Here is a 144,179-nt window from a genome sequence, read left to right as displayed (position 1 = left end):
GCTGTACTGGGGCTGTTATAAATGGTCCGTTATAAATGGTCCGCTCCACTCAGGGACCAAGTATCCTATCAATCTAACACTTTAGAGTATCATCAGTACTTCAGACCTTGGTATGCTCTGCAGCTCAAAAGAATGGATTGTCTTTTCCACGAGCTAAATCATAATAATGCCTCTTGTTTTTTATTAGCTCGCCGCAAGTTAATTACTATTCTGAACATGTAATCTGCTGCTTTGTCATATTATTTCTCATCGCAGTAAAGCCATTGTTGAGAAACCCGTGTTATTTTACACTATTGCTATGCATTGCTTATTAATTCATTTATCATGTGTGATTTCTGTGCAACTGTTTAGGAGCTAAACAGTTGCATTTACCGCTGTATCTGTTTACTGTTGGATCTCCTTTTGAAATGCAAATCATGGCATGCACAAAAGATTTAGAAAACAATGTGTATAGCTTTCCTTCTAGTGTCCTCTTCTGAAATGTGTGTAGTGTGTATCCTCATCGTAAACATAGCATTGTGAAGGCGCCGTCATCCTTTGTAATTCCAGGCTGTTTCTCCTGCTATCTATAAGAGTATCTCATGACTATTTCCCCAGCATTTTTCTGACCACTACCTCAAAAAACAGCATTTGCATCAGTATTGCCTGTATGAATAATGAATAAATGTATTTCAGTGGTACAGTAAACCCATGCCAAAGTATGTGTGTAGTTGTATCAAATGGGCCCACTGTCCAAAGCAGAGTTCCCGTTAGAATATTTTTTTGCCGGTCAACATGTCCGTTAAAGTTGAAATCTTCCGGACAAAATTAGATAAGTGCCGGTTAAAGGTCTTCTTTGTTATTTATTGAGCTTTAAAACAAATTGATATGATTCGACATTAAACAAACTAATTATAGTAGATTAACTACATTATTCAAAAGTGTACAGTAATTTACAAAAACGCGGGAATAATAAACGGAGCGCTCTCTCCTTCTCCTGACAGCCCGTCAGTATCATGCAGCTCGCGGATCCAGTAATGAGTGACCCGACAGTAAAACTAAACATATCTATAACTAGTTTAGGTAGTTTGAGAGGTAATTAAAATAGCTACGTGTGATTTTCTAACCTGAAGTGTGTTTTGCTCTGCTCGCCGCTGCAGGGGATCATGCAGAGCTGCGTGTCGACTCGTCAGCAGCAGCCGATCTCTCTCTCCTGTCAGATTAGACTTTACTCGCATTTATGTCCATATCGATCAGATCTAGCTAGTTCTAGCTAATGATATGACTACCTGCTTGTTAAAAGACACCTAAACAATAAGCGTCGCTATGCAACCGGATGAGGCCACAAAGTATAGCGCAGCATTATGCATTTGTTTACATGCCCACCGGAACCCCGAGGCATTACCAACAGATCAACGCACAATCAACCCATACAGGACATCTCTTTCTCCACATTAAGTGTTAGACATTAGAATTGACAATTTTTGTCTGTCACATACTCTTTTGTCTGTCACATACTATTCTTGTCTGTCACATAAGTGGCGCAACTGATGCGGTATTGCGCTAAGGGAAAATTATTTTGACCGGACATTTTGACCGGAGAGATTTAGATTTGCCGGACTTCAGCATATTTTACCGGTCATTGTCCGGTAATTACCGGCTAACGGGAACTCTGGTCCAAAGTGAAGGATCCTTGCATATATCTATGATATTATTGAGACTTTTGATCTATCGGCTAAGATTTGAGCTGGTATCTCTTTGTACAATGACACTTGAGATCCTATTCATCTTCTCTGCCAGACGCTTCTGATGCCTTTTCCAGTATTATAAAGGCTGTCCTCCAAATGTTAATCAGAAGAGGTTTTGATCAATTGTGGGAGAAATGTAATAAAACATGTATAAATGTGGTATGGGACTCCTTACATTGGCTGCTGCACCTTGTATCTCCCTGCAGATTGATTTCTGTGCTGTGCAGCAGCAGAGTCAACTAAATATGTAATAGGCTCGCTATCTGTAAAGCTCTGGAAATTACAGATGGTTTTTTAATGAACTGGTTGGAATTCGATATATCACTTGAACATGTGCACATGTGTGGGAGGAAGAAATGGATGTAGAAGGCAATCCTGTTGGTCAAGGAAAAAAGTTGCTTTATCTCACCATCAGTCTTAAATGAGATCATCCTGTACACTGTATAATGTCTACTCCTACGAAGGCATTTTATGCAAAAGAAAAAAGTACTTCACATCTATTTTATCAAGCATTACCGTAGAAGGTGAAATCAATGTGATTGTGCATGTATGCAGAGATACAAAGATAAGAGAAATACTGGAGTTGTGCATATGCTTTATATGGTAATTGTCTAAAAAACAACTAAAGAAACAAACCATTTAAACCCACTATATTCATGGTTTTAACATATTTTAGCCATATCTCTAGTCCTGAGGCAAAACGCACTCCTGAAAATGTCAGCGAGACATCTCTCAGGACTGGTAGCAACAGTGACTGCATACACTGTGCGCTGAACACCAGCATCACATAGTGTGATGATTCAAAATTGAAATAAACCTCTCAGGAAAAAAATAGGATTCAACATTACATTTCCATTTGACTTGTTAGTGCTCCAGTTTTGTCTATGTTGTGTGGCAGATTAGAGATTTTGGTTTTAAACATTGATAACTTGTCTGTGATTAAAATTGTAAGAGATTGTTTTGCTTTAACACAGCTATATGTAGAGCTGCAGTACTGTAGCTGAATGGATGGCAGCATTAGGAATGTTGAAAGCAAGTCTATGTTAAGCAATGGCTTCAAACAAGCAACACTATGCCAGGAAAGAAGATAAATGCCTCTGCATCATGTAATGTACGTTTCACTCAGTGCAGAACACGAACAAAATATCCCTGCTTTAAGTAACTCTAGGCCTGATTGATGATTCCAACAGCGTCATGCCAGTAGGAGCTCTAGCTCCCAAAAGATGAAGTTATTTCTTTGTAACAAATATGACCATCTGTGGACTGAACTCCTTCACTGCCAAAGGTCTGATAGAAAACACAATTATCAAAGCCAGACAAAGGCGTTTCTGAATCTCTCCTCTAGACCTCTACACTCAAGTGCTTTCCCTTGTTGCTGAATAGAGATGCTTTTGATCTCAAACTTGAGGCCGCTGTGTTCTCAGATGACAATGAATATTACATGGAAAAAGCCTTGAGATGCAATTCGGGTTCCTGTCCTCTACAAATGATGTAGCGTTTGTCAACAGAGGCAGGACTGAGAAAAAGAAAAGATCTCTCCACAGACTTTCACAGGATTAGTACTGCAAATGGTTTAACTACCCTTTGTGACAGCTGCGGTCACCTAATTGAAATCTGTAATTCATCATTCATTCTTGTTTACCACCAGCACAACAGGTGACAGGCTGATGAGACGTCTCCAAAGAATTTAATGATGAATGAAACCTACTGCTATCAGCGTGTGTCGCGGACAGGTTGTCTGTGTATTTGGTTTCATCAAAGATAAAATGCTAGTTTCAGGCCAAATGCAATTTTTAGAACCTGGTAACCACCTTATCATTCCCTTTCCACACAGCGCTCTATTATCTCCAATAATGCTAAAGAAAAGGCTACGGAGGAAGAAATAACCATTATGAAACCCAATTACACGTTGCTCAGGGGTCTGAACACCCATGATGTGCATTACATCGGGCCAAATGTGAGTGGTTGCTCATACATATTGCACTGGAGAGAGATTATGTCAATTCATTTCCAGCAGACATCTTTTCGCAGTTAGTGTAACACTCAAAGATTTATGCACCTGGATTTCAGCCAAATCCAACTCCTCCCAAAGAAAAATAATTTAAAAGATGATTTCATTGTCGTGCTGTAGTTTAGGATCCAAGTTTAAGCAGTGGTGGAGAAACCATTGCGGATTATTTTCTCAGTAAAAGTAATAAAAACCACACTGAAAATACTCAACAAGTACAAACTTAACTAAAACATGTAGCTAAATCGGTACGAAAAATTAACAATACAAATTATTCAAAAGAAGAGCCGTAAATACTCCTCTTTGTAAATCTTAAAACCTGAATTATTTATATGAAATAGTTTCCCCCTCATGTTCTGTCTGTCAATCTGTAACTGCTTCATCACTAGTGGCCTCGGCTAATGGACTACATTTGAACATGACCTTTAGGCTATGTCTGGTACAATATATGTAATGTGCATTGTCCTTAAATCAATAATAATAATTGTAATTAATTTAAATGATAGGATCTACTTATGCTTCCAGCTGCACCTGTACATTCCCATAGGTTGTGTATGCAACTACAGTTACCACATAGTTATAACAGTAACATTTACAGTATTTATAAAAGCATAAAGTAGCATGACATTAAATATTCATATGAATGTATTTGGTTGAATTCAAGCACTAAATTAGGCAAGTACTGTAGCTGGTTAGTTTGTTGCCTAGCTGCCAGCTGTTGATTGGTTGCTAGGTTACTGTTCCAAACTGCTCAATAAGGTGGAGTGACAACATATTGACGTACTTACATGGCCGTGACAGATGAGCCCATTGTGCCGCACTCAGTCTGTTAAGGTGTGATGACAGTCAGAGCCACTTGTAAAGAATGTATTTAACTCTGGATTTCCACCTTAAGTCCAAAAGTCATTAATCAACATCCTCCCGTTTATTTTTCTGTAAAGCTATGAAGACACCGTTCCAGCATCTTGAAAGCATCTGCAGATGCGGTGGCACCTGGTTACTTTCATCAGCTCTTCATTAGTTATGCCTTAATCACAGATCATAGGAGCTGATGCACCTGGGAGTGAAATGGTCTTAATATGGTTGCTGGCAGAGATGAGCTCTCCAGCTGTTTGCTGCCCTCCAAAGCTGTCAGCACTCATTTGAGCCAATTGCCCTGTGGAACTCAATAATCAAACCTGTAATAACCTCACACCATCTCCAATGCACCAGCATGCACGGCCAGCCGCTCCATTTCTCTCTCTGTTACCTTCTCTTCCTTTGGCCCAGGGTTGTGCAGGGCTGTGTGCAAATAGCAAATTACTTTCTGACTATTTTTCTGTGCTTCAGAATATGCCCACCTGAAATAACATTTTTAAAGGGAGCTCAAAAGGCTTTGCTCTGTAGTAAAGTGTGGCTTTCCCTTAGACCCGACTAAGGGATTTAATGTTTTTTTCATTGTTTTCTATATCTTGAGTTTTTGTTTTTGTCACAGGTCAAAAGTTACCCTTTCGATAGCTCGCTTTGGTGGACAATAAATACATTATTTTGCATAGAAAGTAAGTTGGAGCTTCAAGACTGGGATTATTTACAGCAGCAGCGAGAGATGGGAACTCTTTTATATGCTGATTTGCATGCCTTTACGGAAAATACGCTTTGTAAATCATGCATTAAAAACATTTGATTATCTTCCGAATGGTTTTCTAGTAAAAAAAAGTCCCCATCAGCTTCAAAACAGATGCTATAACGTGTGTTTCTTCAAGCATTAAATTTGACTGGTTCCACTGTCAGTGAAGTGAGTTATAAAAAAAGATAGGTTTGTTACTAACAAAGCATTTTCCTGTGCCTGGATGAGAATGAAAGTGTATGAAATGTCACTGTGTAGAAGTTAAATGTCATCTAGGGAGTGTTTTGGAAAAGTGTTTAATGACATGCAACATAAGGAAATGTCCCTTTTGAAGATGCCACATGTCATCAGATTTAAAGGATACTGTCGTCAACATAGCTGACCTTTATTGCATCTCACTGCAGCTGCATTAAAGTGACAGTGGCATTCCCTTAGATGTTTATTACCGTATACTTTCCCCCCTTGATGACTGCACAACATAATGCAGGCTGCTTGCTTTCAGCGAACCACATTCTTCTTTGTCACAAGACTTAATAACTCGGGGGGCCTTGTAACATTGTAAATGAAAAGAGGTTAAAGCTTGAACTTTTCTGGACAGCCTCCCTTTTCTACTTTGCCTAACAAGGTAGGTATTGCATTCCACTTGGGAGCTTTCACATGCGTTTTAGTCTCCACGGTGTGATGAGGTGCCAAAGCTACCAGGGGAAGGCAACTCTGTTTGGAGTCTGTCAGTGTGCTAAGGATCAAAGCCATTTGCAAAGAGCACACGCACATCAAACACTGCCATGCAACGTGTTACCTAGCAACCCCAGACCAGGTGTTGCAGAGAGTCGGAAATATTAAAGCCCACATTCTTCCTGTTTTCTGCAAATACAATTTTAAAGGAAATCGATAACGCCGTGAATCTGAACTGCATGCGGGAGCAGTGGATGAGCTTCTTCTTTTTTTGTTGCTTTTTTTCTGCACTACGGCAGACAACAAGAGCGCAAAGAAGATAAGAGTGTAATATCAGAAACCTGAGGCGGCAGGAAAGAAAATATGAAGGAGTGATGCATATCCTCTGATGGATCACACTAATAATGCCCATATCCTGTCCATATAAGGGAAAAGCAAACTGAAGAGAGCACCAAAACAAACGTGACGCGCGCTCACACCACGCCAAAGAGAGGAGTGTGAGATGCGGCGCTAGAAAGGCCCAATTCCACTGAGTGGCCATGTCAGAATGGAGTTAGGCAATTATGTGTGATGCAGCAGAGTACTGAAAGGGAGCCACGCTTTGAGCACTAAGGTGAGGCCGCTGCGCCGCACTCAGCCCTTTATCATGATTAGAACACAGCTGTCATATTAGTAGGGAATTATGCGGTGCTACAGTCCTACAGTTTAACAATGCTGAGGCCTGCTGTTACCGGCAACAACTGCAACAAACAGCGAGCAGTGTGTGAGGTCAAACCCCCTCCAGTGTTGTTGTTTGAAAGGCCCCCCTGCCGTTGAGATGCAGGTGAAGCTGTGACTCGCTAACTGTACGGAGGCTCAGTCACTGGTACATTTTTATATATAAAGCCATGTTAGGGAAACTTCCATCCTACATCTGCTCCCTGATCTCACGGCGAATTGTAAGTGGCTACTGCCTGAGATCGCATGCTGTGGTTTTATTAAATGTGCCAACTGCTAGGACTGTCTTAGGGAAAATAGCATTTAGATGCGCAGCTCCACTGTCCTGGAATAGTCTGCAATTGAAATGGAAACTGAGCAATCTGGTGCCACTAAATGTTTTTAAAGCTCGGTTGGATGCTACTCAATCGGAAGCTGTTGGTACCTGTTCATGTGGATAGTATGTAAATTGTAATCCCTGTAATGCTACTGTATGATGTCCTTTTGTTGTTCTGTTTATGTTTTTAATGTTTCATGTGGAACCTACTTGAGCAGGTCTCCCTTGAAAAAGAGATCAATGATCTCAATGGGATACAACCTGGATAAATAAAGGTGTGAAATGAAATGAAATGACTCAGAACCGTTAATAACAACCCAGTCCTCTTTTTCGCGCTCCCTGTCACTGCGAGGCAGGTTAGCTTTATTTACCTTTAAATGGTGATGGTCATTGCGGGACGCTAATGCGAAAAGCATCAGGAACAATATGTGTGAGCAGCCCCCTCAGGAACACTTGAGAGAGCGCGGAGAGTGATGTGGCAGCCGCCGCCGTCCCAGCCTGTCTGTCTTAGCCAGCAGAAACAGGTGTAAGCTGTGAAAGTGCTTGATGAATGTTCTCTTTAGTGCCGGTGACTGACTGCCCTTATTCAAACAGTAGACAGCTCCTCTGGCTAAGTACTCTGGGAGCAGATACTGTACATGGCTCACGCAGGCATGTAGTGCACCCAGGCAGACACACACACAGATACAGGAACACGTGTGCAGAGTTAGACAAAAGAGGACATATTTAGCATGTTTCACATGTATCACACAATACCCATTTTGCTTCACTTTGATAAGAGCATGCGCTCCGGGAACGTGACCACTGATTGATTTGGTTTGTTGATGATAAGAGACATGAGCTCCCCACCTGTAGCCTCCCCCGGGGTGGTGTGTGTGGGCGTGTGTGTGTGTGTATGAGATGCATCCATTCTGATAATGATTACACTGCTAGGATGAATAGGCTGCGAGAGGATACAGCCTCACACATGACAACTTAATCAAGCCGCACAAGGACAAAAATAGGATTAAAGAGAGAGAGAGAAGAGATGTCGCTCTTTTCATGATCTATGAATAGAGTCTGAAACAAAAGGACAGCAGGGGATGGAAGGGCTGCGTGATGGAGACAGTCTGTTCCCCTCTGGGCTGAAGGGATGACTGACAGGAGCGCAGGGTCGCAATCTGACTTCCCCTTTCCACAAAGGATATAAAGAGACACTTTTAAAACAAGAAGAGCTCGCCATCCAAACATAGCCCCCATCTCAACCAGTGTGACGACGAGATGCATGAAAGTTACAAATGCACAGGCAAACACATCTGCAAACTCTCAGAGCAGTGCATCCCTTATTACTTTTTGGATTATTACTTTTTTCTTTTCTTAGCCAGCCACTAACACTTGCACTTTTTTTTCTGTTTTCTTTTGATCTTTCTTTTATGCTACATGCAATTATATCAAGTGTGAAAGCAGAAAGGACTCACAGAGAAGTTTCCACTTGAACTGTACCCACAAGCTGCCAACCTGTACATGCATTGATGTAATGATAAACCATGAAGTGAATGGGAGATGATGAGGGCTTCTTAAAAGTGGTCATTTGCGTGGGAAGCTGCACGTCTGAGGGCCTCTTGTAACCTTTGAGTTGACACCCTGCAACGTGTCCCCAAGAAACCAATTACTCCTGTCTGATGCTTTTTCCGCGGCTCGATATGCCAACTTGCATCCATGCGTGGTCCAGAACAGTAGTTATTCTCTCTCAAGCTACTATTTATTTTTGTTTTGTTCTTTAATCTTAAATCTCATACATAACAATTGCTATCGAATAAGACATCCTTCAAGCACAATTTAATGTATGCCAATAATAGGCAATTAGAAATGAGAGATTGAGAATGTTTTTAAAGAGCAGTAATGTGAATGTAATGTGAATGTGTGTTGGGGTCAGTGGAGCAGCTAACAAACAGTTACATGGTGACATAAACTGGTTCACTTGGTCCTGCAGGACGTGCACCGTGCACCGCAGTCAGGAGACTATACCTGCATTATCATCCTGTATACAGATAATACATTATGCATTCTCACACTGCGCCCCGTGTTGTATAATGCACTGCCACATTCCGTCTCCATACAGAGAAATAGACTTGGTCATGTAGGTTGGAATGGAAAATACAATGATAGTAGTATTATTCTACAACAGATAAAGAATTGCAAATCACAAAAAAGTACAGTCCACACACACACACACATAAAAGCTTCTTGTGGGCTGCAGTATGAATCCCTTGGAGAGAAAGAGTCTTCTTGTTCTGCCTTGATGCAACTGAGCTTTTCACTGGGGAAAAACGACGTCTTTTTAGCTTTGGTTGATACAAATTTCACGATTTGAAATCAGATGGCAGCGTGACAGGACAGTGTCAGTGCGTATTTAGATGATTATGAAACCTAGTGTCTGTATAACTTCAATATTTGCACTAATTAAATGACTTGAAAGGATTACATGTATTAAAAACAGTGGATATTTCCTTGCCTGAAATAGGGGTGGAATGAAATCCCTAATTACAGTATATATAATGTCCATATGTATACATCCTGTGATTTATTACACATTGTAGAAAGCCTATTGAGAAAGTGTACTTCATCACATTGATGCAAAACTCATATAAAAATGGAATGTTGCCATAAAGCAGCATGCAACATTGCCCACTACGGCCTAATAGAGTATACCCAGAGATAATAAAGGGATAGGCCCCACAGTAAAAACTGAATGCTACAAATCTTTGATGATAGATAGGATTTCATAATCATGAAATACTCAAAGTACTTCAATTACTCACAAAAAATAGATTGTGGTGAGTTTCAAATGTGGGGTTGTTAATATTCCCCCATGAGTGACTTCAAAAGGTTGTCTATCTTGCTAATGTAAAGAGCAACATACAGTAGAGCTTAGAAAACAAACAGGAGTATTCATGTGAGAAAGGACAGAATAACATATATATATATATTAGAATCAACATATGTTTCATTCAGGGGGACCTTTTGAGTTATGATTACATTTGTTTTGTTATGTTAATCAAATAATGATGTGTCTTTTCTGTGATGCAATACAAACATATTCATAATAGATGTTTCAGTGCAGCTTCTAAGTATTTCAGCATATGTTGATAAATATCCTAATTATTTTGGACTAGATAATCGTGACCATTTTCCATATGGTCCCACCCTACTGCAGATATACTGTCATATCACCTAACCCTAGCCTGAGATATAATATGGAATAATTCAGTCACATACATTAATGCAGTATGCATGAATATATTCGTATTATATTAATGTGATTCAACGTGTTGAACCCTATCATGTCTCATTCATTCGGTCTCTGCCATACTTCCCTTCTCTGAAGCATTCTTCAGAGATCTTCACCTGAAGTACAACATTATGGAAATCACCTGCTTCTTATTCAAATACCTACGTCTTATTTTCCCTGAAGGTCACTGAGTGATATGAAATCACTTGAGTCAACTGTATGCTTCATGTATTCATTTGTAATACAACATAGTACCATGTCATCTTTTTCATGGAGTATTCTCAGTCATGTGTATCTTTTGTACACCAAAGGGCGTCGAGAGATATCAGTATTGACCACGATATTTAAGAAAATATTGATATCATTTGAATAATTCACATTATAATAACATGTAAATATTCCAACAGCCCTTAAATCATTCCATAATGTATTTATATGTTTACACTATTTCAGAGCAGTGATTGCAGACTCTCCCTCTACATTTTATTATGAGTGAAATTCATTTGCAGAAAAACTTAAAGAAACATTTACAAATAACATTTCTATATGAATTATTTTGCCAACAATAATCCAGCCTGGAAATCTGATATTGTGACAGCTCTACTAACAAATATGTTTTATATATATATTTAAGTGTTTTTTTTCTTAAAATACTTTCTGTGTCACTTTAGCGCAGAGTAACTAGTGCTACAACCCTACACAAACATCTCTGTCTGGGGCAGACGCATGCTTGATCAAACTGTTATCGCTCCCAAGTGGTGTCCTGCTCTAATCGAACACACTCAGCCTTCTGCCCACTTTGTCACTGAGGAGATGGGTGACGTAGAGATGTGATGGTTTGCCCTTTAAAGGAGAAATATGACTGTTTATTGCAAACAGTTGAAATGATACGACATGATTGGTTCATTCCCTTACGACTCTTTTGTCATGCACAGCCACATACACTGTACTATTATACAATGTGGTTGAAGAACTACATCAAAGAATACATCCGAGGATAAATAAATATAGCTGGTTTAAAGGATGGGGATTGCAGAAGCTTATATTGATAGAATTAGCAGTTTGTAGCATGTAGTTAATCCTACTCGTGATTAATAAAGTACATGAAACACTAAAAACCCCAACTGATTGTGTAATTATTCATTGAAGGAAATGTAGTGAGCAATTTATTTAGCTTTTTGTTGCATGAAGATGGCTCAGCGGTTTGTGCTGTCGCCTCACAGCGAGACCCCGACCCGCCCAGCTGGAGCCCCTCTCTTTGGGGTTTTCATGTTCTCTTTATTTCTGCGTGGGTGTTCTCCTGTGGCGGCTTTTTCCTCTCCCAGGTCTTGTGAATTGGAGACTCTTAATTTCCCGTGGTGGGTGTGAACCTGCGTGTGAATGTGTTTTGTCTCTATGTGTTAGTCTGTGATAGACCGGTGACCTGTGCCGAGTCACCGACACCTACGTGTACGGCTGCAGCTGCCAGGCACTCTGAGAGGATAAGTGTTTATACGAGATGGATTGATGGATGTAACGTGTCAATGTGCATTGATTTGATTCTTATTAATGAGAGGCTTGAGATGTAGGCGCTTAAGGGTCACATCACTCAAAGTTGTCAAGTCAAAGCCTTGTGTCATTTGTGAGAGAAAGTGATTACTTTGGCATTTCAAGTAGAGAATGAAAGTCTGAACTTATTCCTAAGTGTCTTACTTCAAATCATACTTAAATGATCAGGTGAATCATGATCCATTGTGAATCTGAGACACACAAAATGTGGTGTATAACGAATGTTCCCCCTTACCAGCTCTAAAAAGATCAGTTTTTAATTCTGATTTGTTAGACCTAGAGAGTTGAGCAAATAATGTTTCCTTCCAATTCTTATTGATTTCCTTTTAGGATTGTTTATATTGTGTAATCCAAAGGCTCTACCATATAGTCAAACAGAGTTATTGACTTGGTGTAACCCTCGGACTGTATACAAAGTACAACATTAAAACCCATACGTTAAAAAGAAGTTATAATAATTAGCTGTAAGTACTTAGTTAATTAAGCAGCCCTTTAGTTTTATGATTTTAATTATGTTGAGCATTTTCTATATGTTTGAAATGTACCATAAGTGAGTAATTACAGTAATCAATGAAGGGCAGACAAAAAGTATAGTGCTCTCTTTAGATATAGATAGGCAGTAGTTTATTTATTTACCATCCACTTTGGTAGAGTGTAATATTTCTCTGCTTATTATAATTTCCTTAAGCCTTCAGGGTAAAACATAATTTCCTTTTGGTTGGGTTTTTTATTATTCCAAACATATTAGTTTCAGTATAATTTGGATGAGATGTTATTTAGGCAGATGATCAATCACAAAACGCAGCCTTGATTCTAAAATAACATAAAGAAATGTAGCTGGAATGAATGAGATGTATTGTGTAATTATAATTTACTCCCAAAACTACTGGCAAAGGGTTCCAAGATTTTGATTGAGCTGTTGTTTGAATGCAGAAATCTGGCTCATTTGAATCGGAGCCGTATGCGACCACAGTGCGGTCGGTCGGTTTCCTGTGGCTACTTGGTTTGGAATGGTAGTGCAATCTTTTTGGATGGCGGTTAATTGTGTATCGGTCTTAATTGCAAATAGATGAGTGCTTAGTTAGGACACACATGTGCTCTCCCACCAAGAAAGCTCCGCTTCCTGCCACTCAGGCTTCACCAAGGGAAAATAAACCAAATGGCCACTTGTGACCATGTAGCAGCATCATACAATGTCAACAATCACGGCTACTTTATGCAAAACGTGGGTAAACAACAGACTGAGGGACACGAATTGGCTCGACACCAGCTGTCTAATTAGCTTTGTGCTGCTCTTGAAAAGCAAACAAACAAGGAAAGCGGGGACGGTCTGAAAGCCGGCCAGCCATCGGTTCTAAGTGTTCTGTTTCCCCCCCAAAATCTGACGGGGCGCTCCGAGTCTGCTAGCACAGAGAAAGAGGGAGGGTCCAAATAAGACACACAGATTAGATCATACGTTAAGTCCCCACAAGGCCTTCGCTCGGTTATTTTGGAGGCACTGTAAAGACTCACAAGAGGCTCGGGCAGAATTTACATTTTAATGAAGCCGTAGCTGATTGCTATTACGTGGAGTTCCTCACAAATGCCTAGTGTAAGCTGCACACAAGAAAGCGTATATATTTATATATATATATAAACACACATACAACAAAATATAGCCGGCTGCATATGTGTCCACATTGGCCACACTCACTTACCACACTCCTGCTGAGAGGTTGTTACAGAAACAAATTGTCCTGTAAACATGAGAGAGAGCAGAGAGCTGCATTACACAGAGAAAGAACCCCATTCTCTCCCAGCACAATGTGGCTGCCGAATAACATTTGCGACAATTTTCCCTGCTTTAGACAATGTTCAAAACACAGGCTTTTGAGAAGACGTGAGGAAGAGGGAATGGGGTCGTCTTCTTTTTGTTGAAACATCATCACAGTGACAGGCACAGCGAGGGGGAGCGCTGCGACAAGTGGTACTGACGAATTCTGCTCAGCGAAAGACGGCATGTATCATGTCAGAATCGTCAGGACTCGTCACTTCACTGTCATTTAGCACCAGCCGGTGTGGGAGTGAAGAGAAATCCACGCTCCTGCATGCGTTGTTATCGGGCAGTCGGAGGCGTGAGTGATGGTTAGTCACGTACAGTGGTGGTGGCTGCTATTCACACGTCATCACGACATAAACTCCGTCGCTAATGACATTTTCGGTGAGTGACATCAAACCCACTACAAAGGTTCACTTTATATAACAAAATAGATCAGTCCCTCCCTTGTAAATGGCATGGGGCTCCTAGCACATCTTATCTGCGGCGCCCCTCTTATCACTCAGCCCTAGTGGAAACTATTGCCAGGTAGCAGGTTGTCACATGACACACAGTGCTGTGACAAGCCAGTGAAGTTTGCCACGCCACTGGCAGCTTCCATATGATCATATTTAACACAACAGTCCTGCAGGGGCTCAGATAGCCCCGAGGGGAAATATGAACCCAGTGGTGATTTATATCTGCCTTATTAAAGAGCTGACCTTGGCCATGGGGAAAACTGGATTAGTCAGATTTGTTAACAGGGACGGGGTGCCGTTGAAATTAAGAGCTTCTTCCTTTTCATTCTCTCCAACCTTGGCCCTGTCTTGCCTTTACTAGCATCTACTAGCATCTACTGTTCATTGTCCTGGTAAACAAAAGGAAAGGCTGATGCAACAGTCTGTGGCTCTCCCTGGCACAGCACTAACACAGCAGACACTGACTCGGCACTCGCTGTGGGGTAACACTGCTTGAGCAAACAACACACTGCTATGCTACCTCGGTGTAGAAAAAGCATGATGAAAGGGACCTGCAGTCCATTGAAGGGATGAGACAATTCTGCAAACTCCTTTTCTTCAGATAGAAACACACAAGCATGGTATTTTTGACTTTTGGAAGGCTGGTGCAAGAGGGATGGGAACATAATTAAACTAAAATAATCTCTTTCATCTGAGCTATTTGTGACACAAAGCCTTTATAGAAATAACCTTAATACCTGGGTTTGTTTAAAATCCATTTTGAACACTTGTAGAATGAGAGGTTATACTCTGAGAAGAAGGAGGCCAGTTATCGAATTAATGAGTGGAAGGTATTTACATTGCTGAATTGTCCGGGGGGACATTGAATTGACCTTACATTATAAGACCCCCTCTCCCACATGGAGCATTAATGCTCCTTTTCTTTCAGCGTCTTCCTCTCCTCCCCTTCTCCCCTTCTCATTTTCTCCTGTCCTCTCTTCACGGCTCGCTCCTTCTCCCTTACCGTCAGACGTTATCTCAAAGACCAGATCACCATGGCAACAATTAGTCACATCGTCATCGCCCACACTTGTATTTGATGGCTGTTTTTATTTTGGAGGCTTTGCCGATGCACCCGTACCTCACTGGCTGATCGCCAAGTAACCTGTTCCGTGATGAAGGAACAATGTTGCCATCTGTTGGAGCCGGGTGTTTGCACACAGAGACTGACGTTGAAAAACATCCAGCCTTTCTGCGATGACTCATGACAATCACATGCCAAATTAAGACCCTGCGGCTCATTCGTATTTAAGTTTGAAACACATTGAAGACACAGGAGTTCCAATTTGAAAAGGTTAAAACACAGCATTTCCTTCCTTTGTAGATAAAAACAGAGAAAAATGCTTTCTTGTTGTTGTTCCGGATATGAATTGCAGTCAAACACTCACTATGGGGTAAAGTACAAGCCTTTGTCAGGTCAAAGTAGAGTATGGGTAGCTTTATGGCAGCTTGGTTTTTGAAACATGGGAATATTTGGGCTTGCGACCAGGATTTGCATTTGTTCATTAGCCATATTGTATACCTTTAAAAGGGAAAGAGTCGTCTCTTGCAGTGGGGAACCAGCTAATGTGAGAGATAATATATTGGCTGAGACTTTGGCTGACTGTTACCCTTGAAATCTTGGATCTGTTTCTGCTCTCTGGAGGAGCTAATTACGTTTTTTTTCCTTCTAAGTCTTACCGTTAAGTGATGTAATACCTCATAGTCACAAATAATTTTCCATGTGGGACAGATCATTGCACTTATTATTTATTCTGCTCGCTCAAATCCATGCCAGGAAAACGATGTTAAAATGTTTACCTACATTATCAGTGAGTGCTAAGAAAGATATCCCTCAGAGGCCGAAGCACAGGAACAAGCCCGTGGGTTCAGAGTGAGATTATTCATTATTGGAGGTAAATGCTCGGGGCATCTCTGCACCACAGGTGGGCAACACTTCTAAGACGAAAGCCCAAGGCTGCAAACGAGTTATTATTCTGAAGGGCTATTTAGAGAGACATTTAATTCAATATCTCTAGTCTCAGATGAACAATACAGCTTGTCCTGTAAAGATAAATGAGTGACCAGACACTGACTGTGTTTGCTTTCAGGTTTCCACCAAGGAAAGACAGCCGCTTTCCAGATCTTGGACCGTAAAGCTCCGCTCGGGCTTGCCAGACTCTGGGAAATAAGAGACAATTGGCTTGCAGATGCTCAATAGTCTTCTGGAAATTGAGGGAGTACCGTCTTCATCAGCTCTGCAGCAGAGGAGAAGCTGCAGTGAATTGTAAGCCCTTTCATGTATAAACTCGATGTTTTCAGAGTTAGAAATGTGTTTCTAACGTTAGTAAAGTTTATATTTGAACAGAATATGGTAAGATATATGGAAAATACATATATGTTCAATATATAACAATTCAATTAGTTGCTCTATCTCTCAGTTTATCAAATTCTTAGCTGCTCATCCTAGTTTTAATTCTGCAACAGCCCTTTTAAAATAAAGAAAAAGGTGGTAGAATCTTTTCCATTTCATTGACTGTCAAGTGCACTGCATTTTTAAAGTTTCCTCACCAAAGTGATGCTATATTTGGCTGCATATTGTAACCGGGAGCTAAATGATCCCCCGCCCCAAAACCCCCGGCTTAAAACTCTGACTGAAATATATTGTATTTTATGCTCTGCAAATTAATGCAAGCACCTCATTTCCTTTCATTATTTATTCATTGCGAGCCAATGTTTTGTTCTGTATCCATGCGGAGGCTTTTCCCCTTCAGAGGAGAAAGATACAGTAACTCAGGTAACACGTCCTCATGTTTGCACACCATATACCCTCCCTGCAAATACCACATTGAAAACATTATCTTGACACAAAGTGATAAAAATAGTTTCTGACTTGTTTTTCAATTATTGAGTTTCCGTGTTGTGCAAAAGCCTATCCCTTTTTCCAGGCAGATTTGCATATGGAGTTTTGTGGAGATTATGAAAACAAAAATGCTTTGACTATTGATCCTTTGCCAGTCATTGTTATTCAGGCATCAGGCTTCAAATATCCTGAATATCAGTGCAACATTATACAACTTTGATCTGATTTAGGACTCCATAGGTTACAAACATTCATTTATTGTGCCGGTTTTTCACTAAGTACTGAACTGTTGTGATCTTTAGGAACAAGTCTTCCAGAAATCTGCAGAAGATAATGTGTGTGAGCTCATAATGAGCTCTGGGTTGAATTTGCATTCTTTAGAGAGGTTGCTTTCGCCAATTATCTACAGTATCTCATCGCACCAGTCACCAGACCTTACACAACCCCATTTAATGAAGCTGCACCCACATCTGAACATAGACAGGCCGCACTCATTGTTAAAGCCTTTCCCGAACCTTTAAATGTCTGTTGTACTAGACGTCCTCAGGACTGCATTGATCCTCCTGGGTACATTAACCTATCAATGCAGCAGGCACTGTGCATTATGATTAAGCACATGGAAAACACCCACGTTCCTCACTCAGAGGTCAGAGAGAGGCAGCTACAGTAAACCACAAGGCACAGCATGGAGTGGAGTCCTGCCATTAATATAGATGAGATGGAGTTCAGGCTATGCCATATCTATCATGGAGCAAAGATACTCTGATTAAGTGTGTGCAGCATCATGGGGGCTATTAAGCCTATGGCACATTTGGACTACAGAAGGAGGGTCCGAGGTATTGATAGGGACACATGGTTATATAAGAGAGGCGTGGGGGACACAGAAATGGCCAGCCATTGAGGAGCGCTGTAATTAAAGTGCACGGGGCTGGTGGCGCTGGCGGGCTCCTTGCCACGTTTCCCATTGACTTTCAATTGGACGAGGAAGGTCACCATCAAGGTGTTTAGAGCAATCTCCACAAATTGTTGGACTGAGGCTTGATAATCTCCGAGGCTTTAATGGATCTCAGATCTGTTTACCAAGTGAGTGCACCTTACAAAGTCATTTGGCAATTGTTTTACCCTCTAACACAATAATAGAACTGGAATTGGCTTTTTGATCAATGACATCAGTGGTTAAGTTGATATATTCAATAAGCACGACAACCTTGAGCCTCATAGAATTACTGTGTGTGTTTATGTGTGTGTCTACAAATTACAAAGAGAGGCGTGTGTGTGTACTGTACTGTGCAAACTGTACAGAGGCATTGTTACTTTTGTTCAGGAGCCATTTGTTTTAATTTTCGCTTCAATATCTCGTTAAATTGTTTCTTTTTCAGTGGTTTGACCTATGGAATATCTGTGAGTGAACAGCTGTTTACAGAAAGTGCATAATGGGATAATGTGCATGTCTGTTCAATGCTGTATATTTATCCCCAACTCCCCAGGCAGCTGATTATCGCATGGGAAGTAACTATGATTAAAAAACTAAACTGCTGAATGTACAGTTTGAAATAGTGGGATATGGAGAGTGCTCGGTGCTGTCTTGTCATGTGTAAGAATTATTGAATTTGCACCGAGGCTGGGCAAAGGAAGCAGAGAGTGAGTTTGTGGAGAAAAGGGACTGTGATCTGAGGGCTGTAATGTTTCCTCTGGTCTACTCTCAGGCATTAATGGTTGAATGGATAGGATTGGACATGCCTGAAGACTCAACCAGCCTCTAGATTTGCTCCTAGCAACATCTCAACAGCCTGCATCTGAAGCTCAAATAGGCATTGTGGTCACTGCCCTCCCAATCATTCAAACAGCTCCCAAGTGTAAAAACCCTTCTCTCATTTGTAGCTCATTTATCAGATGGTTATGTGGTCTGTTTATAGGGAGACAAAGCAACACACACACACAGAGAGAGAGAGAGAGAGAGAGAGATGGATAGAGATGACTACCACACAACCAGCCTTGAATTATTTCACTTCGACAGCAACAACTCTTACTGGGAAAATGAGACACTAATATACACATTATTTGCGGAGCCAATAGTTAATAGTTACAGATGGTTATTGCCTATCAGATTGCAGTCTCTTAGGCGGACACAACGAGAGGAGAATGGAGATGGAGCGAGATGGCCTCATAAGTCTTCAACAAGAACTACTTGTGACTTGTAACGCCGCATTGCAGCTCAGATGCAGTTGTGAAATATCCACCCTTTGGAGCCATTTAAGACAGGATTCTTCTTTTTTATGCCATTTCTTTGTCATCTTAATTTCACTGCAGCAATATCCATAATTCACAGAGATTTTGCCGGCCTGCTTGTCTCTCCCATGTGAAAAAGTGAAGAGATGGATTCCCCCTAAGTTTCATGAAAAAAGTGCCAGACTCTCAGGCGAACAATGAGAACACTATTACAAGACTTGGCACAGAAAAGCCTCAAAGGCCTTGGCACAAAAGCCTGTACAAATTGAGGAGATAGAAGTGCAAACTCATTAGCTTACCAGGTTTCCAATCACAGCATTTTTTATGCTGGATGTCTGTCTGCTTAGCTCTCATCTGATGAGAGCCATTTTCCAAGACTTCAAAGGATACTGTGCTGCCTTAGAACTCGGGCTGATGTTTCCGGCGCTGAGATATTTTGTCAGAACATATATGCCCTGATATGTTTCATCTAAGAAACTCTGCTGTTCCCCAAAACATTGTATTTCATGACATTCAGCTCCCATTTTGGGAACACACAGAAAATGCTTCATTGTTATTTATCACCATTTGGTTGTTTTGTGGCTGCTATTTCTACAGTGTGTCAAACTTCCCTCACCACACTTTCTTCAAGCACTTTTGAGAGTGTGAGGCTATCTGTGCCTATCCGATATAGAGCTAAAAGACAGCCAAGATATTTCCCAGATGACATGCAGCACAGCACAGAAACAATACTTGACTTGTGTTTCAGGACAGGCAATTGGAAACTCGGATGAATCAGCTCTCCAACATGCACTTACTGCGTGGCAACATTTGCCAAGGCCAGATCTGAAATAGCAGCTTTGTAACAGGTATAGAGAGTGCTTTATAGTTGACATGAAAATACCTATGATATCACTCCATGACACAAAAATCACAAATGCTTCTGTTAAATATTCTTTTTGGGATGCAAATGAAGCCCTTGCAAGCCTTTTGACATATCACACGTAAGCACGTTTGATCTCTGCTCGTCGTTTGCTCTCTGTTCACCCAGCTGGATGTCTTTGCTCCTGCCGTATCAAGTGTTTAATCTGCAGTTTGAATATTATGATTGCACTCAATCTTGGATTCATTTACGTAAGTGACTGGATTCAAAACTGCAGCCATACGCACATACATTCATTGCACCCGGGCTATCAATGTGCTCCACTTTTAATCGTCCCCCTGGGTACACCATATGGGAGATGTTGAAAGATATACTGCTGTCATTCGGGATTCTGTCCTTTTTTTTCTTTTTCCAAATGTGCTGCCTTGCACAATGATGGTGTAGGTAAGATATTACCCTATTATCCCATTAAGGTTCGTACCTCGGAATATGCAGCGTTCATTTTCAGACAGCTCGTCTCCTGCACCATTTTCCTCCTGTTCTGAGGGATGCTCCTCCGCGAGGCTGCACTACCATCTGCTGGGGAGTCTTCTCGCTATCTCCATAACAGAGATTGATTTCACTCTCCGTCTCTGATGACATTGTACGACTGCTGTGTTTGAATTACCGGCAGTCTGATAAAAGAATATGAATGAATCAAATCTTCCTGGACTTCAAATTATTGTAATTCATTCCCAAAAAGCATTGAAATGCTGTAGCTGTTACAAAAGCCTCATTGATATGGCTTCAAATGGACAATGACCTGTGACAGCTCCCATTTATGATTAGGCTGGCAGCGAACTAGAGGAGAGTGCTTGACTCTGTGCACAGCCAATAGCCACAGCTGTTTGACTCCTCTAAAAGACAGCACAGCCCATTATGTAATGCAATTATGCATCAACATTAATAGCAGGCAATTGTGCAGGCAACCAGCCAGCTGGGATGGGTTTATATAACTGCCAAACATTGACAACTAAAAGACAAATAGGCAACCTTTTCCTGTAAGGAGCAAATTCGCAGACAATCACACGCACACACTTGCAGGCACACAGAAGCCATAAGTTAGCCTTCTGTTCAGGCGCTCAGCCTTCAGACAGTTTAACAAATTGCCATGACACAATTGTAATATTGCTTCCAGTATGTCACATTGTTAATCTGTATAGCTTGGCTTACATTCAGGTGCTGTATATCGAGTTCAACCGCTGGTGAGAGTGCTCTCACACAGATTCATTGAATTAAGCCTGCATGCATAAAGAAGATGGAGAATAGCTGGGAGCACTTTGTATGTACAATTAGCATAATGCCTTTAATTTTAGTACATCCGTTATTATACCCAAAGGATAGTTCGATCAGCAGACTATAGACATGCCCACAGTGTGGGTAATGTATACAGTGGATAAAGGAACCTTTAAACAAATATGTTAACAAGTGTTACATAAATTAACCCACATTATGAGAAGCGTGGGTGTATTCTTAAGAGATATGGAGAGGTCACAGCGACATGTCTTATGACAAATAGAGACACGTGTCATCAACAGATAGAGCACACATCCTCTGTCTCTGTTAACACCCGCAGAAGGGTATATATATATATATATATATATATATATATATAGATCTGCTTCTTCAGCAGCAGCATCTTGTTTGTGTGACGAGAGTTTCTCTTGAGCCATTTTGGATGCAGATGCTAAACTTGCCGGTCGCACACAGTCTGCTCAAGGTGACAGCAGCCTCCTTTTAAGTCGAATAGCAGCTACACTCAACCTCCAGACGAGTGTCATATACAAGTAAACATTTCTTCCGGTGCAAACGCGAGTATGCATTAAAGTGAATGGATTCCTGTATGTCCTAGGTTGAAATGTACCCTGGTTAGTGCTGTGAATAGTAATCACACTGCTGGAGAAGACCAGCAGTCTCTGCTGCCACCTACAGGTGCTCAGAGGCTGCTTTACTTTGCTGCTGCTTTATTCATCATTCTTTAAAACGTCAAGAATGTTTTCTACTCAGAGAGCTGCAGAAAGCACTCCCCCTCCTTTTTGTGTTTACAGTTTATGGCAGACTAAAGAATATTAATGCATTCTGATACGGTAAATGTACCCAATCACTCATGATTGCTTTCAACGAGGGAGTAAAAGTTAGATTTGAAGTCCCTCACCGGCTGGGTTTTATTTTCACTGGGCTCCTGGAGGCAGATGCAGTGTGTATGCACACGCCACGGGGGAATGACTTGCAATCTAAACAGCTGTAAATTTCAGCTGTAGCGCGGCCTGACCTATGTCAAGATTTTATAACTCAGATTGATTGGAATTATATAATGCTTGCTGTGACTGACTGAGTCCACTCAATGGATCTGTAAAAGGAAAAGCGTCGTGCAGGAGGTCGTGTCGTAAAGACGCCATGATAGATAAAGGCGGGTGCACTGGGGGCTGAAAGGACCGCTGCCGACTGAGAAATCTGTCTGTGCCAGCGGTTTTGGAACTGCACACAGAGAACACTGTATTTCACTATTTATTTCCCAGAATATAACGCTTGGTGAATCACCTTTTATTTTTGGCCTGCTGCTGGGACTGGAGCTGGCTCTACAGTCTGCCTCAGACCTGCCCTCATTCACTCTTTAACACCAATCTGTGCAAACACAATCTTCTGCTGTGGACCACTGAGCATAACTCCTGCATTAAATTGGGAGTTAAGAAGCAGGTATTATTTTCATGATTTGGATTTCAGATGTGCTAAAGCTTGTGACAAGTTGTTTTCTCTAAAGTGTTCTCAGTCTGCGAGTTAATGTAGTGAAGGGAAAAGGTATTTGTTAAATGGAGTGGAAAACCAAGTCTTCAGAGGCTTGACTCTGGACTCCTATGTAGCAAACAGCAGGTCCTCTAATGCACACAAGTTAGACCTGCTGAGAGGAGTCTGTACAAAAGTGTTGTTCATTAAACCGCTGTTAATTTGAAGGAATGTATCACCGAGGGAAGCCAATCAGGAACAGGTCGAACTGTGATGTGTTTTACTGGAATTAGACGGAGTCCCATAAATCTGAGCTTTTTTTTTAAAGCGGCATAAATGGTTACCATTAAAACCAACATGAGGTGTAATTGCTTATGATTATGTCTTGTAAACAGTATCTTTAAAAGGTCTTAAAATCTTTTTGTTCTTAAGGTCCTCTAAGGTGTCTAAACAATTCTGACTGCACAGCTTTTTCTATCGGTCAACGTGTGTCAGTCTCAGGTGTCATTGAAAAGCAATTCAAGCCATTTCAAAACTCTGGCATAACTCAGTGATTCATCTACAAGATCTGAACCGATTACAAGTTCAGAAATGGTTATGATAGTGATAACTGAGTAGGAGTTATTTTCTCAATCTCTCTATGAGAAGCTTAAGTTATGCATGGTGCAGAGGATTTTGCATGGTGCCATCCCTCAGTACCTGAACAAATAATTGAATACCACTGTGGGCTTTACACAGCCACTCCACTAGGGGCAGATCCTCTGAGTGTGTACCTCCAGGTTTAAGAGTTCCCGGGGGAAGGAAACCGTTGTGTACATGGCAGTGAATCTGTGAAATAGATGACACATCTTAAAAATCATAAGCAGCTTGGGAGGTTTCAAACTGGCTCAGAGGATCAACATAAAATGTATTTATTGTATTTGTATGATACTTTATTAATGTATGGTAAATACAGTGCTTTACTTGAATAGTGATGGTATTGGAGTGTATTTTATTGTTTTGGATAAAGTTGTGTTCTGTGTCGTTCTTCCCATGTCAATTTACACTTGGCTTGAAAATGACAAACGTCTCCAAGTATCTCAGTTCAATGATTAAAAAAAATCTGTTGAGCTAAAATAATTATGAAATGTAATGAATGATTGGTTTTGTAAATAATGTATTATTGAATTAAATCACAAGTGTGTTACTCGGTACTGATAGAAGAGCATCTGTTAGCTTATTTAGCAAACTTTACATGGCAGACCTTTCATTTGACTAACACCTTTCATTTGACTAACACTAACACTGTCTATTATTCCCAGCATGCATTAACACTCAGCAGTTCTGCCTTACATCTGGTTCAAAGTAAGTCACAGGTTGGAGACTTATTGTGTGTTATATTTCACTTTGCTGAGTCATGGGTCTTAGATCTTAGTGTTCATTTGAATACTTACTGACAAAGTCTTTATTCAACAGGACCGCTGTAGTTGAATATATCTCACCGATACTGAATGTGGCTGTTTGTGTCAGAGCAAATATCTTCTGACGGGGGTGTGTGACATGATTAAATCAACCTGAAAATAATTATTTATTATTTTATTATTGTCCTAAATATTGTTATTGGAAACCAATCTGACAAGTTAGTCTGACATAGCAGCTGTTGGCTGAAGCAAATACCTGTTATGAGTCATTTCTAAAGTGTGGGAGCGTGTTTTTAATAACTGACTGACAAGCATTGTTAAAAAGGAGCATGCACAACTCAATGGGGCTGATTTGAAACCCTCTCTACTTCTTAATAGCTGTGTCACTAGATTTGGCAACTTCTCAGACTCCTTTGAGACTTGAAGGAAAAAGACTGGCAACAGATTCCAGACGCTGTTTGGTTTTACTCTAAATACTACTCGCTGTGGCTGAGGCTCAGCTGAGTCCTGTGATTGTGAATGAGCAACACACAGAGTATTGAACCGTTTCTTTATTAGCTGAAATCATATTTAGGGTTGTTCTTTTACAGTATGAATGTACTTAACCATCCTTAGATTAGTTTGTATTTATTGTCCAACTGGGGGATTTTTGACATACAAATAACAATACATCCATAAAAGGGAAAAAAAAGTGTTTTAGTTTGATTCGATTGCATAAAGTGTTATGGTCCCAAGTGTGAGCAGAAAGTGCATCTATGTGCCAGGTTACCTCAACAATGTTGACTGTAGATTGAATTTCATCAAGTATGGGGAAATTAAGAATCTTAATTGAAAAGTAATAACAATTCTGTTATGTGTTATGTAAGGGGCATTAATTACATATTTGATTCATTGCCATGCATATTGTCCCACTCTGAGCTTTAACAATGTGTTAGCCTATCTTGACAAAAAAAAACAAGTGTTACTAAGTAAATGGTGACCTATTATTTTGGGTGTTTTCAAAATAATTGTTATTCCTTTTGAATAGCTTAGGTCTAAGCATGGGAACTGAATTGATATAGCTACTTTCATTGTTGTTGTTCTAATGAATTGGATGCATTTGGCAATGCTGCTTTTAATATTTTCATACATAGTGCTAAGATGGATGTAGTAGATGTTTATTAGCAACCAATTCATAAAATAAATGGTGTCTGTGTTATCATTAGACCATAAGTAGATCTCCTTAATAGCTCTTCCATTTAATAGTAAAGCCATTATAGTGAAGGATGCAATAAATGCAAAATGAAACATGGTGTTACCACAAAAGACCAGCAGAGGGCAGATGTGGCTTACAAGTACCAACAGTCAGTGAGGACAGCAAGACTGATGCTGAATGAATTCCTCTCAGAGAAAGTCTGCTTTAAAAGACAATTTAGGTTAATTGAATGTAAGGTTCTCCTGCGGTGTGTGGGTTGAAGACTTTAGTAACCCCTGACATCTTGCACCCAGTCCTGCAGGACTGTATGATGCTGGCTGGCAAATCTCAAAGCATTCTCTTGCACTATTGTATCTGTTTTATTTGTTGTATGTGCTATGTTCATGTTGCACTGTTGCATGAGCCTGTGACTTAACTTTTTCATTGCCATATCTACACTGTAGCTAATGTGCACACGACAATAAAGCCTGGTAAACTTGAATCTTTGAGAAGTTCAGCACCGTGGACAGAGACACAGCTCTATTCAGGACCATGGACAACACCTGGCTGGGACTCAATGGAGGATGAATATTTGTACTTACTGTTAAAATCTGGAATAAGATGGATCTGTGATAGATCATTAATCACACTGAAATGTAATTGGTGGGAGGATGAAAAATGAGGTAAGGATTATTGTATACTCTAGGTCTAGTCTATGTTACCCTAAAAGCCATCGGAAACAAATCCTAAAAGTGTGTTTCCTCCCCTTTAAACGATGGTAGGTGAATGTTAGTTGTGGCTGGTACAGCACAGATGCACCCCCTTTTTTATTCATAAAAGTAAAACCGTATGTTGGTGTTTCCCATCTTGCAAGACATGATGGCACATACTGTAATGGCACAAATCTATGCCGACCCAAAGGTACAACCTGCCTACTCATGCTTTCAGAAACCAGATGAGACAGGACAATTTCAGGAGAGGTAGTTAGCTGGGATTTCCTCAAACTGGGAGGGGGGGTTGTGGGGAGAAAAAAAGATTTCGCAGTCACTCGCCCACTTTAACGAGGATTGCGTCACTGCATGTACGTCAGACACGGGTGAAAAGGGAGGGGGTGGTCCACCGAGGCCGTAAATCAGCTCGGGGGGACGTGCACTCTCTAGCGACACCATCATTACCACAATTTAGTGTTTTTGATTCTTCTCTTGTTCTACTTTGGCCCGGTAGAGCATCGTGCCGTGATGGAATGTTCGATATTTTTCTAATGATACGATCTGAGCTCATCCTCTGCTCTGATTGGCTGATGGACGTTCGCTGCAGTCCATAATAAATACACCATAAACTCACGACGAGCTCGTGACCACATAGCTTGAATTTCAATTAAATATGCCAAGCAGCTATTACCACGTGACTTATTAAGGACTAATATACGGCGTTCAAAATAAACGGACATTACACAATCCCTGTGGTAGGCTATTGTTGAATTGTTTAAGGTTCACAAATAATTATATCGACTGACTTTCTACATGTTTTGCTTTTCGAAGCTTTAATTAACCTCCTTGGTTGGTCAACAAAATCGATATCCAGCTGCAGCAGCACCGTGATGCCGAATCAATATACCCCTATCTCTTACACAAAATGGTATCACCCTCAGATCACACTCCTGCTTTACGCATGTCAGTTTTGGCACACTGCACAGGAGTGGGGTTTTAAACGTATTCCACCTCATGGCAGTCTTTGGTCTACTTTATAAATAATCTTTGACTCATTGGGGCAGTTAGAAAATAAAATGCAATGAATTACTTGAAATTAAACCTTTACTGTACGAGTGATTACATTGTTCTAATGAAAGGCAATAAACAGTGAAATAAATAAATAATAAATAGTGAAACAAGGGGTGGCAGTAGCAAACCAAAATCCAATGCTTTGCTACAATCCAAAATGGAGTCCACGAGTGAAGTAGGTCAGGTAGTCGAAATTAAAAGTTTGTTCTAAAATGATGGTGTATTAAATATATAAAATTAGGAGATAAGAATTTCATCTGGAGTCCATATTATTGAACTCAGTGCCATTTATAGATGGTCAATTCATTATAATATTCCTATAGCCATATAATACATTATCATTTTACAACTATATTATATAATATGTCGTTGCAAGATATAACTGCTGCAATAGAAAAAGGGACAGAGGTGGTGTGGCTTTGCTAAGGTCATTTTTTGCTGGGCCAGACATGGGTGATCAATATAGTGGAGGGAACCAGTGAAGGTGGAGATGGGAGGGGCTGTGAGAGGAGAGAGAGGGGGGGGGGGGGGGGGGGGGGGGGGGGAGGGGAGTGTGATATTCTCCACCGTCCTGAGAAGGGGCCGTCCCTGTTGTAGAAGATCAGCGCGAGGAAGGCCCACAGTGATCATCTGAGTATCTCCCATTTAGACGACAGCGCGACTGAATATTAAGAGGACAAGTCGACGGCTATTTGTAAATAGGTAAGGAATCATTTTTTTCATTCATACATTTATTTGTGTCTCTTTTTTTAAACATATAGAGGTCACCACTATTTGAGGAGTATGCATGTGAGCGTCGTCATTTGAAGGCACAGGTTTGCAACTGGCTTGAAACAACTTTAAAAGCTCAGCACCTTAAGTCATTTTTGAATAAATGATCATACTTTGCGTTTATGATTATTGTCAAATCGTGTCTGGAAGGTAATGCAATGACAAAGAAATGCATCCAGGCACGGTTGTAAACGCGAGAAATGGTCGACATCGGGATATTAAATGAATGTGACAATTAAAGGATTGACCTGCTGCAGCCAGCATGGGACTGTGGCAGCATCGGTGTGTAATGCAAGAATATAATTGGAGCTGTTAGACTGCAGCCTCGTCTGTTTTATTTAAATGTTTCCCCTGCGTGCATCGGACCAGCTCAGATTACATCCACACAATTCTAGGTTAAAACCGTGATGCGCGTACATGTGATAGTGTGGATCGTGCCTCCCTTCCCCCAGCATCGGTGTGTAGCTTGTGAAATAATGCCACCTTCTATATGATGTACAGTCCTTCAAAGGGCCTGCTCTTCTTCCTAGGCGCAGCCCAGCCTCCTCTCTCAGAGTAGCATTACACCCGTGCAATAATTAATGAGCGCCTCCACAATTAACCATTTCATTCAAATCTATTTTGTTTCCTTTGAATATTTCATGCTTTGACGGGGATGTGAAAAGAGGGGTTGAATGCATGAGTCAACAGGGGTTTTACTATGAAGGCTGCACTGCAGTTGCCAGGCTCCACCAGAGGAGGCGCTGCTGCTTTCTTTAATATAACGTACAGTATAGTATAGTAGCCTGACATACATAGACGTTTGTAGAAATAGCTAGACATAATGAAGGTGGTATATATATAAGCTATTAAAGGCCACACGTGCTCAAAAATAAAGTGAAATCACATGTGTACACAGCAGTGGTAGTGACTGACATCAGGTATCTCTTCACAGTTATCGGTCAAGATGGATGTGTTTATGAAGGGTTTGTCTAAAGCGAAGGAGGGGATGGCTGTGGCCGCAGAGAAGACCAAGGAAGGAGTTGCGGTTGCAGCTGAAAAGACTAAAGAAGGAGTCATGTTTGTAGGTAAGACGATCACAAATCTTTCAGGAGGTTATTTAAGATGCAGAGCATTCACAGACACATAGTTAATCAGAATCTGGTCTAGTGCCAGGTTTTCATGTACAAGGAATTAGCTTTGGTGTACTGCTGTACAAATTAAAATAAAAGCAAATATAAATATAAGAAAAAATAAATAAAACATGAACACTGTATCTGAATTAGTACAGACGCATTAGTTTGTGCGACTGCTAATAGTTTTCCTATATGCATGAGCAGCAAAAATCAGCAGAGAATATTTTAGAGTTTAACTCATGCATCATTTCTCAATGTCCTGAAACAAATAGTTACATTATACATATCACTTTTACTGACACAATCAATAGCAGGCATCTGTTTCCCTTAAGCTAATGCTTAGTTTACATTCTTTATTAATCATCACAATACTTAGATGACATTATTACACCTTCTTATTTTCCTTTTTATATCTACAGTTGTATTATTAGACTCAGTGTGTGCTATACGTTTAAATGATGTGTTACATTGTACAGCTTGATAAGTACAACTCGATACACATCTTTAAATTCACATTAGTTTATTATAGCAGCTATCCTTAAATAAATAAAAATCAGCCTTCATGCAGTTTGTAATTTATAAGCAATTTCCCTTTTCACTATCTCCATTAGTAGTTCTGAAAAAGGATGCCCTCTTTTATAAGGAGTGGTTCTGACGTGTATGATGCGATACCAGGCTCTGAATATCCTCGTGCCCTCTCGGCTGACTTGACTGTTCCCATCTCTTCCCGGAGATTGGAGCCTGGGTGGGGGTGGGGCTGCAGGAGGGGGTGAGCAGCTCTGCCCACATGCCGGTGCATTGAATGGCAGCAGATTGTAAAACAGACCCAGCCAGTGGTCACCTCCCGGAGATAAACAGACCAAAGGCTTCTGCTTTTGCTTTAACAAGATATCTGTAATGGACACCATCCCAGATATCTTCGCACACAAGTGTCTCTCTTGTATGGATTTAAAAAAAACAAATACTCAAAATATTCTATTGTTATATAGGGCTGCACCTATTGATTTTAATAGATTCTATTGATCAATCAGCCATGTTTTTTCTCCATTTATCATCTTGTCCATAAAATGTGCAAATATAGTAAAATTGTTCAACACGATGTCTTGAATGTCCAATTGTGTCAGTTCAAAAGAAAAACTGTAAAATGCATGAAACTTTAATGAAACATTGAGTTGGTCACTATTTGGACGGATCACTTTTTGGTCTCTAAAACACATGGGACATAGAGGTGGGAAGAAAGATTTGCAAGCAGCTGGGTGGAGGTTTAATACAAAACGACAGAAACAGTGCTTAAATCTTTTTGATCTCCCTGTGGTCAAAATGAAATGTTGGGAAATGCTGGCTTACACAGTCAACATATTCCAGCTCTACGCTTCACTTGTAAAAGCTATGAATAATTTAAATATCAGTGTTGCAAGGTTATTCTTTAACCATGTTATTAACCAACATTGTAATGTCACACTAAGTAAGTAACTACAGATAAGCTCATTGAATTCATATTTTGAACAAAATTCAAATGAAATATAATTTAGAGAACCTTAGAGGGATTCATTTAAGTCTTATGTTCTTGATTATGTGATAAATCTTTTGGTTCGTAAAATGTCAGGAAATAGTGAAAATGGTCATCCCAATTTCCTAAAAGTTCGTGGTCATGTCTTCAGTTTTGTCCAACCAAATTCTAAACCTAAAGACTGTTCACAGTTTCACAGATAAAGAAAACGTCATCATGTATCAGCTGCCTGGGACTACATCATGTTTTGGCATGTTGGTACATGTGTCATGTACCATATAACCATATAATAATCACTTGTTTAATAATATGTATTTAACATATAGCTGTTTTCCTACACTGACAAACCCCATGTCATTTGTGATACAAAATGTATTCCGTATTGTCCAGCTCTGTTGGGGGAGGGAAAGTGACTCAGAGCATCCTGGAGCCTGCCAGCCATTACAGATATTTATTTATTTGTCAGTTTTTCAGCTTGTGTCAGGGGGCCAAATCTCCAGTGACCCCCCCTGCTGGTAGCTCTGCAGCCACCAGCTCGTAACATTGATTGGCTGGCAGTGTGTTTTGGGTGTATATAGAGGGACGTTGGGTATTCCAGGACGGGTTGTCAGATGTGTCTGCATTTAGATGAAATCCAATTACCCTACATATTTAGCACTGTGTCCCTGTCACTCATCACCAGAATCAAATCTTGGTGATCTGCAGTCGAAACACGTGCAGGCTCACTTTGGTGTCTCATCATTTAGCCTGTGGTACACAGAAAGGGAAAGGTGCATCTTTGAGCCTCTGCGTGCTGCTCCGAGAGCATGGCGGTGCCCTAGAAAGCTGCCTATGATTTGCTTGAAGGCCCCTCTTGGAGGAGGGGTAGGAGTGATCTGATAGGCCTGTGGCCCACCTTTTGACAGCTGCTGCAGCCCGCCCACCCAGCTGAGCTGAGCAGCCGCCTGAGCGAGGCATGGAGAGGCGGAAATGAGAAAACCCTGCTTGTCATTTGATGTCACAACTGACAGCCTCTTTCTACGCTCTAATGACAGTCTCAGTGTATGACACACCCAAGAACAAGACTCAGCCTGCTATTTTCTAATCACACATGACCTACATACTACACACTACACTATTTCCATTTTAACTTCAGAACCTAATCACGTTGCAACTCATTTACTTACAAATAATCATTATATTGTGTATTTTATGTTTATTGAAGGAAGCTGTAACAGTCAGCATGGTCATGGTCATTTATGTCTAAAGGAGAATACGCTTCAAAATAGTCCTTTGTAATTATAAATCCTTCTTAATTCTTACCTACGGCTATAATCCATTATCTGTTACCAGAGCAGATGCTTAAATGGATTTACATCTTAGGTGTATGTTTTGCTTTGAGACTCGCCTTTTGTAGTTATGGCTCTGTACTTCATCATCCTTTGGTCTGTCGTTGGTTGGCTTTTAAAGACCCTCAGGGAGCAATAAGGCATGTGACTGCTGCACAGTGGAGAGGACGTCAAGGCTGGAGTGGGCAGAGCCAGTGGGATCACAGTAGATTGCACACATGTCTTGACAGCGTTCAGTGTAGATGGATGAGATATGCACCAGTTCAGAGAATCGATCAGTGGTTTTGGTTTCAGCCGGCCACAAAGTGTAATAACTCTTCAGAATAAAAGTACCAGGAAAGAACTGCAGCCATGATTGTTCTCTATTGCCTCCGGAGCTGTGACAAACTGTGAATAAAACACTAAATTGATATTGCATCACTTTGTATGAGAACTGATTTGTCCAGACGTCACATTGGATGTACATATATATTGGCAGATTCATTAATAATCCAAATAATCTTTAGCTGCTTCTATTTCTGTAGCATCAGTGTGTTGTGAATCGTTTTGTCAGGTAGATGATACTCAAACCATCAAGGTGGTACAAATTAAAGTTGGTCATATCCCTACTGTACATATCTACACACACAAAAGAAAACAAATCTCGAATATTTTTTCAATGTAAAAGAAATTCTAACATTCTCCTTGTTTTCATTCATTCAGGGAGCAAGGCCAAAGACAGCGTGGGCTCAGGTGAGTGTTCCCTCCGTTAGTAAAACCTTAACATCATCAATGTAGCAGGAATGCTTTCATTACAGTGACCACACTCACTGCTAACTGGCTAAAGGCTCATTCATTATGGTGATGTTTGTGTACTCATATGTGAGTGGTCATTATGTACAATAATCAATTGAGAAACAAAAGAGGGCAGACGAAATGTGCAGCCTTTTAATCAGCCTGCTGAATCTGTTGAGATAATGCTTTGTGTGTGTGTTAGTGTGTGTGTACTTGATGTTTGTGTGTCTCTGCCTGCAGTGGCTGAGAAGACCACTGGAGCCGTCGGGAACATGGTCGCTGCCACCGGCCTGGGGAGGAAGGACGAGTTCCCTGCTGACCTGAATGTATGTACGCCATTACAGCCCCATCGGCTCCCTGCTAGCACACATCAGGAAGTGTGACACACTGTTCTAGTTGCTTCAGCCAAATGACTGTGTGCACCTGCACACCTTAAGGAAATCAGTCGGCCCTTTTCTTTCTCATTACATAGAAGTGATTGATAACCGCAATCCATATTTAATAACATTATATACCATGCAATTTTGGACAGTATAGCGTTTTTTTAATGTCATTTGTGGAATGTGTACAACCAGAGCTGCAGACACATACCATGTTTACTCTCAATTAATGTTTAAATGTTTAAAACTGTAAAAAGGCACATTTCTATTTAATCTTTTCAGAGCGAAAACTGTCCAAATTGCTGGTTTTTTCCACAGTCCAAAAACATAGATATGAGATAAGATGACATGAAACACAGAAAAATCCTTACATTTAAGAAGATGAATGAACCAGTGAATGTTCCAGAATTCTTTGTGATACATCTCTCTCAGTGCTATCTAGTCATTCAGCCATTATTTTAGTTTTGATTTCATTGTTTCATTAATAATTTGAATATTTCCGACTTTCTTGGAGGGTAGGATTGGCTAATGCTACACAATAAGGTTTTACTCTCCAATTAAAGGTGGTATTATCGCTGCAAATATACTTAATACACCTGCAAAATGCTTTGAAAGACACTCTTGCAAATATCTCTTTATAAAGGATTTTCCAGCAATATAATATTTAACTTCAAGAACATTTTGAAATTCACAAGACACAAAGAAACAAGCATAAGAGTTGAAAATCGAGGCAGCATATCCTGACTACAAACTGCCTGTGCATGGTAACAATGCAGCAGCTTGCTTTTAATCTCTAATCAGGATATTTCTCTTTGTGCACACGTGCCTGAGAATCAGCTAGAGAAAATAATAAATAAAACCTCCGTTGCAGATCCTAGCATCACTAACAGTTGGCAACTGTTGTGTTCATTCTGGACATGGCTGTGTTTGTAGCGGAGCCAGATTTAGACAGCAGGGATAAACACGGCCTGATTAATATGCGTGTCACTTCAATACAGAGATACTGGCCTGTTTTATTCCTCTGCTGTCAGCACTGACTTTGCTGAACTTTCATTTTCCCACCAGAGAAAATATGATCATGTTTTTCTGCAAGTAAACTGCTGATTGACAGCTTGTATACAGTTCAAATAGAAACACATGCCACTGTGTAAAGGCTTTCTTTTATTGTAGGAAGCTTGAGCGATCCTGAGGATGTATTGCTTTTCCACACAACAATTCATCTCTGAGCTGCCTTCAGTCTTTAACATAGCCTATAGGCTTACTGCCTGGTTTATGTTCAGGTACTTTAAATGACCCTGAACCATCTCTCAGTGGGACTATCATCTTTCTACAACACACAGCTGCTTCTCCATTATTCCAACCTGCCCCCCCCCCCCCCCCCCCCCGCAGACCTCTGCTAATGTCACCGCTCTCTGTCTCCTCTCAGATCAGGTTATACACACTTTGATCCGAGGAGAGAGGTGGAACAGATTTGACTTTCCACAAACGTAGAACATTTAAAAATATCTACATATAGCTCAGCCTGGAGATTGGAGTGATAGACACTTCACTCATAGTTTTTTGCTTTTTTACCCGGTCGTGCGCTGTCAGCATGTTGACATTTTGCTTTGGCTATCAGACTGTCAGGGAAATATTGAGGTCCTCTAGCTGTCCAAAGCCTTCATCCCTCAGAGTTGGACCCTCTCCACTGACTCACTAATCTAGTCAATCTGACAGCCTGCTCAAATATGCTTCTCGGAGGCACGACATGAGTGACAAACCACTCATTTCAACACGTAGATTGTTCAACTTTTGAACTGAATCACTCCATGTGCAGTTACGTTGCGTTTTGTTCAGTTCTAACTTGTGTTGGGCTGTTCATTCGCTCTGTATGACTGTATCTTTCAGATGTATTTTAAGAAGAAGATTGCCAGTATGCTGCACATTGCTGCATATAATACATATTTCAAAATGATTAGAGTAATGTTTAGGAGACTTGTGCTAAATGGTTTCAATGTAAAGCTTATCTAGTCTCATCTCAATCCAAATGTGACCAATCGGACACAATAAGTCTTCACTGTGATCAAGTAAACAGTCTTTTCCATGTTTACTTGAGGCGATGATCCGTCTGATTAGGTGTATCCTTACGGCTGTTTGCCATTGTGCAGCCTGTAAGACCATGATAATCGCGTTGGTGGGCTTGCAGCTAAAACAGCAGCTTGAAACAGTTCACAGGATTACAGTTTGCTCTCCCTTCCTGACCTAATTGACTTGATTAGTGCTGCGTTTAAAAATAAGTGCTTGGTGACCCACTAGCTTTGTTTTAAGGGCTCGTAGTAGCAGGTGCAGCGATGATGGCGCGCCGTCTGCTTCAGAGAGCTCTCAGGAGGAGATGCTCACAGGATAGATGTCAATCAATACCAGTGTCTCTTTGAATTAGAGCCGACGAAAGGTCCACCAATCGATTAGTGGATCATAAGTAGTCAAATCTATTTAGTGAACGGATGAATCATTTGAATTGATATCATATCATAATCATATTGAATATCTTAGTGTGACTGCCAAAACAAGACAACTGGGACGTTACATTTACATGATCTTTTGGACAAACAATTATTGATTAATGTTGAATAAAATCCGTATTTAAATCAAAAATGAAAAAAAGCATTAGCTAAAAACCTACTTTGAATATTAAACAATAAATCTGGTGGTATCCTTTTTGTTCCCGTTTTGTTAATGAAACCACTAAAGACCATAACTAGCAATGAATTGATCTTACTTACCTGATAGCATTACTCCTCTGTGCCACCATTTTTATATGAAAACCATCATCAAGGCACATCACTGCATTTGGAGCTATAGTCCTTTATAATAATGAACAGGCCACTTAAGTTATTTTAAATCAACCACTATGGTCTGGCTGCTGCTACTCTCCAGAGCACCAAGTGTGTAAAACCCACAGCTGCAAATAGTCTCCTGTTTGAGTCATGTTTACTGAAAACCACAGTGCCCGGCTGTTTTAGAAAACCATTCATCCTTTATAGAAAAAGTCGCCTATACATCTGTAAGCCATTTATAAAAATGGATGTGTTCTGTTAACCTACATCTGCTTTTTGCTGAGTACCATAGCCTGAATAGGTGAGAGAAGTAATGAGAGACTAATGCGCTGCTGATTCTTCTCTAGCCCCAGTTGTTGCCCCTCATCCATTACCATTATGTTATTCATCACAGAGCTAAGCGATAGATTTCACAAACAATAAATAACCATCACAGGGGGCCGGGAGTCCACAGCCATGGTTGGAGCTCTGTGAGACTGTACTTGGCCCGGCTGTGTTTGATCTAAATGTCATTTGCTAACATGCTCACGATGACCATGGTAACTGACGAAGGGAAGGTGTAATGTTCACCATGTTTGCCATCTTATTATAGGACCTCATGATAGTGCTATATGAAAGGTCATGGGAATATCCAAAGTGATAACAGTTCATCCTCTGTGGAACATTACATCTCATGTCAATCCATCCTGCAGTCATCAAGATATCTCAGGCTGGACAAGTGCTCTCACAAGGTCATTTAACAACACTTGTAACACCTTTTCCAGAAGCATCTTATTCCCATCTTACTGACAACGAATCAAACAAAAATATATCTAACAATGACAGATGACTCACAAATTTGGATATTTAAATGACCTTTCGTTATTTTGACATTTCATAAAGAAAGAGATTTATTTTTTAACAAGCGGAATTTTTTTTATAAAAATGCTTTTCAGTCTCTGTGGATTTAGAAAGTGATAATGTTTGTTAAACCACTTTCTGGGTTTTTCCAATATGCCGTATTTACAAAAATTCGGACACGCGGATCTGTGTCTTAAATTGAAAGATGTGACCACACATGTATGTAGCTGCTTCTGCACTGTGGATATTGTCCTTCTTCATCTTCCTCCTATCTGTGTGTCTGCAGCCTGAGGAGTACGGGCAGGAGGCCATGGAGGGCCAGGGCGAGGGGATGCTGCAGCCAGAAGGGGAGACATATGATGACTCCCAGCAGGTAACAACACGACTCACAGCTCATACGTGTCTCTGCCATACCATAAATCATCCCCTGTCTCTTTATGAGAATGGAACCATTGCTTTATCGTAAATAGCTTTATTATATGTCCAACCTGAAAGCCATAGTAGATCTGTGTTTACCACTCCTGCTTGGTTACACATTCCAGCTGTATTACATTTCAAAAGCACTTCACACTTGCCCCCCCACCCCACTTGTGTCCCACACAAATACTACAGCTCACCATGAGGTCATTCTTCTTTCCCTGGAAATAAAAACAAGCCAGTGCCACATAGCGAGTCCAGAGAATATGGCACCACCTACCTACACTGAACTGTGTGTGTGTGTGTGTGTGTGTGTGTGTGTGTGTGTGTGTGTGTGTGTGTGTGTGTGTGTGTGTGTGTGTGTGTGTGTGTGTGTGTGTGTGTGTGTGTGTGTGTGTGTGTGTGTGTGTGTGTGTGTGTGTGTGTGTGTGTGTGTGTGTGTGTGTGTGTGTGTGTGTGTGTGTGTGTGTGTGTGTGTGTGTGTGTGTGTGTGTGTGTGTGTGTGTGTGTGTGTGTGTGTGTGTGTTGGTTATTTTTGGAATTTAGATGTCATTTGACAAACTGTGTAAAACCATTTGCTTTTAATACAGATTTAAGAGTAAATACAATGATCACACAGTGAACATTATGTTCTTATATTAAATATGACTTCAATTGTATATTTTATCATTAAAATAGACTGAAATTGTCTTGTTTTTAGCCTTAAAACGGTTATATTCTCAGTGAATATTATAATATTCAGACATCGGAAGATTTTATGAGATTTTGCATCATATTGAATTAGTTTTCAATGTATTCAGTGCATTATGTCAGATGTTCAGTTCCCTCAGTGGATTATTGCATTCATCAGTTAAAGAATGAAACCTGGATATTCTCTGAGATACAAATGAAAAGTGAATTTCTTAGAGGCAGTAGCTGGTGTCCCTGCTCCATCTCTCTCCTCTCCTCCGCATCGCTTTCCCCTCCCCCACCCTCCACACCAGAAATGTACGAGCTCTGTCTGAATGGGTGTGGTGATGACGCTGACTGCCTCAGTGCATTGTGGGTAATGTCAGGGTCTCCCTGCCTGCATTGCTGTGAATACGGAGTGCTGCAGAGTGAGCCCAGCCCTCATAGGGGGGGTTTGGAGAAAATTGTCTGCCTCATTCAGCATCACTTTTGGTTTTGTGAATTCATCAGATGACCTAATACACATTCCTGGAGGCTGTGTTTTATGGTCATGTGCTTGTAGGAGGCGTGTGCAGAGTTACAAGGAGGCTGGTAATGTGCTCACGACTCGTCCTTCAGCTGGTGCAGCGATGTGCTGCCCTCTGCAGGCGGAGAGAGAGCACACAGCTGAGATAGACATCACTACCTTTAGTGGAGCGGGATTATCTCTGACCATAACCACTCTGTCGTAGTTATTGTTTATAAACCCATTTCAATTAATATATTAGAGTCTTGATGTTGAATTGAACCTGCTGCCTGTCTCTTAAAATCAGTTCTTCTTTCCCCAGGGAAGCCAGGACTACGAGCCAGAGGCGTAAAAGCACCAGTCCAAGCCACCAACAAACCAGCAGCACAATAATATTTCTAATAATAAAAAGGACAAATGCTGAAACTATTACAATTATACCCCTGTTGCAAAAAACCACAAAAACACAAGCATTCCCATTGAAAAATGTTCTTCCTTCAAGACAAATCTTTTATTATTATATATTGTAAATGTCATGTTATTAATGTAATGTGTTGGGTATAGGTATTTATTGAGATGTAGGATGTGTCCTCTCTGTCTCATTTCCTTGAATCCCTCCCAATGAAATGAGACCAGAGCCGGGGCTTGTGACTTTGTACTTGTGTGTATCTGTATTTAGAAACGTGCAATAGATGTTCATCATCTTCCAATGAGACATTGGGAGTGGAAAATATTAAATATGTCCGGTTGCAAGCAGATATGAAAAACAATAATATCCTCCTAAGTGTCGACAATGCCTGTTTGTGGGTTCTTTCCTTTTCTTTTTGCATTTCTTTGGAAATTTCTTTCAACTTTTTTGAAGTAAGAGTTTTTTAAATTGTATCTTTATAGTTGCTTGTGAAATCATTCCAGTAAATCTGTTAGAAATTGACAGAGTATACATGTTTGTGTGTGCGTGTGTTTGCGTGTACTGAAGATTTTAACAAGTTAAAGTCAATATATTATGTCTTGAAATCATAATGGTTGTCATATCAATACGTGCTTTAAATTGCAGGACTTGTCAATATAAAGGTTTATGTGTTAAGCCAGACATACATTCCTCTGTAAATAAAAAGTAAAAAAGAAACCGTGTTAGTGTTGTGTGATAATGTTGAAACTCCCTTTTGGCATTGATCGCTCATTAGATTTTGAGCCTCTCTTTTCTGCCTGTTGGTCTAAATCAGGATCTATTATGCACCGTCCTCACATGTGTCCCTTTTTTGCTCACTCTTGTCTGGGGGTTTGATTACAGGATGTGTAAAATCTGCTGAGCGGGCTCATGCCCTTGGATGGATTCTGCCATAGTTGGGATGCCAGTCTAGCCGGGCCTCTATTGGGGGGGTTTTGTTTGGGTTAATCCGGCTGGAACGTGCAGGCTCGGGGGTGTCGGGCTCGAACTGAGAGTATTAAACAGCCTCTGCTGCCGCTATCCGCTCAGACCAAAGTGAGGAGGCTGCAGGGACAAAGACCGGAGCCATGGCCTCGTTCAAGAAGTCCTTTGAGAGCCTGAAAGGCACGAGCCACTCGGCCACCAAGGGAGTCACAGATACTGCAGGTACAGAGCCACAGCTGTGACATGACACTGGGCCAGTGTGAGGTCTGGTGGACAGAAACAAAGCCTATTTTTTATCAAGGGTTTGCCTTTCTTGGTTAAAAAATAGCTACTTTTACAATGATTCCAATAAATGTCCTTGATTTGTTGTCTCTAAGTTGTAAATGACTTGGAGTGTAAATAATGTATGAGTTTGTTTCCTCCTGAGGTCCACCACTGTAAGTCTCTGTCATGTGTTTGCAGTGCAAGCAGCTCAGGAGGCCGTGCAGCAGGTGGCAGAGTCCTCCAAAGAAACAGCCAGCACAGGTAAAGTGATCACGCCCTGTCTCTGAAGCTTTATGGCGTGATAATGGTTATATTACACTGAGCATGAGTTAGAGTCCAGTACAAGCTGTCAGAAGATACAAGAACTTTGATCCCACATTATGGTCGATGTAGGATAAGACACTGAAGTGACCTATTTGGTTGTGTAACACTGTGCGTTTCATCACTATGGAAATACAAATTCATTCAAATGTAGCTCTGTTCAAATTCATTTTAGAGACAAAATGTTGCAGGAATAGAATGATAACCTAATATATTAATTTTTTTGGAGATGAGCTTTTTATATGCACATAAATATGTAGTTATGCTCACAAGTTTGCATGTGAGTTTATTAAAAAAGTTTGATAGTCTTAATCAAATTCTGCAAACCTTAGCCTAATTCTGATGTGTGGTTTAGCTTCCTGAATATTTCTCCTCTGCTTCACTCTGACTCTGAAGCTGCTGTAGAAGCTGGCAGACAGACGCAGGTCGCCATAGGGAAAGCTGCGGACAAGGCAACGGACACCATCAAGGAGTTCGGACAGAAACTGGAGACCAAATGAACCTTAAAAAGAAGAAATTCTAGCTGGAGCCAAGTTGTCTTTACATCCATTTTAGATGAAGAAGTAATACTGCCAGGTTGGATTATATATATATATATATATATATGTTTATATATATATATGTTTATATATATATATATATGTGTATATATACAGTATATATATATATATCCAACAGCTATAACTTCAAAGGAAATCTTCATGAATTGTCTCTTTATTTATTTCTCTCCTCTCACATTTTTCCATTTGTGTTTCTTGCTTTGTTGTAGTTTTCATTAAATGTGCCTATTTTGGGAAATAAAAACAGATACCAACTCAGGTTTTTTTCTTTTAAATGTGATTTCCTGGCTGCTACAGTAGAGACCCTATTACTGTGTCTGTGCTGCTTCCTGTTTTCGCTCTCTAACACGGCCATTATTACCAACACATTGCTGAGAATATGGCCTTTGGCAGGCTGAGGCTCCTGATGAGAATATGATCAAGGCTGTCCACCTCGGCCCTCAGCAGCACACCTCCCTGCATCACACTACGTGGTTGCTAGGCAACAGCACTCTGTGGCGGCCAGGGATTGGTGGAGGCCTTTGAGTTAAATGTGAGACTGCTCCTGTCAGTACACACTGTTCCTGCAAACCTGCAGCACACCATTACAGTGAAATGAAGAGGGGGAGGATTGTTAAAAAATGTAAGATAAATGTTAATGTCCTCGGTTGCACACAATTACCCGATGTGAGCAGAATCTCTGAGATATATCCACGTCGCAGAGCGGAGAGGTTGGAGGGATCAGTGTGAAAGACATGGTGGTTTATAAGTGTGTGTGTGTGGGAGGCGCAGCTCTTCTTCCTCCAGGCTCCTTCAGCTGATATCCCCCGCTGCCTTTCATCTACTCTCACTGTTGCAGCTTACATTTACTAATATTCCACATTTCAAGTGTTTACATTGCTTTTCTGAGTCCATTAATCTGCATCCACCAAACACTTTTTGCTGCTTTTTACTACATTACAAAAAAATGTGTCTTTTACAGACACACAGATCTATCTTTCATAAAAGTAGCAATTCATTATAAGAGGATAAATCCCTCTTGCGCCTACTTCGCCCTCCCTCCCTCCTCTGTAGTAACAGCAGAGCTATTAATCCAAATGTTGCTACTTCTTCTTTTAAGTTCACTAACTCACAGGTTTATCCCTGCACACAGTTTGCCATTGTGTTGCTATGAGAACCTTGAGTTAATTACTATGATTTAGTGATGATTAGAGAGCTGAATGGAGATTGTGTCATTACATTACCACTCACTGCCAGAACCCGACCGTGGTTTCCAGGGAAACTGGAAAATGTGAAGCTTTTCAATAGAGGCAGCCCGAGCTTAAAGAGCGAGGATTGCCTAAGATAGATTCTTCTGGAGACAAACCTGGAGCCACTGCAAACACTATCAATCAACAGGGGAGAAACACAGACAGATGTGCGGCTCGATCGGCGCTGAGATTTTGTGATTTTACCCAGATGTGAGGGAGAGTGATGGAGAGACTTCAGTCTGACTTGGACTGCTGAGGTATGTGTGTCACTCGTGATGTCCTGCAATTTGTTTTAATCCTGTTAGTCTTCATAGTTTACAAAAATAACAAATGCTCTGGATTCCTGTGCATGTCTTTGTTGATTTGATTATATTTCAGGTTAAAAATCAACTTAAATATGAGCTATCTTGTGACGTTTTAAAGGTAGAAAGACACAGTCTGATATATCATCCAACTGTAAAATGTTCAAAAGAATATCTAACATATTAAATGCTGTTTATTAATAGTAAATATTCCACTACAGTGTCTTATAATACAAATAAACCATGTGAATGATTTCATCGAACGCTAGCAATCATGTTCTTTTTTTTGTTTTCATACTTGACATAGATATCGCATGACGAAATATTCTTCTTAAGAAAAAACAAATCCTTCATTGTGTCCTCCACTTGTTGTTATAGTTACATTTGTGTTCTTACTGTGTGTGCTGTGTTGTGCTCTGCAGGTGCTTCCACCACTTTAATGCAGAGACAAATGGGAAGTCTGAAGGAGGAGATGAGAGGTCTCAGAGAGGACCAGAAGCCGTGCGAGAAGACGGAGGATGGAGAGCGTCCAGGCGGCTCAGATGGCGGCACTGAGCCTGAGGGACCTCAGACAAACACGAGTGAAGAGTCAACAACTCATCAGCCAAAACTTCCCATGAATGAAAGAAACGTTGAAGAGAGAGACACGAATGCCAAACCCAAAGATCAAGAGCTTTCAGATGGAGGTGTTGTCAAAGACTCGATGCAGACGAACGCCATCCCTCTGACACAACAGCCTGAAGATGATAACACAACAACTGAACATAACGACACGACAATCTCTCAGAAGTTCCAAAGTGCTGGAGATGGGGGAATTCAGGAGGAGACATCTAAGGATCAAAACGTGGGTCCTGACAGAGAAAAGGTGGCTGATATTGAGAATATATCGGTGCCTGTGCCAGTGACTCCGGGCCCTTCAGACCCTCGGTCCCCCGCTCCCCCCGGCCAGCAGCACATGCGCACACAGGTCAGCCTGGAGGTGGTCCAGTGCCGCTCCGCAGCCACCAGCCCCATGACCCCCCCTGAGGACGGCCAGTCCTTCTTCTTCCCCAGCTCCTTTGGGAAGCTGGGAGCTGTGGGCGCTGAGCTTCAGGTGGGGCAGCTGGTGGAGTTGTGCTCTGTGGCCACATCCCCCATGACCCCAAAGACGCCCTCCACCACGGCTTTTCCAGAGCTGATCGGGAGGGAGACGGTGCAGAAAGATCAGAACGAGAAAAAGGTGCAAAGGGAGAGTGGCCAAGAGTGTTTCCCCACGACACAAAGTCTGGAAGAGGCCGAGTCAGAGATAACTGGAGCTCTCAAATTAACCACATCACAGGAGCAGAGAGAGAGCGCCAGGTTATCGGTTTCACAAGTAACTATGGAGGATAGTAAACAGCAGTGTAAACAGCAGAGGATGGGAAGTATGGATCAAGACATTACAATCCTGGTGACCCACTATGGCAGCAATGAGGGGGAAGAGGAGGAGAAGGCCGAGTCATCTTGTTATCCCATCGAGACAGAGATGGTCAAGATAGACGAATTTGAGGAAGAGCGAGAAAACAACGGTGATTTAAAGGGTCAACCAAAGCAAATGGAAGAAACCTGCGTTCCTGCATGCGAAGTTCCAAAAACAGACGTGACAGCTGAACATTCAGAGGTGGAGGAAAACAAAGGTGCATGTGGAGAGTTGAGAGGAGAGACAAAGCCTCCTGTCCCTGAATCTCCTGCTCCCTTCGGCTGCCACAACATCCGCACCCAGGTCAGCCTGGAGGTGGTGCAGTGCCAGTCTGTGGCCACCAGCCCCATGACCCCTCCTGAAGGGGACCAGGCCTTCTTCTTCCCTAGCTCTTTGGGAAAGAGTGAAGGTGTAGGCACCGGGACTGAAGAGGCGGAGCTCCGTCAGCCGGTGGAGTATCGCTCCGTGGCCACAGCACCTATGACCCCCAGAACACCGACCACCATGAGCTTTCCTGAGATCAGGAAGGATGCAAGCGTTGAGAAGATAGTTGAGGTCAAAGAGGAGGTGGTGGAGGAGGTCAAAGTGGAGGTGGTGGTGGAGGACAAAGTGGAGGTGGTGGTGGAGGTCAAAGTGGAGGTGGAGGACAAAGTGGAGGTGGTGGTGGAGGTCAAAGAGGAGGAGGTCAAAGTGGAGGTGGTGGTGGAGGACAAAGTGGAGGTGGTGGAGGAGGTCAAAGTGGTGGTGGCGGACAAAAAGGAGGTGGTGGAGGAGGTCAAAGAGGAGGTGGTGGACAAAGTGGAGGTGGTGGTGGAGGTCAAAGAGGAGGTGGTGGACAAAGTGGAGGTGGTGGTGGAGGTCAAAGAGGAGGTGGTGGTGATTGTGGACAAAGTGGAGGTGGAGGTCAAAGTGGAGGTGGTGGAGGAGGACAAAGTGGAGGTGGAGGTCAAAGTGGAGGTGGTGGAGGAGGACAAAGTGGAGGTGGAGGTCAAAGTGGAGGTGGTGGTGGAGGTCAAAGAGGAGGTGGTGGTGGAGGTCAAAGAGGAGGATAAAGTAAGCGCAGAGAAACAGGTGGAGGCAGCTGAAGAGGACACACAGGAGGAGGAGAATGGTGAAGAGCAAAGTGAGGAGCCGGTGCAGGAGGTGAGCTGGGATGAGAAAGGGATGACGTGGGAGGTGTACGGGGCCGTGGTGGAGGTGGCTGTGCTGGGATCAGCCATCCAGAAACACCTGGAGAAACAGGTGAAGAAGCAGAAGCCCTCCATGCCTCCCCCTCCTCCGCTCAACCCCTCAGCAGTGCCCCTCTCTCCAGAGTCCATCCGGGGGGGTTCTGGGTCTGGCTCGGGTTCGGGGTCAGGTTCTGGTTCGGGTAAGGGTCGGGCGGGGAAGAGGGGAGAGCAGGGTGGAGGGGTGAGCCGACGCAGAAGAAATCCCTTCCGCCTGCTGATGGAGAACATGCAGCAGCCACACTGCTGCTCCAGAGCTCACACTGCTGAGTGACACGGGACCCTGAGGAGAAAACAACAGCTGTTCGGAGGGAGACAACAACCTGTGCTGAAAATAAAGCACGATGCACAGTATGCGTCTGTGATACACTGATTTCCATCAACGTGACATTGTCTTGAGAGTGTGACAAGCAAATCAACTCCTGCACGAGACAAAGAAGCACAAAAGCATTTAAGACTTCTACCACGGGGCTCTGAGGATCCGCCAGTTCCTTTTTTTGTTCGGAGTTTCCATGTTGGGAGAAATGAGGATGACCTATTTTCCTCCTTTATTGTTTTTCCCCCAGATCATTCAATTGTCCACTGAGCCATTTGCTTTTTTTTGTTGTGCCCCTCAGACAATATGAAGCCATGGCAATGCCTCTCTGCTTACAAGCCTAACACAGCTCTGATGGAGATACAGGACAGAAGACAGACACTGACAGTTTCTCATTGTTATTTGTGGTCAGTAGCCACAGCCTGAGGGCCATTTTGCAGCCATCTTTTTTTCGAATGTATGGAAGTTGAAAAACAATCTCATTATTGCCTCGATGTGTGGGAGAGAGGCTTTTGCCCGTCTTTAATCTGCTTTTAGATTTGGCTTGCTGCTTTGACTTGTTTGTTTTGTGAAAACTATAAAAATGTACAAATGCCGAGCACAATCGACACCTGATATGAGGGTATTTCTAAACATTGCTACTTAATGTATTTGAACACCATGTTTAGTGATTCAGTTGTAAATGATGTGATGAAACCTATTTGAAATGTGTTTTAATCCCAGAGGTTGTTACAGTGTCAGTGATGTTGATGTTCATATGTTACATTCATAAAAGTCCACATTTGGAGAAACTGATTTTATTCAGACTGCACTTTGCACTGCACGTGATACATTCATTTAGATGTCAGTAAACAGAAATATATTTTCAATCCGCTGCTTGTAGAAAGTCACACTGCATGAGGTTTTATTCCAGCAGCACGCTTCTTACACTCAAAGCAAACACTGAGACATCGAACAGGCCTTAGGTCTGACCTATGGCTGACGTGCAGTCATATTTCATTTATAATCATACATTGATTTTATTTATAGCATCAGCTGCAACAAAATGAACATGGTGTATGTTGACATAACGTATAATACAGTTATTTTCAAAGCAATCCTAACGGTTTTTAAACTTTCGCTTAATATATTAACACAAATAAAGTGATTCACATGTGCAACAAGCAATTGTTTTGTTTGCTTTCCCTTTGCTTCTGTCCATTTTTCATTGTCAAGAATGAGAACATTTAATAGGAGTTAGTAGGGAAATACACTTATTTGCGAGGTAAGGTTATTACCTCTCATGGCTTTGTGATAAATGTTAAGCCACAATTTACTTTAGCAGAGACTGGGAATGGGGGAATGGCTAGCTGAGCTTTTCAGGTGATTTAAGGCTGTTGTTAAACATTAATACTGGCTGTAGTGGCATTCATTTTAGGATCTAACTCAATAGGAATATTTCCAAATATGTCAAAATGTTCTCTTTACTGGTCAGGCAAAAAACAGTCAATGCAATAACCAAACAAAAATCAATGAGATCAATAGTCTATGTGATATTACTGTATGATTTGTAATCCCAGAGAAAGTCTCCCTTTGTATCCCTTTGAACCGAATGTTTAAACAAAGCATATTCATCACTTTAGGTGCCATGAATCTAACATCAATAATAAATTACTACTGGTCACAACAGAAGGCTACTTGAAGTTATAAAGACTTCATCCAACACCATCAGAGTGTTTGACTGGACATTTGGTCAGCCTGATTACACAGAAGCAACACAATGTTCATCTGAGGCCTCTGGTCATTGTTTCCCTCACAGGTCCGTCGTGCTGAACGCGGGGTTAATGAAACCCACGTGAGGTTTGTCGGAGGCTTTCTTCTGGCCCCGCTGGGCCAGCGCAGCACCCAGAGGCTCGATGTACTTCGGTGGCCCGCCATCATCCCCCTCCTCCTCTTCCTCCTCCTGGATGCTCTTCTATGGAGGAGCAGACAAGTTTGGAAATTAGACCATATTTAAAAAAAAGTACAAATTAAAATGGAGTTGAAAATGTAAACGCACCATGTTAGATATTTCGTTCATGGAATAGCTGTCGTCCAAAGAGTTGAGGCTGTAGAGGAAAACAGAGGGATGCAGTAATTATTATATCCACCAATAATAATTTCAGAAATATAGTGTTTTTTTCTGTCAAATCTGTGTTACGGTTTTTTCTGTCAAATCTGTGTTACGTTTTTTTGTAAAAGGTCACATGCCAATGTTGGAAAGCCAAAAGCCAGTTCTCCATCACAACATGCTGTTATGAGCACGCTGTGGCAAAATGTTCACCTGGAAACCTTCCCAGTTTTCACCCAGCACTGCCACAGAGCAAGCGTGTGTGTCACTGTGAGCCTCCACCTTGTGACGGAGAAAATCACTGCTCCAGTCCCAACATAAAGGGGGAGACTGTCCCAGAGAGGTTTCCTTTACCTGACTTTGTCCACATCTGAGCTGTCCTCGTCCATGTCCAGCACCATGGTGGTGTCGATGTTGAGGTTGAGGACGGGATTAGCCCTGTCAGCGAATAATGACACACATGGGAGAACAAATGTGTTATATTTCATGTCAGTTATTTATTTATGTATCTCATGAATGCCTCTGTCTCCTGCTCACCCCTCCATAGTGTACTTGTTGGTCCCGGGCACCACAGGGCCACTTTTCTGGTTGTTGGAGGTCACCATGGAGGCAGAGTTCATGGCTTTAGCTGCCTTCAGCTTCCTCCTGTAGCTGTTTGTGAAGTGAGGCGGTAAGTAGACAGACACAGTCACAATCATGTATGTTTTTAGATCAACGGAAACTTTTGCTGAGATAAACTGTGGTTGATTACTTGCTTCATATGTCCCTAACTTTATTCCAAATGATTTGACTTATTATCTTACTTTCTGCGAGTGCACATCAGGGAAGTGGTGAGGACAGTCAGCACCACGACGAGGCCTGCCACTATCCCCAGCAGGATGTACCTCAGAGGGTCGGTTTCTGCTTCGATCACTGGAGCCTTCCCCTGGAACATGAGTAAGAAATATTTATTATTGCCTGTGGACCTATGAGGGATCATTTACTTTTCACTGATCTAGTTTGCGGTTCAAACCAAAAATCTATCACCTTTGCTCCCGTTAATATGGTTGGTTATCTTAGACATAAAATCAAGTTTAGTGATAAAACAGCACGGTGATAATAAAACTATTTTAGCGTGCTCAGACACAATTTATGTATGTTAACACGGGTAATTTAAAGAAATTATCAAATGTTATCATTCATTTTAGCCAATGAGGCTCAATATGTCGTAGTACTGCTTAATATTCTTTTACAGATTTAAAGGATTACCTCAAAACTGTCCTGTAGCAAACAGAAATGTCAAGTCACTTGGATAGGTCATTTTGACAAAGGGAAGTGTTGTAAATCAAATGTAATCAGTACAACAAGGGGGGAATGTGCTGCAGTTAAAGTAGTAGTACTGATTTGATATCTGGGACTCATTGTCTCGTACAAGAGATCATCTGTTACCGTAAAGTAGTCCCACAATTGTTTTTAGGAGAAGAAATGATGTACACCTACTCCAAAAATCCACAAGGCTGATTCAATTAAGTTGAAGAAAGCTTAAATGACAGGAAAGAGACCCTTTCATAAAAAATTAAAATAAACAATCTAATACTTATACTCACAATGTCCGCCAGGCCAAGGTCTATGAGTATATAAGCGTGGTCAGGATCCGAGATCATTGTCTCCACTTCAGTAGGGGTAAGAGCAGTCCCGTTGGAGTAGACAAAATATGCCACTACGATCGTGTTACCTGAAGCCCTGCGAGGAAAATACAACTCACTTACACCCTTAAAACAATCAACTTAAATGAAGTAATACAACTGTTTTAGATTTAAAATCTAAATTAGCTTTGGCTGCATTTGTCATCTACAATTACCAGTAAATAATGTATCCTGAACAATATACAGGGACACTTGCACCATCTAGTGGACAACAGTAAGTAGACTTCCTGTCTAAACCAGCCATCATTTATTGTATCCGTTTTCACACTCATTTGTTTAGATTCATCTACATGTTAGAGGTGGTGAGAAAAGGCAGCTTGCCTGGAGGACTCCGGAGATTCAGGCCAGATTCCAGCGATTTCAACCGCAGCCTTGGTGGCAGAAATAAGCGCCCTGGAAACGTACAAAACAGAAAAGGAAAAAAGGACCAGATCAAAAAAAGAATTGAAATAATAAATATATTCTTGAATGTACTTTTATCAAATTCTAATTTAACTAAAAGAAAGGCTACAATGGAGAAATGTACCTGATGATTTCATTGAGGTTTTCTTCAACCATGGCTTGGGATTGTGTAAATTTAAGATTCACTTGATAGGATTCATCAATTGCGAAGATCTGCAAAATAAAGAGAACAGGAAACACAGGATGACTATCTGTCTGGTGTATTTATTTATGAGAATCCAGCTGCATGATTTGAGTCACTCACCTCCAGTACGGTGCTGGTGGACAGTTTGCCGCTGTCAGTTGCTCTTACTGTGACCAAATACCTCCCCTTCAGTGATGTATCAAGCCCCTCGGTGGTTCTGTGGAAAGAGAAGGAAATCAAGAGTACAGCCATGGACAGATTAATACAAACGGCCCCTTGGCACAGACAATAAAGGACTACCATACTTACACAGGACCATGACGGAGACCAGGGGTATTTTAATCTCTTATAGTGTTTTTACTTGTAATTTGTGTCTCTTTATAGTTGTCTTTATTGTGATTTTTGGCAGTTTTGTCCCAGTTGTAGTTGTTTTGTTGACTATTCTATTAATAATAATAATAATACATTTTATTTTGGGGGCGCCTTTCATAGCACCCAAGGACACCTTACATAGGGTAATATAGGGGAAATTAAAACAGTGGATTAATGAAATGTCAGCCGGGTAAAAGACAAACAACAGGAAATGGACTACAAAATGTACTTTTTAAATAATTTTCTGTTTTGACTCTGTGTCAAATTTGCTTTGTGTTTTGTAGTTGTTTGTTGTCTCATTGAGGTTGTTTTCTGCATCTTTGTAGTTGTTTTGAGTGTCTTTGTGTTTGTTTTGAGTGTATTTGTAATATTTCGAGTGTCTTTGTGTTTGTTTTGAGTGTCTTTATAATAATATGAGTGTCTTTGTTTGGAGTTTGGTCTTAGTTTTTTAAGTGTCTTATTTGTTTTGCATCTTTGAATTTATTTTCCAATGTTAAAATTAATGGTCAGTTCCAAGAGAGCCAGCAGTCAAATATCAAAGCTGCTGAGAAATCAGTAGAATAAAATAAGGCAGTATTACGTTGAAAAATAACTTTGTACTTACTGAATAATCCCAACGTAAATGTCATTTTGCTGTGTAGTGACGGCCTCGTACAGCATCCTCATATTAGTTGTCTTATTGTTGTTGTCTTCAAATTGGACTCCTGTAACTTCAAATTCAACCTGCCTATTTATTAGAGAGTCCCGATCGGTAGCCTGGAGATGAAAGCAGGAATGTTCAGAGATCATGTCACATATCTCCTTTACAAGCTGAAATCGTGTACATTTTTCAGTTTTTCATTCATACTCACACTGACTCCCGCTACAGATGTCCCTTTACTTGCACTTTCTGACACCACAACTAAAATCCAGAGAAGGAAAATCAGAGATGCACAATTATATGCTAACACACAATTCAGCTGAATATTGTATTTGTTTAAAAGAAAAACTAACGTTTATTTGTTTAAATGAGTTGGTTCAGTGACTTTAGGACATCACGAGGTTCAGTTAAAGGGGGCACAATCCAAGACAAATCTACTCTAGATAACATTTACTTACAGTCATACATCAAAAATATATACTCACCAAAAACCGATTTTGACAAAATGAATTCTGGAGCATTGTCGTTGATGTCTTCAATTTCGATAACCATTTCTCCTGTTTAATTGAATGAAAATGAAGTTAATTGTATTTCATGCTTTAACGTGATGCTTTTATGCTTTTGTGATCTGTACAACAAACTGACCTGTTGTGACACTGTTGTTCTCTCCTTTCTCTGTGTACACGTCCACCACCTGAGCTTCAATCACCACCAGGTCACACTGTTCATAATCCATTGTGTGTTCCTGGTTGACTCTGACTTCGCCTGTTGGATCGAGGATAAACCAGCTGCAGTCAGTCATAGAGCCGTTGCATCTGCATTTGATGGATTCCAGCTCGTAGACCAGTGAGTGGTTCCCATCTTTGTCCTGCGCTGTAAAGCTCCCGACGGCCCCGCTGATGGTGGTGTTCTCCTTCACCTTCACAGGTTCTGACGGCTTGAACTCGGGCCTCTCATCGTTCACGTCCAACACATCCACCTCCACCATCATTGTGGCTTTCAACTGTTCTAGATCTGCTGCCTCTACCTGCAGATTGTACTGCTTGCGAGTGCTCTCATAGTCAAGCTCAAGGTCGAAGTCTACGGTGATGTTTCCCCTGTATCCCCGCTCATCTGCAAAGGTGCGAATGATGAAGCTGCCGAAACCTCCATTAATGATGCTGTAAGAGATGCGGTTGAACTCTGTGGTTTGATCCAAGTCCTCAGCCTGAACAGAGCCCACAAAGGCACCTGATTGGATAGGAAAATGTACATAAAATCCAGCCAAACATTTATAAACACTTGTGCTTAGCAAAGTTAATACTGACCTTTGTCTCCTTCTTTGACTGAGAATTTGTAAGAGAGGGCTTTAAACTTTGGTCCGTTGTCATTGACATCCTGGGTTGATCAGAAGAAAACAGACAGTTATTTTCCTCACCAGGGGTGGCAGCATCAGAAACAACACAGCACCAATACTTTGCTGCGAAAGACTTGCCTCCACATTGATGATGACTGGAACCACGGCGGACAATGGGGGGGTACCCTTGTCAGTTGCGGTTACGTTGAGCTCGATCCTCCCGTCCAGGTCCGGATCCAGGGCCTCTCGGTCGAGCTTAACCCTGTTAGTCAGCACACCGGTTTCAGGATTGATGGTGAAGTTATCACTGTACCTGCTGGGTTTGATTCCAAACACTAATTGGCTGTTTTGTGTATCAGATTCATCTGCATCAGTTGCCTGTCCAAATGAGAAACATTATATGAAATGCTTTACTTACGTACACTACGTTGCCATAACAATATAAACATTCAAACAAGACAAGAGGATGTCTATATGTGACTGTTGCACATCTCAGGCAGAAATTAGTGAGGCCGGGTCCTAATGTAGGGTCATAGGGCCTGGCTAGTTTTTTTTTCTTTCAATGTGTTATAAAGGGTTGAAGCTCTATGAGGCGGATCGATTCTTCCACACGACTCAAGAATGGCAAAATATCTTCTTTTATGGACCTTGTGTTGTGCGTTTTCAATAGGAAACTCCCCAAATTATCACTATGAGGTTTGCAGAATGTAACCGTTTAAAATACAAAATAGTTTCCCACTTATTTTGCACAACTACAGCAAGTCTGGTTACAGGTGTTAAGCAGAACTATTCCATATAGGGGTGGGAATCACCAGGCTCCCCACGATACGATACTATCGCGATACTTAAGCCACGAAACGATAGTATTGCGATTCTACGATATGCTATATATTGCGATATCGCAAATCACATGGGTCATATCCATGTCCGTCTTCCCTTCCTGGTTAAAACATGTATTTGCAATATGAATAGTTTATGTAAATAACCCAATTTGTGTTATTTGAACCTGAAAAGGAGATGGCATTGTTTTTGTTACTTTCATTGCAATTGTATAAATGTGTTAACGTAACTTCCTGTTTTATATACGACCATCTTTCGGAGCGATATGCTACAGTTTATATATATAAAAATAAAAATAAATAAATAAAAAAAGTTGATTCTTGGCATCCGTGTATCGATACAATATCGCCACGCAAGGTATCGTAAGGTACTATGCTGTATCGATTATTTCCCCCACCCCTAATTCCATATGTGAAAAAAGCTTGTGTGCGGCTCCAGCGGAAGCTACACAAAACTTGGTAAATATCCTCAGAAATGTCAAGTGAGTTAGCATCTGTTGGGACGGAAGACTACAAGTTTATAAATAGTACACATCTGGGGGTGTGAAGTTATAAAAGAGGGGATCTTTTCAGAACTCTGTAGCCCACCCCTTAACACTCTCTCAAAGATAAAGGCTGAAGGCTAGATTAGCCACTAAGAACATAACACATAACATAATCTATAACCACACTGGTGGCGGGTGAGTTGCATTGTGGGTAATGTAGACCCCATGAAGAACGCTTGGAATTAAGAAGACAATGGCCGTTTCTCAATCGCGAGGATGCTGGCTTGGTAGCACAGCCGAGCCGAGCATCTTGCTTCAGAAGCAAGGCAGGAATACTTCCTGGCATTCGGAAAACGAAGAGTGGAACAGGCTAGCAAGTGTGCAGGTGTGCGTCATATGAGAGGCCCCGCCTTACATCTTCCGCCACAGATTTGGGGAAATTGGTCCATGCGCAAAGCATTGTGGGGATTTTAAGGACGCGAAGTCTACCCCTGTGCAGCCTAGAAATGTCCCCCAAACCAAGGACGCGGCCTCGGTGGAATTCCAAGTATGCTGGAGGTTGGAACAGTCCTTCGGCGGCACTCGATGACGTAGCATCCTTGAAATATTGGCTTGGAAGCCAATATCCTCGCGATTGAGAAACGGCCACCGTGTCTCTGGTTTGGTTTCACTGATTTAGTTTTTATTTTTATTTTTGTAAACTGTCCCTCGTTGTACTCGCAACATGTAATTTAAAGTTCTACGTTGACTGAATGTTTTTTTTTAAGATCTTTATTTGGTTTTTTAACAAAAAAATAGTTAGCTCGAACTGTACTAAACATGTTCCACATCTATCAACCCTAAAATATGAAACTGTGTCCTCACTTTTGGCTTTTAAATTGCTTATTGCAACTGTTATTATTTACCCTCCTGAATTGAACATTCACAATAAAGTATTTTCAATTTTCCCATCAACACAAAATCTGTTGGATTTAGCTCTAAAACTATTCATAAATAAATCAGAATTCCGGTTAATCATAGCATGGATAGTATTTACTACTCCCGTATATATCCCCCACTGTTACCTGTATCTTAAGTTCAAACGTTTGCCCCTCTTTAACAAACTCCTGGTAGGAGTCTCTGTTCATGACTGGGGGGTGGTCGTTGATGTCAGTCAGAGTGATTTCCAGCACTGTGCTGCCGGGCTTGTCGTCTGTGTCTCTGGCCTGCAGAGTGGCTGAATACAGAGATCTGACCTCGCGATCCAACAGAGTCGCGTTTTTCACGTAAACTGCGCCCGTATGTGGATCCACGTCAAAATACAGCAGTCTGAAACACAGTGTGTGCAGTGGTGTTTTCTCAGTTAACATGACAGCAAAAGCTGCATAGTGTCAAATAAATGTGTTTTGGCATACATGCTTTCTGGAAGAAGTGTGTAGGTGATGTTGCCTTGATCCATTGTGTCAGGATCCTCTGCCTAGGGTAGAAAAAACCAAACAATGTGTCATATCCAAGTGTTTTCCACATGCAAGACAGTCTGAGTAAGAATTCAAATAGTAAAGGGCTTACAGTAATGGTGTCCAACACTGTCCCAGCAGGAGAGTGCTCAGCCACCTCCAACTTGTACGTGTCCTTTGGGAACACGGGGCTGTTGTCATTGGCGTCCTTGATGTTAATAGTAACTGTAGCCGTGGAATGGAAGGAGATGTCTTCTTCATCAATGGCAATGACCTGCACCACAACACAAGCATGGGAAACAGCTTAGACTGATTAACTGCTTCAATAATCACGAATACGATATGAACCAAAAGATGACAGATATATATTATTATATATTATTATTAGAGACTCATGCTGTTTTCAATTGTCCTTACACTTAGAACAATTGTCTTTATTTCTTCATAATCCAGTTTTTGGGGCTGCTTGACCAGAAGCTGAACGATGCTGTCCGATGCAGTAGACTGAGGCTCCACTGAAAACACGTCACTGTCCACTCCCTCCAGCGTTAGTTTTATTTTTTTAAACTGCAAAAAAAGCCAAAAAGATGATTTATACATGATCATTTTTTCCTTTATTGAAAAGGAAAACTTCATTTTTTGGTTAAAGAAAGTCCCCTGTTTTTGGTAGCTCTTCTGCTCACCTTATCCAGATCTTTTACTGTCATGTTGATGAAGATAGCGCCCAACGAGTGTTCAACGACATCTCCTGTAAAGTCACTCGCAATGACGCAAGAGACCTCGTCTGCTGTGTCTCCACACTTGTAAAACTGTGGCGCGTTATCATTTTTGTCGATTATGTTGATCTGTACATCTGTTGTGGTGCTGGCTCGGACTCCGTGGATGTTTTCTTTAGACTCAGTAGCCTAAAACATTACAAAATACAATATAACAATGTAGGGAGGCAGTATTTATTTTGATAATCACGTCATTTCAGAAAGAGGGTGTTTATATTGGCGGTTCTACTAATGAAGAACTGTATGCACGTCCCTTTGAGAACGATAGAGGCCTGTGGGAAAAGTTGCTTTTCCAACATTGTAATAAAAACTAGCTACATTGAAATGTAACCCAATAAAGGAAGACAAACCTATCAAAAAGTGAGTCTGAAAATATCTGCCACTGGGAATCACTTCAGAGATTGAGAGAAAATGTTGCTAATAGTTTAGCCTTCTGCTAACATTAGACATTAGCTAGTCATCGCCAGTTAAGGAGCTGGCTAATCCAAAGTAGCATTAGGTCTCTATCCCTTAAACCCTTCGGAAATACTAGAACTACCTCTGTTTTGAATATATTCTCTATTTTAGTCACACCTGATTTTTTTTTTTGATTTTTTTTTTACAAATGGGAGCAGCCCATTAAAGTCCAGGAATGACCTCATCGTAGCCCATAATCTGTTATCTAACAAAATATGAACAATACCTTGTTAGCATGTTACCTCTTGTTTGTTTTATCCTTTCACAAATACAAATGTTTATAGTTTAACGTGGAGGGTTGAACGAGTACAGTGGGTACAGGTGTCTTGCATAGCTTCATATTACGTATGCACCCAAGAGCAGTATGAATATTTTCAACTCACTCTCTGCAAACTGTTGAAGTGTTTACATGCTATTTAGAGTAATTACTCAAACTACAGGGACGGAAATAAACATATACAAGACATAGACAAAGTTAACGTCCATACAGAGGAGGAAATTGATGTATGACATTAAACATGTTTACCTTTACAGTCAGGGTAACAGTGTCACCAATCTCTTCTCTGTCAATACCCGACGACACAGATATCATGCCATCATCTTGTGAGATTTTGAACAGGCCCATTGCTGCTGTGGAATCTGTCAAATAATGTAGAAAAAAAAATGTCTTTCTCATTCACTTAGTGAAAACAAACACATTCTAACCAAGTTGATAAGGCTCACCTTCAATGCTGAAGAGCAAAACATCATATACTCCTGTGTCCTGGTCCATGGCCGTTACTCTAAACACAGAAGTGTCCTGGCAAAGAAAAAAAAAGAAAACATTTACACAAAACTCAAAGTATGCTTTAGATGTTTACAGCAAATCACAATGTGCAGTACATTTGGGGCCATTAAAACATATATACATTATATATATTATATATATATATATACAGTAGAGCCTGCACAGAGACAAGGAAAACATCCTAATTTACAACAGAATAAGAAGCTTAAAGGTAGGGTGGGTAAGTTTGAGAAACCGGCTCGAGATACACTTTTTGTTATGTTCCATGGAATGCTCTTAACATCCCGATAGCAATGAATATCTTAAGTGCTTTGAGCCGGTTTCTCAAACTTACCTACCCTACCTTTAAGTCAGACAAATAATTGGAAAATGTGTAATAACTGAATGACTGTATGCACTCAAATGACATTGAGCAAATTCATCTTATTTTACTGAAATGCATCAGCACTCACCAAAGGAGCGTTTTCTTCCACTTTCCCCACGTAGGGCAGGCCAATGAACTGTGGGTCCAGGTCTGGGACGTCCACAACCGTGACGAAGGAAAAAGTAACGCTTGAGTAGTAGTTTTTAAACGGCTTATAATAACAGGCACCTCCACCATCCTGTTACAGAGCACACAGGAGTAAATTAAAAAAAGAAATTCCAACTTTTTTCCTTTTTGTTATAGCACAATACAAATTATATAATAGTAAAGTGGTATAACCAGTAACTTAAGAATGAATGAAATATGAAATTGGGTGTTCAAGAACCATTTTCTCTACTGTATTAATATAGATTATATTTTGGGAAATAACTAATGACATTTCAAGTCTAGTGAAGAATATTGGCATCCCACTCATCGCAAGAAAGCAAATAAAATACATTCGTTAAAATGACACACTATTCATTGGGTGGTACTTACAGTTGCGTTAATCTTCAACCGATAGAAAGTACTCAGTTCAGTGTAATTCAGATTTCCCTTTAATCTGACTTCGCCAGTTGTGGCTACAATGCTGAAAAGACTTAATCCAGCACTTGGAGTAACCTAGAAAAAACAGTGTAAATTAAGTTTTGATAAAGTAAAGGAACATCACAGTATGCTATTCATCTTTTACAAAAGAAGCTTACTTCATCAATGCTGTAAGTAATAACCCCAGCGCTTGAGGTGTCTGCATCAGTGGCCTCCGCCTTGAACAAAGATGTACCTACGGCGGTATTCTGATGAATTGGACAGGAATAAAAAGACAGGCAAAAAAGACAAATTAAACTAACTAATGTCTCTCATGTAGGACATTTTTGTAATTTAAAAAATAAGAAGATAATTTGTAATATATAAATATATGCTTAACTTACTTCTGGGACATCAATGTCATATGAAGGCTCCTTGAATATTGGTGAGTTGTCGTTGGCCTCCTCTATTATTAGAGTTACATTTCTCTGTCTCTGAAATACATTGCATGGTGTACTCTTAAAGTATGATGAACACATTTAAATGAAATGGTTAATTAAAACTTAATGAAATGTCACTTACTCCAGTTTGACCATCATAGACATAAACTCCAAGCGTCATAAAACTAGAAGCCTTGAATAAAAACAATTAAACACAGATGAATACAAATATATACCATATCAAAATGCTAAACATTAAAGTGTCTCTTATTCCACCACACCTCTCTATCTAGGTTCCTGTGTACGGATACAACCCCAGTGGTGCTGTCAACTGTGAAGTAGGCAGCATTGGGCCCATTGATTTCATAAGTCAGTGGGTCACTTTCCAAGTCTGTGGCTAATATAGTGAACGCGGGTTTACCTATGAAAAGAAAACATCAGTGGAACATAGATGAATGTGTTCAGGCTAAGTAATTTAAAAAATATATATATTTCACACCCACATGCCACACACACACACACACACACACACACACACACACACACACACACACACACACACACACACACACACACACACACACACACACACATACCTATGGGGATGTCTTCACATATTGAAAAGACTCCAGGATCAATTGAAGGACTGGTATTTGCTGGAGAGGAGACAGTATAAGCAGAATGTTAAGTAGTGATTTATATAACGTAATGACAAAATTCATTGAATACTCACCATCTATTAAGCCGATGAAGCACATCAGTAATACACTTCCTGTAATGCCCTCCATGTCTGCAAATGAAAAGAAAGAACAACCAAATAAGTAGGGCGCTTTTTTTTTAACAATTATTTTATAATGAAATTAGTCAATCGACAGAAAATGAGTTGGCAACTAGTTTGATAAATGATTAATAATCAAGTTACAAGAAGAGTCTGCTGTTATGCTAGTGGTCCTGTGGGGTTGTCCTTATACATTTAGCGCTTAGAGCTAAATCCTATATTGTTAGCATGCTGACATGTTATTATTCAGATTGCATAATGTTAAGCATGTTTACCATTATAATTGAATGTGTTAATAGGACGATGCTTATTAGCACTACTATTGCCAAGAATTATGGGAATGCCATTAGTCTATTATGTATGTTATTTGACAAAGAAGAAAAATCGACCCCAACCATTGAATAAAAGACACGCAAATCAGGTTTCTAATTTGTTGCTAGAAAAAAGGTAAGGAGCACACCGATGTATGTAGGCTTTATTATCTGACAACCAATAATGTCTGAGCCGAGTTTCAAGGCAGAATCTGGATTATTATTAAAAAGGTTTCACATTCAAAGAATTTGCTTTGGTGTATGAAACAATGAACATAAATATATAATAGAAAACATTACAATAACAAAAGTATAATATTCAAACATATGTGGAGTAACTGTCTAACATAATAGTATTTACTATTAAATAGTTGTTACATTGAGTAGTTAAATAAGAGAAGACATTTCAGGCTGGACCAAAGTGGAGCCATCGGAAAAATAAAGATTAACTTCTCAAATTAGGGGCTTTGTTGCTTTTCTTTGATTTATATCACTGTTCATTCAGTTACACAATATTTGAATAAAAACAATCAAACTAATCGTCCATCTTACTTATCTAGACAATTGATGGTAAAATATGTGCCCTTTGATAACTAAACACTGTCTTTCTTTTGGTAAAACACCAACATTCTTTAATTTATTTAACATAAATGATGAAACCAGATATATATGTTTTGCAGCTGGACAAAAGGCAGAATAGGTTCCTGCCTTGTGTTGAAATCGATCAGCATTTAGTATCTGGTCACACCCAATTTAGAAATATTATAACTGAGCGAAGTGTCGTAACATTAGAACGTTTCTTTACAGAAAGAGCAGCGTCAACTTTCTTCCCTTTTAGTATTGATCTAGTTAGGGTAAGATCTGCTTTATGGGAAATGATCAAAATGTGGGCACATCATGTTTTCGACTGTTAGCAAGAAGAATTACAGTAGAATATGAATCATTTTAATAAAGCATGAGCAACAAGGAAGCAGAAGCCCGTCACTACATTAAGTTGAAGCTAGAGCAACCAATGACAAGTAGGCCATTTTACAGAATGCCCCTCGGTCTGATTTTACATTAGTGATTCAGTTGGAACATTTAAAGTTAACCTATATTTAAGCATGATCTAATTTCAGGATTTAAGGAAGCCTTAGTTTATGTTAATGAGTATTTGTGTGATTGATAAAGGCTACCTTAGGCAAAATACTCACACTAAAGTATGAGTATTTTGCCTCTAGTTTAACTACTTCATGTAAAGACAGAAAATAGTATTTAATGATTAATCTGAACATTTGGTAGGTTTTGAATGTTATGATCAATTAAATATAAATGAGTATAAAAGAGATTAAACTGATTTTAATGTTGAAATCCAAGAGGATTCACGTTGACCATTTGTCCATTCTTCTGAGAATTGTGCCATGTGAATATATCTTTCAAAGACGATAAAAGGCTAATATGTGCCCCACTGTTACAGGATGATAAGATATCTACGGACAACACAGATGTCCTTTCATGAGTACACATTTATTTGAACAACAGTCACCATAATATCCTAACTAAAAACATAACCCTAACATCTAAGTAATTAAAAAAGCAGCAGACAGACTCACCGGATGGCGTTCCCAGAGGAGCTTCTCCTTCACTGACGTCTATGAGACCTTTGGCTCTCGTTCCTCCTAGTGATTATCGCCTTTTGGTTGTAAACATAAATGATTAACACGAACAAGGAGCGCACAGCCAATAACACAGCCCTAAACCTGACATCCCTCTATGTTTGTCAAAACTCAGAAACGTTGTACAGAAGTGAATGAGATGAAAATATCCACCTATTGTTCTCACACATGGATATATTATGGCTATAAGCCTGGGTAGTACTGAGAGACGGGACCCTCATTGGCTGGCCCGGCCTGGCATGGCATGGCATGGTGCCACACTGGGTCAACGGTGTCCATACCAGCACCCAGGGCCTCCTTTGTTTGATTCTGTTGACATGGCAACAACGTGTCTCATCAGAACCAATCAGTGGGCCGGTGCCTTTTTGAGAAAGTACAGACCCATGTTCCTCCCTAATGAGCTCTTCCCATTAAACTCCCCCTCTTAGCCTGTGTCTAATTAAAGGGCATTACACAAAAGACTATCTTCTGTTCTACCCACTGGATTCATTCATGATCAGAAATGTGCCTCAACAGAAGCAGCGACACACCTTTCTAATGTGACAGAAAAGAAAAATGTTTCAGTGTTTTTATTCATTTTCAGGTGTTTTTAAATAAGGTTCATATTGGTATTACATGTGATTGATTACATTATCAAATACAAAAAGCAATCTATTAACAGCCCTTTTGAACAAATGTGTAATTAGATTATAACTATTATGTGTTTTCGTTGATTCATTACATCTGTACAATATGTTCATTTTACAACCTTTTTTCCCTTGAAAACCACATTAACTAATGTGAAGTGCATGCCACATGTTGTGGAATACAGCTGTACTTTGTGCTACTAATGTTTTTGTAAGTGTAACTTGACTTGATTAACTGCAAATGCTGAAGAATATGTTCAATGTTTGATTTTGAATAAAAACTTTTTTAATAGGATTTAGGTATCACATTTTCGTTTGTATTTACATTTGTCAATATTAATTATCTGATCCAACCCTTTAGGAAGCACACTTGGAAAGTCTAAAATTGTTTAATGATAATAATTGATATTGCTATTTATTTAGTTGAACAAGGTTCTTAGCATTTTTTTAAACTCAATTTCGATGTTTCAAAAGTGATAAACAAAAGATGAAAAATATAGCCTAAAGATACTTGCTACTCATTGAAAAATGTTCAACCTTATACAAACTGTACTGAAGAGAGAGAATTACACATATGTACATTTCTTTAAGAACTTTGAATCTATTGGCTTAACGGTGCCTTGAGCTAAATGCTAACGGCAGCATGCTAATATAAGCACAATGCTTAATGTGCTCACAATGTTCACAATCCTGGTTTAACATGTTGACAAAGTACAGCTGAGGCAAATGGGAAGTCATATTGTTCGGTAGTTGGTCATAAACCAAAGTATTTAACCAAATTAAACTTTGACCTGACTGCTGACAGCAAGAGGAAATGCCAAGGGTTCATTAAAAGTTATTAGCATTCATCACGAGGGTGACACGAATGCAGGCACTAATGATGCTAGCAGGGCTAAAAACTGGCTTATGATGCTAATTCGTTCAATTTACAGTTTGTCTAATTATTATTGGAAAATGTTCTCTGATGTACTTCCGCATGCTGTTTTTAAATGGATTTTAAAGTAGATTTTGTCTACCGTATCTTTTGGTGCTTTTTGTTGTCATTTATGTTTTGTTGTTTTTTTCCAAATAACCCTTTTTAATTCTCTTTCTTATTTTGCTAAGGAGAACCCTTTGTTTAAACCGGTAAAAAAGTTTCAAAATGATTGTTAATAGGATTTTTTAGAACCTAAGGGGTTTAAAGGCCCTGACACACCAAACTGACACCAAAGAACACGTCCCGACCATGGATGTATAATAAGAACTGGATACAGCGTGGGAGGCGGGGCCTCGTTCATTCCTATGAGAGTTGCTCATTGGCGCATGAGGACAAAATGGCCCAACTTTTGAGAGAGCGAAACGTCACAAAAGTATTCATATAATCCGTTCTTATTGTGCATCCATGGGTAAAGGTAAAACTCATGTACTACTGAACACGTCACATGAACGTGCCGGGCGGCGCGGTCCAGTGGGTTAGATGCGCGTTCATAATGCAGAGGAAAATAACTCTCAGAATAACGTTATTAGCACATTTTACAACTTGAGGACCGAATGTTTTTAATAAGGGCTATACAAATGTTCATACTGGGTAGTTTATTTAGTTTAAAAAAAATGATCCAACGATTTACAGACGTCTCTTTCCCAATGTTAGTCAATGGGAAAAAGTATTTCCGGGCCCAGCGACTGATACGGAAGTGTAGTACCGCAGTTTGGCCACAACAAATATTTTCCTCAGAGTCCGGCGCACTTCCTGGGGGCTTGGTCCCGACGGACCCGACTGTTGTGTCGCCTCACGTCTCCTGCGTCTTGGCCAAAAAGTCACACTGGAACACACCGCAAAGACTTCAGCCGACGGCCAAGTAGCACGTACGCACTGCGTATGCGTGAGTGGCAATAGCTCTCCTTACCAGCAGGCGGCGGTAGTGTGTATTCGTCATTCAAAAGGCAACCGGAAGACAGACTGCGTGATATATACAAACAACGAATAGCGTGTGCGTTCCATTTTCACTCTCGTCCATCACAGACTGTTTCACGTAGCGACTTATAATCGTATAATTCTTGCGTCCAGGTGAGATGAAAATGAAAAATAATAGCCGTCTGTGTGTGCCTAATCGTTTGTTTGCGTACCTCACTTCCGTTTCGCTTCTCATGCACTGATTCACTAAGCTGAACAGCCAATCAGAGTGATTTATTTTGCCGACAGCCTCCGCTGTGGATTGAACATGGTCAATCGGCAGCGGAAGGTGTCGGCACAGCCGAAAAGACACGACGGTGCGGGACACACCAATCTGAGTAGGGCAACAGGACGATCATCGACAGCCAGACATCTATCGACGGCCTTAATGTGTATACTGCAAATTATTAATTAAACTAAACTGAATATTTTACCCTTTATAAAGAGGTTTACAACCAAATTGGTGTGCTTATTAACAACAGGAATATTTGTATTCACTTATAAGGTCAATTAGTCTGGATATTGAAATCATGCCAGCAAGCCCTTCTAGCATGATCCAAACCAATTAGACTTTGCTTTATGATTTACAGTATTGAATACAACACTGCCACACCTCACCCTGCAATAAAGATATAGAAACAGACGGGAACGTCAACAAGCATTCCAGTAAACAGAAACTTAGATTAAATCAAATTTAAAAAACTGAAGATCCAAGGGTCAGTCAGGGTGTTTACACGACAAGATGATAAAATAAGTCCTGATATTTTATGACGCACACTGTCTCATGAATTACGTAACAATATGTCAGGAGAACAAATTAAATGTGATAAATAATAATGCCATTACACAAGCATGTTTGAAGGTCTTTCACAAGTTATTTTGGCTGATATAATTTACAAAACATAGCAGTCATCCAATTTTCTCTTTTGAATTTACTTCTTAAAGGTTAGGATGGGGTTTTCTTTTTTTTCTGTTTACTTTTTCAATTTCTGACTCTTAGAAAAAAGAGTCTTTACAGATATCCTAATTTATTCGTTAGAATGTCATCAACATTTGTCTTTCTGGCTTCTGGGGGAGATGATTGTCCGGCAATGTACATCTTTTTTTGTACATGAATGTTTAAATACCAAAATGTGATGAATATCTGCATACAAAATTATAAATAAATCAAAGTTATTAACATTAAAATGGCTTTATCTCTGATATGTAAACTTCATTTTAAACAGGTTTTCTAAAATGAGGTCAAAAGAACATAAATACAAAAATGCTCACTGTGAAACACTCCTCTAAACCAAGTGAACAATGCACACTAATGGCTATGTGTTTTTTGCCGGTGTGAAAAAAAGGAAGCCCTGATTACAATCTTTCAAGTACTTTCATGTAATGTACCTACTGCTCAGTGGTGTAAAGTAGCTAAGTACATTTACTCAAGTACTGTACTTAAATACAATGTTAAGGTGCTTGTACTTTACTTGAGTATTTCTACTCAACTACTACTACATTTCAGACGTCAATATTGTACTTTAACTCCACTAAATGTATTTAATACCTTTAGTTACTTGAAGATTTGGAATAATGATGGAAATATAATCAACACTTAAATAAGACTTTAGTTACACCTGGAGTAAATTCACAATCTACCCTGCAGTATACAAATAATAATAATTATAACTAGCTGCACCTTTACCAGCTTTGACAACACTTTCATGCATCAATAATTATAATCAAAACATGATATAATATGTATTATTCTGAAATGGACCAATCTGCATGAGTACTTTTACTTTTACTTTTTAAAGGTCCCATGTCATGCTTTTCCGGTTATTACCTGTCCCCTTGTGTGTTATGAAGGTTGTTATGCATGTAAACGGTCTGCAGAGTCAAAAACCCTCAAAGTACACCCTGTAGCGAGTAAAACTCTAACACAGAAAAGACCTGTCTATGCTGCCCCAGAATGCCTCGTTGGAGATTTCTCTTTTTCCATTAGCCGCGTTCACACCGGAGTACTTTTCACCGTACTTTTCGCGTTTAGTTCCGTGAGTACCCCTTATGTCGCGTTCACACCAAAAATCGTACTTAATCTCGGGTACTTTTACCCCCATTTTTAGAGCCCGCTGGGAGAGCGTACTTTTCTGTGGGTGAAAAGTGCCCCAAAAGTGCCCCAGTGCTGATTGGCTGGGCGAATTGCAAACCACGCCCGTACAACTGTGAAAATGTTGTGTGGAGACGCCATTGTTTTTCCTCGCTACAAAAACCCAACGCACCAACGGAGCGTTGGGTTTGTTTTTGAAAGCAGTTATGGCAAGCATCAAGAAATGATGAGGAGGTGTCGGCGCTTCTGGAGATCTACGCCGAGGACGCGACCCAGGGAATGCTACTGAAGCCAGTTCAGTAGCTTTCACTCGACCTGGGAATCGTGCACAGCCGGCTAAAAATAAAGAAACTCAGGACTACAAACGGCGGATTCAGTGGCCAACGATGACTACCACGACGAAGGTAAAATCAACTACATGCACTGGGGGTTTAATCTGCACAATAATGGTCTCAGATGTACTTTTATTTGCTCAGTAGATCAAGCTAGCCATGCTAGCCTGAATAGGCTAACACCGGCCCCGAGCTAGCTACATCTAGCTAGCTAGATATTCTCGGCTGCTATGAAAACGTTTTGACTTGTGAATAACTGTGCAGTGTTTCTGTAATTTGCTTCACTAACTCATGGCACTAATCGTCTGTTTCAGGCGAGGATGGACAACTCTCGGGATTGGAAACAAGCGAGCTTTGCATTCTAGATCACAGCGCTAGCTCGTCCTCCTTACCAGCAACCAAACGCAAAGGTACACACACTGTAACTTTGTCTTGAAAGAACGTTACGCATCGAACTGATGTTCACAATCATGTTTATTTCATAATATTCATCATATTTTATGTTTAACTTGCCTCAACAACATTAAACAAAGTTCAAGCATACATGAAGCACTCTTCAAAAAGGAACAATCCTCCGTGTTTGAACCTCTTAAATCGCTGCATAGCCGATTTATTTGGACTGGATTATCCCAGAGAGGCCAAACATTCTTTATAACACAGTTTCAGATTTGTGAAACCTTAATTCTATTTGTGAAAATACAAAAAAGGGAGATTTCAGTGCTTTTTTTACATGTAGACCACATTAGACCATGTCCTGATCTAAAACCACTATACCTAGACTCATCAAATCTGGACTGGATTATCCCAGAGAGTCAAAAGATTCTTTATAACACAGTTTCAGATTTGTGAAACCTTAATTCTATTTGTGAAAATACAAAAAACACATTCCTAGTATGTTGTAAAACTACATGGCGACTAAACAGATCTTGTATCTTGCTTATTTTCCCCTCTTAGGAAAGCGGACACAGGATGCGAATTTCTTTGACACCGCCCAGGCGTTGGAGGACCGGCGTGCCGTGGTGAATAAGTCGCTGCGTGGAGATCAGATGGTGCTGTTCACCAAGGCCCAGGAAACGGAGGACAAGATGCTCACCTCGATGGAGCGCCAGGCAGAAGTGTTCAAGCAGCAGATGGAGCGCCAGCAGCACCAGGATGAAGTGTGGGCGCTGTGCCATGAGGAAGCGTCGGCGCAGCGGCAGGATGAGCGACAAACTGCATTTAATAACAGTTTATTTGGTATAGTTTTTGTAAATAATGACACACGACACACAACTTTGCACTAAGGTGTGTATGCTGCTGAGAATATCCCTACACCTGGGACAGTTTATTTTATATTGTTATTACTGTTATGACTTTATTTTATATATAATGTTTACTGACATGTACAACTGACACTTTATTTACATTGTTCTATTTAATGTTATGTCTTGAGAGTGCAATAAAGAAAACCGACATGGCGATTAAGCTTATTTCTCCTGACACTTTATCTTTTGTGTAGCATCCTATACATCACATGTAAGTGATTATTCTGATACCATCATGTTTCATCGGTTATAAACTGGCAAAGCTTTATTTGTCATTTATTTATCATCAATGTTGCAACCTTGTGGGGGAATGGCAGCGGCACATACACAAATATGATAATTTATATCATTTTAAATAATTATTTGACCTAAACTTTTAATTCCCCCCCATTTCACACAACACAACATGGAGTCCACTATGGGCCAAAACTAACATGTATGTTTGCATAGTGTTTATGGCAGACGGATGCAGTGGGTCTCAGGAAGATATATATATATATATCATTAAGGTGGGTTTGCTGCTGAGACAATCCCTACACCTGGGACAGTTTATTTTATATTGTTATTACTGTTATTATATAGTACAACTGACACTTTATTTTATATTGACAATGTTTACTGACATGTACAACTGACACTTTAGTTACATTTAAAATATTTCTATTTAATGTTATGTCTTGAGAGTGCAATAAAGAAAACCGACATGGCGATTAAACAGATCCTGTATCAGCCATCCTACGGTGAAACATGGCAATCATGTGTGCTTTCCGTCGGCCAATCCTTTTCCTAAAGCTTTTGAACTGCCTTTGATGCTGAAGAAACTTTGCGATTATAGCATTCGACGTGTGGCGGCTCCGGATTTTTGTCGGACGCCTAATAGGCTCAGGCTCTGGCCGCATTAACGAAGTTACAAAGCTGTATAACATGAGCACAAACAGCACAACTTCAGTCGACTCCATCTCCATCATGTCTGAGGTCGGAAGGTAAACAACAGACAGTATACGCGGGAAGTTTTTCTTCTTCTTCTTCTCTTGTTTTGTAGCGGATTGCAAACAACTTTAAGGTGCTTACCGCCACCTACTGTACTCGCCGTGAAGTTGTTTGTGGCCTGCCAGTAAAGCTAAAGCAGAAGAAGAAGAAGTGACGTCAGCGGCTCATTTGCGTAATCTTCCCTCAGGGAAAAGTACTCCGGTGTGAACGCGATCTGTACTAAGTGCCCTGGGGTTAAAAGCGCCGGGGCTCTTAGTGCCGGAACTAAGTACAGGAAAGTACTTGGTGTGAACGCGGCTAATGTTTTCTTCCTGGGTACAGTGACGTGCCCATACCCAAATGGACCAATCCTTGGAGCTCCTCACATTTTGGACTTTTACTTGTAACAGAGTATTCCTTCACTTTGGTACTTCTACTTTCACACAAGTACAATAGCCGCGTTCACACCGGCGCTTTTAACCCCAGGGCACTTAGTACAGATCGCGTTCACACCGGAGTACTTTTCCCTGAGGGAAGATTACGCAAATGAGTCGCTGACGTCACTTCTTCTTCTTCTGCTTTGGCTTTACTGGCAGGCCACAAACCACTTCACGGCGAGTACAGTAGGTGGCGGTATGCACCTTAAAGTTGTTTGCAATCCGCTACAAAACAAGAGAAGAAGAAGAAGAAAAACTTCCCGCATATACTGTCTGTTGTTTACCTTCCGACCTCAGACATGATGGAGATGGAGTCGACTGAAGTTGTGCTGTTTGTGCTCATGTTATACAGCTTTGTAACTTCGTTAATGCGGCCTGAGCCTGAGCCTATTAGGCGTCCGACACAAATCCGGAGCCGCCACACGTCGAATGCTATAATCGCAAAGTTTCTTCAGCATCAAAGGCAGTTCAAAAGCCATAGGAAAAGGATTGGCCGACGGAAAGCACACATGATTGCCATGTTTCACCGTAGGATGGCTGATGACGATAAGCAAGATACAGGATCTGTTTAATCGCCATGTCAGTAGTGTTACCAATCCCGCTTCAATCTCATTAGTATGCATAAAAAAGTGACAGGTCACACCTTCTAAGTCCCGCCCCCTAATTATGCTAATGAGCCCCTTTGATATGCTAATGAGCCCCTTTGATATGCTAATGAGCCCCTTTGTTCAAGGTGTTATCGCGTATAGGTGTTACATCCCCCCGGTAGCCCCCACCCCCCTCAGCCAGCCCCCCTCCCCCTCACATACAGGTGTTACATCCTCACCGGTAGCCCCCACCCTTCTCAGCCCCCACCCTTCTCAGCCCCCACCCTTCTCAGCCCCCACCCCGCTCAGCCCCCACCCTCTCAACCCACCCCCTCCTTACAGCAGGTTTCACATCCCCCCTGTCGCCCCCACCCCCCTCCTCAGCCCCCATCCCTCTCAACCCCCTCCTCCTCCCCCCTCCTGTCCGGTCGGCATGTTCGTTAGAGTTTAAATCTTCCGAGGCAGAATTAGAAAAGTGCCGGTTAAAGGTCTTCTATGTTATTTAATGAGCTTTGAAACAAACTGATATGATTCGATATTAAACCAACTAATTATAGTAGATTAATTAACTATTCAAAAACGTGTACAGTAATTTACAATAACACGGGAATAATAAACGGACTGCTCTCCCCCTCCTGACAACACGACAGTATCAAAGTCGCGGGTCCAATAATGAGTGACTCGACAGTAAAACTAAAACATATCTATAAATAGTTTAGGTAGTTTGAGAGGTAAATAAAATAGCTACGTGTGATATCTGAAGAGTGTGTTTTGTTCCGCTCACCGCATGCAGAGATGCATGTCGAATAGTCCGCAGCATCGGATCTCCCCCCGTCAGCAACAGCGGGTCTCCCCCGTCAGATTAGACTTTACTAGCGTTTATGTCCATGCGCAATCAGCCCCTACAGGACATCTTTTGTCTGTCACACACACTATTCTTGTATGTCGCATAAGTGGTGTAGCTGATGCTGTATTGCGCTAAAGGGGATATCATTCTGAGAGATTTCCCTCCACACACACACACACACACACACACACACACACACACACACACACACACACACACACACACACACACACACACACACACACACACACACACACACACACACACATACCCGTATTCCCCTCCTACCCTGCCTTTTTTTTTTTAATTTTAAATAAGAGTTGGGTTAATAACTAAGGAGGCTCTCTTGAAGTGTACGGATGGTGAACTAATGTTTAATTACTATACTAACTATAAGGGCCTCTCTTATAGAAAGGAGGGGTAATCTGGTAATAAATGCAACAAAGTCTCTCTGAAGAGGTTGGCAATAAATTAAAGATCTTAATGATCCTGGGGTATTTTGGTTTTTTCTTTATGTTTAATTACATCACCCCTTAATAAAATAATCCTTATATGAAGTTATATGAGATTAGAAGTAGCTGTAGGTTTGGAGGAAAGAGAAGATTTATTTTTTATTTTTTAAATGTGCTCACCACAGATGTTAGCTGTAAAAAACACTTAAGAATGCATAGACCTGGAGGTGTGACCCAGGATGGCTCCATCCATTTCATCCCCCACACACACACACACACACACACACACACACACACACACACACACACACACACACACACACACACACACACACACACACACACACACACACACACACACACACACACACAGACCGTCTTTTTTTAAATATGAGAGGGGTTAATAACTAAGTATGTTCTTTTGAATTGTATGGATGGTGAACTAATGTTTAATTACTATACTAACTTTAGGGGCCTCTCTTATTGAAAAGAGGGGTAATCTGGTATTAAATGTAACAAAGTCTCTCTGAAGAGGTTGGCAATAAATTAAAGATCTTAATGATCCTGGGGTATTTTGGTTTTTTCTTTATGTTTAATTACATCACCCATTAATAAAATAATCCTTATATGAAGTTATATGAGATTAGAAGTAGCTGCAGGTATGGAGGAAAGAGAAGATTTTTTAAAAGGTCCTGCTATTTCATTATGAATCGGCTCCTTAAGGTCTGATCAACACAGAGGTTAGCTGTAAAAAAACACTTAAGAATGCACAGACTTGAGAGTTTTAAGAAATCACTGACAGACAACACATGTTAAATTAATAATACCATTCCGATTGGTTCCCCACTTTTTCTGGGGCCTATTGACATGCTTATTTGCAATACAGCTATTTAAGGTGAGCACATTTTCACAAGAACAGACCGCATGACCTTCTGGAGAGAATGAGACCTGATTTGGATCTGATCTGGAAAAAAGCACTGGTAAGTACTTTTATATTTTATAATATCATGTAATTATCCATTCATTAATTTTGGGGTGAAGACATGGCCTGGTTTTAGGTTTTAAGGGTTAGGCATGTGTTTTGGTTTTTGACTAAGGTTATAATAATAAGTCTCCAGGAAATGCATGTAAGTCAATGTATTGTGTGTGTGTGTGTGTGTGTGTGTGTGTGTGTGTGTGTGTGTGTGTGTGTTTTGGCTTATTTAAATTAAAATCGAAATATGGTTTTTATTCATTTTTTACCTGATGTATAAATTGTCCATAGTAACGTTTTATATACCTGCTCTTTTGCTACAAGGTAATGGAATCTACAGCATAAGCCATTCATCGGTAAAACAACGGGGGGAGAGATCTCTGACGTGTGAAATCGAGGGTGTCCCCAGTCCCAGATAGGAGCATCCCTCTACCTCTGTCACGCCACGTTCGGGGCGACCCCCAACACCACTGCAGTCTGAGCGCCAGGCATATTTTTGAGCTTCTCAGTGTGGCCTAGAACAGCTCTGGATGACCCCATCCCAAACACACTCCAAACGAGGTGCCATACAGGTAAATTACTTGTGGTTATTTTTATAAGATGATCGCTAAATGATTTGTTGTTAAATATAATATTTCAGTGTTTCAAATACTTACCCCCTCTTTTTTACCTCTCTGTCTCTTTTCTGTACAGATCTGCCTCGCGAGCACAGCGCTGCGACCGTCAACTTTATGGTTACACCAACTGAATAAGCTGGAGGCGTTTGATAGCGGTGTGGTTTTCTTCAGCAGTGAGAAATGTATTTTTGATTTCCTTTCTATTTTCTTGTGATGGGATGATTTCATAAACGGTCAAACATGGGTGATTTAGCAGCTACAGAAACGTCGTTTCTGCATTGTTTGAATGATATAATCCCCCTAAGCGAAAATGAATACATATATAGTGAAATGTCATTTCCTCAGTGTTCAAACAATATTAGCGAATTGAATGACGAAGAACTAGATGTAAACGACCATTCCTCCCCCTCGGAAACAAACTCATGCTATCCACCAACATTAGATAGCGCACTGGAAGTAGTTTTAGACAGCCACCAAAACTATGAAGCAGACCTTGTGGTTTTAAATCAGCACGCAGACAAAGTACCTCTGTCTTCAGTTCTAACTCCTCCTAACGATGAAGCAGACGTTATATATGATTCAACAGATAGAGAAACGTCATTTAATCAATGTTTGAATAATATAAGTGGCCTAAGCGATGATGATTATACGTATGATGAAATGTCATTTCCTCAGTGTTCAGACAATATTAACGATCTAAGTTATGACGAGCTAGTTGTAAACGAACCTACCAACCCCTCAGAAACAAACTCTAGCTATCCAATAACATTTGATGGCATTCTGGAATGGGTGTTAGATTGCTACCAAAACTCTGACGCATATCCTGGTCTGGTGCATTTAAATCAGCTCGCAGACGAAGTCCGTGTGTCAAATAATGTTAGCGAGGCCCCCGTTAATGCTGAATCAGCAGCTTCCTCTGTGGAAGATGGCGGGTACATTGACGACAGTATGGATGGTTCAGAAGCACTAGCTTCCTCAGTGGAATACGGTGGTTACATCGGCGACGACGATAGCATAGATGGTTCAGAAGCACTAGTTTCCTCAGTGGAATACGGCGGATACATTGATGACGATAGCATGGATGTTTCAGAAGCATCAGTTTCCTCTGTGCAAACCGGTGGATACATTATCGACGATGACAGTATGGATGCTTCAGAAGCAGCAGTGTCCCCCGTGCAAAACGGTGTACACAATGATCAAAACAGCATCCCGAATGCTCCCGAGGTAGCAGGCCCGTCGTTACAAAATGGTGGAAATGCTAATGACAGTCGGAATGCTTCAACACGTGTTGTGTCTCGACCTGTATTCAATAACATAGAACTGAGTCAGTCTTTAGTCCTACCCCGTCCTAGCGCCGAGGCAGATTACACATCGTATCACGTTAGTATGATGGCCAGTGTACATGAGATGCTGGATGAGGCTTTTTTACTAACAAATAGGGAAGATCTTGTACAGATTGAGTTAAGGGGGGAGCAACTGCAAGGTAACGTGTCAGCCATTTTGAATGCCAACCACGACAGTAATCTGAATGATTTTGATGAAGCGCTCTTCAACGCAGTGCAATCAAATTGGGCTGTAATGGCAGATAGCGATCTTGAATTAGTGGTGCAAATTGTTCAATCCCCTCGGGGTGGTGGGGAGAAACGATTGGCTGGTAAAATGTTGGACAATGAAATTGTTAAAAAGAAGAAGCGTTTTCTTTACATTGTTCACAACCCCGTCAACCAGCTGTGTTTTGCTATTAATTTAGCACTGTTGCTGCATGACAACCTCACTGATAACGAAGGTTTTGAACGCGGTAGAGAGATTCAGAGGGGGGTGGGTTTGACAGACCAGACAGCGGTGACATTCACTGACATTGAGAAATTCGAAGAGAGTTTAAAATGCAAGATTGTGGTTTTTTACAGAGGCGATGGAGATCGGACCCTCTGTAAATTCCAGACAGACGGTCCCAAAAGAGATAAAACTGTGTTTTTATTTCTCCTCGAAAACCATTACTATGGGATTAAGAACTTGAAGGGTTTTCTAGGCGCCTCCTTTGTCTGTGAACACTGCTACACCGGCTACAACTCACGATGGTTTCATTCATGTAAAGGCCATTGTTTTGTCTGTCTTGACCCCTCATGTACTCTGGATGAGTTTAAACCCATCTTTTGTAAAGACTGTAACAAAACTTGCCGTACGGTCGGCTGTCATGCTCGACATAAAAAACAGACACAGAGAGCATCAGCCATTGCCAGTAACTGCGATTTACACAAAAAGTGTGTAGATTGTCAACTTTCTTACTACATTCCCAAGAGTAGTGCAGATAAAACACACAAGTGTATGGTGAAAAAATGTAAGATATGTAACGAAAAGCTGCCCTCTGCTTCAACAGGCGAGTGTGTAGAACATCAGTGTTACATTGGTGTGTTACCCAAAGAGACAGAGCACAACGACCACATCGTGTTTTATGATTTTGAAACAATGGCGGGGGCAGACGGTGTACATGTCCCCTTCCTGGTGTGTACAAAAACCCTGGCAGGCGAAACTTGGGTCGCTGAGGGCACCGACTGTGCACTGCAGTTTCTGGCCCACTTTAGACTCCCTAAATTCAAGAATGCAACCTTCATTGCTCACAATGCCAAGGGTTTTGACAGCTATCTCATTATCAATGCAATGATTGAACAAGGGTTAAAACCATCTTTGGTAATGCAGGGAAGTAAAGTGATTTATTTTACTGACCAAGATTTCAGACAAAAGTACATAGATTCTCTGTCTTACCTCTCTATGCGGCTGGCTGCAATGCCCAAAGCTTTGGGGTTCGAAGATAAAACCAAGGGGTATTTCCCTCACGGTTTCAGCTCTAAGGCCAATCTGAGTTATATCGGACCTTACCCACCAGCACACTGTTATGGGATTGAACGCATGACAACTGATGAAAAGAGTGACTTTTTCGCATGGTATGAGACGGTACGCACGGGTACTTTTGATTTTCGAAAGCAGGCATTGCTTTACTGTAAAAACGATGTCGACATTCTTGCACAGGGCTGCACTTTATTCCGAAAAGGATTCCTTGAAGAGACTGGTGTAGATCCTTTTAGTCGTGCGACCATTGCTTCGGCCTGTATGAAAGTTTTCACCACAAACTTTCTGCCTCCAAAAACCCTAGCCATCCCCCCGCCCGATGATTACCGTCGTGAAAACAAGACATACTCCAGCGCTGGTATCCAGTGGTTAGATTGGGTGGCTCATACTGAGGGGGTATTTATTCAACATGCGTTGAATGAAGGTGAGAAACGAGTGGGACGTTTCGTCGTAGATGGTTTTGCTGAAGTTGAGGGAGTAAAGATTGTCTGGGAATTTCTTGGGTGCTTTTATCACGGCTGTCCGTCGTGTTATAAGGGGCATGAGAAAAACCCCCTGACAGGTGGCACATTTGAACGGCTCCATGCAGCTAGTGAGGAAAAGCTGCATGAGCTACAGTCTGTTCACGGGGCCAAAGTGATCGTTATGCGAGAGCATACATGGGGTGAGATGAAAAAATCCAATCAAGATTTGCAGGCTTTCCTCAGGGATTACAAAGCTCCAGAACCGTTGACCCCCAGGGCTGCTTTATACGGGGGAAGAACGTGTGCAGTGAAGTTGAGGTACACGGCAGCGGCAGATGAATTGATTCATTATTGTGATTTCACCTCCCTGTACCCCTTTGTAAACTGCACAGGCCTCTATCCCGCTAGGCCACCCTCAGATCATCTTCCGAGATTTCAAAGATCCTCAGAGTTATTTCGGGTTAATCAGAGCTACCGTAGAACCTCCCAGGGGTCTTTACTTTCCAGTTCTGCCTTACAAAACTGCAGCGGGTAAACTTGTGTTCACCCTCTGTCGTACATGCGCTGAGCTTAACAACCAACAGGGGCCCTGCACGCACAGCAAAGAGGAAAGAGCATTAACAGGAGTATGGGTGACAACAGAATTCAACAAGGCTCTGGACATGGGTTACAAGCTGACTCAGATCACAGAGGTGTGGCATTTTGAGAACAAAAGTGACAGCATTTTTGTAGATTATATACACACATTCTTGAAGGGTAAACAAGAAGCATCTGGTTATCCTTCAGAAGCAACAGATGATGAGAGCAGACAAAAGTATGTGACAGACTACCATGCTAATCAAGGCATACAGCTCGACGCAGCTAAAATCACATCAAACCCAGCCAAAAGACAAGTGTCAAAGCTATGTCTCAACAGTTTCTGGGGTAAATTTGCTCAGAGAAGCAATCTGACACAGACTAAGATTGTGACCAAACCAGAAGAATTTCTTAACCTCTTGTTTTCAGCTAAACATAAGGTTAAGTATTTCTCATTCACCAATGACAGGACAGCTCTGGTCCAATGGTGTTATGACGACGATGGTCACTCCCCTCCCAACAAGGTGGATAACATATTCATTGCAGCATTCACCACGGCCTATGCCAGGCTAAAACTGTACAGCGAATTGGAGAAATTGCAGCACAGAGTCTTCTACTACGACACAGATAGTATCATATATGTAACAAGACCTGGAGAGACTCCACTTCCGATGGGGGTTTATCTGGGGGATCTTACAGACGAGCTGGGCGGTGATACAATCAAAGAGTTTGTTTCTGCAGGTCCTAAAAGTTATGCATACCAAACCAAAAATCAGAAAAAGGTTGTAATGCGAGTGAAAGGGATTACACAGACGCATGAGTGCTGTGAACGGGTGAACTTTGACAGTCTTACAGAGCTGGTGGAAGGCTACGTTCAAAACACTGAGAGGGGGCGGGTTCTCGAGGTCCCACAACACAACATTGTACGAAATAAAGAGGGTTTCGTTTTGAGAAATGTGTCATTCACCAAAAAGTTCAGAGTGGTGTTTGATAAAAGACGTCTGTTAGACGGAGGAGATACTTTGCCTTTTGGGTATTGAGAAATAATAAGAAGAGACAAAATGTTTTCACCTAGCCAAATTGATTTTGAACCCAGACTGCGTGTCCCTTTTTCATGTATAATAGTAGGACCCAGCGGGTGTGGAAAAACTTTTTTTGTCAAGAATGTATTGCAAAATTGTATTCATGTAATGGATGTACAGCCTCAAAATATTGTATGGATTTATACTTCATTCCAGCCCATGTACGCAGAACTGCAGGAACAGAATAAAAATATGAAATTCATCAAAGGTCTGCCTGAATCATTTGAAGATGAATCTCTATTTCCTCCTGATCAAAGTCATTTGATTATACTGGACGATGTTATATTTCAAGCCTCGGAGCATCCGGAAGTAGTCCGACTTTTCACCCAATACCGCCATCACAGAAATATGAGTGTTATGATGCTCACCCAAAATGTGTTTCATCAGGGGAAGAATAGTCGAACAATTAGTCTGAATACTAATTACATGGTCTTGTTTAAAAACCCCAGAGACAGATTACAGATGAATATACTTGCACAGCAAATATACCCTGGTAATAAATCATTTTTCCTACAAAGTTTTGAGGATGCCACCAAGGACCCCCATGGATATTTAGTCCTGGACCTGACCCCTAGCTGTCCAGACATCTATAGACTTCGGTCAGGAGTACTACGTACACAGTGGCTAGTTGTTTACGTACCAAAACCGAAAACTTGAAAACAGTATGTCTGCTCGTTTAAAAAGAAACATGCCACTGCTAAAGGCATTATGTCAGGCCAGGCCTTCGAAGCGTAAGGATATTCTCAACAACTGCTCCACGGATTTTCTTCAATCACTCTGTGAACTGTCTTTAAATCTCTTAAAGGGGAACATACCGCTATCTGGTGCTCAGTATAAGAAACTCAAAAAACAAAAGAAAATTATCAAACTATTGGCCAGTAAAAAGACCAACATAAAAACTAAACACAAGGCCTTAAGAAAACAATCTGGGGGTTTCCTTCTGCCTCTGCTAGGTGCTGTGATTCCCATTTTAGGACAGCTTTTAGGAGGGCTTATTCGACCAAAGTAAACCATGAGTCAAAAGATGTTTTTATTAACACCTCACCAGTTTAATCAGCTCAATCCGACTGGTGTAACTACCCCCCACAGCAAGGAAACAATGAGACGTACAGCAGAAGATGTTCTGGATGAAAAAATGAGAGCCGTACTAAACGAAACAGGAATAACCCCATATGAAAAAATAAGAAAATACAACGCCTTGCTGCAGAGATACCTCAATTTACTCAAACAAGCGGGGCAGGAGGAAAGACATAATACTTTAAATCTACCTGAAGACACGGGACTGCAAAAAGGAGAAGAAAAGAAGGGTATTTCCACTGATGGCATAAAGAATGAGGTACTCCAGAATCTTCCAAAACGTTACCGTAAGAATGCAGAGTACATTATGAATAAACTAGTCCAAAGCAGCGGTGGATGGAATGAAACGGGTGAATTTATAGATAAGGGTAGAGCTGTGAAAGGATCCCATATGATGGATTTATTAAAAAATCTCTCGTGGTCATATAAAAATACAGAAGAACCTAAAGGCTGGACGGTTTTCCTGAATACTCTCAGAGGGCTAAATGTTCCGTCGACCGTTTTTCATAACCGCCAGGCTCGTGAACAATACAGTTTACTTAAAACAGGTGAACTGCATGGAGAGCATAAGACTGTAGAGCATAAGACAAAAAGAAGAAGAAGAGGAGGAAAAGACCATGAAGAAGAAGAAGAAAGTAAATTAGACCCTCCTTCGACTGCAGTAAAGAAGAGATCAAGGAGAGCTGTACAGTTAAGCCCTCGTTGGTTAAATTATTCCCTTTAATAAAGACAGAGTCATTTGAATTAATTTTGTCTCCAGACCTTTTTTATTTTAAATTGTCAATGAATTACATTTTGTAACAATCTTTAAACATTTGTAGAGAACAAACACTGTGGTTAAAATGAGTGTCTTTATGACGTCTCTCACACCGTTGATATTTTTTCACAAAATTTGTTACAGTAGCATCATTTTTTATCACATCATCTTGATACAGAGATAACACATCTTCGTAAGACAACCCCGACGCTCTTTTACATAGGTAGAAAACACAATGCTGACCACAGGCTGTAGACAGGACATTTTGAAGCTGATGATTATGGTGTAATATAGTTTTACATTGTTTTTCTAGAAATTGTAGAATGCTTTTAGGATAATGACTAAAATTGGGGGGAAATCCGAAAGAGTCGAAAAAAGTCCCCACATTGTCTCCTTCTAAAGTCATTGCTAGCCAGTGTTCCCCTGGCATGTGGGAGGGGTGGGTATTTACAATCATGTATACAGGGTATCTGAATAATTGTTTTACTTGGGGTAGCTGATCTGACGCCCATACACCCCCAAACGAGTCCCCCACCATATGTCGCAGGAGACTGTCCAATTGATGATTATTCATTTTGTAATATTTTTCTTAGTAATAGTCTACCAGCACTTGACGTTTTGAATTAATCTCCAGAATTGAATCAAAACAAGAATATACGATTAAAGTTGTAGTCTGGGGCAGCGGTACTCGGAATCTCATTTCCAGTCTTAAACTACCGCTGGTGATTGGTGATAATGCGTCAGCATCCTCCCCTGCAGTGAGATTAAATACGAATAAGGAATATCCTTGTTCAAAGTCCTCTCGGTCAATACTCAGAGGGAGATCTTTCATGTGTCTCCCTGTAGCAGTGAACATATTGTAAAACTCTCGGACTGAAGACCCTCGGTTAAATTGAGGTTGGAATGCTTTGGCCGGTACTTGTCTGCCATCCTGACACAAAGCCAGATATTCCATATCATTATGAAGGAAATTAAAAGGTGAAAGCGTTCTCCTTCCTGTGAACGCTTCGTGATTTACCATACCCAAAACTATGTATTTAGGCATATTACCCAGAAAGAGATTTTCTTGATTGCATATTCTGGAATTCACAGGTATGCTGTATGTTTTGATATTTACACGAGATAGTGGGTAGAGAGCGTTGCCTCTCATCAGCGCAGCAGCATGACCTAAACGCACGGCGGGGGCAATGGTCGCTTTCTTGATAAAAAGCGAGGCCCCCAGTATTTTTAGACGGTATGTGGAGTCATTTGCACACATGAGAGTAAAGGCATCGTTAGATCTGGTGAGTTTGATTCTCAAATCTACAGAGTTCAGGAGAAGCCTCTCGCTGAAAAATATATCGGTATGCAAAGCCCCCATCAGATGCAGCTCTCGGGACTCTGCGGTGAACACCGCTCTCTTTACGAGACCCTTGTTTGGCCCATTGGCGATCACTACAGAGTCCATAGCTCCTGCAGTGTCTTTATAAAATAAGCCGGCAGTGAATTGAGTTTTTAAAGTAGAATCAGAGTAATTCAATAAAGTTTCAATCATCGCTCTGTAAGGATGTGTCGAACTGGACTGAGAAATCAGCCTATCCCCTAGAATAACGTCACATTGACTAAAAATTGTGTTTAGAGGATAATTAACAAGTGCCACGGGAGCATCGACTGCCAGATTAGTCCCATCGGCGTTGGTTATTTTGACCCTGAGATGCATCAGTGTGTCGTTCATATCAAGGTATTTATCCCCGTCCCCTGGAATGAAAAATTCAATGGGTCCATCCTCTGTAATGGCAGACAACGGGAGGACCTCTGTGTAGTGTTTTTCATCTATAGAAAGCTGCGTCATGGGAGCCGAAAACAAATCCAACTCTGCCATGCTACATTCAGCAGATTTGTGATGTAAAAGAGCCATATTTAACACTCTAAAATATATCTCTCCCTAGTGTGTTCCTTCTTCGTGGGTGCTTTTTCCCTAATGATTTTCTCTTGGTTGAGCGCTTCCCCTTTTTAAAGCCTGCCGGAACCCGTTTTCCTGGAGGTCTCTTTCTGGCCCTTCTCGCTAAAACCATCAGACCCCCTGATCCTTCTTGAGACCCGTGATCCGATTGGCCGCCAAAATTATGGACCGCCTTACTGATTACATCAGATGCAATATTTTTAGCCGCCGATTTGAGATGAGGTTTAGCTATGGCAAACCCCCTTCTCACCAATGGTGCTACAAAACGAAATAATCTTGAGAATATAGAACCAATGCCTCGACCGTACATAACTGGTGCTCCATAAAAACCAGGCAATGACCCTCCAGCCTGATTCTCATAGTAGCTAACAAAACGTTGCGGATCCTGATTAATCATCGTTTTGCAAATGATTGCCCCGCTTTTGAAGGTCGGAAATGAAGTTTCACTACACTCTTGCCGTAGGTAAACTTTACTGGTTCGTTCTGATCGTTTTTTATCTCTATCTGTATATTTTCGATATGCGTTTTAGTTACCGGCAAATAATATGCAGGACTAAAATACTGGGTGATGGTATCACCGAATGTCCCTTTTATATCTACGGTTCTCAGGAGAGGAGCAAACGCGTCACCTACTCTCTGATGACTGACAACGTTACTATAACAGTAGAGATGAGTTGCGCCTGCATTTATATCCGCGGGGTAGGTTGCTGATTTGTCATCAAATTTGATCCACTGGTCTGGTTTTATTCCAAGCATATAGGCGAGGGGCTTTGGAAAGCGAAAACGATGTTGTCCACCACCCTGAAATTCGATTTTCCGATGAATCGGACTATAGTAAAAATGGACATCAGAATCAATTTTTCTGAAGCAGGACTCCAGTTCCGCCTTGAGCTGACTTATGGTGCTGTAGTAACCCCCATTGAACATTTGAAGCTTTACCTTGCTCACTATCTCGGGGGATTTTGATTTCTTTATCCATTCAAAATATGCTACATCTAGAGGTAAGTTATACCAAGTGTGTGGGTACGACATTTCTGTCATGGCTACCTGCCATGAACCGTCTAAATGTAAAGGTTGTGCTAGGTTTACCTGGTAGCTAGAGCTTGTATTGTTTTGAAATACATCAAGACTGGCATTGGAAGGCAGCGTAATATAAAACCCCTCGTTTATCTCCATGGCTGTAATGAAGGACTGAGCGTTAAGTCTGTTGTTTTTATACATCTTTGATCTCCCCAGCATCAACCCAGCTGTTGAATTTCTCGGGCCAGTTCTTCCAGCATACATACATCTGTTTTTTCCCTCTCACTACACGTCTTTTCAGAATTTTCTCGACTTGAAAAGCCTTATCATTAGATACCTTCACTTTTTGTAACTCTTTCTCATAAAAAGTCCCCTTGATCTCCTCTCCATCATAATCTTTGAGTTTGTAAACAGGGGGCTGACGAGGTATGCCTTCAGACACCGTAAATAATTCGTCGGTATAACTCTGTTCATATTTTTTATCAAAGACCCCTCTCAGCTTAGATATTCGTACAAGTTCCCCCTCCTTAAAGTTCATTTTCGTAGCAGCTTTTTTACGATGGATGGATGGGGTATACAGATTACGATACACTTGAGCCGCATTTTCCTTTGTCACCTGCAGAGGCGTCATTTTAATACTTCGGTGATAACTATTATTGTAGCTTTCAATTAGTTCAGGCAAGACGTCTATGTATCTATGCGTGTTTTTAGCTGTAAAATACCTCCACATTTTAGTTTTCAGCGTACGGTTAAATCTCTCTACCACACACGCCTTCATATCACTGGCTGTTGCATAATGTGCAATACCTCGTTTCTTCAATAAGGCTTGAAAAACTTTGTTGAAGAATTCTTTCCCCGCGTCTGTTTGCATCTTTTTAGGAATTTGACTGTGTGTTAAAATTCTATCAAAGGCTTTCGCCACTTCTACACCAGTCTTCTTCTTTATTGCCTGTGCATAGGCTTTTTTCGAGAATACATCTATGACTGTTAACAAATAATTAAAACCGTCATTATGCTTGGATAACGACTGCATATCGCAAAGGTCAGCTTGAAATTGTTGTAGCGGTCTGAGTACGAAAACTCTGTTTCTTACAAAATGTACCCTTGCCGGCTTGTGTAAAGTATAAGCATCTTGTTCAGATAAAAAATCTCTGACTTTCTTTACATTTATTTGTTTACCCGTCTCATTCTGTACAGCCCTATGGAGTTTATCAACGCCCCCTAAACTCCCTGGATTAGAGGGAGTGTAATACACTCTTTGCATGACACGTTTCTCAGACATGTTCCCTGTTACCGTCCCAATGAGGTAATGAATACAACAGTTTTGTTACAACACATTTTTATTGATTTGATGCATATATCAACAACAGATTTTAAAAAACATTTTTCTCCAGACAGAAAATCAAAAACAATTTAAATCAAAAAAAAAAAAAACATGATTACAAAGAAGGACACACTAGATCAAGTAAAATAAAAATAAAAAAAGTAAAATAAAAAAACATGGTGTTACTTTTTTACAAATAAGTTTCCAACTCTTCCTTTCGCTGCCAAAAGTCCCATGCGTCTGCTATATTCTTCAGCTGTGACTCGTCGTTTTCAACAAGCTTTTCGTAAAGCTTGTTGATTTTAACCTCAAAGCGTCTTGTGCTTCTGAGATTGTGAAGAATCGCCTCGGCAGCTCCAAAGATCCTTCTCTCCGACATATGAAGCTTGCTCGAATGTAGAGAACCCCTAATGGCTGGAATGAAACGGTCGGTCCACAGTCTCTTTACCACTTCATCATAGTTTCGCTCCAGAAAATATTCTGGCATCTCAAACAAACACTCATGTTGCACTTGACTGGGATGATCGACTTGACAGCCATAACATTGTTCCTTTCTGTACATGTGTACGACCTTATCCAGCAGATGAACCACCACAGCTTTTACCGTATTCAGGAATGAAGCTGTCCTTGCCCCGTCTATAGCATCATACTCTGAAGTATAACCATAGTTATAAGCATAGCATGTCGATCCATCGTCGTCTTCTACCGAGGAGTCTGAAGAAGCTGTTGATTTCCTCGGGGGTTTTGGTGGAGTAGATGGAGGTTGATACACAAGCCCCCAGCCAGTAACATCAACGCCATCGTCATCACTGTTGAGCTCGGGGGTCCAGATTGTTGGAGATGATGGCGGTCTGTCAGGAGCTTGTTCCAGGCTGCAATTCGCGGGGAGAGACTTGTTTTTTCTCAGATCCAGGGGTTGTTCCAGGCTGTAACTTGCGGGGGGAGACTTGTTTTTTCTCAGATCCAGGGCTTGTTCCAGACGGCAGCTCGCGGGGAGAGACTTGGTTTTTCTCAGATCCATGGTTAGTCTTCAATGGTTGTCTTAGGGGGTCCTTAGCTTTAAATGATCTGGTGAGGGGTGGGACTTATTATGTTGAGGAGGAGGAGGAGGAGGAGGAGGAGGAGTCATCTGCAAAAATGAGAGTTTTTTTCACCATTATAATGTCTATCGCTGTTTGACTCTGTTTAAAAAGTTCTTTAAGCTTTGTAGATTTTTCATCGATCATTTTCAGCCAAGCAGCCAGAGGCACACGCAAAGATGTTTGAAAAACCCCACATGTAGAGTTGAAATACTCCAAAACAAAATCATCAGAGGGGTCCTTCCCCCGTGTCACCAAACGGCTTGAGCGGTAATACCATCTACCCGACGGGCCGCTTTTAGTTTCCCAGACGGTGCTTGTCAGAATTCTTTTCACTGGCGGCGGCGGGTGAATATTTTCTCCCTCTTCTTCCACATGGAGGGGTTGCGATGAAAACTCTTCTTTGATCTCAACCACAGTTTGCGTTTCTTTGCTTTTTGATGCAGGTTTCATAGACATTGCACGTACAAGGGATGAATGATTCCACAATGGATCCACGATGGTTTCTTGATGCACTGTTTTTTCTGATACAACGGTTGCACGGAGATCTCTGGAAGACACCAGAGTTAACACAGCCCAATCTGTTGAGGTCAACGTCGCTTTAACACTGCTGGGTCCATAGGTTTCGCCATTCTTCAGATTGTAGAAGTGCAGTTCATTCGCCATATAGTTGAACACAAAACCCCAAACATCTCCATTTTCCATACTCCATTTTTCATGAAGAGCCTCTGCGGGAGGGGTTTGAACCCGGCATAGATACTGCATCCGTTTCTTGACCGGCGCTCCCGACGGATGGTGGTAAGTTGTTACCGGCGTCTCGCTGATTAAACCCATATCGATGCGTCTCTTAGCCATTTTCTTTTCTGAAAGTTTAGGTGACTTGTTGAGTGGAAATGACTGGCTTTTATCTAGTTTTACATAGATTTTTTTTTTTTTTATGCCTGACTCCACCCCCTCACTATCTTCTGGCGGGAATATGGAGGGAGGGGGTGGGGGCGACAGGGCGGATGTAACACCTGCTGTAAGGAGGGGGTGGGTTGAGAGGGTGGGGGCTGGGCTGGGTGGGGGCTGAGAAGGGTGGGGGCTGAGAAGGGTGGGGGCTACCGGTGAGGATGTAACACCTGTATGTGAGGGGGAGGGGGGGCGGGCTGAGGGGGGTGGGGGCTACCGGGGGGATGTAACACCTATACGCGATAACACCTCGAACAAAGGGGCTCATTAGCATATCAAAGGGGCTCATTAGCATATCAAAGGGGCTCATTAGCATAATTAGGGGCGGGACTTAGAAGGTGTGACCTGTCACTTTTTTATGCATACTAATGAGATTGAAGCGGGATTGGTAACACTACTCATGTCGGTTTTCTTTATTGCACTCTCAAGACATAACATTAAATAGAAATATTTTAAATGTAACTAAAGTGTCAGTTGTACATGTCAGTAAACATTGTCAATATAAAATAAAATGTCAGTTGTACTATATAATAACAGTAATAACAATATAAAATAAACTGTCCCAGGTGTAGGGAGTCTCAGCAGCAAACCCACCTTAATGATATATATATATATATATATCTTCCTGAGACCCACTGCATCCGTCTGCCATAAACACTATGGAAACATACATGTTAGTTGTGGCCCATAGTGGACTCCATGTTGTGTTGTGTGAAATGGGGGGGAATTAAAAGTTTAGGTCAAATAATATTTAAAATGATATAAATTATCATATTTGTGTATGTGCCGCTGCCATTCCCCCACAAGGTTGCAACATTGATGATAAATGACAAATAAAGCTTTGCCAGTTTATAACCGATGAAACATGATGGTATCAGAATAATCACTTACATGTGATGTATAGGATGCTACACAAAAGATAAAGTGTCAGGAGAAATAAGCTTAATCGCCATGTCGGTTTTCTTTATTGCACTCTCAAGACATAACATTAAATAGAACAATGTAAATAAAGTGTCAGTTGTACATGTCAGTAAACATTATATATAAAATAAAGTCATAACAGTAATAACAATATAAAATAAACTGTCCCAGGTGTAGGGATATTCTCAGCAGCATACACACCTTAGTGCAAAGTTGTGTGTCGTGTGTCATTATTTACAAAAACTATACCAAATAAACTGTTATTAAATGCAGTTTGTCGCTCATCCTGCCGCTGCGCCGACGCTTCCTCATGGCACAGCGCCCACACTTCATCCTGGTGCTGCTGGCGCTCCATCTGCTGCTTGAACACTTCTGCCTGGCGCTCCATCGAGGTGAGCATCTTGTCCTCCGTTTCCTGGGCCTTGGTGAACTGCACCATCTGATCTCCACGCAGCGACTCATTCACCACGGCACGCCGGTCCTCCAACGCCTGGACGGTCTCAAAGAAAAGTGCATCCTGTGTCCGCTTTCCTAAGAGGGGAAAATAAGCAAGATACAAGATCAACAACCAGAGACAATACATCATGTATTTTTTAGCTGCCCGGATTATAACAGACAAAGACTCATTCTGAAAACTGCACTGGAACAACTCAACATCAAGGACATGGATTTCAAGTCAATATATGAAAGTAAATCAAGAAATGAAGCAAACAAGCTGATCTTCAAATTCTTCGAAAGCACTGGTCTGAGCAATAGTATGAAGCTGCAGCCTCGGAGGAGGGTGCACTCTCAGGACCGCATGCACTCTCAGGATCGCATGCACTCTCAGGACCCTAGTTGTTTTGCAACATCGCCACCTAGCGGATTGGATGACCGCAAAAGTACAACCAGCGAGTATTGAGTCTCATACACTGCGAGTCTCTTTAGACATAGTAATGCTTGTTATTAACCATCTAAAAATGCATGAAAATATGTTTTTCTTACTGAAATTACATTATTATTATTAACAACAAGTTGTTAATATGTTTTTGATTTTTAATAACAAATGTATTTTGTATGTCAGATGTAAAAAGATAGTCTTTTATATGTCTTTATCAAATTTGACATACAACATAAATATATGTATATTGTAGTAATAATGATATAATCTATTTATAATTGTAAATGTATATTGTATGTAGACATACATTTAGATGTATATTTTGTTAAAAGAAAACTGTTAATTTAGTTTTTGGGAGAAGGGGTGGGGTTAAATAAGTGTAAACTCCTTTGAATCAATTTGATACTGCTTATCATACCCTTACCCTACAGTATCATAATTCTCTTGTTTCATTTCATTATTATATATATATATTTTTTATTGTATTACACGTTCGAAATAAATCAAATCAAATGTGTCTTTGAAGAGGTGCTAGATTACTCAAAAACAACTGTTAGTGTGTTTATGCACCAGGCTGCAAAAGATAAACATGCAATTTGACGAGAGGAATTTCAGTGCAGAATACATTTTTATTTATTGGGCACTGTGGATTCTTCACTGGGGTGAGGCGGGGTCTGCTGTTCCCTCAACCACCAGACAACAGCTCCAGCTGCAGTACCCCGGGAAGCCCTCTTCTGAGTAAAAACCCTGCAACACTCCTCGCCGTCCACTTCCCCGGTAGCCTGTGCCAACGTCCTTATAAAGGTTGTCGCAGTAAAAGCACCTGGAAATTTGGTATTCCTTCCGAAATTCCCTTTTGTGTCCCTCTGAGAAGACATTCCAGTTGACGACACCTGAAGTAGAATGTCATAAGAAAATTACAATTCAGACAGAAAAACAACAAAACCTTCCTTAATTTAGCTGACCGTACTCTTAGTCAATCAACTTCATAATACTAGGATAGGAGAAGGCAGAAGTAAAGACACTTTATAGACTTTGCAACATGTAGTGCATCGTTGTAAATCGGGCAAGGATCTCCCCTCTTGGATTGAAATATGCATCTTGAAAAAGAGAGAGCCTAATTGGTCAAACTGAACATTTTGAAATACTTTCACAGACAGACATAAATTAGGCCTAATTGTTAGATTCTGACACGACAGATTCTAACCTACAGAATAGGCCGACATAATAACTGACTAAAACACCTCATGCAATATTACAAAACATGTCAAAATGATGCGACTGTCTGATAAACAGTAAACAGGCAGTCAGCACAGTTAAGATTATTTACAATGAATTCAAATAGGAATACAATGACTATTAAAGAAGCATTTACACTGAATACAGAACTTATATTAGGCTACTGCTGATTTAATGTAGCGGACAGACAGATCATATTGACATGCTTTTGTCATCCTTTGAAGTTTAATTAATTAGCTGACTATAATTAATGATCAGGGTTGGGAAGTTTACTTTTTTTAAATGTAGGTTACAGATGACTAATTACCCTGTTAAAAATGTAATACGTAATGTAACTGACTATGTAACTATTTGTATTGATAATCTAATGTTAATTATGGTTCTTTTATGTTTTTTGTGAGTCACTTTGGATAAAAGCCTCTGCTAAATAACATAACCATAACATACGGTTTCATTAAACAAATAAACAAAAGGCTAACAGTTGGTTTTGCAGCGAGTCATCATAGGCTAACAGATGACATTTAGCACGTGTTACTGTAATTAGTGATTAAATCAACAATTAATGTAGGACACCTAGTTGGGCTTGCCAAAATCACGCTACAGTTTCATTAAACAAATAATCAAATATGCTAATGAAGCTAATGCTATTAGCATTAGCTTTTGCCGAAAGCTATAGCTAACAAATAATTGTTTTTAGTGCCTTTAATACTGTTAGAAGCTATCATAAGCTAACAGATGTTTGTTTGTATTGCCTTAAGACTATCATAGTTAATGTTAGCTAATCACACTTCATTTCAAGACACCGGAATTGTTATTAATGTTAAACAAATAAAACTTTAAAAGCACTTCACACTACTCACACTCTCTGCGTTGTCGTTCATATTCATGTCTCCTGCTCACTAGGTGGCGATGTTGCAAAACAACTAGGGTCCTGAGAGTGCATGCGGTCCTGAGAGTGCATGCGGTCCTGAGAGTGCACCCTCCTCCGAGGCTGCAGCTTCATACTACTCGGTCTGAGGACAAGGATTTAATAAAAACATTTAATAAATCAACAGTAGGTGGCGATATATGCTCCAAGTGGAAGCGATTTCTTACCGGAAGTCATGTGACCTCTAGCCCGGATGTTTACAATGTTTGTGAGAGAGTAAAAAGGCGCGAAAATGTGTAAATGCCGGTCTAGGCGAATACGTTTTCACGCTGTTTCATAATTGTACCAAGAAGGAAATAAACATGATTGTGAACATCAGTTCCATGCGTAACGTTCTTTCAAGACAAAGTTACAGTGTGTGTACCTTTGCGTTTGGTTGCTGGTAAGGGAGACGAGCAAGCGCTCTGATCTTCAAGGCAAAGCTCGCTTGTTTCCAATCCCGAGAGTTGATGATTTTCCTCGCCTGAAACACACGATTAGTGCCATGAGTTAGTGAGGCAAATTACAGAAACACTGCACAGTTATTCACAAGTCAAAACGTTTTCATAGCGGCCGAGAATATCTAGCTAGCTAGATGTTATTAGCCAGCTCGGGGCCAGTGTTAGCTAGTTCAGCCTAGCATGGCTAGCTTGATCTACTGAGCAAATAAAAGTACATCTGAGACCATTATTGTGCAGATTAAAACCCCAGTGCATGTAGTTGCTTTTACCTTCGTCGTGGTCGCCCTCTAAATCCGCCGTTGGAGCAGCCTCCAATACCATACTGCCCGAATCAAGGCTCGATGCTGTACCGGAGAATGAAGGTCTGTGGCTTAGCAAAGCATCCAAGCGGTCGTACCATTTACTGGTCTTCCGGTCGTTACCACTTTTATTATTCCAGTCTTTAATTTTGTTGTAGTCCTGCCGGAGTTTCTTTATTTTTAGCCGGCATGCCATGGAGCTGTGCAAGATTCCCATCTCAAGCAACTTCTTCGAACAACGATCGAACATCTTCGAGTTGGGTACTGGCTTCAGCAGCATTCCCTGGGTCGCGTCCTCGGCGTAGATGTCCAGAAGCGCTGATACCTCCTCATCACTTTATCGCTCCGATGATTTCCTGATGTTTGCCATAACTGCGTTAAAAAACAAACTACTCGGTGCGCTGGGTTTTTGTAGCGAGGAAAAACAATGGCGGCTCTACAAAACATTTTCACAGTTGTACGGGGCGTGGTTTGCAATTCGCCCAGCCAATCAGCACTGGGGCACTTTTCACCCACAGGAAAGTACGATCTCTCAGCGGGCTCTAAAAATGGGGGTAAAAGTTCCCGAGATTAAGTACGATTTTTGGTGTGAACGCGACATAAGGGGTACTAACGGAACTAAACGCGAAAAGTACGGTGAAAAGTACTCTGGTGTGAACGCGATCAATGTCTGAGTACTTCTCCGACCTCTGCTGCTCCTTTATTCCTGCACTAAAACCCTGGGGGAAATAATGAGTTATTTTGACCCCATTATATTTATCTGACCTCTACTCTTAGTTGCGTTGCAGATTAGAAAACAGATGATAAACAGTTGATGCATGATGAGGTAAACTTTACAATACAGTAGGAAAACTGTTTATATTTTACAAGAGTTTATGAGGTATAAAAAGAAATAGGCAATGTCCAGAGATAGTCCGTAAAATATAACAATAAGCCAATAATAAAGGTTGGATATATTTGACTATTATAGAAGTAGCCTACATTTTTATAAAGGGAAGGGGCCATTCTGCAATGAGTGGGTTACTTTAACCTTAGTATTTATGGGTACTTTTTTCTCTCCTTTACACTCCCGAAATACAAATAAATCCTCTTAACAGGTGACCCTGAACTTTCGAGTCAGACTGACACATATTTCTGTCCATTACGGTAAAAATGGCAGCATGGCGTGTGCTCTCTGCTCTGCAAATACGCAAAAATGGGGGTGTAACAGGGAACTGCAGAAACTCAAAGCCACCGTTGGGCCGGATTACCGTTTCCAAAACCCCAAAATGGCGATTACGGAATTAATCACGGGGGTTGCAAACCCATAAACCCGCACAACATACAGACAGACCGCGGGGATAATACGACAGTCTAGTGTTTAGCACCTTTTTGACAGCAGTGGTGAAATCCACGGAATGTTCCACACGGGAACAGCTGACCGTAGGATGCCGCACTTAGCCTAACGAGATGTGAACATTACGAGGGAAATGTCAATGATCAGATGTTTGCATATTAACAATCAGGTAACTACAAGTCTCCTCTTGTTATCGCTTTGTCTGGGTTGAATTTTGGAGATTTACGGTGCGTGTTTACGGGAGATGGTTAGACGGGTTATTATGGCTGTCATCCTGCTCAACCTCCAGCCCCTCCTTGTTTTGCTACGACCGAGTGCTATGTTGTAATGTTTACATTTAGCCTATGTTGCACACCACTGCTGCTCTCCGTACACAGCTCTTCTTTTGGTGCACTCTGCTGTATGCATTCAAAAGACTAATGCGCTAGAGCACTCAAAACAGACGAGGACATTTTAATTAACTCTTACTGGACAAAGTAGGCCTGATAGGTTAGCTTATAAGGCCTTATAAAGCTTGATAATTCTCATGTGCAGCATCACATTTAGTCTTTGCAGCTCCATTCGCTGCCCTAAAAAATCCTAGCTGAAAAATGTCGTTCAATAGCTGACGGAGGGTTCTCACTTAAACATGCAAGTGCAACATTATATAACCGGCTGGTTTACAGTAGGACACTGTGGCCTCCAGTGAGAATCACAACAGACTGTAGGCCGGTTTTTTATTTTTACAAAAGAAACTCTAATCGTGTTAGCTAAAGCATTATAATGCCATGTTAGCTTAAACGGACTGTTTTGAAGGTTGGCACAAGAGATATGCTTTAGTCTGAAACTTTTACTGTCAGTGATGCTCAACTGGTTAAATATTTCCATGCTTCTTATTTAAAAAATAACTTTAACCATTGAATCCTTTCCGGATATTGTGTAATCATAGTGATTGTCAGTGGAGGAATACGTATTTAATTATGGTATAGACAATAACAAAACAAAATTAAGTTCTGCATTTAAAATAAATTAAGCAAATGTACATACAGTAAGATTCTTATGTACAAGATTGAATTGAAGTATCATAATTCCTACTCATTATGCATTATTACAGGATGATTATTAGCAACTAATGCATTCAAATGCAAGCAGTACTTTGATGTATATGTGTTGGGGTGGAACTGCAATATTAATAATGTATTCTATAAAGATGCATTGATGCATGGAAATAAAGCACAAGCACCCAACAAATAAACATTTCTTAAAGCTAAGAATAGAAGAAAATATGGAAGGTCCCAATATGTTTTCGGCCTGGCATTGGGTTTACTGTTAGGATTAGGGATATTAAGATTAAACAGTTTTGCAAAAGTGTTTGTTAACCCTGCAACCTCTCAGGGAGCGTTTATTCTGCACAATAATCAATAACTCACCTTAACTTTTTCTATTTATAATTATTTATTTTTTAAATAAATTTTGTAATTCATGTTATTCTTGCTTTTTCTCAAAATGTTTATTAACAGTACATTCTAAGTGTATATTTATGTATAGAGGTCGAATGTCGTGTACAAAGCTTTTGCAATACTGTATGTCCTTGTGGTCCTGCTAATACAAAGTTACTAGAATTGAATTGTAAGTAACAACAGGAACTGCTTGTTTTGATACATTTAGCTAAGACTGTCTGGATGTCCGCTGTCTGTATATGCTGCGCGCTGATTGGTCAGTTACACAAGGGGGCGTGGTTTCGTAACAATGCATTTCAAGGAACATACACGCGCCAAGGAATGTTTCCTGTCGTTGTGTTGCTAACGTTACCTTTTTCTCTAACGGTTAACGGTATTTTCTGCTCGGGTTAACGCTGCCGTTGACACACAGGACATATTTCATTTTTTTGAAAAGTAACGGTTACCCTATGCAGCAGTTGGAGTGTTAGCTGACAGGCGTTAGCAAGCTACTCGCAGCTCCGTCCGACACAAAACAACAGTGGATTTATATTCAGGTTACGTTGGTTTCTACCGGTGATGGTTATCGGTTACCGTGCAAGGATAACTTAATGGGACACGACATATCGGAGGCTGAAGCACCTGCCATCCCCTCTTCTCTCCGAGCAAGCAAACTAAGCTAAGAAAGTAAGATGTGGTCTGTGTTGTTGGCCAACTGGCATAGCTAAACCTGTCAATACAATGCTGATTTATGTCCGGTGTCACATTGGAAGAATATGCAGTGTTAGTTGAGCAGATGTCATACAACTTGTATTAGCATGCTGGCTAGATAGCTTGTGACCTGCAGCTGGTGTGTCCTGCCATGTCGGGACAAAGCGTTAGCCTAGCTTGGCTAAAGTTAGCTGCTCTCCTTCAACAGGGGACGTCGAATAAGCCCCGATAATGAAGAACCAGCGGCTGCCAGAGTGCTGATGTTTGTCATTGTTATGCAGTGTTGTGTGCGGGCTTATGCATAATATCCATAAAAAACAGTGAAACTTGATTGCATGGCTGCTAGCGGTCCCGCTTGCCTTCCTCGTCTTTTGTTGTTGCTTTGTCTTTTGAGCACATGGCTTTCCATGTTTTTGTTCAGGCAGGCTACAGCGACCCCCATTTATTCTGTCGCTGAATATACCGCATTAATTACACTGAGCCTTCTGTACTAAATGCTTTTCTATTTGGTTTAAGTCAACACATGTAAAGTGTTTGTAATACCCTGAAATATAATATATAATGTGTTTAACTGAACTGCCGTACGTATGTGAGGGACATTCTTTCATTATTAGAGATTACATGAATTTGGTCACTAGTTCTTCAGTCAAATTAGACACCTGTGGCTGATATCATACTGCTCTTTGTCTTATTATTTCTAAAAACACTGAAACGCACATGCACGAACCCTTTCAATTGTATTTATAGTGCAGTAATGTGCGAATTTGAACTCTTAAAAACAACCATCATTGGAGGCAAATGTGAGATTCCAAGAAAGTAAGTGGAATTAAATATTATAAAAATAATCTATATTTGTACCAAATTACAAGATCCAAAGGCTTTATTGTCAAATGCACTAAAGCGGGGTTGTTGGCAAAAACACAAATCTAAGGTTCCAGGTTTCTCCCACAATGTTACAGCATACTTAAGATAGTGCACGTGACAATAATGTCAAATGTGGAAATAATTCAACAACATATATGTATGATAGAATGAGATAAAACAAATGTACAATGTTGTACTGCAGATTTAAATGTAGTCCATTTTATAATACAATTGTGTAATAAACAATTCCTTTAACAAAACATAAATAAATACAAAATAATCTCATAATTTAGAAATATTTCTCGAATTCCTAGTTTGGAGGATTTGCATCACAGTTGACTTGAATTTGGATTGTTTGAGTTTTAACCTAATCTGCAGAGTAGAGGAGTTGTTAATATACTTATTAATGTTCCTCATATAAATGGCCTAATTTAATTTAACATTATTTGACCATCTACATTATTAGCATATGTAAACCTCAGTTTTACATCATCATATCTAATCCCAATGGGGTCTGTGGTGTAATGAGATCAGAAATTATTTGTGATTTCTCGTATAAATAATGTTTGAAATGTGACTGTACACATTTCACTTGATGGCTGTTAATTCTTGTTGGAAAAAGTAAAACTAGCTACTACTAATGTTTTGACCCTTAATGACTTCCCCTAATGACCACACTTTGTTCTCAGTTGATAGATAAAGAATGGAAAAAGGCATAAAAAGCAGGGTTTGATTTTGTCAATTGATTTGTTTTTGCAGGGTTAAGACAATCAGAGGCAACATTCAAGTGCCTCCACTGTACAGTTTGCTTTCCCAGAGCGTGACTCGTCTGCACGACGTCACCAATGCGACCATGGGAAATAGCAGTAAATAGGCTGCCACCAACAGCCCCCTTAAACCCCAGGAGGTTCCTTGGAGAGCCCTGCAGTGCCCCCGTGCATCTCCGGAGAAGGTAAAAACATTTTCAAAAATACATATTTTGATTGTGTTTTATATAACTTAAGAGTATTCAAAAAATAAAATAAGATCCTTTCAAGATGAACCAGATATCAGCGTTATGAGTATGCCTTACTCACAGGCATAGAACCTAAATGCAGCCTTCTTCTGAATGTAAATGAATAGTAAATAAACAGTGTATTGCTACATCATATATATCAAGCAAAACTACACACTGACTCTCTATTCTAAGCCGGATTAATGGAGCACCGTAAACCTGAACCAATGTCCAACAAAACCATCAAAAGCTCAACATGCTTGTGTCCCTAAAAAATATTTAAAATGTGTTAGTATTAGTGTAAATTAGTATTTAGTGACATGTGCTTCAACTAACTAACATTGGTGCACTCTTATGCCATTCATTTAGAAATATTTAACTTAATTGATCTTGATATATAAACTTGTTGTTTTACAAATACTTTTTAAAATAGTTCATCTCTACGGCACATTTTGATTAATATATTTTAATCGTTAAAATAGAATATCACTATACCACTTAAAATGTAAATTGTCTGTGTAAACACAGTCGTGCACCAAGACTTTTGCAACTGTGAGATATTGAACAGGTCGGTTTGTTGGGATAGTGTATTGAACTATCGGTAACCATCATTAATCTGGTGCTGTGTTTCCTTTCAGCCCACCAGTGAGACGCCAGTGGGGGAGACGAGACAGGCCTATACTGCACACTTCTCTGGTCCATGATGAAAACTTCCATCATCTGCTTTTCTCCCAACATCACCAACAGGTTCCTTTAGATGAGTCCAGACAATACAGCCACACCAGCACACCTCCACGCATGCTTCACCCTGCTGCCCACCTGCCCCAGCAGAGCCCCATCATGGTGGACCTACATGACCAGGTAACCGGAGAAAACAACCTGATAGCTAAAGATCTTACAACGTTTCTGTCTGACCAAGCATATTCCTTACTTTGGTGTACATACAAATGTTCTATATGGAACATCTCTGTATTTAAAAGTATAAACATCGATGTTTATATATGTTGTTGATTTGTTCAGTTACATTGTCCACAATGTTTCCAAGTTCCCACAAACCTAGAGGAATCTGTCATTTTAATGAAGTTAATAGTGCATTTCATTGGGTCTCCTGTAATAGCAACATATGTTAGCTTAACAGTTTTATAAACTGCATATTTGACCCGGATATTAGGCATTGGATGATAAGATCATTAGTCATCAGTGAAAGAATCCAAGCAAACATTTATGTCAGCGTTGGAGAAACACTGATATGTTTTGAATGTAAAACGGCTTTATTAAGTGTGTTAATCACCGGGTCTGTTGTTTTTGAGAGGAGGAGACCTTCACTGTGTTATGCAATGAGTTTTTTTTTTGCAGTCCGGCTTCTGGTTCAGGCAGATTGTGGAGTCACTCCTTCTCTCCCTCCATTTTTCTTTCTCAAAAGATGCACCAGGGATCCGTTCCAATTTCATACACTGTTACGACGGTGACGACCCATGGATTTCCCATCCACACCGGGCAGCCCCTTCCAGGGTGCAACACTCAGCAGCTCCCAGCATGCTCGGTAATGTTCAGCGGACAGCTCTCTCTGCTCTGCTGCCTTCCTCCTCCTGTGAGTTTGAAAAGGAAGAGCCCAAATGTCAGTGGCATTCATGTAGCACACCATACCAGCCATGCAATCTGTCACGTTCATGACTAACAAATAGGCTGCTGATGTCACTGCAGGATTTGTGCTTTAGTCTTGATTTTCAGCCCTTTGTATTCGAAACATCAAATCTGTGGTTAGTTTAGTTTATGTGTGGACAAACAGTCTTCACAATAATTATTAGTGTGGTGCCAGTGCTGTGGTTTTATGTGTCACATCGCTTCTGTTCACTACACGCTTACAATATGCGATCATTATAACTACCTGCAAATATATATAAAGCACACTTGCTTTGAAGCAGCATCTGCATAACCAAAGTGTTGCTTGTTGACATAAAAAAAAGAAGAAATTGACTTACTTAAATGTATTTCCACTCTTGTGTTTTCTCTCTCTCCTCAGCTCATACAGGCATGTACCATGCAGCATATGCCCGTGTCTTATCAAACCTATCCACCCCTGATCTCCAGCGAACATTTTGTATTGCACCCAACCCCATCTGTACCCCCCCATCAGCCGCCGCACCTTACTCCTTTGAGCCAGTTTGTCCCTTTACAGCCTCAGCACCCACGCATGGTGAGTAGTCCTCAGCACTCACATGTTCATAATGAGAACACAGGATGTAGAATGTAAATACATCCATGTCGGGTCTGACCATCTCTCTCTCCTCTTAGCCTCTACAGAGGGTAGACAATGAAGTTGACCTAAGAGGGGACCAGCACCCATTAAGGACCTTCTCCTACCCTCCCTCACACCACCCACCAGCGTTGCCTCCCTCTCTGCCCCTACAGTATCTTCCTCAAGAGCCTCTGCATCAGGAGCTTCCCTTCGGAGTGGTGAGACATTTTCAGACCTTTATGTCCCCAGGGATATTGACGGTGCACTTGGAACTTATTTTTAGCCTTACCTGCATCACACCTGTTCAGATCGACACACTCACAGCTGGAGGCGCTGCAGCACACAGGGACACTTCTATAATTCTCAATAGCACTGAACTTTGTTTCATTAATGCCTGAATGCAATGAGGCAAAAACTTTGGTGTACAAAGGCCTTGCAAAAAAACCCGCACTAATCCAACTACCCTCATTTAAAAAACAATAATGATTTTTAAAAAATAAATATATTATTCTAGAAATAAAAGGGAAATTGGAATTGTCTACAGTAGTGTTAATTTCGACTAAAACTATGACGAAATCTGTTCGTCAACGACCTTTTTTTTCCATGACTAAAACGAGACGATGACGAGACGGCACCGACGGCAGTAAACAATAACTGTAACGAAATCAACATGCAATATCGTTGACGAAAAGTGACGAGACGAAAATGTAGTTTACTAAATAAAAACTATGCCAAAATCTCTCTTTACTTTCGTTGACGAAAAATGAGGAGACGAAATATTATCAAAGATAACGTTACATCTCTGATAGTCAGTTTTTCTCCCAGCAGTTCCATTTCCGGTGCTGCGGCTGGGCAGCAGCTGTGTGTCTGTGCTGCGCGCGGCGGTACATTTGAATTACACCGGTTAACCGAATACCCCCCGTCAGCGCGAGTGAGTGACGAGTTGTGTACAGACTCGAAGGGTAATAATGGATTATGACGGAAATGTTACGATCCTGTCCGTTAAAATGACTGAAAACGTCTAACACCACCACTGCTTGGGAAAAAGAAACAATGTGATATTTCGGCCCATTTTCGCTACAATGAGGCGGAGAAAAAAAGCGAATGCATTGTTTTATCAGAAGCAATGTGGCCATAACACAGCTGGTAAAAACACCACAAACCTGACCAGATACTCTCTGCAAAGCTGCTTTCTTAATCATTCAACCTGTGTTTTTCATCAAATAAGGACAAGATATAATCTTATTGTGAAATAAGTTTGACTAAAATGACAAATTATTGATTTTGGCTAGACTAGACAGCATTTTGTTGGACGATACATTTTCCCGGAAATTATTGCGATAAACGATAATATTGTCGGCACCATTGTAAGACCGTTTTAGACCACTGACATAATGATAATATATAATAATAATTCAAGTACATCCTTTCAAACAGAACTTTTTATTGAACATCCAACATTGCAAATGAAATGTGAAATAATATTCAAATATATAAATTATATATAATAAATAAAACAAATTAAATTATAAAAAATTAATTAAATCACACAAAACCAAAACAATCAATTAAATGGACTCAGGCTAGAAAACAGAGCTCTCTCTCTCTTATATATATGTATTTATATATATATTTTTATATATATATATATATATATATATTTATATATATATATATATATTTATATTTTATATATATATAAAAATAAATATGAGCACACATTGTCTCACAAGCAAAATAAACCTCCTTAAAATAGCAGTCAAGTCCACTGTCCATACAAAGACCCAGATGCCTCAACAGGCCATATCCAAATCTGTATTTCAAAGATTTCGAGCAAGGAACACCAACATGTTTGCATTGTCGGGCAAATGCATCTTTGATTGTAAACTGTCGGGAAGGTGGGGGCTCTCCATCTCCAGCTGCCGTGTTTGCTCCCAGCTGGGAAAACAGAATGGGGTGGTTGTGTTTCAGGTGCAGTTTAAGGTTGGTCGTATTGCTAGCTTTTGTTGCTACCTTTTTAAAACAAATGCGACACACCGCCCGGCTCATTCAAGTCCGTAGGTTCGCCTCGTTGATTTGGCTTAAATCCAAAATATTTCCACACCGGAGATGTGGTATTAGGTTTTGCAACCACTTCCATTTAACTTCAAATTCCCCTCGAGTAAGTCACACGTTGTCTCCTAAAATTCTGGTCACATCCTTATGTAAACAAACACGCATGTAAACGGCAATTTATCGAGCTCAGAAAAGTTATCGAGTCCATTTTTATTTATCGTACGATAAGTCAATTTATTGATTATCGCGACAGGCCTAGCGATGGATGTAATTAATGATATCAATAGGAATGATTTGGTACTGAAAGAAAAGTGAAACAATAATAAATCAATCTAACTTTGTGGTTTTTCCATCCTTTTTTGCCAGTATAACTGTGAAACAGGCATTCAGTTTACTCTATGATACATGGAAAAGGGTCTTCAACTTGAATCCTGCAGAAACCCCTCTGCCCCTTTCACACCAACGCAACTCCGGTTCAAGCTCCGTGCTAGAGCTTTTCTGGTTCAGAACCGGTTCTTCGGTTTAGCGCCGGCTCTTTTCACACCGCTCAGAGCCCGACTGGTGCTGCCGCTGCTGCGTCATGACGTCACAGTTTACGTCGCTGAGTTTCTCCCCAACGCCGGAGCTCACCTCACAACAACGGGCCGGGGACTGCGTTGCTTTTAATCATACGAAGCCAGATTAAATTAAATAACGACTTCTCCAACCTTGTACTTTTCTCCAGAGTGCCGTGGTTCATTGTTTATTAATGTGTTTCAGCGGCATTTACCGACCGCTGCAGTGCTGGCCGGCTGCTCTTCAACGGGAGTGTATTCTCCCGTTAGCTCCGGGTTAGCTCACACGGCTCTAAAGTATTCACTGTCTGACTGTCACACAAGCAGCTGATACATATCCCCAGTTCCCCTTAAGTGAATGTGTGTCAGTCTGAATTGACGCTGTTTGGTGTCAGTCTGAATTGACGCTGTTTGGCATCACAACGCTGTTATGAAAGTTTCTCTGGTATAACATGGGTGATGTTAGCATAGCAACCGAAGCTAAACTGACTACTTGCTAAGCAGTTTTCTACAGGCACTTTTTACCGACGTATTTTTCATTATGATTCTACTTGTGATAGTCGGACATGACAACCTGTGCAGCCCATGTATTGATTCCATCCGATAGCTGCTATAATAACAAACAAAACGTCTGCCTGCTCTCCACAATGATCAATAACAGCGAACGGATGGTCAAAGTAAACAGAATCACACGAAGCCTGGTTAGTGTTGCCTGACTTTATAAAGTGTGTTTTTTTTAACAAGTGTGTGGTTGCGTTCTAGTCACTTTGCTCAGCACTACTGCTTGTTACAACTTGTATTTTGCCGTACTCGCCTTAAGTGTTAGCTCAGGTTAATCTCGCCCCCCTCCGACGTAAGCGTGACGTATGCGGTTCTTGCTTCTAGACGGACAACTTTTTGGTGCTCGAAACGAACCGGATTCCGGAGCTATGACGCTGCTCCGCTGCGGTGTGAACAGGAAAACCCGGTGCTTTTCAAGCACCAGCACCGAACCGGCCCTGAAACACCGTTGGTGTGAAAGGGGTATTAGCATGGGGTTCAAATATGAGTAGAACTTAAAATAGAGCCTTATTACAGGTCAAGCAGATAACATGAATAACTGTATTGCACTGCAGTAACTGCTTGTACGGCTCAGTGTTATCAGTTCCATTTGGGCTTTTCCTGACAGGTCAACATTTATTTTTAAGAGGCTTATGAATATAATTAATTAATTTGGAAACAATAAAGAAAAACAAATCTGGTGATAATCACAAACAAAACACATCAGTTAAATCCAAAATATGGACCCCCTTATCTTGATCTTAAGTTCACTTTAAGTGTAGCCAATCAAATAAGTAATTATCATATCATGTCTGTTAAGTCTACAAAGTCTGACCGCTTAAGAAAAGTAATATTTCCAAAATAGACTTGCTTTCTTTTATGCTTACCAAGTCCTCTTTAATCACAGACTTCCTAAGACATGACTCTGTCTCTGTGTGTTTCTCCTCAGCCATACCCCCACCTGCTGCCCCGGCGAGTGAGTGGACAGAGATACCGGCTGCAACAACCCCTCCCCCCTCCTCCCCCTCCATCTTACTACCCAGGCTTCCTCCCTTACTTCCTGTGAGTACCTGCAGCAAAATCACCCTGTTTATGATGTATGGCACTATATATCTTACTTCTTCTAAGTTACTCCTCCAAACAAATGACTATTCCACTTGGTGTATCAACACTGCAGTGGAGTTAGGGTTAATATTATGGCGAAATCTGGCTTTTGATTAATGAATAGAGTAACGATGGAAGGTTGCTGAGATTGTGTTAATGTTTCTTTCTGTTTCTGCTCAGGTCAATGCTTCCTGTGCCTCCAACAGCAGTGGGCCCAGCCATCAGTCTAGACCTGGATGTGGACGATGTTGAGATGGAAAACTATGAGGCGAGTGTTATGGTTTGTGGAAAAGCAAATTGGATAGATACAACACGTTAAAATAGTCAAAGACTTGCATAACAAAAGAGTATCAATAAGAAAACGTAAAAAACATATCTTGCATTAACATATTTATTGCTTTGTGACATGCAATTAAATGTTCTCCTGCCAACTCAACTGTGGTGATGTCTTCTCCTCGAGGAAAATATGTTCTGGTTGAATCTGAGGACAAATCCTTCCTTCATTTCTTTGTATTTTGGACGACTTGTGGTTATTCTTTAATTGTAATCAGGCAGTCTCAAATGTAACTTCTGTCTCTTTCGGTCTTTCTCTCTCTGTAGGCATTACTGAATCTGGCGGAGCGGTTGGGTGAAGCGAAACCGCGCGGACTCACTAAAGCTGATATAGAGCAACTTCCGTCCTACAGATTCAACTCAGAGAATCATCTATCTGAGCAAACGCTGTAAGCCTTTTCCTCACCTTTCAATTAACCAATCAACTTATTGATTATATTTATATCCTGGTAACCCACTCCTTTATCTCTCCTCAGGTGTGTTGTGTGCTTTAGTGACTTTGAGTGTAGGCAGCTACTTCGGGTATTACCTTGTAACCACGAATTCCACGCAAAGTGTGTGGATAAATGGTTAAAGGTAAGTCCATTCCAAAGTGTTGTCATCATTCTGTATGACTGTTTTGGCCCGCTGTGCTCGAACCTCTTTCTGCTCTCCACTTCCCTTCCAGACCAATCGCACTTGTCCTATCTGTCGAGCCGATGCCTCGGACGTCCACCGGGAGGCGGAGTGAGAACTGTCTCCGAGTGCTGAACTGGAAAGCTGCACACACCAGAGTCTGTCCCAGAACTGGGGACACCTGCCACCTACCCTGCGTCCTCCAGTAAATATAGCTTACCAACCCACGACTCCTGTCCCTTCCTAAATAATAAGCAATCCAGGATTTTCTTCTGGAGCCTGTTGTACCTCTGCTGTGCTTCATCGTCCGAGTCTCATGAAACCCACTGCCTATCGCAGCCTATAGCCAGAGTTCTGGGATCGCCAGCCAGTTCTTTCTCTGCCCCCTCGTCGCAGATTCCAAAGATTCCCCCCTACAATGCATTATTTGCTGCTTTTGTTTACAGGGTTTCATTATTATTTAGTGGATTTGGTTGTGGTGTTCATGGAAAGTTGGAGTCCTAGCATTGGAAGAGGTGAATCGGGAGCCTGGAGGATGATAGGCTGGACACCTTGTGCAATTAGCAGAAAAATAATAGAAAACACTTCAACATGGGTATCTGTGTCTGGAGGCGACGCCTGACCATCATAGATGCATGTTTGTGTAGGTGTTGGGCAAAGTGACTTGTTAATAATGTATGTTCTGCAATAATGTATTGATAATTTCAACAGTTATACCCCTTATTTGTTTTAGATTTGCCAATTATTTTGTGAAAGTGTGACTTGCTGTGGTGAAATGCAGATTCTGTTAAGCCTGGCGTTATGGACCGCAAGTGATGGGACACGCAACTGTGGGGTCTCTTCTAGCCCAGATTGTCCACGTTGGAACACAGATCTGTACAAAGCAGTCAAGATTAATGGGCTGCGTCTTTTTGAGGTCATCCGGCATAACTGCACAAGTGCTACATCCACCCTCCACGTCAGCATTGTTCCTCTGGCAAGTGTGAATGCGTGTGTACATATAGTGTGCGTGTGTATGTTTGTCCTGTTCACAGAGCCAATGCATTGTGTAACCACTGGATACAGGGCAGCATGCTAGGATTTGCATGAACTGTTGATTCAGACTAGCAATATTTTAATCAAGCATTGCCACCAAAATTGTCTAATTTTAAGAAAAAGGCAAGACAAAGAAGCATACTAAAAGAACTGCTTGCTTATTCAGAAAGCGCCATGAGGGAAGACTAGCATGTGGTACCACCCTGACTGCGAGTAAGGATGGGAGTCCGAAGGCTTTGCTGATGCCATAAAGCTCTGGAGGCCTGTGCAGAAAGCAATATGTGCAGTGAGTGGCGAGTATCAAATGAACTTTCTTCCCCTTTAGGAAGACCGGGCTTTTTATTTCATTGTTTGTGAGCCAAATCCAATACACAGCTATAGCCTACTGTTCAAGATTTCAGATCTGCCTTCTTATGACCTTGACAAGCACAAACCTATTACTAATCCTGAAAATACTTTGTCATTTCCACTTGTTTTAAAAGTATGCCGTTTAAAAAAAAAAAAAAAGGTTTATTTATTGTTTTTTTCTTCTGGAGAAAAAACATTGAAGGAAAGAGTTGGAGCACTAACATGTCTGTGTAATGTATGTGTTATAACTTGGTCAGGTCATTATCTAAGGCCATGGTGATGGTGTTGTAAAAGAGCAACTATGTATAGCTTCAGTGTGAATGCTTTTAGATAAACGTTTGAAGACAGAAGAATGTTGAAAACCCTTGTAGAAGTCACTGGTGACACTCCACGTTACGCCAACTGTGCACCCCACAGGGTTGAAAATGACAAAGCGGGAGTGTTTAGTAGTGTAGAAACACTGTTCGACTTCTAGTTCCCTGCTTGTGTTCACACTTTAAAAAAACAGGAAAGGTTTGGGGTGGGAGGGAAAAGAGCAACGAATGGACTTTTGCTTTGGATTCACTCTTTGTCTCTTAACTGCCCCAGTAAGCACTAACAGGTGGTTGTAACCTTTTGCTTTTATGTGTAAAGGGATCTTGCCTTTTTCTTTACTTATGTTTCCAAATTGAATGTGAGTCTTTGACGTGTGTGCCACCTTCAAGAGAAAAAAAAGAAGCCATTTAATGAGTTAAACCCACAGCTTTGAGAATTAACCTATGTGTACATATCTATTTGCTGGCATATATTGTAAGTTAAAAAAAAAACTCTCAGGGCCTCTCGGTATATAAAAAATAAAGGAGAACAGTCCATTTCAAATGAAAAGGATGCCATGAAAAGGGTATATCTGAATTTAGTGTGGTCCTTTTCCTCAGACTACAAATAATTTAATGTAATCAATTATAATATTCTGTTTTGTCGGAGAATAGTAGATATTACATCATTTAAAGACAGGCATGCGAGAAAAAAATCAGTAAATATGTTATTAATATTAACTGAAAAGACGCAATGTACACTGCAACTCATTACAAGTGTATTATTCAAAACAGTTTGACTTTTGTTACTCAAACCATATGTTAAACATAGCGGTTGTGAACCCATTTCTTAACGTGCCGCTGTGCACACTATCCTACCTAATTCACTCCCAAATCTACTTCAGAGGTGTTTTGCATGACTTAAAAAAAGTATAACAAATGTGTTATAGCGGAGGATATTGCAAAATCTGGTGGGGACCTATTTAACGGTGCACAATATGCATGCTTGTCAACGGGATCCCAGCTGATTTTTAGCTCTAGTTGGCTTTGGGTTCTAGGGGTTTGGATCTTAACGCTCAGCTGATAACTGCCATGCATTGTACTGCACACATTTGTAATAGAACTGAATGACTACAAGATTTTATTGCGCTTCATTTTATAGAAGAAAAAAAAACTGGTCTTGAATCCAGAAATTCTTCCATACATTGTGTTACTGTTATTGCCCTAATGACTGAAGATGACATGCTCTGAAACTACTGTAGTTTATCAAAAGCCATAGTGAAAAGGTGCTAGATGTTCTGCTTTTAGGTATGAAAACTCACCTGCGTGAATGCAATAGTTTGTCATGGATCCCATGTATTCTTAAAGCATGTTATACTAATACCCCTAAACAATGTTAGTGAAAATCAATATAGTTTAAGGGATTTAAAAAAAAAAAAGAAGAATAAATTGTTGTCATACTTATTTCAGTGTAGTACTGTTACTGCCTATCAGGCTCTTGCTCTCAGTGCATCAATATCCTAAAATGTATTGTTCACATATAGATACCTTAACTCATGGTAATGTTAGCACTCTTGTTTTTTAAGAAAATATTTAATTGACGATATCCAGCTACCCTTTTAAATGAAAAGAGAACCTCCCATTAAGGCCTAGGTAACGAGGTAACTTGATGACGACTGAGAATAGAGTCTTGTAGTCTTTCTGTTAAGAGTTATTGAATAATCTCACAGCTTGTGTGGTGCAAAGATGTGTTCCAATAAGCAGCTAAAGTTGATTTAGGATTTGTGATTGATTGCTCTGTAGATGCCATTTATAGTTTACCAATGACTTTTGCTGTGGTGGGATAGTGGTTTACTGTTCTTCTCTCCCTGGCCTCTAGGGGTCCTTTGCCTGAACACCAGACTACCCACCCGCCAACAGAGCCAGGGGCATGTGTTCTGTGTTAGGCAGATGTTTTGCTTTGGTACTTGCACATTTACAGTTACCTCATTTTTTCCATGTTTGTATTGGGGGGTGGGGGGGACAACTAATATATATTATATATAGGAAATGGTTCTTATTAATGTTATAATTTTTCATTCCATTGGAATCATATTGTTTGTAGCATTTAACATAACTAGTTAGTGTATTATATATATACATCTGTATACTGTTTGAAATTTTTAAGATTTGTACTTTTTTTAAATGAAAGTTGCTAGTTATGCTTTACCAAGTAGTGCAATCATATTTTTTTTTAATTGTTGTGGCTGATTTGAAAGGGTTGTTCACTAATAAATGTATGATGTATACTAATATCGTGTTTGTGTTATTAGAATCTGGGCACTGACAAAGTCGGGGTCGAAAGGCCCTATTGAAATTATAGGAATGATAATGAATCATTCTGTATGAAAGTATCAGAAATATATATATAGAATAGCATTTCAACATGCATATAGCATGTCATAAAAAAATGGTATGTGTCGAAAAAATATCTGAAAAATCTACATACGTTTAAACCATATTATGTATTCATTTAAACCTGCCAATTAATGTATAATTATACCTTTATACTAATGTCAAAACAAATGTTTTAAAAAAAACATAGTAGCCTAGTATGTCAAAAAATATTGTTTTAAAACAACATAGTATATAATATCGAAAAAAAACGACTTAGTATAGCATGTAAAAAATATCAGAAAAAACGACTTAGTCGTGTATGTACAAAAAATATCAGAAAAAACGACTTAGTCGTGTATGTACAAAAAATATCAGAAAAAACGACATAGTATATTATGTCGAAAAAATACATAGTATAGTTACTATACTATGTAGTCAAATACTATAGTATGTCGAAAAATATTTAAAAAACGACAGTATATATATATATGGCGCAAAAAACAGTACATAGTATATCCTAGTATGTCGAAAGAAACGACAGCATAGTTCTCAAAATAATATCATTAATAACAGTATAGTATGTCGAAAAAAACTACTCAGGATAGTATGTCGAAAAAAACAACATTCCTATAGAATGTCGTAAAAAAAATGTTTGAAACGAATTGGTACAGTCGGTCACATTTATCAGAAAAAATGAGTTAGTAAAGTATTTAATATCACGACAGAAGTCGTAAAAAAATATTTTTGAAAAATATAAAGTAAGCATAGTAAAGTATTCTGAAAATGCCCCTAAAAAATCGAATATCAGAAAAAAAGACAGTGTATGTCAGATTAATGTCAGTGAAGCAGGTCATAAAAACAAAATCATGGAGATTATGCATCACAATAACATGAGTCATACTTTTAAAGTCATAAAAGTCTAGTCTAGTATAATATGTCATAAAAAATGCCATACTGGAGTAAGTCATTAAAGAAATCTCAGTTGAGTATGCTATAAAAATTGAATCATATACTGTTGTATACAATTCAATTTTATATACTGTAGTATATAATTCAATTTTTACTGCGATACAGTAGTTCCTCAAAACAGCGCCCACCAGCCAAGGATGATATTATTTTGTGCGTAATGTCATGAAATGCATAATAGTACATTTTAATCATCCAGTTCATACTAATACTCTCAACTTCAAAAGCCTACATGTAATATACTGTATATACTGTACTCTGCTACTGCGTCTAACGGCTCCCTTTACAAGCGCCTGTCAGGTTAGCACAACTTAAATGTAGAGATTCTAACAAGTTACTAAAATATCAGACACATCAAAACTAGTTTCATTAAAGGGTGCTTCCAACTCATCAGAGCACAGTGAAGAGTTGCTTAGGTGACGCACCATTACCACAAGCGAGTGTTGTAGATTGTCAATAAACCAACATTTTTAAAAGGTTTTTAATTTATAGTTGGAAAATTACATCTTTACATGAGCCCATTTAGATGGTACAGGCAAATCAGGCATCTATGAGTCACCACAGGCACACTATGGGCAGACTCGTACTATACTAGATAGAGCCACATGGAAAAGCTGTGGCCTTTGTTACATATTTTTAAACTTCATGAGCTTGACGCAGTCTGCTTTCACATAGTAACCAACTTGCATCTGTGCCATTGCATGACACAGATGATTTAAAAAAAACAAAACAAAATTCAAGGTAAATGTTGGGTTTTTAAATATCTAACTTATGTACATATCATGGCTCATTTAAAACAGGGTTCCCATAATTCATATCCAAATCCAACCACCTGCTCCCTGATGTTGTACATTTGCTCTCCAAACCACATAGACTGACAAATGTCAAATGTAGCAACACCGCCCCCAATTTAGAGCAGTAGAGTTTGAAAATCACTGTGGAGTAAACGTGCAAACTGAAGGGCAAAAGGGATGTTGAATTGGTACACATGGATCAAACATCAAGTCTTTGACATTAAAGTAGCCAAGGCAGTCACACCATCATAGAAACCCCTGCCTTCCCACGCTGCATCCTGTGTGTGTCAGTAAGTATTAATACAGCCTGCCATCCTCAGGTGCCCAGACGTTAAGTAATTTGGGATATAGTTCTGGTTGTGCACAAAGCCTTGCCACTGCTTCAGTATTTTCAGTAGAAGATTAATCCTTTGCTGCAACAGTTACCGGTGAGGAAGGACAGGAGCTAACTGGTAGCTAATACAGACAATGGAAAACAAATGTCTTGGTTCCCCCGGAAACAAAGATGAGCTCAAGGAAGGACTTCAAGAAATATTTATTTGATAAAATTCAAGACTTTCCAGGCTATTGGGAACCCCGTACAGTACACACAACCAGACAATGGACTGGATGCAGGGTGGTTAAATCTTTCCAGGTTATGATTTTATCTCAATGATCCTTGTGCATAACGGCCATTTAACAAAATAAGTAAAAAGAAAAAAAAAGGAGGTGGGTGGGCATTGGAGGAAAATGTAATTCCATTGTACATCATCTATTAATCGTCCGTAAGGTCCTGAACAAAAAGGACCTCGGAGCGGCTGAGTCCCGCCTCCTTCAGTGTGGGGGGGTTGGGCTGCTCTTCAGTCGGAAGGCAGGGCAAGACGCGGCGAGGGAAGTTGGTAATTATCTGAAACTTCTCCGGGCTTTCTTTCAAAGAGAAGAGGAAGTCGTATATTACCTGTGGGAGAAAAAGATATTCAATTTGAGCTCTTCAGGGGCAGGGCAGCTGGAGTGTCCAGATACTTTGCTCTAACTATCAAATGCTTAGACAAAATGTGTTTGAAGAAACTAGGAGTGTCCAATCTCCTGAGCACCCCTGGATAACATAAGACAGTGAGGGTTAAGAGGGGGTACACAGGGTCTTGATAACAGTTGTGCTCACCGTCAGAGACTGCCCAAAGAGGAATCGTCGCTCTACTCGTGTATCGTTGGGCAGCTTAAACACTATTTTGACACTTTCTGGATCATCTGCCAGCGGCTCTGGGGGAAGACATTCTGACTTCCTCTCCTTCTCCTCTTCCAGCGTCTGTAATCATAACAAAAAATGGACAATGTGAACCCAAAATAAATAATTTAAGTAATGAATTCATCGGTCAAGGTCTACATATACAGAATACGGGCATGTACAGCATAAATGTAATGGAAAGTAAGACTCACCCGTTGTCTCTGCTCCTCTGCGAGAACACTCTGTTGGACCTTCTCTTCCTCCTGCCTCACCTGCTCCTCCTCCTCTCTTTTCTTTCGGTCCTTCTCCTGGTCGGCAAGGAGAGAAGCCTGGTAGGCTTCATCCTGCTGCTGCCTCAGCACCTGGGTCTGGTTCCTCTCCTCCCTGAAACCAAACATGCTCTTTACTTATAAAAAACATACACTGGCAGAGTACCATTAAACCAAGAATATGTAAGAAAGAATATTGTGTTGAATTGTAAAAACAGTATTTAAGTTTCGTAGTATAAAAGATTATTTTTGTGACATGGTGTCTCTTGTGAAAATATTAATGTTGTACCAAAGGACAAAATGCTACTACCACTGTCTCAATAATACAATAACAATAAATGTTGGAGGTTTTTTGCTTCAATCCTGATCTCAGGACCATCACATGTAACCTCGAGTCTTCCACATTGTAAATGGGGATGTTACATCTAGTATGAAAGTATTCATGTCCAGTACCGTTCCATGCGCTCAGACATCAGATGTGTTTGGTTGGCCTCCATAATGAAGTTGAGCTGATTGATGAGGTCCTCTGGCTGAATGAGACCCTCGAGCCGGCCCACCACCGTCATTTTGCGGTCCTTCAGCATTATCATGGCCAGGAATGGGTAGGTGTTCTCTCGCAAAGCCTGGGACACTGAGACACACCAAGATATGACTCAGGGAAGTCTCACCGATTCCACAGGGAAATGTATTCACATAGCTTGCACAATTCTTAATTCTTTAATGTTATTTTTAAACAGCACATATTTTGAGTTTGTATCAGGGTAATGACGGAAGTCTGAATGAAGAACTCAAAACCAATGTGAATTATTGGTGTGTCAGTGATGTATGTACTATTTGCTAGTGTCTGGTGCCCCAGCTTCTACTCCCAATCTTCAGGAGGTCCATTTTCATATTTCTATACTGTCTTAAGATTGAATTTGTGTTTTAACCATTTATAAATCAATGGAAAAATGGGACTACTAACACAATCAGTGTTTCCCCTATATACATTCAGCAGCGGCGCTGCGCCGCTGCTGAATGTATGCACGCCGCTGCTACAGGGCGCCAGCCAGGTACCAAAAAAATACACATTAAAATAATAATACGTGGCGCTCGCGTCATCGCCACGGAGGAGCACACAGCCTCTGTGAGCGAGCGAGACAGCAAGACAGAGAGAGAGCGAGAGAGCTAGACAGAGAGAGAGCGAGAGAGCACACCTTTATCTATTTAATATAGTTGTAAAAAATAAAGTAAGAAATCATTCCAATGTGTACTATAGGACAGTAAAAAGAAACAGTTTAAAAGGGGAGTGATTAGTAAAATATAGATAAAGAAAATGAAAGAATGCTAACTATAGGTAACATAAGATAAGAATAAACAAGTTTAAATGATTTGTTATTGGTTGTGATCATATTCTAAAGATGTTTGGATTATTGAAAAGTATACAGCTCCTTTTCATCTGAGTGTTGAGAGCTGTATCCATAAATTCATTTTGTACTCAAAGTGCACCAGATTGATGCATTTAACTTCAACATTTAAAAAAAGATCTTCCCGGGAGTGCATGCCCCCGGACCCCCCTAGAGGATGTGAGGTCCACCCCCCAAATAAAGCAGGTTAGAGCCTCAAGAGCCTTTCTTGTGCTGGCAGACACATAGAAACATATTGGCGGGGCGCACTTCGCACGCACACAAACAAATTCCATGCGCTCCGCGCTCACATTTTGCTATGCCCGCGTGCCTTAGCACCGCTGCTATGACTCCATCCTAGGGGAAACACTGACAATATAGGACAATCACCTGATGTCAAACATAGGATAGGGCCCTTTATCCACATTTAAAACCCAGAATTTGAGTTTTTCTCAAATCTCTTTCATTCGGGATGGACACATTAAACAGGGCTGCATGTGTGAGTGAAATGTCAAAGATATTTCTCAGGACCAGGGGCCTCATTTATAAAGCCTTGCGTAGGATTGGCGTGGGAAGGTTGCTTACGTAGGACAAAGCAAATAAATACGCACCGACACTTTCCGATTCATAAAAGACTGCGTACCGGCACAGGATTTGCGTACGGGACATCCTACGCCGGTTTCCCTTTATAAATCACAATCAACTCGAAATGCGGCGCAGCTTTTGCGGGCTTCACGTAACGCCCATATTTGCCTATAAATAGTCAAAGAAACGCCCATTCATTCATTTTGACTGACTGCATGAAGAAGATCGCAGGAAATGACGACAGAACAGCTAAAAAAGACATCTCACACCGTGTCAGATTTTGGTTATTTTGGGGAGGTCGAGATAAATCATATTGTTTTGGTGGATGCAGTTTGAACCAGAGTAGCAGCATGGAGGTCGGATCGTCACCAAAATAAATAAATAAGTGGTCCGAAAAAGGTTAATGACAACAAAAATACACATAGCCTAACCTTCCTCAGGCAGTGTGTTTGTACCGGGGACAGGAGACACCCCCTTGATGAGAAACTGTAAGAAATTATCGGGGAATCCCTCCGGAGTGGAGTCATGACGACTGGATCTGAATTATTTTTTTTGTATTTGGTGGTTTGTTCAAGGTTCTTTATTGTCAATCTGACATAGCTACAGAGTAATTATGTAGTTGAAAATCTTATGTCACAGGCTTCTCCAACAATGCAACATAATAACATAAGTGTTCCAGCAACTATATATCCATAATCCACCAGTTAAAGGAAATACAACTAATGTGTTGTGTTATATTAGCTGTACAATTTACCACATATGGTGTTCTTAGTTTCCATACCTCCTGTGTTTTACGAGCGACTTATCAAGTAGGCTATTGGTGAACGGCATAAAACATGATTAAACATGATAGTATATAAAACCATGCTCGTATCTATACAACCTATAGAAATGTAAAACGGCGTCATTTTAAAGTAATTCTATCCTTCTGTTTACCGCATCATTTATGAGAATACATTTCTTAACAAGAGAACATAATCGAGGGGTGATCAATAACATTTCCGTATTTATTTATTTCTCCAAGTTATGTTTTTGTGTGCACTGAGGAGTCTCAAACAGGCGTTTGTTTAATCATTTTAAGATTGGCTTTAATCAATTTTTGAAAATGAATTCTTCACATTTGATAAATGAGGTAACATTCTATTTATGGTATTATTTCCACATATTTCTCTCCATTCTTCCTTCTGCCAACGGTGTCGCAGTTTCTCGTCTCTCCCGTTTTTGTGCTTAGTGCGTACGCATGGGTCAGAGTTTGCGTGGAGGACCGCACATTTTCCCGTCAAGTTAGTTTTTTATAAATCGCAAACAGTGCGTAGAAACTGGCGTACGCCATCTTTTGAGCGTACGCACCATTTATAAATGAGGCCCCAGAACAACACATGTTACATTTTTAGGAACAGCTGACACAAGAATATGCTGGGTTGAATAACAATGCATTTGTCATACCTCTGTAGCCCTCAGGCCTGCTGGTTGAGCATGCCCAAAAGAGCATACGTGTGTTGAGGAAGGTTACGACCTCTTCTGTACATAGTGTAGAGCTAGGAAATGACAGACAGCACAAAACAAAACATTTATTTAAGCCAAAGGGAACTCATCTTTATATGCGTATGGATCTATAAAAACACAGCAGAGGTTATAAATAAAAATACTGATATCATACTAGAGGCTCAGTGCATTTATAACATGTTGTTAAGACAAACCAGACAGCGCATTAACAAACTTAAAAAGTATGAAACAGCAACAACATGACAAGAAATGACTTTTACTTATGATGAAAATGATGCGCGGATTCAAATGTCAAAGCCTTTTTAGTCTGCTATACAACTACATATAGGCCATGTCATCATTTTTGCCAATAGTCATATGACAAGGAAAATATGGGCTGGTACTGATGTGTGGAAGATAAATCGGTGCATTGATCATTCTAGTTGCAAACGCTAAGGGGATGTAGGTAAGTATGGACATAAGGATCATACCGGCAAAACTGGTCAGTGTCTTGATGATCCTCCCCGTGAAGGTACACTAATAGGTAGCGGAGTTCCCGTTTGGCATCATTCAGTGCCTGTTTGTTTCAAGGTGAACAAGAGAAGCTCAATATATTGCAATTTCACCTTGATTTAGAGCAGAAAACAGTGTGCTCGTGATCGGACATCTGCTCTCTGAACTCACCTGGCTGTATGTTCCCTGGTAAAATACAGGGTGGGATTGACCGTACTTCTCCTCAAAGCTATGAATGAAGGACACAACATCGCCAACAGGATCCGTCACACGGCCGCGAGGATCTGGCCTGACAAACCGCAGAGCAAACCTTGAAGAAAAAGAACATTGAGGCTGTTATTAACCTTGATCTATCCACCAGCTGCGACTTTAAATCAATGTGCCTTAATTACCTGAATATGTCCAGAAGTGTGTAATATGTCAATCTGAAAGGTAGCATTATCAAGTAGTAGCTCCATCCTAGTAGTCCCTGAAAAGAACAAAGCAGTCTGTTACATTCCGAAAGTAGAAAATAGGTAAACAAAAAAATCCAATATATGAGGGATTATGTCATTACAATGCAATTCAAAATGACTAAATACAAAAAAGACACCCCACTAAGATTAAACATGTTAAAAGACTGCCTTCAAAGTAACACACTGTGTTGAGCATTAACCCATTGTAAAGAATATTTTAAGAAAAATACAGCTTAATTTTGTGGTGAAAATATTTAACATTTTGCAAAGAGATCACAAACATAAAAAAAAACAGCAGACTTACCCTGGGTTGTGGCCTTGAGACGATGTAACTATATACTCTATGGTCTGCTGTATTGACCTGTAAGGGTCTGGATGGCGGAGGGTTAAACACACTGGGTACTCCTTCCTGCTCGTTAAGTCTGTCTTGTACTGCAGCCTGAAACACATACATTTAAGAACATCAAATACAAATAAAATCCTTCAATAACAATAAGGAAGGGATAAAATATTAACCAAAGAGAGCAATCATCGTTAACAGAATATGTAAGAAATACAATGTAAACAGAAACATAACAATACAATTGTAAATACTCTGAAAAAAATTATTTCTTACCTCTATGTTCCAATTATGCTGTTCTAATGTTCGACGACATTGGTCCATGGACTCCAGACCAGTTAGGTCCTGTGAGACAAGAAAATAAAGTCATTCTAAAGGCCTCAGGTTGCTCAGGAAAACATGTCTGCTTTGTTACTTTGTTATTTATTTATTTATTTAGTCAGTTTGTTAATTACTCTCTTACTTTTTGGTTTATTTGTTTGTTTTGGTTATGAATATGTGTTCGCATTTTGTATGCCTTCAAAGAGAAGAACAAACAGGGAAACAAATAAAAAAGCAACTGCTCCTCAGTTGATGTAAAATAGTAGTTAAGAATAAGTCGGCCCTGGTTGTTTATATTATTTAACTGTGGTTCCCAATGATGTAGCCAAATGCATTTTCTATATGGCATGTTTCTTCAATAAAAATATATAAAAAAATAAAAAAACACGTTTGCTCAAAGTCAGGGATTCCTTTCAGTAGCTTACAGGCTACTGGTTTTCTGTATCAAGTTATTCATATACAACAGTTATATAGAATCGCACAACACTAGGCTGGAATTATATGATCCATGTAGCTGAATAACTACTCTTTAGTTGGGCAGCTATCTTAGCTCAAAATAAACGTCAACATGTAGGAAAACGTTCAGCCAAAGCAGGATGACGATCATTTACAGGTTAGCTAGCTGCCCAAAATATGACCCGTTCTGACGGCGATCTTTGTTAATGTAGGACTTTAAAAAAGCAAAACAAGCTATGGATTAAAGAGGGGGGGACGTCTCCTCATGTGCATTGTCATAGCACCAACAACTTCATGTGGAATTGCTAAAACAGATGTGTCGCTGGGAAACTTCAGTGACAGCTCGATCATGACTGCTGTGCTAATGCTAACTCAGCAGTGTTAGTAGGGAGCGTCAGTGAACATTCACCGTTAGCCAAGTTAACGGTAGGGAAGAAATGTAAATAAAAACAAACCACGAGTGATGTTGGTTAACAAAGTAGCATGTTGGGTAAGTATTTGACTAAAATGTGAAACACGTTAAGCTGTCTAAGTGAACCAATGGCCCATAAAGTCAGCGAACTTGTTAGCTAGCTTAGCTAATGTTAGCTAGCTTTGCTAACGTTAGCTCTGACTCAAGTTGACGAGTAACGTTAGGGGGCTGTGCTAAGTTGACTGGGCAAAAAGCGTTCAAACACGCACAGTTCTCCCTATTTACAGAGACTCAGTTTCACGATAGCATATTAACATATAAGGTTTTTTAAATGGAGACGTGATAGTGCGGAAATGTAGCTGTCTACCTGAAATTGAAGGAGTTTTTCAGTCTGCGCCTGAGATAATTCTGGCTCCTCTGGCGCCGCCATCTTACCTCGCCAATCATCTAGCAAGGCGTAACAACGTCAACGGTCTCTTCCTGATGCGGCCCTGCGCTGAGCCTCTGTGGGCTGCTGCCGCCTAGCTCTCTGGATGTAAACACCCGAGTGTGTTTTTTCTTGTCACATACAATATTTAAAATGTGTCTAATTGGTTTTTATTACTTGAAATGGTAAGTACTACTCAGGTAGGCTACTGTATTTAAGTATAATTTTTGAGAGACTTGTATTTTATGAGTAGGCCTACTTCAATTTGTTGCTACTTTGTACTTCTCCCCCACTACAATTCAGAGGTAAATTGTATACTTTACTCCACTAGATTTTTTAAATATATTTAGTTACTTCGCAGCATTCATGATGTGAAATATAATCAACACTTAAATAAGACTTTAGTTACACCTGGAGTAAATTCACAAGCTGCCCTGCAGTATACAAAGTCATTAAAACTAGCTGCACCTTGACCAGCTTTGATAACACTTTAATGCATCAATAATTATACTCAAAACATATAATATATAATATATTCTGAGATAAATAATTCATAATGAGTTCTTATACTTTTGGTACCTTAAGTATGTTTTGATGCTAATACTTTTGTACTTTAAAAAAATCCTGTATTCAAAATACAGGATTTTTACTTATACTCTGGCAATTCTACTTGTACTTAAATACAAGATCTGAGTACTTCTTCCACCTCCGATTACTTGTATGGTTCCAAGAATAAAGAAAAAACAGTCGGTCAAACGGCTAATGTCCAAGGGGAAAGGGCTTGTAGTGTAAGTACTTCAGCGCAACTATGATGAAGATGAAAATGGGTGATCATTAATTTAGTAATTGCTGCCCACTGCTGCTTTATAGAAGGGTAGCTTAGTTTTGAGTCTTTGTGATTTGTGTTCCTGTAGTGACGCTGAAGCAACCGACCAATGGTCTACTTTTTAGTTAGCGCTTACAGTTGACTGTAAGTTATCTCCAAATCACACACACACACACACACACACACACACACACACACACACACACACACACACACACACACACACACACACACACACACACACACACACACACACACACACACACACACACACACACACACACACACACAAAAAGCGACACACACACAAAAAAAGCGACAGTATGTCGTATTTTTGAGTGTATTTATTTGGCCATTTATCAAACTGAAAATGAAAATCCATCGAATTAAATGTCAAGTTTAAGATTGTAAGAATGTTCCTTCAGGTAAGTTTGTCAATAAGGTAGTGTTGATAAGACAAAGCTTATACATGAGGATCATATCATTTTCTTATTCTTAAACATTCTGGATAATAAAAACCCAACACTGTAGAATAGTTGAGCAGTCCCACGTCACTTTTTCCCCTCTATCATAATAATGTGGTACCCAAACTTTGTCTTGACAGGAGGGTCTGTGTAGACTGGTTTATCCATGGAACTGACAGGTAGGGCAAATGCCGCCTCCTGGAAAGGTCCAACCATTGATCCTCGCGTCATCCACCCCAGATCACCCTGTCATGAATAATACAATCCTTAATAAAACACAACGTTTGCAACAGACATTAGTGCCAAGCCTGGACACATGTAAGTAAGACATGAGAAACAAAGGGGTTCGAGAGATAACAGTAGAAACTGTGAGTAATGCAGGAATTCCAAAACAACATATTTTTAAGGCTTTAGTTACCAGCCATGCTTAGGTCACAGATAAGGATTTAAGGCAAAAGTGTGTTTGTACAGTTCTGCTTCAAACAAATAAAAAATGCACATGGTTTCACTGAGTAACAGCTTATACACAATGTATATGTTCTGGTGTGAATTCATGTGAAATATGTAAAGAATTGATAAAAAATAGCGCATTTGGTCTTATTTGTATAATGAGTATTGGGGACTAAATACTATTCGCCAGTCTGAAATTAATCACCTATGAAGACTAATTGTGAGGTCGAAGCCTGTAGATCATATTTATAATCTTCCATATTTATCACCACCAATAAGGATTAATTTAGTCTTGAATTAAATACAGTCATAATAATGTGATGTACATTCATTAACAAACAAAGACCATTGAAGTTAGGTCTTATAGTCAATAATGGGATCATTTGAATTAAGTTGGGTGCGTGTTCTTACTCCTTGTCTCGCTTTGTCTTCACTGAATTGTGATGCTACTTCACTGAAACGGACTCCAGCCTTCAGTTTCTCCATTGCCTCCATGCATTTCCCATGTTTTTCACAGAGGATGTGGCGAACCTGGGTTTGTACACAGGTCATAAGTTTGTACACAGGTCATAGAAGGCACAGTTAGACTTCTAGAAATAAACTCTGGTTTATTCGCTGTCGTAAGAAAGCAGATAAAGCATCCTAGAGGAGATAAAACAAGATGCCTGAAAGATAGCTTGTGACAAACATGGTCATTATATACATGAAAACATTTCAAAGTTGAAAACAGGTGTATATATGCTCTTCATTGATTCACCTCCTATTTTATTTATCATAAATGATGCCGAAGTGCATAATCTGTTACCGATTAATTCAACTATCATTTCCTTTCAGCCTTCTCGTCCAAACATGTAATTAAGGTATGATGAAGGGCAGGGCAGACAGACAGACACCCATCTGCATACCTTCACAGCAGTGCCTCCCTTTGGTGCTTTCTCCTTCTTATCAGCGTCTGCACTTCCTGAAGCTGCTCCTACACAGTAAAAAGAGTCAGAACACTACCACAGTTAAAACCAATTCAAAACCAAAACACACAATTGCAGCGATAAATATAAAGACTTTACATTTAGTGAAATACATAAATGTATGTTATATTAATAGTTGTTTGCTACAGGCTAGTTAATGTGGTTGATAAGCCAACAGCAGTGGTAACACGTTATTTTCTAAACATAGCTGACTAACCTTTTTCGCCCTTTTTGCCAACTTTTCCTTTCGGTGGCATTTTAGATTAAAGTTTGTAATAATCAAAACTAAAATAACTGCAATAGCGTGCGTGCTTGCTATGTTGTGATGGACATGCGCAGGTCTTCTTCTTTAGCTAGATATTGGTAGATTACCCTCATTAGACGTCCATACCGCCCCCTAGTGGACTGTACCGTGTCACATCATGCAGCCATAATACTGGACACAGCCTAGCTGTACAGCTGTACCTTAATCTAAATAATTCAAATCATTTATTTCTTTATCATTAAAAAAAAATTCAATACAATTTTTTACAAAACAACTTGCTTATGATAGACATAGCTTTGATTCCTCAAAATGTCCTACCTATAAAGTATTTTTTGTCTTTTCAACCAAAATGTAATAGATTGAACATTTTCCAAAATTTCTTCTGGTATTTCTACCTTTACTTATGTACAAGATCTGAGTACTTATCACACCTCTGGCCCCAAATCCGTGTATGTACCGTCCATTTGTTTTTCTTTATTAAACAAGTAAACGGAAGAGCTAGGCGTTTTTGCTGGAGCGAGGGGCGGGGCGAAACTCACGGAAGTGATTTCAAAACAAACGCACTCGTTTGCTTGGAACGGTGATTATAAACAAGGGGAATTTAGCGATCACAACGAAAACGGCCAAGACACACATTGAGCCCAGAAAATGAATGTTATTAAGGCTGTAAATATAATAAGCCTATGTGTAAAATTGACAACATTGTTAGGAGATTTAAACTATACAGCGATTCTGCACTGCGGTCAACTCGCGTTTGTTTTTTCAAATCAGCTGCTCTTCATTTTTTGTCTTGCTATATTTGATGATTGATACACATATTTGTTACCATAAGTTCTTAATAAAACTGATACTGTTGGACTCGGTACTAGTTTGACTGCTACCAGAAATAAAATGAAGTACTTTTACGGTGTACTTTGTGAGTAATCCTCTGTCAGAGTCCCCTCCATAGTACATAATGCATGTTTTCTGCTATCTTTGATGAATGATAAAAATAAAATGTTACCATTAGTTCTTAATGATATTGATACTGTTTGACTGTGTATTAGTTAGCCTACTACTAACAATACATTGAAGTACTTTTACTGTGTATTTTTTGAGTAATCCTCTGTCAAAGTCCCCTCCATAGTACATAATGCATGTTTTCTGCTATCTTTGATGAGTGATAAAAAGACAATTTTACCATTAGTTCTTAATGATATTGATACTGCTTGACTCAGTAGTCTTACACCTACTACCACAATACAATGAAGTACTTCTAGTGTGTTGTTTTAAAAAACAATCCTCTGTCAATGTCCCCTCCTGAGAACAAAATCAAGCCACTTCTGCTAAGCTTGATGAGGGAAAAAATGATTTTTGCCATTAGTTCTTCGTGAGATTAATAATAATAATAATAATAATACATTTAATTTCAAAGCGCTTTTTCAGGTGCTCAAAGACGCTTTACAGTGGTGATAAAACGAGATAAAATAGAATAAAAACATATTAAAACAGCAACACATATTATAATAGAACGTTTTTTTCTTATTCAAAAGAAGACCTTAACTTAAGGTAGGCCTATGCTTTAATGTTTAAATAAAGCCTTATTAGTTTGTCTGTTTTGCACATCCTCCTATTCATATCTTTGGACGTCCTCCACTAGCTGTTTTATTGTAGAGATCACTTACAGTATCTTCTTGATATTTTCTATTCTATATTTCTATCATTGACCTTCTACTTTCCCCCTATTTTGTATGTAGGCTACTCTTAAAGGTAGGGTAGGTAAGTTTGAGAAACCGGCTCGAGATCGCTAGAATTTGAAAATACACAACCGGAGAAAATCTGCCACTTCCTTATAGAGCCCCTCCTCCAACACACACGAACGCGCACATGACCAATGAGGGCACGAGATAAGTTTGTGCACAGATGGAAGGCTGACAGGCAGGTAGGCCATCCAGTTATTTTAGCCGGGCCGGCTAAAATGATTGGTCCTACTTTTTACTGTATTACGGCTTCCACAGATGACATTTTTTTATGGATTTTTTGTCAAAGCACTTAAGATATTCATTGCTATCGGGATGTTAAGAGCATTCCATGGAATATAACAAAAAGTGTATCTCGAGCCGGTTTCTAAAACGTACCTACCCTACCTTTAATATTTAAATGTTTTCATCAAATATAACATATTCAACAACAAAATTCAATAACGTGCTTTAACCACTAGGCGGTGCGGGTTAAAAAACCAGTAGTCTAGTTAATAAAACATAACAATATCAAACATAATATTACTATTAACTTTATTGTGAAATTAAAACAGAACGATAAAGAAAAATACAGTTTCAGTCTCTCGATTTGAAGATTATGCATTGTACCATGAACCTGTATAGACCTGTAACAGTCAACTGCATGAGGAGTTGGAAAGGTAGTTTCTGAAGATGTTACAAATAACACACAGCATACAATGCCATAATAACTTTGTATTATTAGTGTAGGACACTTATGTGTGTATAACATCTGAAGATGTGTAGTTTTATTCATGTTTTCACATAATTGTACAGGATATTGCTATAATATTTCACATATTGTAGTTCTAAATATAAATATTATAGCTGATAATGTATATATATCTATATATATATAGATATATATTATATATCATATATATAATGTAATATATCAGATATTAATGTGTATACAGTAATATATCTGATTTGTAAAACATCACAGACAGAAAGGTCTATCCGTCATTTAATGGTAAGCTATTGAAATTCTGAATCCAGTGTCTCCCATCACCAAACCCCTGACTATTCTCTCAACTCAGTATTTACATTCTTATATTCAAAGAAAATCAGTAATATCTTTAAAAACTACAAGTCCCTTTCTATGAGCTGTGCACCGTTATGGTGTAAATACAGCCTATTTACCAATTGGATCAAATATAAAAGTCAGCCGAATTAGTGTTGATACTGCAAGGAGACGTATTGTGTGAAGAGATTTTGAAGATGTTGTTTAATTGCTGATATATTTATGATCCACGTCACAAATTCAGTTTCGGTGGCAGTTCTTCCAGTTTGTCCAAAGGTCTTCTGATCAGGGCTCTATAAATAAAGAACTACGGCAGATGTGTAATATTTAATGCAGCCGAACCGTGTATTACAATGCCGTATCCCATATCCCAACGTGCATTACGGCTAAAATATCCAATCACCAAGCTTCAACCATAGCTGGGGATTATGGGTAGTTCGATGTTTTAGCCTATCAAAACCTCTGAAAAAAGAATGTGTCTCTCAGAATCGAAAGGGAAAAATCTATGGGAAAAACACAAAAGCATTGTACACAATTTAAACCAATTAATGTCGTGTAATTAAAAAGGATAAACTGATGTTTTTTAGTGGATGAGTACTGCAGATATAGCTTTAAAATCATTTGACGGTGACGGGAATACGGTTTTATTATGAAAACTTTGAGACCGGAAATACTGTTTTCACCCCGTGAGGGTTGACGCTAACTTTACATGGACGCTGCCGCATATACACGTTCTCCTGGCAAGACCTCAAATAATCTTCGTAATATCTATCAAACTATAGATCCTACACATCCACTGGACATGGATTCTGAAAGTACAATATACACTTCTCGCTAGAAATCAAAAAGCATTTTAATGGCCAAACTATCCTAGAATTTAGGATTTTCCAGAGAGGGTTATTTGTGAATATACGACCCTCCGTAGCGTTTGCATTCAACGGGAGCACTAGAGGTCGAAAACTTTAAAACGTGATTATAGATCGTAATAAGCGCTTGAACAATCGTCCTATTTGGTCGTAATAAGGGCTTGAACAATCGACCTATTTGGTCGTATGAGTTGGAGGACTTGTTGATAATTTAGCTTTGGACTTCACTCACAAAAAAACATTTTGTTGAATTGGACACATTTTTCGAATCTCTATTGACTGACATGCAATGACTGGGACTGAGGGAAGAATCTGCGAGGAATGAACTAGGAGCAGAGAAATAGTCCTATTTAAAAGACAGCATTGTCATAAGGCCAACAAGAGTCACAAGGGTTTGTCACTTTGCTGAAGGCCAGTCTTTCCAAGGTGTAAAAATGCTGCTGCCGGAGTACTGACTGGAAGTATTGCTGATAATATGTCCACCATATCCTCTTAAAATACTCTTTCCAATAATATCAGTCTCAGGAAGAAAGGTTTTTTAATGCTTATTAAAAATAGCAGAAAAACATGCATTCTTGTACTCAGGAGGGGACATTGACAGAGGATTACTGGAAAAGTACATAGTAAGAGTACTTCATAGTACTTGTGGGAGTAGTTTCACTAGTACTGAGTCCAACAATGTCAATCTCACGAAGAACTAATGGCAAAAATAATTTTTTCCCTCATCAAACTTGTGATGTGTGTAACTCAAATAAAACTCCTATATCTTTAATTGTGTTACTTTTTTGTAAAGCTCTTTTAGTTTTAAACCTGATTTGTATAAGCTTCTTAGTTTTTGCAACAGTCTGTAAATATACACATCTTTATAATAAAATGCACACATTTACCTTTTTCTAGACTAAACACAGGTATGATCCTAAGTTAAAAACATATGAGGTTATCATGAGGTTGTTAACATCGCAATTTATCAGTGGATGTTTGCTGGAACTACTTGTAAACAGCGTGTTTCCTGACGGACACACAAAGCGTTGAGACCGGTCAGGTAGAGACCGGTCAGGGCGTGGTTTGGGATTGGGCCTTTAGTAAGGTAAAAAGCAAAAAGCTAAAAACGCCGCTCAGACGCTCTTCCGTTTACTTGTTTATTAAAGAAAAACAAATGGACGGTAGATACACGGAAAATAAACGTCTTTAAAGTATTCGTCGGTTTTTCTTTCTCTTTTCCGGTTTCGCGGCGTCGGAGCAAGGTTGTTACCGTGGCAACAAGACTCCACACAGACGCTGCGTGACGAGTGTTGACATCCGTCTTGTGTTAAAGTGCTGCTTACCTTGACACTGTAATGATTTTTGGAAAGACTTGTTTGTCGTCGCCAGCAGACTGAAAGATGGAGAAGTACGAGCAGGTGTTGTGTTTGGGCAGGGGAGGAGCTGCGGAAGTGTTCCTGATGAGGCACGTAGAGAGCAAGAGCCTGCACGCGGTGAAGAGGATAAAGGTAGAGAGCACAAGGAGGACAAACACTCAGAGGACAATCCTGCAGGAAGCTGAGATCATCAGGAGTCTGCAGCACCCTCATGTAGTCACATGCAGCGATGCCTTTGTTAGCTCTGATGGATTTATTTACATTGTGATGAACTACTGCGATGGTGGGACACTAGATGACAAAGTGAAGCAGAGGAAACCAAATGAGTTCTTTACAGAGCACACTGTAATGGGGTGGTTTGTACAAGTTGCTGTGGCTCTGGATTACATACACACAGCTAAGATACTACACAGGGACATCAAAACATCAAATGTACTGCTAACTAAGCAAGGCATGGTGAAGCTAGGGGACTTTGGGATATCCAGAGTAATGACCAACACAGCTGACATGGCTTCCACATGTGTTGGGACACCGAGCTACCTCAGTCCTGAGCTGTGCCAGGACGTCCCATACAGCACCAAGTCTGACATCTGGGCTCTGGGCTGTCTGCTGTATGAGCTCTGCGCTCTCAGACCTCCGTTTGCAGCCACCAACCTGCTGAGTCTGTTCTACAAGATCACCAAAGGAGAGTTCGATCCAGTGCCCAACATCTTCTCTGACAACATCTCCTCTTTGATCCAGACGATGCTCTGCCTCAACCCAGAAAACAGGCCAACGGCTGCCTGTATACTCAACAGTGCCTGTGTGCATGATCATCTGGAGTCTATGGAACACACACAGAGTGACTGTGTTCCTGTGAAGAGCGGTGACACTAACACAGCAGGACAAGAGCACAACATGGAGGCCTGCTCCAGCGACGTTGAGGAGGAACATCATCATGATTTGTGTGTTGGAGAGCACAACCACTGTGACTGCCAGTATCCCGAGGACTTTGATGAAGACGAGAGTTTGTCCTCTCTTGAGGAGTGCAGGGACAACTCTGGGTCGACAATGAGGAGCGAATCAGCTGAGTCTATTGGTAATGTAGAAACATACTGTGCAACACCTTCTTATCAGTGATAGAAGAGGAAGCACTCGGACCCTGTTCAAGTAAAAAATGATCTAAGACAGTGTAATAATATTTAAAATGATGCTTAAGGATTTTAATAATTAGACCTTTGTTACATAGTTTGTTGTCCACTTACATTATCTCACACCTTTTTTAACAATATTAAATTTCAGAGAAATCAGCAATTGTATTCAAGGTAACGGTGCGTTTCATTTGGTGTCTTGTCAATTATGTCATATCCCCTTTACTCCATTTAGTAGTTAGTCTAAATTCCTGGGAAACACATTAACACTAGATAATATAACTTAATTTATGCTTGACGCAAATGTAAGTGTAAATGAATGCCACACTATCAGATATGGCCCTTTACACAGGTAAAGGCACAGGTTTGGCCTCTTGGTGCACAAACACAGACATGGATAGGCAGAGAAAATGTAGAACTTTAAGGAGATCTCAGAATATCAGTTTGCCACATAATTGCACTGTTGTCTCATTGTCGAAATGAAGCTTTACTACCTAAGGTCGACAAACTGTACATTTTACAAAACAGCTTGCTGATGATAAACATAGCTGTGATTCCTCTAAATGTCCTATCTATAAAGTATTTTTCCTGTCTTTTTAACCAAAATGTAAGAGATTTAACATGTTCTTCAACATAGAGAGTTTCCTAATAACTTGTTCAGAAGTTCACATAGACAGGAATGATCAAACAGAAGCTTTTAACTTTTCCTTCTCTCTACAGTATTTCCTGATGCCTCAGATCAGGTGGAGTATCCGGATGACTTTGAGGAAGCAGATGTGGAAGAAGAAGATGGAGCGGCCTCAGTTCAGGATGCACCCGAGGAGGAGTTTCAGCTCTGCGACGCTGGAGGACTGACCATCACTCTGAAAGTGTTGAAGGAAAAGGGCTAAAGGAGACAACCGATGTGGAATAAAGTGACCAGAACAGTTCACTATCTGATGAGTGCCTTGTTCGTGAAGCGTTTTATCCAGTTGCTGTCAAAAAAAGACACCAGACCCTTTATTCTCGAGAGATATCAGCTGAAAATAAGACAATTAAACACTTGGTGGGGCTAGAGAGGAAGAATGAAGTCCTGCTCAGTGTGGGTTGTCACGTGATGATTCCTCAATGATGTGTGATAAGCGTCATAAGCAGTAAGGGTGATGTTGAATGAATGACGTGACTGGGTTATTCTAAAAATAGGAAGACATTTTGATATTCGACACAAGCTTGTACGATGTCTCAAATCACTTTCATGTTTTATTTTTACAGATAAAATAGCAGTAGGCAGTGTTTCGTAAACTACTTAAAGCATATCACATCGCATTCACATCTTTCTTCGTATAAGGCCTATTACATAACCTAATATTTCATACTATATGTATTGTACTCACTCTTGTTTCTTTCAGTGTTTTAATATTACACCATTTCAAATGAAAGGACTTATCAGGACTCTTTGCCTCAAAATGAGATTAAATCACAATGTCTGTGCAACTGTGCTGATAAAGGAAGTATGTGGTTTATGCAACGTGCCACAAAAATGTTATGACACCTGAGAGGTTGTACAACTAAAATGAAGATAAAAACGAAGAATAATATAATACTAAGAATCTGAAATACACACCAGAGTTGACTTTACACTAAAGGGTTTGTCTATATCAAAGAATAATCAAATTGGTTTTATTTTTGAATCTATATGAACCTCTGAGATTAAAATATATTTTTCAATAGGCTGATCAGTTGGGGGTTAACAGTGTTACCTTCACCTGTCCTCCTGTCTCTCCCTGAGGTGAAGGCCCCAGTCCCATTGTATGGTATAACAAATGAGTGACAGATTAAAGGAAAAAACTAAATAAAGTGTCTTTAAGGTCTTCTGTTATCCACCAGAAAAGAGATTGTTGTGTCTCGTCAGATTTGTTAGTTTTTTTATCTTTGTTTATTTGTATTAGTATTATTTCTCGGTTAAGTTAAAGGTGGGGTAGGTACGTTTGAGAAACCTGCTCGAGATACACTTTTTGTTATATTCCATGGAATGCTCTTAACATCCCGATAGCAATGAATATCTTAAGTGCTTTGACAAAAAATCCATAAAAAGATTTCATCTGTGGAAGCCGTAATACTGTGAAAAGTACGACCAATCATTTTAGCCGGCCCGGCTAAAATAACTGGATGGCCTACCTGCCTGTCAGCCTTCCATCTGTGCACAAACTTATCTCGTGCCCTCATTGGTCATGTGCGCGTTCATGTGTGTTGGAGGAGGGGCTCTGTAAGGAAGTGGCAGATTTCTTCCGGCTGTGTATTTTCAAATTCTAGCGATCTCGAGCCGGTTTCTCCAAAATTACCTACCCCACCTTTAATATTGTCAAGTCCGTGTCTGCTAACCCTTTTGTTGTCTGGCATTTCCTGTTTGTCATTCCCTGTTTTACTTTGGCACTAATCTCCCCTCTCATTTCAGGTAGTTCGACTCCAACCCATGTGTTCTTCACTGACCTGATTACCTGCCCTGCCCTTATTGTTTGCACCTGTGTGTGTATTTAGTCTGTGTTTTTCTCTGTGCCAGGCCCAAGTGCCAGATCGTTCGAGCCTTCCAGCGTTTGAGCCTTACAAATGTTATTTGTGATTTGTCAGCCAGTCAATCTGTCAATCTGTGCTAGAGTACGTTTTGTTAGTATTTAATAAGTCATTTTTTGGAGTCCATGTTTACTATGAGTGTTTGTATTGCCCTGCACATCAAGTAAATTCCTTTTTTGAACCGTCCTTTTTTGTCTGGAGTTGTGCATTTGGGTCTTATCATTTTCTTGTGTGCCCAAGTCGTAACAGAAATCTTGTGACTGAATATACTGTACTTCCAGAAACCCCTCCCTTTTGCTCCATTTGTTCTCACTGGCTTTGTTTTCTCCATTCAGGTTTAACTTGTCACTTGTATTCACTGGAGGTACTTGCTGAATTTTTATCAAAGTAAGTGACCGAGATGTTTCTAATATTGTGCGTTGCGAGCCATCCTCCATTCTACCTGTATCAGTAACACGAAGGATTTCTTTGATTGTTTTATACTTTTCCTGGGTTTTCTCTGTTGTCCCAGTTCAAGAGAAAATTGATATATATTACTGTACAGGCTTGCTTGATTTGGACCTATGATTGAGAAGCTATAATTCATGCTACCATGGCTCATTTTACAATTACAACAATTTGAACACAGCCTCGATCTAAGTCATGAGCATATTAGCATGATGACACAGCCAAAGGTGTTCATTGTAGAAAATATTAATGTTAGCGGGGACACCCTCTTGTATATCATCACTCAAATTAGTAAAATGTACGTAATATCCAGTCATAGCGCCGTTTCTGCATTATCAAAGGGATGATGTAGTTATTTTGGTTACCTGAGGGCAAATATTATTTAACTTGTAAGTCTTAGTTAGGGGTGTCCAAACTACGGCCCGCGGGCCATTTTGAATCGGCCCTCAGCTAATTCAAAAAGCATAATGGAGTATGGCCCACAAAGAAACTTGTGCTTGTCTTGTTTTGTACTTCTTAAATATAGATGAAAACAGATATTACACAGTATTCATGTGTTAAGAAGCCCACTTTTCAAACAAATTCAGTCAATTAAAGTTGAAAACATTTTCTATCAAATCTAAGTTGATAAGAAAAAAGCCTGATAACTTATTTTCATAACACGCTTGAAATAAACCCTTTCTATTTCCTCTTATGATAATCACTCTGAGGCTCCTGTTGTAAGGAATGAGCTGCTAACAAAATAAATGAAACCCTATGGAGAGCTGTGATGTAGGCTGTTGTTTTTCTTAAAGCATATTCAAGTATTAAGCATAATTGACCTAAATTTGATTAATTGTGCTAACTTATGAGGCAATATAACTAATTTCTAGTGAGTGGCTCACCCCTTCGTATATTCTGTATGTGGCCCTCGGTGAAACAGTTTGGACAGCCCTGTCTTAAGTTAATGTGTTTCCTAAAGCAATCTCTGAAGTGGTGCACGATTCACATACAAATACAGTGTCAGCAAGTAAGCTACCTTGCATGCACTTTGTGACAGCGGTAGACAAGATGTAAAGCAAAATTCACATGAGTGCCAAGCTTTAGGATAAATGAGATGTCGTGTTTTATCAACACGCCATCTCTCATGAGTTGACCAAAGTTATTCCCCGCGTGTAGTCAGCAGTCTCAGGCTCACTCACATTACATTCAGGTCCCAATCTGAGAGAAAAAACTCACACATGTTTAACTTTCCATGACCCGCTACTTTGTGACCTTTGTGACATCACTAAGCAGAGCATCAGCTTTCCTTTGTGAATCTCTACCACGCACAAGGGCGAACTTGGTGAAATCTTTCCCATTTCCTCAGAAAGTCTAACCGCGTATCAGTGTGAGACTGTGCAAGCATTTGTTTGTCCACCACCATCACTGTGGCTGGATTACTGAACAGGCCCAAGAGAGGGGCTTTTGAGGTATCAACGCCGAGTGGCCCACTATCTCATACCATCTGCCAACCTTTTTTTCAGGTCTGTGAATGGACTAACAATTCTCTGATCAACACTTGTTAACACAGCATTTTCATTAAACCAAGCTGCAGTTGCAAGCACTTTTTTGAGTTAAGTTACGTTTGTAGATCTTTTCTGAAATGTTCCTGGCACTGGTCTTTTCCTCCGTGCGACAATTCCCCTCTTGAACACTGATGTTCCCATCAATCTTCCCTCAAACTGACACCTGCACACTCATCTGATGCTTCATCAACTGATGGTGTTAGACAAAGCCCAACAACTCACTTCCATGATGTAGTGGCAGACCTTGCAACAGCATCTCACTATTAGACACAGTATGAGTCATGAATTGCAGCTCAAAATATCTAAAAAGACAGTAAAGGTATCTTGCATCTTGGGTTATCACTCTGGTCATCACAGCTCGATTACTAACTTATCTGACCTTATTTCCAGTCCAGGCTAATTTTATTCAATCATGAAGGTGGCTTGGGGAAAGGCCAAACTTCAGTCAAAACACTGTGAATTAGTAAAACTGGAAATTATTGAGACTGCACTTTCTGTATTTATACACTACCAGTAAAAAGTTTGGACACACCATCTCATTCGAAGTTTTTTTATTTCTTTAATTTTTTTCTACATTGTAGATTTATACTGAAGACATCAAAACTATAAAAGAACACATATGGAATTATCTAGTAAACAAAAAAGTGTTAAAAAATACAGAATATGATTTATATTTAGCTGGCTACTGCAGAATGCTGTGGTAGCCATTCTGGTTAAGTGTGCCTTGAATTCTGAATACATCACCAACAGTGACACCCTCACACTTCCTCCTCCATGCTTCACGGGGGGAACCACACATGCAGAAACCACCCGCTCACTTTCTCTGTGTCTCATAATGACACGGCGGTTGGAACCAAACATTTCAAATTTGGACTCATCAGACCAAAGTACAGATTTCCACTGGTCTAATGTCCAATCCTTGTGTTTCTTGGCCCAAACAATTCTCTTCTTCTTGTTGTTCAATTGGACCATGAAGGCCTGATTCACGCAGTCTCCTCTGAACAGTGGATGTTGAGATTGTCTGCTACTTGAGCTCTGTGATAATTGATGTGGGCTCTAATCTGAGGTGCTTTAACTTGCAGTTTCTGAGGCTGGTAACTCTGATGTATTTATCCTCTGCAGCAGAGGTAACTCTTGCTCTTCCTTTCCCGGGGGGGTCCTCATGAGAGCCAGTTTTATCATAGCGTTTGGTGGTTTTTGCGACTGCACTTGAGGATACATTCAAAGTTCTTGACATTTTCCGGATCGACTGGCCTTCATCTCTTAAAGTGATGATGGACGGTCGTTTCTCTTTACTGAGTTGAGTCGTTCTTGCCATAATATGGATTACAACAGCAGTCAAATAGAGCTATCCACTGTGCACTAACCTTACCTCTGCACAACACAACTGATGGTCTCAAACACATTCAGAAGGCAAGTAATTCCACAAATGGACTCTTGACAAGGCACACGTGTTAATTGAAAACCATTCCAGGTGACGACCTCATGAAGCTGACTGAGAGAAGCCAAGATGTGCAAAGCTGTCCTCAAGGCAAAAGGGGGCTACTTTGAAGAATCTCAAATAAAAATCATATTCTGGATTTTCTAACACTTTTTTGTTAACTAGATAATTCCATATGTGTTCTTTTATAGTTTTGATGTCTTCAGTATTAATCTACAAAGTAAAAAAACAACATTTGCTTCGGTGCACATCGGTACATACACAAAGACAGTAAGAGGAATTCAGTTGTAAAACCGGAGTAAATATGGAACTAATATAAAGCTATTTATAACAACTATTATATAATTAGAAATACAAATAAATGTTTACAAGAAATACAAATATACAAACCAGACAACCAGACAAATACAGTGAATGTGCGAGGTTTACAGTATTTTGAGGAATGGTTCACATGATATGCGTTAATGTAATGTGACTATTAGGGGAGTTAAAGAGACAGCGTCAGAGGTGGTCCAGGCTTTATTCATGAGGGAAGAAGCTGATGTAAAGAAAGAGGCGTACAGGTTGATGGAGGGGGTGAGGATGAACCCAATGATGGCGGTGTAGAAGTTCAGCATCATCGTCTTTGGCAGGTTAAACCTGAGGTCATGGCCAATGATGGTTCCCAGGAAGCCGAAAGACTCCATTGGCTGGACTGGGTAGTCAGACAGGGAGATGGGGGCGGGTGGGCCTGCATTCTTACAGAAATGTACAACCATCTCCAGTGTCTTTAGAAAGCTCTAAGTTGTTATCAACCAAGTCACCAGATGATTATCTCCCATCTGTAGGCAGACCAGAGATGATCTGATGAGGGTGGTGTGGTCTTTGAACTTCAGGAGCTTTTCTGACTGGTGAGTGGAGGTGCAGCTGTTGGTGTACAGGGAAAAGAGCAGAGGGGAAAGAACGCAGCCTTGAGGGGAACCAGTGGTCCATGTCCAAGGGTCTGAGACGTGTATCCCCAGCTCCACGTGCTGCTTCCTGTCAGACAGGAAGTCTGTGATCCCCTGCAGGTGGAGTCGGGCACGTGCAGCGGGGATAACTTGTCATGTAGCAGAGCCGGGATTATTGTGTTGAAGGCAGAGCTGAAGTCTACAAACAGGATCCCGGCGTAGGATCCTGCTGAGTCCAGGTGCTGGAGGATAAGTGGACTTCAGACACCCGGTATGTTCAAACATAAATGAAAGAATCCTATAAGATATTGTACATTGAATTGAGTTTCATCTGCCTGTGCCAACAACGTGACACCATGACATCACTGGGAGCAGGTAGAGTGGGGGATATCCCCACCCTCTGACTGACAAATAGATTGAAAAGATAAACCAAAAAGCACCATTGGAAAACAAATGAGTCAGCAGCATTACTAATTAACTGGACATGTGAAACTGTGAAATCCCCGTTATTGATATTTACATATCTGTGTAAACACACAGAAACTAAGGTGTTGGGAGAGATGGGGCAAAAAAAGCAGAAGGTTTCAGTTGTTTTCACTCTTCAAGAACGAGCTTCCCCTTACTCTAAGAATATGCTTTATTTAGCTCTTGATGGTGCTTCCTCTGGTCAAAGTGAAAGACATTTTTCTTAATTAAGTGGGCATGCTTACTTTGTAGATATTATCTGTAAGATGTGGTACATTTATGATAATTGCCATAGGACCTCACGATATTGAAGTTAAACACAGTGCCTCCAGCACGACTGAATGAAGGAGGATGTTTGCTTTATGGCAGCCCCTTGAGAGAGGGACATAGTTACTTAAGAGGTCCCAGACCACTTCTCGATGTGATATACAGTTTTTCAGTCTGATAACATTGACCACTCCTGGACAAATAATAAAAAACCTTTACAGTATAGCACAACAAAGGACAATGAGTTGTATTATGTTATTGTAAAAATATTCACAGGGAAGTCACTGTTATTTGTTCACACAGTTCTTAGATCCTTTCTAGTAACACTGTGCTACCTTGCAATAAAGTGTGCAAGGTGGCACAGTGTATATTTAGAGCCCGATTATCTCTTCAACAATGTCTTCTTGAAGAATGCAGTGAAACCAGATTGTGTCACTCCCTCACATAAGATGTCCTGAGGTTCATTCAGTTCTGGTTAAAGACTGATATATATAAATGTTTTGTTAATAAAAAAACAAATAAAGTCGAACACAGGTTTGTACATTGAAATGCAGTTTCAGTTCCTTTTTGCAGCCAGAGAGGAGTAACCTTTTTTTGTGGTGGAGGATGAGATCAGGTGGCTAACAAGATTAGAAAGTTCAAACTAAATTGGCCGGGTTTCTCATAACTTTTAAAATATGCAATTTACACATTGGAATACATTTTAAAAAAAACATTATAATTTCCAAGTGGGTGTTAACTAAGACGTCAGTCATTTCCTTTTCCTCTCTGACCTCTGTGTATAAAAAGAATTGGCAGATACTTATCTCACATCATCATTCACACTTAAGACAACAAGAGAAGCTGTAAAAGGAAGAGAGAAAGACTGCACTAAGATGAAGGTCGTGTTTGCACTTGTTGTCCTGCTGCATCTCTGCCACAGTAACGACAACATAAAGAAAGTGTACACAGAGATTATATACGGACTGGACAAACTGGACCCAGCCAACATCTCGTTGGTGAGTTAAATGCATTTAAATGATCACACTACAGTTTATTTGCTTTGCTGTCATTTCTTGAATGACAATTATATTTTGTAGTGTAACGTGGTTTTATGAAATTGAAACCTATACATTTTAGCTAACCATACTAGATATACTTTATGTAAAAGTCAAAAATCTGGGCAAGAGTTGGAAATATTGGCTAAAACTCTATAAATCAGTTCCATGCTGCATATTGGAACTATTTTAAATTGCAACGTCTCTATATAAATGTAGTTCCATAGCACTTTAACATCCAATGATTAATAAACTAATCCATTTATTTTCTGTCCTTATAGCAAACGGTGTGGGTTCCATTTATTGATACGACAAAAGATCAAGTAAGTGTTTAATCTTTTCTGTCTCTGTTGCTCTTCTTGTAACATTGAGCTATGACACGTGCATAATATTTGACGCAATATCCTCACAAGGCCTCGTCATTTTGCTATTGCAGTCTTCCTGTGTGAGATTCTATGTCAATGCGCTGAAGAGCCTTCTTGGCAATGTGACGGTGAATAAATCGAACAAGCATATTATCCAAGGACTTCAGGCGAACCTGCAGATCCTGAATCCAGAGGTGAGCCAACATAAATATGACGCTGCGATTTTTTGACAGACACTGCAGTCTTACTGTTAACTTTGTGCATTCTGCAACAGAAAAATATAGATGAGAATGAACCCCTAACCGTCTCTGTTTCTCTTCCAGGATCAACACAATTGCACAATGATGCCGAGCCCAATCATTAAGCGGCATTTCAAACCATACATACGTTTCTTCAGGAAACTTAACTCAATGAAATAATGAAGACTTCCTGTTTTATACAGGGCTGCCTCAGTTTTTACTGAATAAAAAGTTATTTTAAATGAATGTATTAGATATATATTTTTATGCAGTTTCCAACTCAGAAATGTTCTACATTATTTATCAGTATTATTTATGTCCATTTATCTCAAAATGTATTTATGTATTTATTTATTTCAATACAACTGTTGATTCTCTGAAGACATTTCCATTGTGATATTCACAATGTGAAAATAACTTATTTCATTTCTGAAATGTTCTGCTGCTGTTGTCAAATAAATCAACTACTTTCATAATTCTGTCTCACTGAGTATTTGTAAAATCATACACTGCTATGTTTGAAGAGCCACATTGTCTGGATGCCAAAGATAAATGAATCACTGTCTCTTTCATCTATTCTTCTTGTCACGGGAGCAGTAAAACTCAACATGTTTGCATGCCAGCACGCAAATGGACTCACGTGAACATACGAAGATCTGCATGACTGATACATACACACAGCTGTGTCCGTACACATGCATGCACAAACACAAAAGAAGTAGCAAAAAGAGCTGAGGTTCTCTAACATTTCTGTTCCTAAAACACCCCGCTTTGCCCTCAGCTGTCTTACTCATCACTCCTGGGTGTTTTGTGGATGGCTGTTTACCTGTCAACCCTCATCAGACAAAAAAACGCTCAGAAATGTTTTCATGACTTTATTGCTGCTGCAGGGGGGATCTTAAAGATGTTTGAGCAGAGGTCTCCATAAGAGCGTGTGGTGATTGACATACTGTTTGAAAAGCATCTGCAGTCAAGGGTTCAATTATCTGTTATTTCAAATCCATATGTCTATAAAGTCATTCACACTCATTACATTGTTTGAAAACAATTCAGAGGATATACAGTAGCAGCCTCTGTGAATGGTTATGTTACCTTTGTCACACAAGTTATAAGAGCGGCAGCTGCACCTTTGAACACAGAGAAGTACCAGAGTAGAAGGCAGGTGGAGAGAGACGCTCTGAAGTAGACCCAAAATGCACCTCAGCTTGCCCGTCTGTCCCTGGTCTCACCTCTGACCTTTGAACTCTCGAACCTGTCCCACTGCTGTGTCTTTGATGTCCTAACAGCAAGGCAGCACTACGCAAAAAGACCTGGGAGCAGGAAAGAACGGTCCATATGTTTAAGAGAGAATGACAACAAAGAGCACATGGTCATAAACAGAGGAAGAGAATGACACTGATATTTAAATCATTCACAGGACTTAAGCCTATTTTTTAAGTTAAACGTAAAGGGAAATATTTTGTGTAATGTGCCCAATGTGCCGAGAGTGAGATAAGAAGCAGGATACCACTTCCGTTAGGATAATGTTAAGCGATTGGAAACAGCGGTTCAAATTGCAAAAAGGAAAATATATTTTTCCAAAATGTCGAGCTAAATGCTCTTTCAGCAGATTTCCCATCTAGCTGTCCTCTCTGTTTGTGTTGACAGCGTTGAGTTTCCTGCTCTGCTCAATACACTTTTCAGTGTAAAGCATAGAATTATATCATTATCCCTTTTTATTTCTATATGCATATTCTGTTTTGTGAGGGTTTATAATTTAAAAGAATCAAAGGTGTATATGATCCAGGACTGAAATATATTCCTTTTACAATCACAAATTATCAAAAATAAGCCATGAGAAGCTCGGTGCAGAAAATATCACGTATTTTTGCTTAAATTAAATCCCTTTTACCTAATATCAGTTGATTATCAAAATAAATAAGAATTTATTTTTGTAAGGCAAGGCAAGGCAAGGCAAGGCAAGGCAAGGCAAAGCAAGGCAAGGCAAGGCAAGGCAAGGCAAGGCAAGGCAAGGCAAAGCAAGGCAAGGCAAGGCAAGGCAAAGCAAGGCAAGGCAAGGCAAGGCAAGTTTATTTATAGAGCACCTTTCCGCACAGGCCAACCCAAAGTGCTTTACAAAATAAGATAAAAGACATTTAAGAACAATATACAGATGAAGCACAGGCATTTTAAAAACAAGCATTTAAAAAGCAAAGATAATAAAATCAACACAACATGTATAAAATACATGGATAAAAAGCCATACTGCAGTTAAAATGTGAACTCATCCAAATGCAGCGTCAAAAAGAAAAGTTTTTAGTCTTGATTTAAAAATATCAACAGTTGCAGCTGACCTGCAGGATTCAGGGAGTTTGTTCCAGATGGTGGGCGCATAAAAACTAAATGCTGCTTCTCCTTGTTTAGTTCTGACTCTTGTAGCAGAGAGCAGACCCGTCCCAGAAGACCTGAGACTCCTGGATGGTTCATAATTTTGCAGGAGCTCGTTAATATAAGTTGGTCCTAAACCATTTAGTGCTTTAAAAACCAACAATAGTACTTTAAAATCAATTATTTGGCAGACTGGAAGCCAGTGTAAAGATTTCAGTACTGGACTGATGTGATCCACTCTTTTAGTGTTTGTGAGGACACGGGCAGCAGCATTCTGAATTAGCTGCAGCTTTCTAATTGATTTTTTTGTGAGACCTGTGAAGACACTATTACAGTAGGCGAGTCTGCTGAAGATAAAAGCATGGACAAGCTTTTCTAAGTCCTGTTGTGACATTAGTTTTTTAATCCTTGATATATTCTTCAGGTGATAGTATGCAGACCTAATAACTGTTGTAATGTGACTGTTAAAATTCAGGTCTGAGTCCATCACTACACCTTTGTTTTTGTACAATTATTATTAGACTTCCTCTATTCCTTTATTTCTTTGGGATTCATATTTGAAAAGCTACATTTACATCTCAACTGAATACAAAAACAAGTATACGGCTTTTTCATAATTTAATAAAAAAAATCTCTGTTATCATATTAAAGAAAGATATGGTACTTTTTGTTTTGTAACAAATTATGTTCTTCCTTATTTTATCCTCAATCCTTTTACTCCCATGGCTTTCTCCCATCTATTTAACGTCCTATAGTGTGGATGCTTGTGAAGGAAAAGGGTAAAAGCTGTTTCTTCTCCTCCTGTCAGAACTACTCACATCACTGTAAGGTGACAGCTGGCATGTCACGATTGTTTCCGCATCCCATGATGCTCTGCATGGAAGATACCAGCTTGAACCGAGTAAAACTGTGGGCATGCTGACAGACGCTTCCAGGATTTTTACAAGCAGTGGGTAGGATTTATTGGTCAGAGCAGACGGAAATGATGACTGCGGCTGACGGTGACAATGGTCTGCACATGAAAACCTTGCCACAGGTCAATGAAGAATATTGGCTTCTGATCAAATCCTCTGTCTGGTTATAAATCTGTTTTATGTCAAATCTCCATTCAATATAATCCTGCACAGGAGGGTTTATATCCCTGCAGCCTGATATCCCTCTGTAGGCACAATTGTTCTCTTCCTCCATTAGGTGGCCTCAGCGACCCACTGGCCATGCATGTTTGGCCCTTGTCCCTAATTTGTATAACCTGCATCTTAATTTAATTAAACTACACCACAGTGCAGATTAAACTGGGTACATTGAATTGAATTTAGATGAAGCACTAATGATAACAGCTAGGTGTATTCAGCACCATGCTTTTTTAAGCCTCTAAACTCTGCCACTCAAGAGCCTGCAATGTGGCACATGACAAGTCCCTCCTGTGTCGTGGTGCATATAGGCAGTACAGCGGATTTAATCACCGAGGGGCCCGAAGTCGCATGCTCTCAATTCACTTTGTCTTGAATGGGACAACGTCAGCGCGCCGGAGTGAGGCTGTGCCGCGCGGCGCACAGACAGAGACCCGGCCGCAGAGCGAGCAGAGGCTGCGGGAGGACGCAGCGAGAGAGGGGACGGCTGAGTGACAACTACAGTTGTGTGTGGTGTATTTTATAACAGTCAGCGATGTGGAGGCCATCGAGGATATTATCGGACTCTTATCTAGTTTGTTTTTGTCGGACATGAAGACTGGGTGCCCTTTTGGATTTACTTTACGCTGTTAAATTCTCATGGAGGCGACGGGACGTTTATTTTGAAATGTGAAAATCAAGCTACTTGCTTGCTGCGACCCCATGAGTAAGAGGTGAGAAAATCGTTATTGTTGTCATGCATGTAGGGAGGTGTGACTATTTGGTAATCACGCATTCAACAACAATGCTTGCATGGGAAACTCCATTTGTATTCCGTTTGAAATCTGATCATTGGCAAAGCAACACTGTCACACATCAGATTTCCTTTATGGCACACACACACACACACACACAATATTATATCAATAAGAAAAAACAAAATAAAGTATTTTAACCAATTTGCTTTTATTTAAATGAATGCAATACATCCAATCTTGTATAATTCCTTTCTTCAATCCACAGGGCTGCTGATGACTTTAATTAGCAGACAGAGGCTACCTAAAGTGTGGGATCTACAAACTCCAAGACAAAGAAAGAAGAGCCCATGGCGGTCATTATCAAGGAACTAAGTTAACACTACCTCTTCAGTTCTGCAGCTCGAATAATGTCAAATCTAATTTATAAAGTCAGTGGGCTAATGTCCTGCCAAGAGCATGTTTGCCTCAAACATGTCAGCCCTCTTCATACATTTGGAAGACACAATGATGGAGATTGTTTGCAAAGCTGTTGCACAGAAGCCTCCCAGTTTTTAATCCTGTGGATATAATGTAACACGGCCCTTCAGCATGACTTAATAAACAAGCTCTCCCCAACCCTCGAATGTTCAGGGATGGATCTCATGAACCTTACAACTGTCATCGACAACGGGTTTTTGGATGAGGCTCCGTCGAGCCGCATCCTGACTGGCTGTTTCCTCTCGTTGCTCATCCTTACCACCTTGCTGGGAAACATTCTTGTTTGTGCCGCCGTCACCAAGTTTCGACATCTACGATCGAAGGTCACCAACTTTTTTGTGATCTCGCTGGCCGTGTCAGACCTCTTGGTCGCCATCTTGGTGATGCCGTGGAAGGCAGTGACGGAGATCGCCGGGTTCTGGCCATTTGGCTCTTTTTGTGACACCTGGGTTGCATTTGACATCATGTGCTCCACCGCGTCCATTTTGAACCTTTGCGTGATAAGCCTGGACCGCTACTGGGCCATCTCCAACCCCTTCCGCTATGAGAGGAAGATGACACCCAGGATGGCCTATGTGATGATCAGTGTGGCCTGGACGCTATCTGTGCTCATTTCCTTCATCCCGGTGCAGCTCAACTGGCACAAGGCCCAAACTAAATCTTACGCCCCTGACACCGAGTCCTCCTCAGACTTCAATGATACATCTTACCACAGCCCAGAGAACTGTGACTCCAGCCTGAACAGAACCTATGCCATATCCACCTCCTTCATAAGCTTTTACATCCCCGTGGCCATCATGGTGGCCACCTACACCCAGATATACCGCATTGCCCACAGACAAATCAGGCGGATCTCTGCCTTGGAGCGAGCGGCCGAAAGTGCCAAGAACAGACATGACAGCATGGGTGGAGACTCCAGCATGTCAGAGTCCGAGAGCTCTTTCAAGATGACGTTCAAGAGGGAGACCAAAGTGCTGAAGACTCTGTCTGTGATCATGGGGGTGTTTGTGTGCTGCTGGCTTCCGTTCTTTATACTCAATTGCATGGTGCCCTTCTGTGAGCAGTCAAGCGGAGGGGAGGCTTTCCCCTGCATCAGCCCCACCACGTTTGACGTGTTTGTGTGGTTCGGCTGGGCTAATTCCTCCCTCAACCCCATCATCTATGCCTTCAACGCAGATTTCCGAAAGGCCTTCTCCATCCTGCTGGGCTGCCATAGACTGTATCCAGGAGGCCACAACATAGAGACGGTCAGTCTAAACAAGAAATGACTCATGACTCTCTCACAGCACTGACTCATCCTTAATGCTACGAGTCCTAGCGTTCCTGTGCAGGCCGGTCTGATGGACTTCAAACGAGGACACTGCCCTTTGTGCTGACTCTGAGTGTGACTGAAGAACACAGCGACCCTACATGTACCCGTGTCTGCATTATGCCAGTGGCCCGTCCATGTGCCGACGGTCAGAGTGAGCTAGCCGTGCTCACCGTGGTCGCTGCACTATCTTCAAGGGGGGAGACGCTCCTGAAAGGGGATTTTGGGGGATTGAGATTAAGACTCTTCGCTGTTGTGCCAGGAAGCTGGGAGAGCCCACGCCCCCTGGGAAAGATAATCCAGTGACTGGGCAGCACACTCCCTAATGCTGTCAGACACGGCTCTCTTCAATACCATCACACACGTACACAAACACAAACACTGTCAAAACATGCTCCTCCAAATTCAGTGTAAATGCAGCACCCTGCCTGCACTCTACGACAAATTACATGACAGCACACGGAAATACTGTTACTCATTAAGTTAGCATCCTGCACTCTGCAAGGAGTCCAGTGGAAAAAGCGTCAAACCAAATGAGGTTCTAACTAGATGAGCATGTAGGTAGAGGGTGACATGTGACTAAAGATTACAGCAAGAATGAAAGCATCAGAGTTTACATCCCACTCCATCCATTAATGATGAGGAGTTGACACTATTGATGGAAGTGTTTGATTTTGAAACTGATCTCATTGCTGATACTGCTTCACACTTTACATCTTATCCAAATCTCTATATAACTTTAAACCAAATGTACTCAACAGACACCTCATAAATTATTTGTTTTACTGCTTGAGAGTGTTTTATGGATGTCCCATATTACTTTGTGTGCCCTGTATTTTTCATTAACAACGGTCCTCCTAAAGGTTTTGCTCGACTTGTGGTGTCCTTGACTTCTATGCTTACTTAGCAGATGATAAATAATTGCTATTAACTGAATTATGTTTGGATAAATCACTTTCAATTAGCTCTTCAAAGTGAATCATTCAAGGACATCTAGGTTAATAAAAAAACATGGGTGTTGTATTTATAGGTTTGGCCATCATTCCTATCAGTTATGATGACAGTGTAGTCCCTAAAGTATTTTCTGACATATTTGAACATTGATATTATCATTATACAGCAGCAGCCAGTCTATCAGACCAGGCTTACACCAGCACACAGTCAGGTCGGATTATTTAAACAACTATATTTGGAGATACAATGTAAATGATGATGAGATGTATAATGTCACTGATAATCCTTGATCACACAATGTCTGTATTAATTGTTTCCTTATTTGTGAGCTGAGGGCTTGTTTGAAATGTTATGGTCTGAATATCTGAGTGGAAGTGTCTTTTATCTCGTCATTTCTTTTTTTGTTTAGCAATGTCCAGTTGTTTCCAAATCTCAGCAGTTAAAGAAATGGTAATCTGGGATCAACATCCATTAACTTGACACAGAGGAACCTGGTGTGTTTAACTAAAACTTGGTCACACTTTGGATAATTCAAACGAGTATCATGAGTAAATTAGAGACTTTAAGAGATTCTGGTGGTATAATCGGTCTTAATCCCTGAAATGTTGAACTTTTCCTTTACCTCATTAACTACAATATTATCATGACATAAAGATATTATGGATGAATCTTTTCAAGACCAAAGAAAGAGACTCTGAAGTATTGAGTAAACATTGTATGTTGGACTGTGAAGAACAGGATGTATTGCCATCATCATCAACAGTTACCTCTTATTTGATGTAAAGTATTTATTTTTGTATGTGCTAAATGGCGTCATCACTTATCTATGGTGAGCATTGATGACACAAACAAAGCTGTAGGTGGTTGTACTTGGCTAAAATCTTTTTAAAGTTGTTATAGAGGTCTGACAAATAAATACTCTCTATTTATGTTAAATTCATAACAGTTGTGAAGTGTTTGCTTTAGCATCTCAATGCCCATCTTAATAAAAGTGCATGTGTCAATTTTGGTGAAATCGACTGCGTGGTGTATGTGATTGTCTGTACAGATAAAACTTCCTGAAGTACATGTCACACCAGAGTCTAAAGGGTCAAACTTAAAGGGACCTGCTGTTTGAACGTCCAAAATCTCACTCTTGCGTTACTCTGGTGTTCATGTTTGTTCGGTTTGGCGATGAATCGACACCATTAGCAAAGTGAAAGGCCCGATCTGGAGTCTGAATAACATGGAATAATACCCTCTTTATCAATTTATTTTGGCTTTGTTTCATTCATTCGCTGAACTGCTGTTGTTTTCAGGCTCAAATGATTGATTGAACTGTTGCAACAATACCAAAAAACTAAACACACATTCGGATTCACAGCTGAAATTAGGAGGTGATTTTACATTTAAATGTTCAGGAGCTTTGTATATCAAGGATGCACCTGTCACATAAATGGACACTGAAGTTGAGTAAGAGGGTGATGCCCGTAGTTGAAGTGTGGAGGGAGAACAGCCTCAAGGACGAGATTTCTTGGTAAAACATTCCCTCAGAGATCTGCCAGCTATTTTGAACATATAAATGAATCTAAACCTAAACTGATTTAGAGTTAAGATTCTCTTTACTGAAGCTAATGAGAATGTCTTTTGATATATCTGCTCTTCAATTATCTCATTAATCTGAATTTCAGTTGTCGTGTCAAACACTTCAGTTCAACTAAACACTATTCATCTGCAGATTCTTTTCCAGATTAATCGTTTGGTCTAAAAAAAATTGTAAATAAATGGCCGATCCAAATCAAATAATATTTAAGGGGTTCAAAACATTTTCTGCCATTTTAGCATGTAACAATTCATTGATTTTTGACTAACTGATTACTTTGCTAATCAATGAAGCTTAACATAAAAGTGATTGAAGAGTCATGAACCACTGTCAATAAATAGTAACAGTCAAAAGATTTATTAGAAGGATTTATTTTATGAAATTAAGTTCATGCTCATAAGAAATCTGAATAAGTATTATACTATGATGGTTACTCCTTCACACAAACAGAGGTGGAAGAAGTAATCAGACATTGTACTTGATTTAAAGTAGAAGTACCAAAGTGTACACTCAAGTAAAACTCCTGTATTCAAAATGTTAATGAAGTAAGGGGCGGCTGTGGCTAAGTGGATAGAGTGCTGGACTTCGGATCAGGGGGTAGCAAGTTCGAGTCCCACTGCAGTCAGCATGTCGTTGTGCCTCCTGTGGGGATTGTCCACAGTACTGAATGTATGTAAGTCGCTTTGGATAAAAGCGTCTAACAAATTAAATGTAGTGTAATGCAAAAGTATTGGCATAGAAATATACTTAAAAAAGTAAAAGTAGTCACTATGCAGATTGGTCCATTTCAGAATCATATGTTTTGATTATAATTATTGATGTATT

General features: G+C 40.3%; 10 protein-coding genes across 18 annotated transcripts; 7 read left to right on the top strand and 3 right to left on the bottom strand.

The window, feature by feature from the left end:
- The first annotated feature begins 27,785 nt into the window (after nt 1-27,785).
- On the top strand, nt 27,786-39,483 carry sncb (synuclein, beta). 2 transcript variants are annotated; one of them, XM_034121050.1, is made up of 6 exons: nt 27,786-27,934; nt 28,938-29,070; nt 32,659-32,688; nt 32,971-33,056; nt 37,053-37,139; nt 38,685-39,483. In XM_034121050.1, the coding sequence occupies exons 2-6, from the start codon at nt 28,950-28,952 to the stop codon at nt 38,748-38,750; spliced, it is 390 nt and encodes a 129-aa protein (XP_033976941.1). In that variant the 5' UTR covers nt 27,786-27,934; nt 28,938-28,949; the 3' UTR covers nt 38,751-39,483. The 2 variants fall into 2 exon arrangements, with proteins under 2 accessions (XP_033976941.1, XP_033976942.1); XM_034121051.1 differs by having other exon boundaries at nt 38,680-39,483.
- Nucleotides 39,484-42,232: 2,749 nt separating this feature from the next.
- Nucleotides 42,233-44,723, top strand: LOC117474989 (neurofilament medium polypeptide-like). The gene is made up of 3 exons (XM_034121034.1): nt 42,233-42,360; nt 42,828-44,659; nt 44,709-44,723. The coding sequence occupies exons 2-3, from the start codon at nt 42,845-42,847 to the stop codon at nt 44,721-44,723; spliced, it is 1,830 nt and encodes a 609-aa protein (XP_033976925.1). The 5' UTR covers nt 42,233-42,360; nt 42,828-42,844.
- A 33-nt stretch (nt 44,724-44,756) lies between these two features.
- LOC117475257 (G protein-regulated inducer of neurite outgrowth 1-like) lies at nt 44,757-46,549 on the top strand. The gene is made up of 2 exons (XM_034121433.1): nt 44,757-44,776; nt 44,843-46,549. Exon 2 carries the CDS (start codon nt 45,008-45,010, stop codon nt 45,341-45,343), a length of 336 nt encoding a protein of 111 aa, XP_033977324.1. The 5' UTR covers nt 44,757-44,776; nt 44,843-45,007; the 3' UTR covers nt 45,344-46,549.
- Nucleotides 44,870-60,963, bottom strand: cdhr2 (cadherin related family member 2). Its single transcript, XM_034121432.1, has 31 exons — nt 60,922-60,963; nt 58,974-59,030; nt 58,837-58,896; nt 58,522-58,661; nt 58,383-58,433; nt 58,205-58,294; nt 57,980-58,069; nt 57,774-57,896; nt 57,325-57,474; nt 56,809-56,884; nt 56,612-56,724; nt 55,537-55,758; nt 55,271-55,420; nt 54,966-55,127; nt 54,812-54,873; nt 54,482-54,725; nt 52,232-52,471; nt 52,065-52,134; nt 51,403-51,987; nt 51,243-51,314; nt 50,969-51,018; nt 50,722-50,873; nt 49,866-49,962; nt 49,686-49,774; nt 49,481-49,552; nt 49,061-49,196; nt 48,278-48,399; nt 48,012-48,125; nt 47,829-47,912; nt 47,424-47,472; nt 44,870-47,339 (listed from the first exon to the last, which is right to left on the bottom strand). The coding sequence occupies exons 2-31, from the start codon at nt 59,026-59,028 to the stop codon at nt 47,178-47,180; spliced, it is 3,882 nt and encodes a 1,293-aa protein (XP_033977323.1). The 5' UTR covers nt 59,029-59,030; nt 60,922-60,963; the 3' UTR covers nt 44,870-47,177.
- Nucleotides 60,964-71,825: 10,862 nt separating this feature from the next.
- On the top strand, nt 71,826-75,999 carry LOC117474988. Its single transcript, XM_034121033.1, has 2 exons — nt 71,826-72,108; nt 72,230-75,999. Exon 2 carries the CDS (start codon nt 72,394-72,396, stop codon nt 75,997-75,999), a length of 3,606 nt encoding a protein of 1,201 aa, XP_033976924.1. The 5' UTR covers nt 71,826-72,108; nt 72,230-72,393.
- Nucleotides 76,000-91,173: 15,174 nt separating this feature from the next.
- rnf44 (ring finger protein 44) lies at nt 91,174-106,710 on the top strand. Of its 7 annotated transcripts, XR_004555138.1 has the most exons (12): nt 92,774-93,420; nt 95,068-95,260; nt 95,941-96,163; nt 96,726-96,920; nt 97,326-97,499; nt 97,598-97,759; nt 101,640-101,752; nt 101,975-102,074; nt 102,395-102,516; nt 102,604-102,703; nt 102,795-104,063; nt 106,298-106,704. XR_004555138.1 is itself a non-coding variant. In XM_034121098.1 (11 exons), exons 2-11 carry the CDS (start codon nt 95,154-95,156, stop codon nt 102,855-102,857), a joined length of 1,359 nt encoding a protein of 452 aa, XP_033976989.1. In that variant the 5' UTR covers nt 91,174-91,484; nt 95,068-95,153; the 3' UTR covers nt 102,858-106,710. The 7 variants fall into 7 exon arrangements, 6 of the variants coding, with proteins under 6 accessions (XP_033976989.1, XP_033976988.1, XP_033976994.1 ...); XM_034121098.1 differs by lacking the exon at nt 92,774-93,420 and adding an exon at nt 91,174-91,484 and having other exon boundaries at nt 102,795-106,710; XM_034121097.1 differs by having other exon boundaries at nt 102,795-106,710.
- Nucleotides 106,711-108,225: 1,515 nt separating this feature from the next.
- faf2 (Fas associated factor family member 2) lies at nt 108,226-116,409 on the bottom strand. The gene is made up of 11 exons (XM_034121096.1): nt 116,347-116,409; nt 115,067-115,135; nt 114,755-114,889; nt 114,388-114,464; nt 114,167-114,305; nt 113,974-114,059; nt 113,444-113,535; nt 110,481-110,658; nt 109,971-110,142; nt 109,696-109,839; nt 108,226-109,491 (listed from the first exon to the last, which is right to left on the bottom strand). The coding sequence occupies exons 1-11, from the start codon at nt 116,407-116,409 to the stop codon at nt 109,309-109,311; spliced, it is 1,338 nt and encodes a 445-aa protein (XP_033976987.1). The 3' UTR covers nt 108,226-109,308.
- Nucleotides 116,410-117,561: 1,152 nt separating this feature from the next.
- Nucleotides 117,562-119,577, bottom strand: pin4 (protein (peptidylprolyl cis/trans isomerase) NIMA-interacting, 4 (parvulin)). The gene is made up of 4 exons (XM_034121095.1): nt 119,329-119,577; nt 119,052-119,119; nt 118,558-118,677; nt 117,562-117,942 (listed from the first exon to the last, which is right to left on the bottom strand). Exons 1-4 carry the CDS (start codon nt 119,366-119,368, stop codon nt 117,784-117,786), a joined length of 387 nt encoding a protein of 128 aa, XP_033976986.1. The 5' UTR covers nt 119,369-119,577; the 3' UTR covers nt 117,562-117,783.
- A 4,771-nt stretch (nt 119,578-124,348) lies between these two features.
- On the top strand, nt 124,349-128,234 carry nek12 (NIMA-related kinase 12). 2 transcript variants are annotated; one of them, XR_004555137.1, is made up of 3 exons: nt 124,349-125,459; nt 126,232-126,644; nt 127,946-128,234. XR_004555137.1 is itself a non-coding variant. In XM_034121094.1 (2 exons), the coding sequence occupies exons 1-2, from the start codon at nt 124,406-124,408 to the stop codon at nt 126,399-126,401; spliced, it is 1,224 nt and encodes a 407-aa protein (XP_033976985.1). In that variant the 5' UTR covers nt 124,349-124,405; the 3' UTR covers nt 126,402-127,427. The 2 variants fall into 2 exon arrangements, 1 of the variants encoding a protein (XP_033976985.1); XM_034121094.1 differs by lacking the exon at nt 127,946-128,234 and having other exon boundaries at nt 126,232-127,427.
- Nucleotides 128,235-138,786: 10,552 nt separating this feature from the next.
- Nucleotides 138,787-141,968, top strand: LOC117475175 (D(1) dopamine receptor-like). The gene is made up of 2 exons (XM_034121325.1): nt 138,787-139,008; nt 139,298-141,968. The coding sequence occupies exon 2, from the start codon at nt 139,665-139,667 to the stop codon at nt 140,775-140,777; it is 1,113 nt and encodes a 370-aa protein (XP_033977216.1). The 5' UTR covers nt 138,787-139,008; nt 139,298-139,664; the 3' UTR covers nt 140,778-141,968.
- Nucleotides 141,969-144,179: the final 2,211 nt, after the last annotated feature.

The sequence above is a fragment of the Trematomus bernacchii genome, unplaced genomic scaffold (assembly GCF_902827165.1).
Source record: "Trematomus bernacchii unplaced genomic scaffold, fTreBer1.1, whole genome shotgun sequence".
NCBI classification, from domain to species: Eukaryota; Metazoa; Chordata; class Actinopteri; order Perciformes; family Nototheniidae; genus Trematomus; species Trematomus bernacchii.
This window is presented reverse-complemented; position numbering and strand designations above follow the sequence as displayed.

Excerpts from the sequence above, each read along its gene's own strand:
- sncb (XM_034121050.1), top strand. The coding sequence starts at position 28,950 with ATGGATGTGTTTATGAAGGGTTTGTCTAAAGCGAAGGAGGGGATGGCT. Across the intron at positions 32,689-32,970 it reads CAAAGACAGCGTGGGCTCAG|TGGCTGAGAAGACCACTGGA; the intron begins GTGAGTGTTCCC and ends CTCTGCCTGCAG. Across the intron at positions 33,057-37,052 it reads AGTTCCCTGCTGACCTGAAT|CCTGAGGAGTACGGGCAGGA; the intron begins GTATGTACGCCA and ends GTGTGTCTGCAG.
- LOC117474989 (XM_034121034.1), top strand. The coding sequence starts at position 42,845 with ATGCAGAGACAAATGGGAAGTCTGAAGGAGGAGATGAGAGGTCTCAGA.
- LOC117475257 (XM_034121433.1), top strand. The coding sequence starts at position 45,008 with ATGACGTGGGAGGTGTACGGGGCCGTGGTGGAGGTGGCTGTGCTGGGA.
- cdhr2 (XM_034121432.1), bottom strand. The coding sequence starts at position 59,028 with ATGGAGGGCATTACAGGAAGTGTATTACTGATGTGCTTCATCGGCTTA. Across the intron at positions 58,897-58,973 it reads CTTCATCGGCTTAATAGATG|CAAATACCAGTCCTTCAATT; the intron begins GTGAGTATTCAA and ends TCTCCTCTCCAG. Across the intron at positions 48,400-49,060 it reads ACCTTGGCCTGGCGGACATT|GGGAAGGCTCCAGTGATCGA; the intron begins GTGAGTATAAGT and ends CTCATGTTCCAG.
- LOC117474988 (XM_034121033.1), top strand. The coding sequence starts at position 72,394 with ATGGGTGATTTAGCAGCTACAGAAACGTCGTTTCTGCATTGTTTGAAT.
- rnf44 (XM_034121098.1), top strand. The coding sequence starts at position 95,154 with ATGCGACCATGGGAAATAGCAGTAAATAGGCTGCCACCAACAGCCCCC. Across the intron at positions 96,164-96,725 it reads TGGTGGACCTACATGACCAG|ATGCACCAGGGATCCGTTCC; the intron begins GTAACCGGAGAA and ends CTTTCTCAAAAG. Across the intron at positions 102,075-102,394 it reads ACTATGAGGCGAGTGTTATG|GCATTACTGAATCTGGCGGA; the intron begins GTTTGTGGAAAA and ends CTCTCTCTGTAG.
- faf2 (XM_034121096.1), bottom strand. The coding sequence starts at position 116,409 with ATGGCGGCGCCAGAGGAGCCAGAATTATCTCAGGCGCAGACTGAAAAA. Across the intron at positions 110,659-113,443 it reads CAGGCCTGAGGGCTACAGAG|TGTCCCAGGCTTTGCGAGAG; the intron begins GTATGACAAATG and ends GGTGTGTCTCAG. Across the intron at positions 109,840-109,970 it reads CAGAGGAGCAGAGACAACGG|ACGCTGGAAGAGGAGAAGGA; the intron begins GTGAGTCTTACT and ends TTATGATTACAG.
- pin4 (XM_034121095.1), bottom strand. The coding sequence starts at position 119,368 with ATGCCACCGAAAGGAAAAGTTGGCAAAAAGGGCGAAAAAG. Across the intron at positions 118,678-119,051 it reads AGGGAGGCACTGCTGTGAAG|GTTCGCCACATCCTCTGTGA; the intron begins GTATGCAGATGG and ends GTACAAACCCAG. Across the intron at positions 117,943-118,557 it reads AAGACAAAGCGAGACAAGGA|GGTGATCTGGGGTGGATGAC; the intron begins GTAAGAACACGC and ends TATTCATGACAG.
- nek12 (XM_034121094.1), top strand. The coding sequence starts at position 124,406 with ATGGAGAAGTACGAGCAGGTGTTGTGTTTGGGCAGGGGAGGAGCTGCG. Across the intron at positions 125,460-126,231 it reads CGAATCAGCTGAGTCTATTG|TATTTCCTGATGCCTCAGAT; the intron begins GTAATGTAGAAA and ends TTCTCTCTACAG.
- LOC117475175 (XM_034121325.1), top strand. The coding sequence starts at position 139,665 with ATGGATCTCATGAACCTTACAACTGTCATCGACAACGGGTTTTTGGAT.